The sequence below is a fragment of the Marmota monax genome, unplaced genomic scaffold (genome assembly GCF_021218885.2).
Source record: "Marmota monax isolate L192 unplaced genomic scaffold, Marmota_monax_Labrador192_F-V1.1 WCK01_AAM20220418_F8-fsc00270, whole genome shotgun sequence".
Taxonomy (NCBI): Eukaryota; Metazoa; Chordata; class Mammalia; order Rodentia; family Sciuridae; genus Marmota; species Marmota monax.
Window position 1 is genome coordinate 4,170 of NW_026692847.1, and position 144,179 is coordinate 148,348.

The window sequence follows — 144,179 nt, forward strand, 5'->3', positions numbered from 1 at the left end:
TTCCTTGATCTATTTGTATTGGTGCTGCTATACCTTGTTCTTGTTTTTCTAATCTTTTTCCTTTCCTAAAACCTTGTCTAGTCATAATAGTGGGTGCATTTTGGTTGATGTTATTTGTTAATGTCAAACCTAATTGATCTAGGACATCTCGTCCCCATAAATTTACGGGAAGATGATCCAATACATATGGCTGTATAGTTCCTTCACATCCTTCAGGATCCTTCCAATCTAATACCATTGCACTTCTATGGGGATTAGTCGCCACTCCTAGGCCTCGAAGCGTTTGAGTGGCTTGTTGTAATGGCCAATGTTTTGGCCATTCTTGACGAGAGATGATGCTAAGGTCTGCACCTGTATCCAGTAGCCCATTAAATTCATGTCCTTGAATATTTAGTTTTAGCATGGGGCGAGAATCTAAATTTAAAGAAAGCATAGCCCAATCTACACCTGTGGAGCCTAATCCCTTGGAACCTCTTTCTACAGTACGACTGGAAAATTTATCATGTAGGCTGGGTATTATTAGTAACTGTGCTATTCTATCTCCTGGTGAAATTACTGATATACCCTTTGGAGAACTGGCTATAATTTTTATTTCACCTTCATAATCGGGATCAATTACCCCAGGACTTATCATAAGTCCTTTTAGAGTAGAAGAGCTGCGTCCCAATAATAAGCCTACTGTTCCTTTGGGAAGAGGTCCTTTCACCCCTGTGGGAATGATTTGAACTCCCATCTCTGGAGTTAGTACTGCTCTGGCGGAGGCGCAGATGTCCAACCCTGCGCTCCCTCTGGTTTGTCTGATGAGGGATCTGATGGACAATGTGTCCTGGGCACTACCCTGATGGGGTTGCTGGGTTCCTCCAGTGCTCCGTATATTTGTGGTTTTGGGCCCCGGAGCATTGGGCCCCCCTGTCCATTTTTTGGCAATGGAGCCCGATGCCTTTCTCCACGATATCGTGGATAAACACCTGGTCCTTGTTCGTTTTTTGATAATGGAGTACCCTCTATGGTGGTTTGAGAACGGCATTCATTAGCCCAATGTCTCCCTCTACGGCATCGTGGGCAAATACCTGGTATTCTACTCCTTTGATACCTAGTTTTGTTAAACCCTCCTCCAATGGGGCAATTCCTTTTAAAATGTCCTGTTTGTTCACAATTGTAGCATGTTCTTGGCCTGGCATCTAAAGCCTGTTTTACTGCAGCTGCCACAATTTGCCCTTGTTCATTAATGTCTCTGGCATCTAAAGCCTGTTTTACTGCAGCTGCCACGACTTGCTCTTGTTCATTAATGTCTCTACATAATTTAATATATGTGTTTAAATCTTCATGTTTCCATGGTCTAATGATATCTCTGCACCAACGATTCGCTTGCTCATAAGCCAGGTGTTTTAGTAATGGCATTGCTTGTTCTGTATTCCCAAAAACTCTGGTAGCTGTTTGAATAAGCCTATCTACAAATTCAGCATAAGGTTCATTAGCTCCTTGTATTACCTTAGATAATTGACCTTGTAAACCTCCATGTCCTTGTAAAGTCTTCCATGCCTTAATTGCATCTGCAGCAATTTGTGCATATACACCAGGATCATATGCAATTTGTTGCTGCTGATCCTCATAAGGTCCCTTTCCTAACAACATATCTAGATTTCTCTGAGGATAACCAGCTGCTGCATTTCGCCTAGCCGTCTCCTTGCAAAATTCCTCATTGGCAACCTTCCATAATAGGTATTGTCCTCCATTTAGCACAGCTTTACACATATTAGCCCAATCTGCTGGCGTCATGTTCAAGTTGTTAATGGATTCGACCATGCTTACAGTGAAGGGTGCTTGAGGACCATAGGTTGTTACAGCCTCTTTTAGCTGCTTCACTGTTTTGAAATTTAAAACTTGGTAAAATCGCTGCCCTCCTGCCTCAAATACAGGGCATGTTAATATTTGAGATCTTGTCTCAGGATCCCAACTATCAACTGCGGGGGTTGGGGGCCTCCCAGCATATGGAGGTGGCGCTGTTGGTTGGACACTTACGCCCTCTGGTGATAGAAAGGTGTTAGTAGCAGTCTCCTGTTGTAACTTTCCCCCTGATGGCTTTTTCTGTTTTACACTGTCTTTCTCTGTCTGACTAGCTTGAGAGGCCTTCTCTTTTACTTGAATCTTTTCCTCTGTCTGACTAACTTGAGAGACCTTCTCTTTTACTGGGGATGGGGATGTGGCTTAAGCGGTAGCGCGTTCGCCTGGCATGTGTGCGGCCCAGGTTCGATCCTCAGCACCACATACATCTGCGCCTCCGCCAGAGCAGTACTAACTCCAGAGATGGGAGTTCAAATCATTCCCACAGGGGTGAAAGGACCTCTTCCCAAAGGAACAGTAGGCTTATTATTGGGACGCAGCTCTTCTACTCTAAAAGGACTTATGATAAGTCCTGGGGTAATTGATCCCGATTATGAAGGTGAAATAAAAATTATAGCCAGTTCTCCAAAGGGTATATCAGTAATTTCACCAGGAGATAGAATAGCACAGTTACTATTAATACCCAGCCTACATGATAAATTTTCCAGTCGTACTGTAGAAAGAGGTTCCAAGGGATTAGGCTCCACAGGTGTAGATTGGGCTATGCTTTCTTTAAATTTAGATTCTCGCCCCATGCTAAAACTAAATATTCAAGGACATGAATTTAATGGGCTACTGGATACAGGTGCAGACCTTAGCATCATCTCTCGTCAAGAATGGCCAAAACATTGGCCATTACAACAAGCCACTCAAACGCTTTGAGGCCTAGGAGTGGCGACTAATCCCCATAGAAGTGCAATGGTATTAGATTGGAAGGATCCTGAAGGATGTGAAGGAACTATACAGCCATATGTATTGGATCATCTTCCCGTAAATTTATGGGGACGAGATGTCCTAGATCAATTAGGTTTGACATTAACAAATAACATCGACCAAAATGCACCCACTATTATGACTAGACAAGGTTTTAGGAAAGGAAAAAGATTAGAAAAACAAGAACAAGGTATAGCAGCACCAATACAAATAGATCAAGGAACAGACAGACATGGGTTGGATTTTCAGAAAGGGCCACTGAGACAATCAAAATTACTTGGAAATCAGAAAGACCAGTATGGGTTCCTCAGTGGCCCCTGACTAAAGAAAAGATACAAGCAGCCCATGACCTGGTCAAACAACAATTAGCAGAAGGACATATACAACCTTCTGTATCTCCCCATAATACTCCCATTTTTGTCATCAAAAAGAAATCTGGTAAATGGAGATTATTGCAAGATTTAAGAGCCATTAATAATGAGATGGTTATTATGGGACCTGCTCAATCAGGGATTCCTCAGTTGTCTGCTTTGCCAAAAACCTGGCATGTTTTAGTTATAGATATTAAAGATTGTTTTTTTTCAATTCCAATTCATCCTGAGGATAGTCCACGTTTTGCATTTACTATCCCTGCACTGAATCATGAAGGTCCTGATCAGAGATATGAATGGAAAGTACTCCCTCAAGGGATGGCTAACAGCCCAACTATGTGTCAAATTTATGTTAACAAAGTAATCCAGCCACTTAGAAATCAAAATCCTAAACTACAAATATTTCACTATATGGATGATGTATTATTAGCACACAAAGATAAAAACACATTGCTAGAATGTTATGCCACACTTACAAACTTATTAAAAAATTATAATCTAGAGATAGCAATAGATAAAGTACAATTAAATTTTCCAATTAATTATTTAGGAGTTCTATTATCCTCAACCATGGTCCGTCCACCAAAAATTAAAATACGAGTAGATCAACTCAAATCACTTAATGACTTTCAAAAGTTATTAGGAGACATAAATTGGATAAGGCCTTATTTAGGTATACCAACAGGAGAGTTGGGACCTTTATTTGATATCCTAAAAGGTCCATCAGATCCAAATTCACCCCGAATGTTAACGCCTGAAGCAAGAAAGGCATTAAAAATCATTGAAACATATATGGAAAATATGCATTTGGATAGAATTGATATAAGTTTGCCTTTATTATTTATTGTACTACCAACAAAAAATATTCCTACAGGAGTATTTTGGCAAGAAGTTCCATTATTATGGATCCTAAACCTAACTCTCACACTAATCCTAATTCTAACCCTAACACTTGCACTAACCCTCTTCCTAACTTTAACCCTAACACTAAACCTAACCCCAACCCTAACACTAATCCTCACCCTAAACCTATCACTAAACTTAACTCTAACCTTAACCCTAACCCGAACCGTAACTCTAACCCTAATTCTAAACATCACCCTAACACTAACCCTAACCAAAAACTTAACCCTAAACTTAACCTAACCCTAACCCTCACCCTTACCTAACCCTAACAATAACCCTATCCCAAACACTAAATCTAACCCTAACACTAAGTCTATTCTAAACCTAACTCTAACACTAACTCCAACCCTAAACCCTATCATTAACCCTAAACTTAAGCCTAAACCTAATCTTAAGATTAACCCTAAACCTAACCCTATCTCTAACACTAACCCTAATGCTAACCCTAAACCTAAATCTAAACCTTATCCTATTAGTAACCCTAACACTAACACTAAACCTAACTTTAACCCTAACACTATCCCTAACATAAACCCTAATCCTAAACCTAAACCTAACACTCACATTAATGTTAACCCTAACAGTAAACATAGCCTAACCCTAACCATAACCCTAACCCTCACGCTAACACCAACACTAACACTAACAATAACACTAAACCTAACCCTAAATCTAACCCTAACACAAACCATAACAGTAATACTGACCCTAAACTAAACCTAATCCTTACCCTAACCAAAATCCTAACTGTAACCGTAACCCTAACCCTAACCCTAACACAAACCATAACTCTCAACCTGTAACTACAACTAAACCTAACACTATTTCTAAACCTAAACTTAACCGTGAACCTAAAACAAACCCTCAACCTAACACTTACCCTAACCATAACCCTAAATCTAACACTTACCCTAAACCTAAGCGTAAACATAACACTAACCCTAACCCAAACCCTCAAACTAACCTTAATTCTAACAATAACCCCTACACTAAACTTAAAACTAACTTTAAATCTAATACTAATTCTAATTCTAACCCTAAACCTAACCCTAACACTAACCCTGACACTAAACCTAACAGTAAACCTAACTGTACCCCTAACCTTAACCTGAACCGTAACTCTAACACTAAACCTAACCCTAACACATTACCTAACCCTAACCCTATACCTACCCTAAATGTAAAACTAATCCTAACTGTAAACCTTACCCCAAACTACCACTAATGCTAACGCTAACACTAACACTAACCCTAAACCTAAAACTAGCCCTAATCCTAATCCTAAACTTTTTCCAACACTAAACCTAACATCAACCTAAATCTAAATCTAACTCTAATCCTAACACATCCCTAACCATAACCCTAAACCTAATCTAAACCTAAACTTAACCATTACCTAACCCTAAAACTAACCCTAACCCTAACACTAACACTAACCCTAACACTAACCATAAACTAACCCTAACTCTAACAATAAAACTAACCTAACACTAACCCTAAACCTAAACTTAAACCTCAACCTAAAATTAATCCTAATCCCAACCCTAACCCAATCTCTAAACCTAAAACTAAGCCTAAACCTAACCCTAACAGAAACACTAACCTTAACCCTAACAATAACCCTAAAACTAACCCTAACTCTAAAACTATTTCTAATTCTAATCATAATCATAACCCTAACATTAAACTAAACCTCACCCTAACACTAACCCAAACCTTTACCATAAGTCTAACCATAAACCTAACCCTAATCCTAATACAAACACTAACCCTAACACATACGCTAAACCTAACCTTAAAACTAACACTAACCATAACCCTAAACCTTACCATAAGACTTAGCCTAAACCTAACCCTAACCCTAATGTTAACCCTAAACCTAACCGTAAGCTTAACACTAACCCTAAAACTATCCCTAACACTAACCCTTATCTAACTATAAACCTAAACCTATCCCTAATCCTATCACAATCCCTAACCCTAACCATAATCCTAACACTAACCCTAACCTTAACACTAACACAAACCGCAAACATAACCCTAACGCTAATTCTAACAGTAACCCTAAACTTAATTCTAAACCAAACCCTAACCCTAAACCTACACTAATCATAAAACAAACCCTGCCTCTAACCCTAACTCTAACCCTAACACTAACACTAACCATAAATTTAAAACTAACTGTAACCCTAATACATACACAACACTAACAAAAACCCTAACTCGAAGCATAAAATTAACCCTATATTAACCCAAACACTACACCTAACATAGTGGTAAACGTAATCCTAACCCTAACTGTAAAACTAACCTTAACCCAAAACCTAACCCTAAACATAACACTAACCCTAACCCTAACACATTATCTAAACCTAACAAAAATCCAAATGCTAACATTAACCCTAACCTAAACCTAAATCTATCTCTAAACTTACCGTGACACCTAAACGAAACCATAAACCTAACCCAAAACCTAATCCTAACATTAACAGAAGTCCTAAATCTAAACTTAACACTAACTGTAAACCTAACCCTAAAACTAGCCCTAAACCTAACCATAAATTTATCCCTAACCCAAACCCTAACACAAACCCTAAACCTAAACCTAACACTAACCCTAACTATAACCATAACACTAAATCTCACACTAAACCTGAACCTTAAACTAAACCTAAACCTAAACTTAACTTTAAAATTATCTTGAACCATAACCCTATCAGGAACACTAACACAATCCTAACCCTAAACCTAACCCTAACCCTAATCCTAACATAAACCCTAACCCTAACCATAATAGTAATCCCAATCTAACCCTAACCCTAAGCCTAACGTAAAGTTAACCCTTATACTTATCCTACCCCTAACTCTAAAACTAACCATAAACAAAAACCTAACACTAATACTGACACTAACTCTAAGCCTAAGACACAATCTAACCCTAACACAAACCCTAATCCAAACCCTAACCCTAACCTAACCCTAATCCTATACCTAACACTACTGTGAATCCTAAACTTAACCCTAAACCTAACACTAACACTAACATTAACACAAACCCTAACCCTAACCATAACACTAACACTAAACCTAACCCTAACCATAACACTAACCCTAACATTAACACAAAATGTAACACTAACCCTAACACTAACACTAAACCTAATCCTAACCCTAAAATATATACTAACACTCTCCCTATCCCTAAACCTAACACTAACTATAACTGTAACCCTAATCTTACTCCTAGGGCTTACCCTAACTCTAAACTTAACCCTACCCCTAACACTAACCCGAACTCTAACACTAACACTTACCTTTACTCTAAGCCTACTCCTAACCCTAACAACAAACCTAATCCTAACCCTAATTATAACCCTCAAACTAAATTTAATTCTAAACCTAACACTTACACTAAACCTAATCCTAAGTTTAACCCTAACACTAAATCAAACCATAACCTTAAAACTAACTCTAACACTAATTCTGACACTAAACCCACCTAGCTGTAACCCTACCCAGAACCCAAACGGTAAACCTAACAATAACACTAAACCTAACTCTCACACAAACCCTAACCCAAACCTTAACTCCAAACCTAACCTAAACCTAACCCTAAATCTAACCCTAACCCAAACCCTAACCCTAACCCTAAAACTAAACCTAACCCAAAACAAACCCTAACCCAAAACTTAACCTTAAACCTAACCTAACATTAACACTAATTCTTCCCTAAACCTAACTCTAGCCCTAACACTAACACTAACCCTAACACTAAGCCTAACCTAACCTAACAATAAGCCTAACTTAAACCTAACGCTAATGATAACACCAATCCTAACCCTATCACTTACCCTAAACCTAACCATAACTCTAAACGTAACATTTAACCTAAACCTAACCCTAAAACTAACACTAACTCTAATTCTAAGCCTACCCATAAACTTAAACCTAACCATTAGGCTAACCCTAACTCTAACAGTAAAATTAACCCTAACTTTAGCCCTATTCCTAATTCTAACCCTTATCCTATTTGTTACCCTAACACGAAACCTAAACCTATGTTTAACCCTAACTTTGACAGTACTCCTAACTTTAAAACTAATCCTAAACATAACACTAACCCGAACCGTAACCTAACACTATACTTAACCCTAAACGTAACACGAACCCTAACCATAACCATAACCCAAACACTAATTCTAAACCTAAACCTAACCGTAAATCTAACCCTAACTCTAACCCTAACCCTAACCCTGTCATTAACCTAATGCTAACCCTAAACCTTAGGAAAATCCTATCCCAAACAATTTCTCAATACCTAACCCTAACCCTATTAAAAACCCTAACCCTAAATTTAAAACTAACCCTCAACATAATACTAACCCTAATCCTTACACTAAAACTAAACCTAAACCTAACTCTAAACCTAACACGAACCCTAACCCTAAACCTAACACTAACCCTAACTCTGACACAAAACCAGAACTCAAAACTCAACCTAACCCTAATCCTAACCATCTTCCTAAACTTAACTGTAACACTAACCCTAAACCGAACACAAACCCTAACCCTAAACCTAACTCTAACCCAAACACTAATCCTAACACTAACCCTAACACTAAACTTAAATTGAATCATAACCCTAAGCATAACCACAACTCTAACCCTAACCCTAACACTAACACCAACCCTAAATCTAAACTAACCCTAACCCTAAGACGAACCCTAACCATAAAACAACCCTAACACAAACCGTAACTCTTACCCTAAAAATAAACCTAATCCTAACACAAACCATAACACTAAACCTAACACTATCACTAATAGTAACACTAAATAGAACCCTAACACATATCTCAACCCTAAACCTAACACTAACACCTACCCTAACCCTAACCCTACCACAAACACTAAACATAAAGCTTACTTTAACCCTAACGCTATCAGGAATCCTTACACTAACCGCAACCCTAACCCTAACAAAAATTGTAACAATAACTGTAACTGTAACCCTAAAATTAAACCTAACAAAAAACCTAACCTAACACTAACACTAACCTTACCATAAAACTAACCCTAAACCTAACACTAAACGTAAAACTAAACCTAATCCTAACCATAACAGTAACCCTAACACTAACCCTAACACTAACTTTAACACTAATTCTAACACTAACCTTAACCCTAACCCAACCCTAAACCTAACGAAAACCCTAACAAAACTGTAACCCTGAACCTAAACTAACCCTAAACCTAAACCTCATTGTAACACTATCCGTCACCAAAATCCTAACATGAACCCTATCACTAACCCTAACACTAACATTAACCTTAAAACTAACCATAAACCTAAACCTAAAGCTTGTTTTAACCCTAACCCTCATCTTTTCCCTAACACTAAACCTAACCAAAACTCTAAACTTAACCCTAACACTAACACAATTCTTAATCATAAACCTAACACTAAACCTAAACCGATCCCTAACCCTAACCCTCCCACTAATGCTAACCCTTAACCTAAACCTAACACTAACTATAACCAGAACCAGAACACATAACCTAATACTAATCCTAACACTAACACTAACATTAAACCTAACCCTAACCCTAGAAGTAACCCTAAACTTAATGCTAACCTTAACCCAAAACCTAACACGAATTGTAACCCTAACCCTAATTTTAACCCTAACACTAACCCAACCCCTAACCCTAACCCTACACTAAATCTAACAGTAACCCTTAAACAAACACTAACCTAACCCAAACCCTAAAACTAACCCTAATACTAACCCTAACACTAACTCTAACCCTAATCCTAACAGCAAACCTAACACTAACCCTACCCTAAACCTAACACAAATCCTATATCAAACCATAACTCTAAACTTAACATAACCCTAACCGTAACCCTAAATCTAATACTAACACTAATCTTAACCCTAAGACAAACCCTATCTGTAACCCTAAAACTAATCTTAAACCTAACCCTCACCCTAAGACTAACCCTAAAACTAGCCTTAACACTAACCCTAACCTTAAACCTAACACTCAACCTAAACCTAAGCCTAACATTAAACCTAAACCTAACCATAACAGTAACCCTAACACTAACATTAACGCTAACAGTTACACAAAATCTAACCCTAACCATAATATTAACCCTAAACCTAACATTTACACTAATGCAAACCCAAACCCTAAACCTAACGTTAATCCTAACCATAAAATTAAACCTAACTTGAAAACTAACCCTATCCCTAAAACAAACCCTAACCCTAACCCTAATCCTAACACAAACCCTATGTTTAACCCTAACTCTAACCCTAATCCTAAACCTATCTCTAAACCTAACACTAAACCTAACCCTAACCCAATCACTAACCCTAAACCTAACAGTAACCATAATCTAACCCAAACGCTAACCCTATCCTAACACTAACACTAAACCATACCCTGACTCTAATACTAATCTTAACTCAAAAACTAACCCTAGTCCTAACACTAATCAAAACCCTAACACAGAATCTAAACCTAACACAAAATCTAACCCTAACATTAACCCCAAACTAACCCTAACTCTATCACTAAACTGAACAAGAATCCTAACCAAAACAATAAAACTAACCCTAAACCTAACCTTAACATTAACACAAACCCTAACCCTAACCCTAAAACTAATTTTAAACTTAACTCTAAACATAATACTTAGATTAACCCCAACCCTAATCCTAACACTATATGTAACCGTAAACCTAACCCTAAACCTAACACTTACCCTAACCCTAACCTTAACCCTAACCCTAACACTAAACCTAACAGTAACCCTAAGACTTACCTTAACCCTAACCCTCTCCCTAACTGTAACCCTTACACAAACACTAACCCTAACCCTAACCCTAAACCTAACACTAATCTTAACCCTAACTCTAAACCCAACCCCACACTAACCCTAGCATTACACTAACCTTAAACCCAACTTTAACTCTATCATTAAACCTAACCCTAACCCTAAACCTAAACCTAACCATAACCTAAACCTAAACCTAACTGTAACTGTGACCCTAAACCTAACCCTATACCTAAGCTAATTTTAAATGTAATTGCAACCCTAATATTAGTCCTAAACCTAACCCTTACAAAAATCGTAACCCTAACCCTAACATTAATCCTAAACTTAACCCTAAACCTAACACTAAACCAAACCCCAACCCTATCTCTAACACGAATCCTAATCATAACTCTAAACCTAAAAATAAACCTAACCATAACACTAAAACAAAGCCTAAACCTAACCCTAAACTTAATGCTAACACAAACTATAACTCTAACTGTAACCCTAACCCTAACAATCACAGTAACTTTAACCTAACCCTAAACCTAACGCTAACACTAACCCTAACACAAATCCTAACACTATAACAGTAATCCTAACATAACCCTAATCCTAATCTTAACCTAATTCTAACACTTACACTACTCCTAACCCTAACCCTAATGCTAACAATTACCCTAAAATTAATGCTAAACCTAACACTAATACTTACACTGTCAATCACAATAACATGAATTCTAACTATAACCCATACACTAACCCTAACCCTAAAACTAACACTAACCCTATAACTATGCCTAAACATAAACCTAACCCTAATAATTACCCTAACCATAAATCTAACACTATCTCCAGCCCTATCCCTTTTTATAAACCTAACACTAAACCTAACATGATCCTTAACCTTAACCCTAACACAAACCCAAAACCTAACCCTAACCCTAACTCTAAATCGATTCCTAGATGTAACCGTAACCTTAATGCTAACCCTAACCCTAACTTTAACGAAAACAATAACCCTAACCTTACCCTAACCTTCACACAAACCCTAACCCAATTCCTAACCTAACCATAACAAAAACCCTAACACTATACCTAAACCTAAATGTAAGTCTAACCCTAACACAAACCTAAACCATAAACCTTACACTAACCCTATCCCTACCCCTAACCCTAACACTAAATCTAAACGTATACTTAACCCTAACCCTACCAATAAACCTAAAACTAACCCTAACTCTAACACTTTACTTAAACCTAACACTAAACCTGACAGGAACCCTAAACCTAACACTAAAATTAACCACTAAACTTATCCATGTCCTAACTCTAAACCTAACTCTAATTCTAAGACAAACCATAACCCTAACTCTAACACTAACTCTAACCCTAAACCTAATACTAGCAAAAACCCAAATCCTAACCGTAAATCTAATCTTAACCCTAACCCAAACCGAAAACTCACGTGAATCCTAACCGTAAAACTAACCATTACCCTAACACTAACGTTAACCCCAAACCTAACCCTAACCCATACCCTAAATCTCACCTTGACACAAACTCTAACACTTACCCTAAAACTAACCTAACCCTAACTCTAACATAGACATAACACGAATTCCAACTCTAACCATAACCCTAACCCGAATCCTATATCTAACAAAAACCCTAACCCAAAACCTAACACTAACACTAACCCTAACAGTAATCCTATACTTACCCTATCACTAACCCTAACCCCAACCCTATACCCATTACTGACCCTAAACCTAACATTAACCCTAACACTAACCATAAACCTAATATTAAGCCTAACACTAACCCTAACCCTAACACTAAAACAAACCCTAAACATAACCATAACACTAACATTAAATATTACCTTAACCCTTACACTAACCCTAAACCTAAAACTAACCCTAACCCTAACACTTACCAAAAACCTAAACCTAACCCTAAAAATAAATCTAACCCTTACTCTAACAGTAAACATGAGCCTAACACAAACCCTAACCCAAACCTTAAACCTAAACCTAATCTATCCATAACCCTAAACTTTACCTAACCCTAACATTAACTTTAACCCTAACACTAACCCTAAACTAAGCCTAACACAAACCCTAACCCAAACCCTAACCCTATTATTAACACTAAACCTACACCTAACAGTAAACCTGAAATTAACCCTAACTCTAACACTAACGCTACCACAAACCCTAAAACTAAGCCTAACCTTAGCCCTAAGCCCAACCCTAACACTAACCCTTAACCTAAAACCCTAAAACAAACTCTAACCCCAATCCTAATGCTTACCTAACCCTAACCCAAAATATAAATCTATACTGAATCCTAACCGTAAACATGACCCTAACTCTAACCCTAAACATAAACCCAACACAAACCCTAACACATGCACTAACACTAACCCTAAAGCTAACCCTAATTCTATACCTAACACTAAGCCTAACCCTTACCTGAAACCTAACACTAACACTAACCATAACCCTAAACCTAACCCTAATACTTACACTTACCCTAAACATAACCGTAACCCTAACATGTAGCCTAACCCTAATCCTAACCGTAATTTTAACACTAACCCTAAAACTTAAGCCTAACACAAAATCCTAATTTTAAACTTAATCGTAACCCTAATACTAACCCTAAACTTAACCGTAACTGTAACTCGAACACTAATTTTATCCATAACCCTAACACTAACCCTAAATCTAAAACAAACCCTAACCTTCACCCTCACCCTAAAACAAACACTAACACTAAACCTTGCACTAAACCTAACACTAACCCTAATCCTAACCCTATCCGTTACACTGAAACTAACCCTAACCGTAACCATAACCCTAACCCTAAACCTAAACCTTACCTAACACTAAATGTAACCCTAACCCTACACCTAACCTTAACCCTAACCCTTACACTAACCCTAACAATAACACTAATCCTCACCCTAACGTTAAACCTAAAACAAACCCTAACCCTAACCTGAAATATAACCCTAACACTAACCCTAAACATAACCCTAAACCAAACACTAACCCTAACCCTAACCATAACCGTAACCATAAACCTAATAATAACCCTAACCCTAACTCTAACACAACACTAACCCTAACACTAACACTCTAACACTAATATTAACCAAAACTGTAACAGTAAACCAAACCTTAACCGTAACACTAACCCTAACCCTAAGCTTAACACTAACTCTAGCCTTAACATGAATCCTAAACCTAACACAAACCCTAACCATAATACTAATCCTAACAATAACCCTAAGCATAACCCTAACCCTAAACCTAAGCCTAACACTAATACTTGCCCTAACCGTAACCCTCACACTAACCCTAAAATTTACACTAAACATAAACCTCACTATAACCCTAACACTAAACCTAACCTAATCCTAACCTTTACATTAAAACTGACACTAAACCTAACCTAACCCTAACCTTTACAGTAAACCTGACACTAAACCTAACGTAATCCCTAACCCTAATCCTATCTCTAACTCTAACCTTTTTCTTATTCGTAACCCTAACACTAACCCTAAAACTATCTTTAACTCTATCACAATACATAACACTAACCCAAACCCTAACCTGAATCCTAAATCTAACCGTAACTCTAACCCTAACCCTAACACAAACACTAAATCTAACCCTAACACTAACCCTAACCATAACACTAACCCTAAACTTAACCTTATCCCTAACATGAATTGTAACTCTAACCCTAAACCTAGCCCTAACCCTAACACTAAAACTAACACTAAACCTAACCCTAAACCTAAACTAACTCTAACCCTAAACCTAACACAAAACTTGACCCTACACACAACACTAACCTTAACCCTAACCCTAACACTAACACTAAACCTATCCCTAAACCTAGCCCTAACCCTAACACTAAAACTAACACTAAACCTAACCCTAACACTACACCTAACCCTATCCCTAACCCTAAACCTAAACCTAACCCTAAACCTAAAACAAGATGTAACCCTAAACATAACACTAACCCTAAATCTAACCCTAACCCTAAACCTTACACTAACCCTAAGCCAAAACTTAACACTAACACAAACACTAACTGTAACCTTAACCAGAACCAAAACACATAGCCTAACCCTAACTCTAAACTTAACACTAACACTAACTCAACCCTAACATTAACACTAACACTAACGTTAAACTTAACCCTAACAAGAACCATTAAAACTAACACTAACCCTAAACCTAACTGTAAAACAAACCTTAACCTTAATGCAAACCTTAATGCTAACTCTAACATGAGTATTGACACAAACATTAATCCTAACCCTAAACTAAACCTGACCGTAACCCTAACCGTAACACTACCCTACCCCTATCACTAACCATAATCATAACAGTAACCATAACACTAACCTTAACCCTAACCCTAACCATAACCATAACCCTATCCCTAACCTAACAAAAACCCTTACCCGAACCATAACACTAAATGTAACCTAAACCTAAACATGTCCCTAATTCTAACAATAACCATAACGCTAAACCTAACACGAACCATAGCCAAAACCCTAAGAAACATTAAAACTAACACTAACTCTAACACTAAACCTAAACCTAAACGTAAACCTATTCCTAACACTAACCCTAACACTAACCCTAAACCTAAACGTAAACCTATTCCTAACACTAACCCTAACCCTAACCCTATACCTAAACCTAACATTAACTGTAACCCTAACCCTATCCCTAAATCTAAATTAACTCAAAACATAATCTTACCCCTAACCTTAACCTTACCCATTACACTTAAAATCTTAAGCCTAACCCAAACATTAACCCTAACCCTATCCCTTACAATAACCTGAATTTCAACCCTAACCTTAACACTAATCCTAATCGTTACCATAACCCTAAACCTAAAACTAACCCTAACCTTAAAACAAACCCTAAACCTATGCAAAACCCTAATCCTATCACAACTTTAACCATAAACCTAACCCTCAACCAAACCTAACCCTTACTCTAAGTCTAAAAATCCCTAACCCTAACCATAACAGTAACCCTAATCTAACCCTAAGCCTAACCCTAACCTAATGGTAAACCTTACCCTAAACATAACCTTGCTCTAAAATTAAACTTGAATCAAATCCTAACCTTAACACTAACAAAACAATAACCCTAACCCTTATTCTAAATCTAACCATAATACAAACCATAAATGTAAACCTAACCAACCCTTACCCTAACTGTAAACCTAAACCGAATTCTAACCATAACCATACGCTAACCATAAACCTAACACTAAACCTAACACAAACCCTAAACCAAACCCTAAAACTAAGGCTAATGCTAACCCTAACCCTATCCCTAACACTAATAATAAACCAAAGGCGAAACTTAACAATAACACTAACCATATCCCTAACCCTGACCCTAACACTTACCCTAAACCTAATCCTAACCATAACCTTAATGCTAACACGAACAATAACCCTAACCCTAACTCTAATCCTAACACAAACTCTAACACTAACCCTAACCCTAATACTAACCATAATCATAACCTTAACCCTAACCCTAAAACTAACCCTAAACTTAAACCTAAATGTAACTCCAACCCTAATCCTATCCGTAATCCTAACACTATCCCTAACTCTAACACAAACCCTAACCCTAACCTAAAACCAACCCTACCACTAACACTAACATTAACCCTAACCCCAACTCTAAAACTAACCTTAATCATAAACCTAACCCTCACCCTAACCCTAACCCTAACCCTTACCAAACCTTAAACCTAACCCTAACCCTAAACCTAACACTATCCATAACAATAAGCCTAACACTAACACTAAACCTAAAACTATAATTAACACTAACACTCTCCTTAACCCTAACCCTATACCTAATCCTAAACCTAACACTAACCATAATACTAACTTCATCTCTAATCCTAACACTAACACTATCCTTAACTGTAACATAAATCCTAACACTCAACTTAATACTAACACTAACACTAACCCTAACACTAACCCTAATTCAAATCCTAACACTCAATCGAATCTAATACAAACCCTAACCATACCCTCACCCTAACCTAATCCTAACACCAACCCTAACCAGAATCCTAACTGTAAACATAACCATAACCCTAACACTAACCCTAACACAAACCCTAACCCTAACACTAACACTAACAGTAACACTAAACCTAACCCTAACAGTAACCCTTGCACTGACCAAAACCATAACACTATTTCTAACCCTAACTTCACCCTAACCATAAAACAAACCCTAATCCAACCCTAACCCTAATCTAAACCCTAACCCTAATCTTAACACTAACTCTAACCTTAAAATTAACCCTAACCCTAACACTTACCATAACCCTAACCCTTACCCTAAACCTAACCGTAAAATTAACACTAATGGTAAGCCAAACGCTTACACTAATTCTAAATCTACATATAACCGAAACCCTAACTCTAACACTAAAGCAAGGCCTAATGCTAACACTAACCCTTACCCATACCCTAAACCTAGCACTAACCCTAACACTAAAACTAAGCATAACACTAACAATAATTCTAACTCTGTATCTAACCATAACACTAACCCTATCACAAACCCTAAACCCTAATCCAAACACTAACCATAACCCTAACCCTAACCCTAACACTAACCCAAAACACAACCCTAAACTTAATGGTATACCTAAAAGTCACAATAACATTAACAATAACACACCATAAACCTAACACAATACCTAACACTAACCTTGATCCTAACACTATCCCTAACACTTACCATAACTATAAAACTAACCCTAACTTTAAACCTACGCATAACCCTAATCCTAATAATAATCATATCCCTAACCCTAACACTAAGCCTAAACCTAACACTAACTGTAACACTAACGCTAAAACTAACCTTAAATATAACCGTAACCTAAAAACTAACCCTATTCCTAATGGTAACCGTAACACTAACCCGAACACTAACTCTAACCCAAACCCTAACCCTAACCCTAACCTAACACTAACCCTTACACTAACCATAACCCTATTGTAAAAACTAAAAAACCCTAACCTTACCATAAAAGTAACCCTAATCTAACTCTAAGCCTAACCCTAACAAAACACTAATGCTAACCCTAACCCTAACCCTAACTCTAACACTAACCAAAACCCCAAAACTATACCTAACAATATACCTAACCACAACCCAAACTTTGACAGTAACCGTAACCCTAAACCTAGCACAATCCCTAACACTAACCCTAAAACTAACTCTAACACTAACACTGATGCTAACACTAACCCTAATCATAATCTAGTTTTAATAAAAACCATAACCCTAAACCTAAGTCTACCCCTAACAATAAGCCTAAACCTAACACTTACCCAAACCCTAACCCTAACACTAAAACTCACCCAACTCTAACACTAACACTAACACTAACGTTAACCTTAAACCTAACCAGAACCATTAACCTAAACCCTAACCAAAACCCTAAACCTAACACTAACACAAACCCTAAACCTAACCTAACCCGAAGCCTAAGACAAACCCTAACCCTAACTGTAACATAAACCTAACTTTAACACTAACCACAACCCTAACCCTAACACTAATATTAAACCTAACTGTAACCCTAACACTTAACCTAAACCCAACCCTAAAACTAATCCTAACACAAATACTAACACAAATCCTAACCCTAAACCTAACCTAACCCACACCCTAACCCTAAACCTAACACTTACCATAAACCTAACTCTAACCCTAACACTAACCCAAAGCCTAACACTAACACTAACTCTAACTCTAAAACAAATCCTCACACTAATCCAAACACTAACCCTAAACTTCACCCTAACCACAACACTAACCGAAACCCCAACCCTAACCCTAATGCTAATCCTAAATGTAACCCTAAATCTAATTTTAACCCTAAACATAACCATTAACCTAACCCAACCCTAACACTAACCCTAAACCTATCTTTAACATTAACATTATTTCTAACTCTAACCCTGACACTAAAACTAAACCTAAAACTAACCGTGACCCTAACACTAACACTAACCCTAACCCCAAACTTAACACAAACCCTAACACCCTAACACTAACCCTAACACAAACAATAATCCTAACCCTAACCCTAATCCTAATCCTAAATATAACACTAACACTAACCCTAAACTTAAACTTGACCCAATCCTAACCCTAACCCTTACCCTAACACAAATTCTAACCATAACTGTAACCCTAATAATAACCCTAACACTAACACAAACCCTAACTCTAACGCTAACAATAACAGTAAACTTAACCCTAACCTTAACCCTTACACTGACCCTAACCTAACACTAATTCTAACACTAAACAAACCCTAATCCTAAAACAAACCTTACCCCAATCCTAACACTAAACCTAAACCTAAACCTAATCCAAAAACTTACACTAACCCTAATAGTAACACTAACCCTTACACTAACTCTAACCGTAACCTTTGTCCTAAGCATAACTCATAGCTTAACCCTAAGCCTAACTCTAATACTTACCCTAAACCCAACCCTAACTGTTACTTTAACCCTAAGCCTACCGTAACACTGAATCTAACTCTAACTATAAACCTAAACCTTACACTAATCCTAAATTTAACCCTAAACCTTACACTAACTCTAACCATAATCTAAATCCTAACCCTACCATAACCGTAACCCTAACCAGAACCCTAACACATAGCCTAACCCTAACCCTAACAATAACACTAACCCTAACTTTAACACTCACACTAAACTTAACCTTAACCCTAACCCTAAATCTAACCCTACCACAAATCCTAACTGTAAGCCTTACTGTAACCTAACCCTAACCCTAAAACTAACCAAAATCTAAACAATCACTGTAACCATAACCCTAACCTTAACCCTAACTCAAACTCTAAACCTAACCATAACACTAACACAAAATATAACTGAAACCATAAACCTTACATTAATCCTAACCCTAATCCTAACCCTAAACCTAAAACCCTAACATAACCCTAACACTAACCCTAACCCTAACCCTTATAATAACCTTAAACTTAACTAACTCTAACACTAACCTTAACTCTAACACTAACACTAACCTAACCCTAAACCTAACTCTAACACTTACCCTAAGCCTAACACTAACCCTCACACTAACCCTAAAAATTACCATAAACCTAACCCTAATCAAAATTCTAACCATAACACAAACCCTAATATGAAACCAAACGCTAACCCTAATCCTAAAACTAACACTCATGCAAAATACAACCCTAAACCTAACCCTAGTATTAACCCTAATCCTAACCCTAACCCTAACACAAACCCTAAACCTAACCCTAACACTACACCTAACCCTATCCCTAACCCTAAACCTAAACCTAACCCTAAACCTAAAACAAGATGTAACCCTAAACATAACACTAACCCTAAATCTAACCCTAACCCTAAACCTTACACTAACCCTAAGCCAAAACTTAACACTAACACAAACACTAACTGTAACCTTAACCAGAACCAAAACACATAGCCTAACCCTAACTCTAAACTTAACACTAACACTAACTCAACCCTAACATTAACACTAACACTAACGTTAAACTTAACCCTAACAAGAACCATTAAAACTAACACTAACCCTAAACCTAACTGTAAAACAAACCTTAACCTTAATGCAAACCTTAATGCTAACTCTAACATGAGTATTGACACAAACATTAATCCTAACCCTAAACTAAACCTGACCGTAACCCTAACCGTAACACTACCCTACCCCTATCACTAACCATAATCATAACAGTAACCATAACACTAACCTTAACCCTAACCCTAACCATAACCATAACCCTATCCCTAACCTAACAAAAACCCTTACCCGAACCATAACACTAAATGTAACCTAAACCTAAACATGTCCCTAATTCTAACAATAACCATAACGCTAAACCTAACACGAACCATAGCCAAAACCCTAAGAAACATTAAAACTAACACTAACTCTAACACTAAACCTAAACCTAAACGTAAACCTATTCCTAACACTAACCCTAACACTAACCCTAAACCTAAACGTAAACCTATTCCTAACACTAACCCTAACCCTAACCCTATACCTAAACCTAACATTAACTGTAACCCTAACCCTATCCCTAAATCTAAATTAACTCAAAACATAATCTTACCCCTAACCTTAACCTTACCCATTACACTTAAAATCTTAAGCCTAACCCAAACATTAACCCTAACCCTATCCCTTACAATAACCTGAATTTCAACCCTAACCTTAACACTAATCCTAATCGTTACCATAACCCTAAACCTAAAACTAACCCTAACCTTAAAACAAACCCTAAACCTATGCAAAACCCTAATCCTATCACAACTTTAACCATAAACCTAACCCTCAACCAAACCTAACCCTTACTCTAAGTCTAAAAATCCCTAACCCTAACCATAACAGTAACCCTAATCTAACCCTAAGCCTAACCCTAACCTAATGGTAAACCTTACCCTAAACATAACCTTGCTCTAAAATTAAACTTGAATCAAATCCTAACCTTAACACTAACAAAACAATAACCCTAACCCTTATTCTAAATCTAACCATAATACAAACCATAAATGTAAACCTAACCAACCCTTACCCTAACTGTAAACCTAAACCGAATTCTAACCATAACCATACGCTAACCATAAACCTAACACTAAACCTAACACAAACCCTAAACCAAACCCTAAAACTAAGGCTAATGCTAACCCTAACCCTATCCCTAACACTAATAATAAACCAAAGGCGAAACTTAACAATAACACTAACCATATCCCTAACCCTGACCCTAACACTTACCCTAAACCTAATCCTAACCATAACCTTAATGCTAACACGAACAATAACCCTAACCCTAACTCTAATCCTAACACAAACTCTAACACTAACCCTAACCCTAATACTAACCATAATCATAACCTTAACCCTAACCCTAAAACTAACCCTAAACTTAAACCTAAATGTAACTCCAACCCTAATCCTATCCGTAATCCTAACACTATCCCTAACTCTAACACAAACCCTAACCCTAACCCTAAAACCAACCCTACCACTAACACTAACATTAACCCTAACCCCAACTCTAAAACTAACCTTAATCATAAACCTAACCCTCACCCTAACCCTAACCCTAACCCTTACCAAACCTTAAACCTAACCCTAACCCTAAACCTAACACTATCCATAACAATAAGCCTAACACTAACACTAAACCTAAAACTATAATTAACACTAACACTCTCCTTAACCCTAACCCTATACCTAATCCTAAACCTAACACTAACCATAATACTAACTTCATCTCTAATCCTAACACTAACACTATCCTTAACTGTAACATAAATCCTAACACTCAACTTAATACTAACACTAACACTAACCCTAACACTAACCCTAATTCAAATCCTAACACTCAATCGAATCTAATACAAACCCTAACCATACCCTCACCCTAACCTAATCCTAACACCAACCCTAACCAGAATCCTAACTGTAAACATAACCATAACCCTAACACTAACCCTAACACAAACCCTAACCCTAACACTAACACTAACAGTAACACTAAACCTAACCCTAACAGTAACCCTTGCACTGACCAAAACCATAACACTATTTCTAACCCTAACTTCACCCTAACCATAAAACAAACCCTAATCCAACCCTAACCCTAATCTAAACCCTAACCCTAATCTTAACACTAACTCTAACCTTAAAATTAACCCTAACCCTAACACTTACCATAACCCTAACCCTTACCCTAAACCTAACCGTAAAATTAACACTAATGGTAAGCCAAACGCTTACACTAATTCTAAATCTACATATAACCGAAACCCTAACTCTAACACTAAAGCAAGGCCTAATGCTAACACTAACCCTTACCCATACCCTAAACCTAGCACTAACCCTAACACTAAAACTAAGCATAACACTAACAATAATTCTAACTCTGTATCTAACCATAACACTAACCCTATCACAAACCCTAAACCCTAATCCAAACACTAACCATAACCCTAACCCTAACCCTAACACTAACCCAAAACACAACCCTAAACTTAATGGTATACCTAAAAGTCACAATAACATTAACAATAACACACCATAAACCTAACACAATACCTAACACTAACCTTGATCCTAACACTATCCCTAACACTTACCATAACTATAAAACTAACCCTAACTTTAAACCTACGCATAACCCTAATCCTAATAATAATCATATCCCTAACCCTAACACTAAGCCTAAACCTAACACTAACTGTAACACTAACGCTAAAACTAACCTTAAATATAACCGTAACCTAAAAACTAACCCTATTCCTAATGGTAACCGTAACACTAACCCGAACACTAACTCTAACCCAAACCCTAACCCTAACCCTAACCTAACACTAACCCTTACACTAACCATAACCCTATTGTAAAAACTAAAAAACCCTAACCTTACCATAAAAGTAACCCTAATCTAACTCTAAGCCTAACCCTAACAAAACACTAATGCTAACCCTAACCCTAACCCTAACTCTAACACTAACCAAAACCCCAAAACTATACCTAACAATATACCTAACCACAACCCAAACTTTGACAGTAACCGTAACCCTAAACCTAGCACAATCCCTAACACTAACCCTAAAACTAACTCTAACACTAACACTGATGCTAACACTAACCCTAATCATAATCTAGTTTTAATAAAAACCATAACCCTAAACCTAAGTCTACCCCTAACAATAAGCCTAAACCTAACACTTACCCAAACCCTAACCCTAACACTAAAACTCACCCAACTCTAACACTAACACTAACACTAACGTTAACCTTAAACCTAACCAGAACCATTAACCTAAACCCTAACCAAAACCCTAAACCTAACACTAACACAAACCCTAAACCTAACCTAACCCGAAGCCTAAGACAAACCCTAACCCTAACTGTAACATAAACCTAACTTTAACACTAACCACAACCCTAACCCTAACACTAATATTAAACCTAACTGTAACCCTAACACTTAACCTAAACCCAACCCTAAAACTAATCCTAACACAAATACTAACACAAATCCTAACCCTAAACCTAACCTAACCCACACCCTAACCCTAAACCTAACACTTACCATAAACCTAACTCTAACCCTAACACTAACCCAAAGCCTAACACTAACACTAACTCTAACGCTAAAACAAATCCTCACACTAATCCAAACACTAACCCTAAACTTCACCCTAACCACAACACTAACCGAAACCCCAACCCTAACCCTAATGCTAATCCTAAATGTAACCCTAAATCTAATTTTAACCCTAAACATAACCATTAACCTAACCCAACCCTAACACTAACCCTAAACCTATCTTTAACATTAACATTATTTCTAACTCTAACCCTGACACTAAAACTAAACCTAAAACTAACCGTGACCCTAACACTAACACTAACCCTAACCCCAAACTTAACACAAACCCTAACACCCTAACACTAACCCTAACACAAACAATAATCCTAACCCTAACCCTAATCCTAATCCTAAATATAACACTAACACTAACCCTAAACTTAAACTTGACCCAATCCTAACCCTAACCCTTACCCTAACACAAATTCTAACCATAACTGTAACCCTAATAATAACCCTAACACTAACACAAACCCTAACTCTAACGCTAACAATAACAGTAAACTTAACCCTAACCTTAACCCTTACACTGACCCTAACCTAACACTAATTCTAACACTAAACAAACCCTAATCCTAAAACAAACCTTACCCCAATCCTAACACTAAACCTAAACCTAAACCTAATCCAAAAACTTACACTAACCCTAATAGTAACACTAACCCTTACACTAACTCTAACCGTAACCTTTGTCCTAAGCATAACTCATAGCTTAACCCTAAGCCTAACTCTAATACTTACCCTAAACCCAACCCTAACTGTTACTTTAACCCTAAGCCTACCGTAACACTGAATCTAACTCTAACTATAAACCTAAACCTTACACTAATCCTAAATTTAACCCTAAACCTTACACTAACTCTAACCATAATCTAAATCCTAACCCTACCATAACCGTAACCCTAACCAGAACCCTAACACATAGCCTAACCCTAACCCTAACAATAACACTAACCCTAACTTTAACACTCACACTAAACTTAACCTTAACCCTAACCCTAAATCTAACCCTACCACAAATCCTAACTGTAAGCCTTACTGTAACCTAACCCTAACCCTAAAACTAACCAAAATCTAAACAATCACTGTAACCATAACCCTAACCTTAACCCTAACTCAAACTCTAAACCTAACCATAACACTAACACAAAATATAACTGAAACCATAAACCTTACATTAATCCTAACCCTAATCCTAACCCTAAACCTAAAACCCTAACATAACCCTAACACTAACCCTAACCCTAACCCTTATAATAACCTTAAACTTAACTAACTCTAACACTAACCTTAACTCTAACACTAACACTAACCTAACCCTAAACCTAACTCTAACACTTACCCTAAGCCTAACACTAACCCTCACACTAACCCTAAAAATTACCATAAACCTAACCCTAATCAAAATTCTAACCATAACACAAACCCTAATATGAAACCAAACGCTAACCCTAATCCTAAAACTAACACTCATGCAAAATACAACCCTAAACCTAACCCTAGTATTAACCCTAATCCTAACCCTAACCCTAACACAAACCCTAAACCTAACCCTAACACTACACCTAACCCTATCCCTAACCCTAAACCTAAACCTAACCCTAAACCTAAAACAAGATGTAACCCTAAACATAACACTAACCCTAAATCTAACCCTAACCCTAAACCTTACACTAACCCTAAGCCAAAACTTAACACTAACACAAACACTAACTGTAACCTTAACCAGAACCAAAACACATAGCCTAACCCTAACTCTAAACTTAACACTAACACTAACTCAACCCTAACATTAACACTAACACTAACGTTAAACTTAACCCTAACAAGAACCATTAAAACTAACACTAACCCTAAACCTAACTGTAAAACAAACCTTAACCTTAATGCAAACCTTAATGCTAACTCTAACATGAGTATTGACACAAACATTAATCCTAACCCTAAACTAAACCTGACCGTAACCCTAACCGTAACACTACCCTACCCCTATCACTAACCATAATCATAACAGTAACCATAACACTAACCTTAACCCTAACCCTAACCATAACCATAACCCTATCCCTAACCTAACAAAAACCCTTACCCGAACCATAACACTAAATGTAACCTAAACCTAAACATGTCCCTAATTCTAACAATAACCATAACGCTAAACCTAACACGAACCATAGCCAAAACCCTAAGAAACATTAAAACTAACACTAACTCTAACACTAAACCTAAACCTAAACGTAAACCTATTCCTAACACTAACCCTAACACTAACCCTAAACCTAAACGTAAACCTATTCCTAACACTAACCCTAACCCTAACCCTATACCTAAACCTAACATTAACTGTAACCCTAACCCTATCCCTAAATCTAAATTAACTCAAAACATAATCTTACCCCTAACCTTAACCTTACCCATTACACTTAAAATCTTAAGCCTAACCCAAACATTAACCCTAACCCTATCCCTTACAATAACCTGAATTTCAACCCTAACCTTAACACTAATCCTAATCGTTACCATAACCCTAAACCTAAAACTAACCCTAACCTTAAAACAAACCCTAAACCTATGCAAAACCCTAATCCTATCACAACTTTAACCATAAACCTAACCCTCAACCAAACCTAACCCTTACTCTAAGTCTAAAAATCCCTAACCCTAACCATAACAGTAACCCTAATCTAACCCTAAGCCTAACCCTAACCTAATGGTAAACCTTACCCTAAACATAACCTTGCTCTAAAATTAAACTTGAATCAAATCCTAACCTTAACACTAACAAAACAATAACCCTAACCCTTATTCTAAATCTAACCATAATACAAACCATAAATGTAAACCTAACCAACCCTTACCCTAACTGTAAACCTAAACCGAATTCTAACCATAACCATACGCTAACCATAAACCTAACACTAAACCTAACACAAACCCTAAACCAAACCCTAAAACTAAGGCTAATGCTAACCCTAACCCTATCCCTAACACTAATAATAAACCAAAGGCGAAACTTAACAATAACACTAACCATATCCCTAACCCTGACCCTAACACTTACCCTAAACCTAATCCTAACCATAACCTTAATGCTAACACGAACAATAACCCTAACCCTAACTCTAATCCTAACACAAACTCTAACACTAACCCTAACCCTAATACTAACCATAATCATAACCTTAACCCTAACCCTAAAACTAACCCTAAACTTAAACCTAAATGTAACTCCAACCCTAATCCTATCCGTAATCCTAACACTATCCCTAACTCTAACACAAACCCTAACCCTAACCCTAAAACCAACCCTACCACTAACACTAACATTAACCCTAACCCCAACTCTAAAACTAACCTTAATCATAAACCTAACCCTCACCCTAACCCTAACCCTAACCCTTACCAAACCTTAAACCTAACCCTAACCCTAAACCTAACACTATCCATAACAATAAGCCTAACACTAACACTAAACCTAAAACTATAATTAACACTAACACTCTCCTTAACCCTAACCCTATACCTAATCCTAAACCTAACACTAACCATAATACTAACTTCATCTCTAATCCTAACACTAACACTATCCTTAACTGTAACATAAATCCTAACACTCAACTTAATACTAACACTAACACTAACCCTAACACTAACCCTAATTCAAATCCTAACACTCAATCGAATCTAATACAAACCCTAACCATACCCTCACCCTAACCTAATCCTAACACCAACCCTAACCAGAATCCTAACTGTAAACATAACCATAACCCTAACACTAACCCTAACACAAACCCTAACCCTAACACTAACACTAACAGTAACACTAAACCTAACCCTAACAGTAACCCTTGCACTGACCAAAACCATAACACTATTTCTAACCCTAACTTCACCCTAACCATAAAACAAACCCTAATCCAACCCTAACCCTAATCTAAACCCTAACCCTAATCTTAACACTAACTCTAACCTTAAAATTAACCCTAACCCTAACACTTACCATAACCCTAACCCTTACCCTAAACCTAACCGTAAAATTAACACTAATGGTAAGCCAAACGCTTACACTAATTCTAAATCTACATATAACCGAAACCCTAACTCTAACACTAAAGCAAGGCCTAATGCTAACACTAACCCTTACCCATACCCTAAACCTAGCACTAACCCTAACACTAAAACTAAGCATAACACTAACAATAATTCTAACTCTGTATCTAACCATAACACTAACCCTATCACAAACCCTAAACCCTAATCCAAACACTAACCATAACCCTAACCCTAACCCTAACACTAACCCAAAACACAACCCTAAACTTAATGGTATACCTAAAAGTCACAATAACATTAACAATAACACACCATAAACCTAACACAATACCTAACACTAACCTTGATCCTAACACTATCCCTAACACTTACCATAACTATAAAACTAACCCTAACTTTAAACCTACGCATAACCCTAATCCTAATAATAATCATATCCCTAACCCTAACACTAAGCCTAAACCTAACACTAACTGTAACACTAACGCTAAAACTAACCTTAAATATAACCGTAACCTAAAAACTAACCCTATTCCTAATGGTAACCGTAACACTAACCCGAACACTAACTCTAACCCAAACCCTAACCCTAACCCTAACCTAACACTAACCCTTACACTAACCATAACCCTATTGTAAAAACTAAAAAACCCTAACCTTACCATAAAAGTAACCCTAATCTAACTCTAAGCCTAACCCTAACAAAACACTAATGCTAACCCTAACCCTAACCCTAACTCTAACACTAACCAAAACCCCAAAACTATACCTAACAATATACCTAACCACAACCCAAACTTTGACAGTAACCGTAACCCTAAACCTAGCACAATCCCTAACACTAACCCTAAAACTAACTCTAACACTAACACTGATGCTAACACTAACCCTAATCATAATCTAGTTTTAATAAAAACCATAACCCTAAACCTAAGTCTACCCCTAACAATAAGCCTAAACCTAACACTTACCCAAACCCTAACCCTAACACTAAAACTCACCCAACTCTAACACTAACACTAACACTAACGTTAACCTTAAACCTAACCAGAACCATTAACCTAAACCCTAACCAAAACCCTAAACCTAACACTAACACAAACCCTAAACCTAACCTAACCCGAAGCCTAAGACAAACCCTAACCCTAACTGTAACATAAACCTAACTTTAACACTAACCACAACCCTAACCCTAACACTAATATTAAACCTAACTGTAACCCTAACACTTAACCTAAACCCAACCCTAAAACTAATCCTAACACAAATACTAACACAAATCCTAACCCTAAACCTAACCTAACCCACACCCTAACCCTAAACCTAACACTTACCATAAACCTAACTCTAACCCTAACACTAACCCAAAGCCTAACACTAACACTAACTCTAACGCTAAAACAAATCCTCACACTAATCCAAACACTAACCCTAAACTTCACCCTAACCACAACACTAACCGAAACCCCAACCCTAACCCTAATGCTAATCCTAAATGTAACCCTAAATCTAATTTTAACCCTAAACATAACCATTAACCTAACCCAACCCTAACACTAACCCTAAACCTATCTTTAACATTAACATTATTTCTAACTCTAACCCTGACACTAAAACTAAACCTAAAACTAACCGTGACCCTAACACTAACACTAACCCTAACCCCAAACTTAACACAAACCCTAACACCCTAACACTAACCCTAACACAAACAATAATCCTAACCCTAACCCTAATCCTAATCCTAAATATAACACTAACACTAACCCTAAACTTAAACTTGACCCAATCCTAACCCTAACCCTTACCCTAACACAAATTCTAACCATAACTGTAACCCTAATAATAACCCTAACACTAACACAAACCCTAACTCTAACGCTAACAATAACAGTAAACTTAACCCTAACCTTAACCCTTACACTGACCCTAACCTAACACTAATTCTAACACTAAACAAACCCTAATCCTAAAACAAACCTTACCCCAATCCTAACACTAAACCTAAACCTAAACCTAATCCAAAAACTTACACTAACCCTAATAGTAACACTAACCCTTACACTAACTCTAACCGTAACCTTTGTCCTAAGCATAACTCATAGCTTAACCCTAAGCCTAACTCTAATACTTACCCTAAACCCAACCCTAACTGTTACTTTAACCCTAAGCCTACCGTAACACTGAATCTAACTCTAACTATAAACCTAAACCTTACACTAATCCTAAATTTAACCCTAAACCTTACACTAACTCTAACCATAATCTAAATCCTAACCCTACCATAACCGTAACCCTAACCAGAACCCTAACACATAGCCTAACCCTAACCCTAACAATAACACTAACCCTAACTTTAACACTCACACTAAACTTAACCTTAACCCTAACCCTAAATCTAACCCTACCACAAATCCTAACTGTAAGCCTTACTGTAACCTAACCCTAACCCTAAAACTAACCAAAATCTAAACAATCACTGTAACCATAACCCTAACCTTAACCCTAACTCAAACTCTAAACCTAACCATAACACTAACACAAAATATAACTGAAACCATAAACCTTACATTAATCCTAACCCTAATCCTAACCCTAAACCTAAAACCCTAACATAACCCTAACACTAACCCTAACCCTAACCCTTATAATAACCTTAAACTTAACTAACTCTAACACTAACCTTAACTCTAACACTAACACTTAACCTAACCCTAAACCTAACTCTAACACTTACCCTAAGCCTAACACTAACCCTCACACTAACCCTAAAAATTACCATAAACCTAACCCTAATCAAAATTCTAACCATAACACAAACCCTAATATGAAACCAAACGCTAACCCTAATCCTAAAACTAACACTCATGCAAAATACAACCCTAAACCTAACCCTAGTATTAACCCTAATCCTAACCCTAACCCTAACACAAACCCTAAACCTAACCCTACAATGAAACCTAAACCTTTCACTAACCCTAACCCCAGACCTATCACTAACTCCAACCGTAAACCTAACGCTAAACCTAACACTTACCCTAACACTGACCTTAAGACTAACCCTAAAACTAAACCTAATCCTAACCCTAGCACTAACCCTAAACCTAATCCTAACACTTAACCTAACACAAACCCTAACCCTAACCCTAAACCAAAACATAACCCTAACCCTAACACTAACCATAAACCTTACCCTAGTATTAACCCTAATCCTAACCCTAACCCTAACACAAACCCTAAACCTAACCGTACAATGAAACCTAAACCTTTCACTAACCCTAACCCTAGACCTATCACTAACTCCAACTGTAAACCTAACGCTAAACCTAACACTTACCCTAACACTGACCTTAAGACTAACCATAAAACTAAACCTAATCCTAACCCTAGCACTAACCCTAAACCTAATCCTAACACTTAACCTAACACAAACCCTAACCCTAACCCTAAACCAAAACATAACCCTAACCCTAACACTAACCATAAACCTTACCCTAACCCTAAACGTTTCAAGAAATGTAACTCATACCATAACACTAAATCACTTACCAACCCTAACCATAACCATAGTCCTAACCATAATCCTTACAATTAAACCTAACACTAACCTTAACCCTAGCACAAACCCTAAACCTAACCCTAACCCTAACACTAACCCTAAGCATAAACCTATCCCAAAATATAACCCTAACACTAACACTAACCCCAAACCCAACCCTAACCCTAACAATAATACTAACCTTAACCCTAACCCTTACCCTAAACCTAACCCTAATCCCAATCCAAACCCAAACCTAAACCTCACACTAACCCTAATTCTAACCATATCCATTACATTAAGCCTAAAGCTAACTTTAACCCAAAGACTAAACCTAACCGTAAAACTAACCCAATTTCGAACCCTAAAAATAATCCTAACACAGACCCTAACTCTAACTCCTATCACTAAATATAACCGTAACAATAACCCTAAAAATCACCCTAACACTAACCATACACCTAACTGTAAATCTTACCATTACCGGACCTGTAAACCTAACCCTACACCTAACACAAACCCAAAACCTACCCAAACACTAACCCTATCAGAAACCCTAAACTTAACCGTAACCTAACCCTAAAAGAAACCTTAAACCTAACTCTAACATAAACCCTAAACCTAACACAAACTGAAACTCTAAAACTAACACTAAAACTAAACCTAACCCTAACCTAACTGTTAAAATAATTCTACCCCTAACAAGAACCCTAACACTAACTCTAACCAGAACCCTAACCAGAACCATAACACATAGCTTAACACTGACCCTAACACTAACACTAACACTAACCCTAACACTAACACTAAACCTAAACCTAATGCTAACTTTAACCATTACTCTAACGCGAATCATAAAGCTAATCCTAAACTTAACCCTAATAATAACCCTAAATATATCCCTAACCCTAACCTTAATCCTAACCCTAATACTAATCCTAAACATACCCATAACAATAAACCTAAACCTAACCATAAACACTAACACTAACACTAACTCAAACCATAAACTTAAACCTAACCCTAACCATAACCTTAACCCTAACCCTAGCACTAACATATATTGAAACCGAAACCATAAACCTAAACCTAACCTAACACTAACAATAACCCTGATTCTAAAACAAACCCTATCCCTAAGCCTAACACTGACCTTACCCATACCCTAACAGTAACCCTAAACCTAAGCCTAAACCTAACAGTAACCCTAAAATGAACACTAACGCTAAAACTAAAACTAAACCTAACCCTAATTCTAACACTGACACTAACCCTAATTCTAACCATAACCCTTACACAATCCCTAAATTTAACTTTAAACCTAACACTGAACCTAACCCTAAAAATAATCCTACACCCAAGCCTAATACAAACATGAAACTTAACAGTTAACCCTAACACTAAACCTAACCCTAACACAAATCTTAACCTAGCACTTATCTTAAACCTTAACTCTAACACAAACCCTATCCCTAACCCTAACATTAACCCTAACCCTAAAGATAACCCTAAAAATAACCATAAGACTAACCCTATACCTAACCCTAACCCTAACACTAACCCTATCCCTAACCCTAATCCTAAACCTAACCCTAACAATAACTCTCTCCCCTAACCCTAACACTACCAATAACCCTAATACGAACCCTAACACTAACTCTAAAACTAACTCTAACACTGAACCTAACACTAACTGTAACACTAACCCTAACCATAACCTTAAACCTAATTTAAACCCTCACCCAAACTATAACACTAAATCTAACCTAACCATAACCCTAAACCTAATTTTACCACGACCCCATCCCTAACCTTAACACAAAACTTAACCATAACCATAACCCTAAATCTAACACTAACCCTATCCCTAACCCCTACATTTACCTTAAACATAACCGAACCCTTAAACTAACCCTAAACCTAACGCTAAACCTAGGCCTACCCCTAAACCTAACTTTATCACTAACACTAAAACTAATCCTAACCCTAAACCTAACCCTAACACTAACCCTAAAACAAAACCTAATTCTAAACCTAACATTAACCCTAACTTACCCTAATCCTAACCCTATCTTTAACACTGACTCTAACCATAAACCTAACCAGATCACTAACACATAGCCTAACCCTAAAACTAAACCTAACACTAACACTAACCCTAACACTATCCATAACACAAATCTAAACCTAACCCTAACCTTAACCCTATCCTGAACCATAATCCTAACTCTAACACTAATACTAACCCTAACACTAATCCTAACTGTAACACTAAAACTAACATTAAAACTAAACCTATCACTAACCCTAAACTTAACCCTAAACCTAACAGAAAACCTAACCCTAATTTTAACTGTAACCCTAACACTAACCCTAGCACTAACTTGATCACTAACTCTAATCATATCCCTAACCATAACCCTATCCCTAACACTAACAAAACCCTAACCCAAACCGTAACACTAAACCTAACCTATCCCTAACCCTAATCCTACTTCTACCGCTAACCCTAAACCTAGCCCTAACACTAACACTAGCCATAATCCTACCCTAATCCTCACCCTAATTGTAACCCTAATCCTAATCCTAAACCTAAAATAATTCAAAACATAACCCTAACCCTAACCCTAACCCTTAAACAAACTTTAACATTAACCCTAACATTAATCCTAACCTTAACACTAATCCTAAACCTAACACTATCCCAAACTTCAACCCTAACCCTAAGGCTAATACTAATCATAACCCTAACCCTAAACCTAAACCTAAACCTAACCCTAAAACAAACCCTAAACAGAAACCTAATCCTAATTTTAAAACAAACATTAACTCTAACCCTAACCCTAAACCTAACCCTATCAATAACTCTAACCCTAACTCTAAACCTAAACCTAACAAAAACACTAACACTAATCATAACAGTAAACTTAATATAACACTAACCAACTCTATTTCTAACTTTAACCTAATGTTAACCCTAATATTAACCCTAACTCTAAAACTAACCTAAAAGAAAAACCCAACACTGAAGCTAACACTAACCCTAATCATAACACTAATTCTAATGGTAACCCTAAACTTAACCCTAACTCTAAAACTAAACCTAACACATACCCTAAATCTAACCCTAACTTTAACACTAAGCCTAACACTAAACCTAAGCCTAATCCTAACCTTAATAATAACCCTAACCCTAACACTAAACCTATACCGAACACTAACCCTAACCCTTACCCAAACACTAACCCTAAAAATAACCCTAACTTTAACTCTTTCCCTAAACCTAATCGTAACCATAACCTTAACCCTAACCCTAACCCTTACAAAAACCCTAAACACAACCTATACCTAACCCCTACAAAAATCCCTAACACTAACCCTATCCTAAACCTAACACAAACCCTAACCCTAACCATAACAATAAACCTGACACAATCCTTAACACAAACCCTAACCCTAAACTTATCACTAACCTAAACCTTAATGTAAATGTAACCCTTACACTAACCCTAACCTTAACACTAACACTAACACTAAATCTAACCGTAACCCTAACCGGAACACTAACACAGTGCCTAAACCTAACCATAACCTTAAACTTAAACCTAAATCTTACACAAATCGTAACACTAAACCAAACACTAATGCTAACAGTAACCCTGAACTTAACCCTAACTATAACCCTAACACTAACACAAACCCTTATCCTAACACTAACCTAAAACCTGAACCTAAACCTAACACTAACCCTAAACCTAAGCCTAATCCTAACCCTCACACAATCGTAATTCTAAACCTAACCCTTTCAAGAAGTCTAAACCTAGTTTTAAACCTAATACTAACGTAACCCTAAACTAACCCTTACATTAACACTAACACTGACACTAAACCTAACACTAACCCTAACTCTAACACTAAACTTAAACCAAAATGTAACACTAAACCTAACACTAAACCTAAACCTAACACAAACCCTAACCCAAACCTTAACCCTAAACATAACCTAACCTTCACCCTAAGCCTTACCTAAATCTAACACTAAAATTAACCCTAACCCTAACACTTATTCTAACCCTCACCCTAACTCTAACACATACCCTAAAGATAATTTTAACCCTAAAACTCTCCATAAACCTAACACTAACACTAATCCTAAGTTCAAAGATAACACTATCATTAACCCTAACCATCACTGTAACCTTAAAGCTAACATTAAATCTAACCCTAACCCTAACACTAACCCTAACACTAAGCCTAAACATAACCCTAACAGTAAACCCAACCCCTAGAGTAATACTAACCCTAACACTAACGCTAACCCTAACTCTAAATATTATCTAATTCCAAAACCTAACTCTAACCCTAAATCAATCTTTAAAACTAACACTATCCCTAACCTTAAGAATAACCCTAACCCTAAACCTAACCTTAACCCTTAATCAAACCCTAACACAAACCCTAACCATAACTCTGTCCCTAACCTAACCCTAAACCTAATGCTAACCCAAATCCTAACTGTAAAAGTAACCCTATCCCTAACACTAACCTTAACACTACCCTATAACACAAATCCTAATGCTAACCCTAACACTAGCCTATACCTAATCCTAAACCTAACCCTTATACTAACCCAAAACCTAACACTAATTCTAAACCTAACCCTAAACCTAAACCTAAAACAAAACATAACCCAAACCCTAACACTAACACTGAACCTAACCGTCACCCTAACCCTTACATTAACCCTAAACCTAACCTCAACACTAACACTGACTCTAACCGCAACCTTAACCCTAACTCAAACTATCAGCTGAAACCTAACACAAACCCTAACACTTAGTCTAAACCTAATACTAACCCTAACACTAACAGTAAAAATAACCCTAACTCTAGCCCTGAACCTGTCCCTAACCTAACTCTAACCCTATTAAATAACCTAACGCTAACCCTAACACTAACACAAACCCCAAACCTAACCCTAACCCTAACCCAAACCATAACCGTAACCCTAACACTAAAACTAACCCTAACACTAACACTAAACCTAACACTAACACTAACAATAACACTAACCCTAAAGTTAACAATAACCCTAACATTAGCACAAACCCTAATCTTAAATCTAATACTAACACTAAACCTAACCCTAAACCTAACACTTACACTAAACGTAACCCTAAAAATAATCATAACACTAATTCTAACCGAAACCTTAACCCTAAACCTAACACACACACAACACTAACCCTAACTCTAACACTTACTTTAAAACTAACACTAACTAACCTAACACTAACCCTGACACTAACCATAACACAAACCCTAAAACTAACATGAAACCTAAACCTAACCCTAACTCTAACAGTAACACAAACCCTAAAACTAAAACTAACGCTAACCCTAACCCAACCCTGCCTCTAAAAAAAAACGATATCCCAACCCCAACCCTAATCCTAACCCTAACCCTATCCTTAAACCTAAACCTAACCCTAAAACTTACACAAAACCGAACCCTAACCCTAACCCTAACACTATCCCTAAACCTAACCGTAACACTAAACATGACACTATCCCTAACCCTAACCCTAAACATAACACTGATTCTAACTATATCTCTAAACCTTAACCTAACACTTACCCTAAACCTAACCTTAAACCTAACCCTAACACTAAACCTAAACCTAACATTAACACTAACCCTAACACTATCTTTAACATAACCCTAAACCTAAAAAGAACCCTAACCATAATCCTAACCCTAACACTAACAACAACCCTAACCATGACCCTAAAACTAAAACGAACCCTAAACTTAATTTCAACCCTAACAGTAACACTAAACCTAACCCTAACCCTACCCCTCACACTAAACCTAATTCTAACTTTAACTCTTACACTAACCATAAACCTAACTTTAACCCAAACATGAAGCCCAACTCCAACCCTAAACCTAACCTTAACACTAACCCTGACAGTAACATATCATAACCCTCACTCTAACCCTAACCCTAACTCGAAACGTAACACTAACCCTAATACTAAACCTAACCCTAACACAAAACCTAACACAAACATTAACACTAAACCTAAACTAACCCTAACCTAACATTTACCTAACCCTAACACTAACCCAAACCCTAACAGTAACACTAACCTAACCCTAACACTAACCCTAAAACCAAACCTAACCCTATAACTAACAATAACCCTAACCCTAAACCTAAACCTAACACTAACACTAACATTAAACCTAACACAAAGAGTAAACCTATCAATAAGCATAACACTAACCCTAACCCTAACACTAACCCTAAGAGTAACACTAACACTAACCCTTACCCTAACCCGAACTGTAACTTTTATCCTCTTCATAATTCTAACACTAATCATAAAAGTATCTTTAACCCTAACACTGTCCCTAGCATAAAACTAACCCTAACCCTAAAACTCACATAACCCTAGCCCTAAACCTAACCCTAATTGTATACCTAACCCTAACACAAACCTTACCAGTAACCATGACCCTAACCTAACCTAACCTAACAGTAACCATTCACATAACCTGATTCCTAACCATAACCATAACCCTAACACCAAAATTAACCCTAACACAAACCCTAACCCTAACCCTTACATTAACACTAAACCTAACCCTAAACCTAAAACTTGCACAAACACTAACCCTAAACCTAAACCTAACACTAACTGTAACCGTATTCTTAATCCTAAAATTTACACTTAACCTAACCCTAACTATAACTAAGAATTACTCTAAACCTAACCGTAACCCTAACACTATCCCTTAACCTAACACTAACCCTAACCTTAACAATAATCCTAACCATATCCCTAACCTTAACCTTTATCTTAACTCTAATCATAACATAAACCCTAACCCTAAGCCTAACCCTAACAGTAATCCTAACCCTAACTCTAACAATAACCCTACGACTGACCCTAAAGATAAAACTAACCCTAACCATAACCGTAACTCTAACCCCAATCCTATCCCTAACACAAACTTTAACCTTAACTTAACTGTAACCCTAACACAAACCCTAACCCTAACCCTAAAATAAACCTAACATAAACCCTAACACTATTCCTAAACCTAACCCTAATCCTAACACAAAACCTAACCCTAAACCTAACACTAACATTAAACCTAAGCCAAACCCTAACCCTTACAATAACCCTAACATTAACAGTAACTCTAAACTTAACCCTAACAATAACTGTAACCAGAACCCTAACACACAGCCTAACCTAAAGCTAACACTAACACTAACCATAACCCTAACACTAACACTAACCATAACCCTAATAGTCACCTTAAACTTAACCTTAACTCTAACCCTAACACTAAACCTAACCCTAACAATAACCCTAAACCTCTCCCTAACTTTAACTTTAACCCTAACACTAACCCTAAAACTAACCCTAAACCTTACCATAACCCTAACCTAAACCCTAACCATAACATAAACCCTAACTTAAACTGTGACCCTAAAACTAACCTAACACTAACCCTAACATAACCATGTCCCTAACCCTAACCCTAACCTTAGGCTTAAACCTTAACATAAAACTAACCATAAACTTAACCCTAAACCTAGCCCTAAACCTAACCCTAAATTATCCCTAACACTAAACCTAAATCTAAGCCTAACTCTAACCCTAAAACAAACTTTAACACTAAACCTAACACTAACCCTAAAATTAACACTAACCCTAATCTTTATACTAACCATATCCCTAAACCTAACCCAAACAATAAAGCTAACCAGAACCATAACCAAAACCCAACACATAGCCTTACCCTAACCCTAATCCTAACACTAACAATAACACTAACCCCAACACTAACACTAAACCTAAACCTAAATCAAACCTTAACCCTAATCCTAAAACAAATTGTAACCCTAACACTAATCCTTACCCTAACCCTAACCCTAACAATAACCCTAATTCTAAACCTAACAGTAGCCTAAAACAAACCCTTAACATAAACCTAACCCTAATCGTAACTCAAACCATAACTTTAACACTGACCCTAACTCTAACCCTCACACTAACTCTAACCCTAATTCTAACCCTAACCCTAACCATAACTGTAACCCTAATCTAAACCTAAGCTTAAACTTAACATAACGCTAACCCTAACCACAACTCTAAAACTAACCTTAAACCAAAGCCTAAACCTAACACTAACCCAATCCCTAACCCAAACCCTTACCCTAAATCTAACCCTAACACAAAGCCTAACCCTAACCCTAAATCTAACCTAACCCTAACTCTAAGTGGAATCCTAACTCTTATCCTAAATATAACCATAAGCCTAAAACTAATTCTAACCCTGAACCTAACCCAAATCCTAACCCAAACCTTAAAACTAACCATAAATGAAATCGTAACCCTATCCATACCATTAACCCTAACCCTAACCCGAAACCTAACACTAACTCTAAACATAACCTTAATACTAACACTTACCCTAACTCTAACCCTAACCATAACCCTAATGCTAACACGAACCCTAACACTAACCCTAACCACAATCCTAACACTAAACCTAACCCTAACCCTAACCCTAACACTAACCCTAATCCTAAACTTAACCATAACCCTAACACTAAACCTAAACATAAGCCTAACTGTAACTCTAACCCCAATCCTATCCATAACCCTAACACTAACACTATATCTAACACAATCTCTAACCCTAACCCTCACCCTAACACAAACCCTAACTAACCGTAACCCTAACCCTAACACTAGTTCTCACCATAACCCTAATCCTAAACCTAACACTTATCCTAACTTTTACCCTAAGAATAACACTGACCCTAAACCTAACCCTAAAACTAACACTAACCCTAAACGTATTTTTAACATTAACCCTAACTGTAACTCTAACCCTAACCCCAGCACTAAACCTAAAACTTTAACAAAGACTTACCCTAACACTAAACCTAAAACTAACCATAAACCTAACCCTAAAACTAACGCTAATCCTAACCATAACCCTAACCTTAACCCTAACCCTAAACCTAACCCTAACACTATACCTAAACCTAAAAATAAACCTGACACTAAACATAAAACTATAAATAACCATATCCCTAAGCCGAATAATACAATAAATTAACCCTAAATTTCACCCTAACCCTAACAATAATTCTAACCCTGATCCTAACCACAAACCTTACACTAACCCTAACACTAACACTTACCTAAGCCTAAACCTAACTCTAAACCTAATTCTAACCATTGCCATAACCCTAAACCAAACTTTACACCTAAACCTAACCTTAACCCTAAAACTAACCCTAAACCTAAACTTAACCCTAAAACTAAACCTAACCTTAACTCTAACCCTAACACTAACACTAACCATAATCCTAAGCGTAACCCTAATGCTAACCCTAATCAAAGCCTTACCCAAATGGTAAACCTAAACCTAAACTAACCCTAACCCTAACCCTAATTCTAACACAATCTCTAACCCTAACCCTAATAAAACCCCTATCCCTAAACCTAACACTAAACTTAATCCTAACCCTAATCGTAACACTAACTCTAAAGGAAACCCTAACCAGAACCCTAACACATACCCTAAACCTAATGCTAAACCTGACCCAAACCCTAACCATAACCCTAAAACAAACAATAATTCTAAACCTAAGACTAACCCTAAACCTAAACCTAAACCTAAACCTTACACTAACCCTAACCTAAACCTAAACCTAACACTAACTCTATGCGTAACTCCAACCAGAACCCTAACAAATACCCTAACCCAAACCCTAACCCTAATTCCAAAACAAAATCTAACCCTAACACAAACCCTAAACCTAACCCTAAACCTAACCTAACCATAACCCTATACCTAACCGTAACACGAATCCTAACCATATCCATAAACCTAACCCTAAATCGAACAGTAACATTATCACAAACCCTAACCCTAACCCTAAACCTAATCCTAACCCTAAACCTTACACTAACCCTTACCCTAACCTAAACCTAACATTAACTCTAAGTGTAAACCTAACCCTGACTCTAACACTTACCTTAATCCTAACCCTAAAACTAAACCTAACCCTAAAATTTACTGTAAACCTAACCCTAACCCTAAATCTAACCCTAAACCTAACATGAAAACTAACGCTAACCTTTAACCTAACACTGAACCTAACCCTAAACCTAAGCCTAACCCTCACACTATCCCTAATTCTAAACCTAACCCTTTCACTACCCTAAACCTAACTTTAACCCTAACACTAAATCTAACCATAACCCTAAACCTAACGATAACACTAACCCTTAAACTAAACCTAACTGTAACCCTAAATCTAATCCTAACCAGAACACGAACCGTAACCATAACCTTAACAATAAACCAAACCCTAACACAAATCCTAACCCAACCTTAACCAATTACCTTACCTAACCCTAACCATAACACTTATATTACCGTGACACTCACCCTAACATGAAACTCTAACACTATCACTAACCCTAAACCCAATCCTAACCCTAAACCTAACATTAACCCTAACCCAAACGCTAAAACTAACGCTAACACTAAGCCTAATCCTAAACCTAAAATGAACTATATCTGTAACCATAACACTAACATTAAACCTCAACCTAACAATAACACTTACCATAAACCTAAACCTAAACTCAGCCTAACACTAACCCTAAAATTTAACCCTTACACAAAACCTAACACTAACCCTAAAATTAAACCTAATCCTAAACGTAAGCCTAAACCTATCCCTAACACTAACACTAACCTTTACAGAAACCTGAACCCTAATCCTAATATTAACCCTAAGCCTAACCCTAATGCTAACAATAAACCAAACTCCAACAATAACCCTAACGCTAACCCTAATCGTAACACTAATGCTAAAAATAAAACTTACCCTAACCCTAAAACAATCTCTAAGCCTAACCCTAACTCTAATGCTAACACAAACCCTAACTCTAATCCTATACCTAACACTAGCACTAAACCTAACCCTAACCCAAAACCTAACTGTAAACCTAACACTAACTCTAACTCTAACACATACCCTAACCCTAACCATAATAGTAACCCTAACCTAACTTAAACCCTAAACCTAAAATAATGTTAACCCTAACCCAAACCCTAACTCTAACCCTAAACCTAAACCCAACCCCAACTCTAACCATAACCTAGACTTTAACACTAAACCTAACACTAACCCTACAATTAACACTAACCCTAATCTTTACACTAACCATATCCCTAAACCTAACCCAAACGCTAACCCTAACACTAACACAAACCACAAACCTATTCCTAACCCTAATACTAACAATAAACCTAAACTTAAGCCGAACCCTAACCCTAAACCAAATAAAACAGTAACCATAACTCTAACACTAACACTAACCCTAACCCTAAAAATAGCATTAACCATAAACCAAACCATAACACTAAATGTAACCATAACATTAACCCTAACACTATCACAAAACCTAATGTTAACCCTAAACCTAAACCTAAACCTAACACTAACCCAAACCTCAACCCTAACCCTAACGCTAATTTTAACAATAACCCTAACCTTAACCCTAACCCTAACACTAAACATAACACAAAAACCTAACCCTAACCCTAAAACTAAACCTAACACTAAGCTTAAAAATAACCCTAACAGTAAAATAATCTTTACTCTAACCCTAACCCTAACCCTAAACCTAAACCTAACACTAACCCTAACACTAAAAATAATGCTAAACATAATCCTAAACCAAACTCTATCCCTAATGTAAACCATAACCTCAAACATTAACCTAAACCTAAACCTAACCCTAACACAAAACCTAAACCTAACCCTAAAACTAACCTAAACTTAACACATACCCTAACCATAACCATAACGCTAAATCTAACACAAACCCTAACCCTAAACTTAACACTAACCCTACACCTTAAGAGTAAACACAGCACTTACACTAACACTAAACCTATCCCTAACCTTAACACTAACACTAAATATAACCCTAAGGAGAACCCTAGAACATAGCCTAACCCTAACCCTAACCCTAACACTAAAGCTAACACAAACCCTATCACTAACCATAAACCTATCCCTAAGCTTAACACTAAACCTAACAAAAACCCTAACCCTAACAATAACAATAACAGTAACCTAACACGAAGCTAACCCTAACCTAACACTAACCTTATCAATAAACCTATCCCTAACTCGATAACTAACCTTAAACCAAAATCTATCCCTAACCCTAACACTAACCCTCATCCTCGTACAAAATATTAAACTAACACAAACCCTAACTCTAATCATAACAATAAAACTATCTCTAACACTAAGCTAACCCCAACCCTATCCTTAACCCTAACCCGAATCCAAACCGTAAATATAACCCTAACCCGAATCCTAACCCTATCATTACATAAATTCTAACCCTAACACTCACCCTAAACATAACCATAACCCTAAATCATACTCTAACCCTAACCTAACCTTAACACAAACTCTAACATAACCCTAACCCAAAATATAACAAATAACCTAAACCTAACATTAACCCTAACCTAACACTACCCTAATCCTAACACCTACCCAAAACCTAACCCTAACCCTAACACAAACCCCAACCCTAAACCTAACCCTAACCCTAACACTAACCCTAAATCTAATTTTTACACAAAACATAAACATAACCCTAACACTAACACTCACCCTCACACTAACCCTAACACAAATCCTAAACCAAACCATAACCCTAAACCCAACCTATCCTTTACCCTAACTTACCTAATTCTTACACTAATCATAACCCTAAACCTTACAAGAATCCTATCCCTAACCATAGCAATAACCTTCACAATAACCCTAACCCTAAAAGTAGCCCTAAACCTAATTTTAAACATTGCCCTATCACTAACCCTAACCCTAACCCTAACCCTAAAGCTAACCCTAACTCTAACCCTAACCCTAAACCTAAATTAATCCTAATTGTAACCTTAAAACTAATCCTAACACTAATCCTTAAACAGAACTTATCCATAACCCTAACATTAACTTTAATCCTAACCCTAACTCTAACACTAAACCCAACCCCAACCCTATCCCTTACGATAATCCTAATCTTAACACTAAACCTAATCCTAAACTTAACCCTAACCATAAAACAAACTCTAAACCTAAACATAATGCTAACCCTAAGAAAAATTTTAATTCTAACCCTTACCCTAACCCTACCCCTAACACTAACTCTAACCTTAACCCTAACACTAACACTAATTCTAACACAAACCCTAACCCTAACCATAAAAGTAACCCTAACCTAACCCTAGCCTAACACTAACTTAAGGCTAACCCTATCCCTAAGCTAATCCCTAACTCAAAAACTAACTTTAAACCAAAACCTATCCATAACCCTATCACTAACGCAAATCCTAATAAAAAATCTAAAATTAACAGAAAGCCTAAACATAACCTGAACATTAACCTAACTCCAAACATATACCTAAATCTAACCAGAAACCTAATCATAACCATAAACCTAACTCTAACCCTAAGCTGAACCAAACCCATCACTAAACATAACCCTAACCCTGAACCTTACACTAACCCTAACCCTAACACTAATTCTAACCTTAACCCTAACTCTAACCCTATCAACTACACTAAACCTAACCTTAACCCTAACCTAACTCTACCCTAAAACTAACCCTAACCATAATCCTAAACCTAACACACACTATAACCTAAACCCTAACACTAGCATTAACCCTAACACAAACCCTAACCCTAACCATAACAGTAACCCTAATGTAGACCCTAACCTAACACTAACTCTAACCCTAAACCTAACCATTACTCGAAAACTATACTTAATCCAAAACCTATCCCTAACCCTAACTCTAACCATAACACTAAAACTAACACTAACTCAAACACATGCCCTAACCCTCACCCTAACACTAACCATAACAGTAACCCAAACTCTAAACTTATCCCTAACCCTAAGCCTAACCAAAGTCCTAAACGTAACAGTAACCATAATCATAACCCTAACATAAACCCTAAATCTAAGCCTAACTCTAACCCTAAATGTAACCCTAACCCTTATCCTTACAGTAACACTAACCCTAACACTAAAGCTAACACTAACTCTAACATTATCCTTAACCCTAACCCAGACACTTACCCTAACCCTAAACCTAACTCTAACACTAAACCTAAACTTAACCCTTACCCTAACACTAACATTAACCCTAAACCTAACCCTCACACTAAACCTAATTCTAACCCTTACCCTTACACTAACCCTAAACCTAACTTTAACCCTACCTCTAACCCTAACCCTAACACTAACCCTGACACTAAACCTAACACTAACCCTAAATCTAACCCGAACCATGGCACTAAACCTAATTCGAAACCTAACCCTAACAAAAAAGCTAACCCAAACCTTAATCATAAACCTAATCTATCCCTAATCCTAACTTTTTCCTAACCCTAACACTAAACCTAAATGAAACACTAACACTAACACTAATTCTAACTTAAACCTAACACAAACCCTAATCCTAACCCTAACATGAACCCTAAACCTAACCTTAACCCTGACCCTTAGACTAACCCTAAACCTAACACTAATTCTAAGCCGAATCCTAACCCTAACACTACAATAAACCCTAACACTAACCCTAACACTAACTCTAAACCTAAACCTAACACAAATCCTAACTCTAACAGTAACCCTAATCTAAACCTAACACTAACCCAGACCTAATGCTAACCCTTACCGTAAACATAACCATAACTCTAAAACTCACCTTAAACCAAAACCTAACCCTAACACTAACCCAAACCCTTACTGTAACCCTTACACTAAATCTAGCCCTAACACAAATCCTAACCCTCATCCTAAACCTAAACTAACACGAACCCGAAGTGTACACGTAACTTGAATCCTAACCGTAACCATAACCCTAACCCTAAAACTAACCTTAAACCTAACGATAACCATAACTCTAACACTAACACAAACCCTAAACCTAAACCTAACACTAACCCAAACTCTAACCCTAACCCTAACTCTAACCCTCACCCTGATCCTAACCCCCTCACTAATACTAAATCTTAAAATAACCCTAAACCTAGCTTTAATGCTAACACTAAACCTAACATTAAAACACCCTATCCCCAAATCTAACCCTAACCCAACCTTTACTCTCACTAAACCAAACCCTAACCCTTAACCTAAACCTAACATTAACCTTAATTCTAACCCTAACCCTAACACTAAACCTAACACTAAGCCTAACACTTACCCTAACAGTAATACTAACAATAACCCCAAACCTAACTCTAACCCTAATCCTATTTGTAACCCTAACACTAACCCTAACACTATCCCTAACACAAAGCCTAACACTAAACCTATCCAAACACAAACAATAACCATAACCATAACACGAAACCTAAACCTCAGCATAACACTAACACAAACCGTAACACTAACCTTAACCCAAACAGTAAACCTAACCCTAAATATAACCCTAAAACAAACCATAACCATAACCCTGACCCTAACCTGAGAGTAACCCTAAACCTAACAAAAATCCTAAATGTAACTCTTATCCTAACTCTAACACAAAACCTAACCCTAACCCTGACCCTAACCTAACCATAACCATAACCCTATCCTGAAATCTAACAGTAAATATAAAGGTAACCCTAAACCTAACCTTAACACAAACCCTAACCCTAAACTTAACACTGAACCTAATCCTAACCCTAACACTAACCATACACTAACTCTAAACCTAACACTAATTCTAACCCTAAAACTAACCCTAACCCTAAAACAAACCCTAACCCTAACCTATAACTAACCCTAAACCTAACCCTAACACTAACCCTTAAACTAAAACTTACCCTAACCGAAACCCTAACACAAAATCTAACCTTAAACGTAACCCTAATCCTAACACTTACCCTAAACCTAACCCTAACACTTACCATAAACCTAATCCTAAACCTAACACTAACTCTTAACCTAACCCTAACTCTAACACTAAAACTAACCCTAAACCTAACTCCAAACCTAACACAATCCTTCAACCTAAACCTAACCTTAACCCTAACACAAACACAAACCCCAACCCTAACCATAACCCTAATTTTAACCCTAACCCTAACCCTAACACTTATCCTAAACACATCCCTCACCATAATACTAACTCTAACCTAACCCTCACCATAAACCAAACCCTAACCCTAAACCAAACAATAACCCTAACCCTAACACTAACCCAAACCTCAACTCTAAACCTAACACTAATCCTAACTGTAACCCTAAACTTAATGGTAACCCTATCCCTAAACCTAACACAAACCCTAACACTAACCCTAAGCTTAACCCTAACCCTAACAGTAACCCTAAGCATAACCCTAACGCTAATCATAACCCTAATTCTAACCCTAACCATCAACCTAACTCTGACCCTAACACTAATCTTAACACAAACCTTAACCCTAACCCTAAATCTAACTCTAAACCTAACACTAACCCTAACCCTAACACAAACCCTAACCTAACCCAAATCCTAACCTTAAACTAATGCTAAACCTAACCCTAACCCTAACTATAAAATTAACATTTACTGGGGATAGGAATGTGGCTCAAGCGGTAGCATGTCCATATGCCATGTGTGTGGCCCTGGTTCGATCGTCAGCACCACACACAAACAAAGGTATGGTGCCTGCCAATAACAAAAAAAAAAATAAATATTAAAATTCTCTGACCCCTCTCATGCTTTAAAAAATAACCTTAAACCAAATCCTAACCCTAAACCTTACTCTAACATAAACCCTAACAAAAAAAAAATTAAACCTAACACAAACCCTAACCCTAAAACTAACACTAACCTAATTCTAACACTATAACTAAACTTAACACGAATCCTAACCATAAACATAAAACTAATTTTAATCCTAAACCTAACATTAACACAAAGCCTAACCCTAACCCTAATATTAAACCTTAACCAAACCCTAACCCTAATCCTTACACTAACAATAACCCTAAAACTAAACCTAACACTAAATTTAACCATAACCGTAAACCTAAACTTAACACTTACCCTAAACCTAAAGTTAACCCTTACCCTAACACTAACCCTAAACCTAACACTTACCTTAACCCTAAACCTAAGGTGAACAAGAAACATAACCCTAACCTTAACCCTAAGCCTAACACTAACCCTAAGCCTAACCCTAACACTAACTCTAAATCTAAATGTAAACCAAAAAATAACCCTAACCAAAACACTAACAATAACCCTAACCCTAACTCTAACACTAATCCAAACCCCAACCCTAAACCTAACACTATAACTAACTGTAACCCTGAACATAATGGTAAACCTAAACCTAAACTTAACACAATCCCTAACCCTAACCCTATCCCTAAACCTAACACTAATCCTAACAAAAACAATAAACCTAAACATAACCCTAACCATAACTCTCACACTAAACCATAACCCTAAATGTAACACTAACCCTAAGCCTAACCCTAACCCTTGTACTAACCCTATCCCTAACCCTAACACTAATACTACCTCTCACCCTAATCCTAACTGTAACCCTACCTCTATCCCTAACCCTAAAAATCTACCCCAAACCTAACCCTAACCCTTTCCCTAACACTAAACCTAACCCTAAAAAATCCTAATGCTAACCATAACCCTAACCGCAAACTAACCCTAACCCTAAAACTAACCCTACCCAAAACCTAACCCTAAATCTAACCCTAACACAAACCTTTAATATAACCCTAACCCAAACCTAACACTAACCCCAACTCTAACCTGAATCCTAACTGTATCCATAACCCTAAATCTAACCTTAACCTTCACCCTAACAGAAACCCTAACACTAACCCTAACACTAACCCTAACCCAAACCCTAACCCTAACAATAACTCTATCTGTAACCATAACACTAACCCTTAAACATATCCTAAACCTAATACTAAGACTAACCGTAACCCTAACCTTAACCCTAAGATGAACCCTAGCCTTAATTCTAACCCTAACACTAAACTTAACCCTATCCCTAACACAAACACTAACTCTTATGCTAATCCTAACCATAACCCTAACACTAACCCTAACCCCAACACTATCCCTATCACTAACACTAACCATACACATATCCCTAAACTTATCACTAACCCTAAACCTAATCCTAAACCTAACCCTAACACTAATACTGACCCTAATTCTAACCCAAACATAACAATAACACTACCCATAACCCTAAACATCACTGTAAACTCAATAATAAACCTAACCCTAACCCTTACCCTAACACTAAACCTAACCCTAAATCTAAACCTAACACTAAACCTAAACCGAACCCTAACCCTAACTGTAACACTAACCATCACCATATGCCTAACATTAACTTTAAACATATTCCTAACCCTAACACTATCCATAACACTAACCCTAACATTAACACAATTAAAACCCTAACCCTAAATATAACCCTAACACTAACCCTAACCCTAATCCTAATACTAAGCCTACCCCGAAGCCTTACACTATCACTAACCCTAACTGAAACCGTAAACCTAACACTAACTCTAACACTAACCCTAACACTAACCCTGACCCTATGTCTAAACCTAAACGTATCCCTCAAAATAACCCTAACCCTAATCCTATCCCTAACCGGAACCCTCACCCTAAATGTAAATCAAAATCTAACAAAAACCCTAAACCTAACACTAACCATAACCCTAACCCTAACCCTAAACCTAACCTATCCTTAACCATAATCCTAAAACTAACTTGAACCCTAACACTACACTTACGCTAAATCTAACCCTAAACAAACACTAATCTTAACCTTTACCCTAATCTAACCCTAAACTAACACTAACCCTAAACCTAACCCAAATCATAACCATGACCGAAACCATAAACTGTCCGAAACCCTAACACAAACCTTAATCCTAAATGGAACCTTATTCCTAACACTATATTTAAGCCTAATGTAAACCCTAACACTAACACTAACACTAACTCTAACCCTAAACATAAACAAAATCCTAACGTTAACACTAAACTTAACCTTAACCCTAAACCTAACCCTAACACTAAAGCTAACCCTAACCCTTACCAAAACCGTAAACCTTACCTTAATGCAAACACTTATCCTAACCCTAAACCAAAACGTAACACTAACCCTAACACTAAACCTAACCATAACCATAACACTAACACAAAGCCTAAACCTAACTGTAACCCGAAACCTCACTGTAACACTAATCCTAACTGTAACCCTAATCCTAACACTAACCCTAACACTTACCTAAAGCTAACCATAACACTAACTCTAACCCTAATGCTAACCTGAACACTAACCATAAACCCAAACCTAACCATAACCCGAAAACTAAATCTAACCCTAACCTGAATCCGATCCTTAACCCTAACCATTACACTAACCCTGACACTAACCACAACACTCACTCCAAACCTAACCCTAACACTCACCCTAACACTAACACTAAACCTAACCATAATACTAACACTAACCCTATTCAAAATTCAAACCATAACTATAAATATAAACATAACCCTAACCCAAACACTAACCCTAACCCTAACCCTAACACAAAACCTAATCCTAACCATAAATCTATCCATAACTCAAAGACCAACCCTAACCCTAACCTTAACCCTAACACTAACCATAAACCTAACCCTAACCCTAATATTAATCCTAATAGTAACCGTAACCCTAACACTAAACCTAACACTAAAACTAACACAAACTGTAACCCTAACCAAAACCCTAACCCTATCCTATCTCTAAGCCTAACCCTACCCTATCCCTAACCCTAAACCTAACCCTACACTAATGCTAAAATTGAACTCTACCCTAAATCTAACCCTAACACTAACAATAACCCTAACCCTAAATCTAACCCTAACACTAACCCTAACCCTAACCCTAACCCTAAATCTAACCCTAACACAACACTTGTCCTTACCTAACACTAACCCTGACCTTAATTCTGAAACTAACCTTAACCCTAACCCTAATCCTAACCCGAAACCTAAATCTTACACAAACCCTAACCCTAACACTTACCCTAACCTTACCGTAACCCTAAGAGTAACCCTAACCTGAATCCTAACAGTAACCTTAAACCTAACCGGAAACCCAACCCTAACACAAACCCTAATTCTAACCCTCACCCTAACTCTAAAACTAACCCTAACCCTAATTGTAAAACTAACCCTAAACCTAATCCTAACCCTAATATTAATTCTAACACTAACCATAACCCTAGCCCTAAACGTAACCCTAAAACTAAAACAAACAGTAACCCTAACCACTAACTATAACACTGACACTTACCCTATCCCTAAATGTAACACTAACCCTAACACTAACCCTTACACTAACCCTAACAGTAACACCAACACTAACCCTAATCGTAATCCTAACACTAACCTTAAAAATATCCCTAAACCTAACATTATCCATAACTCTAACTCTAAAAGTAACACTAAAACTTACTCCATCCCTAAATCTAACACTCACCCTAACACTAACCCTAAACCTAACCCTAAGATGAACAGTAATCCAAACCCTAAAACTAACAATAACCCTAACCCTAACAGTACCTAAACCTAACCCTAACTCTAACACTAACACTAATCCTAATGCTAACCCTAACCATAACACTAAATTTTACTCTAATTCTAACACTAAACCTAACACTAACCCTTATGCAAAACCTAACACTAACATGAACCTTAAACATAAACCTAATCCTAATCGTAACCCTAACACTAACACTAAACCTAAATCTAACCCTAACCCTAACACTAACCCTAATCCTAATCCTAACACTAACCCTAACACTAACACTAACCCTCGCCTTAATTCTAACTGTAACCCTAACCTAACACTAATCCTAACCCTAAAAGAACCCTAAAACTAACCCTAAACCTAACCTTAATTTAAATGCTAAACCTAACCCTAACTCTAATCCGAAAACTAAACCTAACACTAAATATAACCCTAACCCTATCCCTAAACCTAAACCTTACCCTAACCCTAACACTATTTAAACACTAACTCTAATAATAATACTAACCTATCACTAAACCTAACCCTATCCATAACCCTAACCCAGACACTAACCCAAACCCTAAACCTAACACTAACCCTACACCTAACACGCTAACCCTAACACTAAACCTGACCCTACACTGAACCTGACCCCTAAAACAAATAATAAACCTAACTCTAAACCTAACAATAACCCTAAACCTAATTTAACCAAAACCCTAACCCTAAACCTAATTCTAACCCTAAAACTAAAAGTCACCTTAACCCTAAACCTAACCCAAACCCTAACACTAACCATAAACCTAACCTAAATCTAAACCTAACATAAACCCTTACCCTAACCATAACTCTAACCTAACCCTAATACTAAGCGTAAGCTTAACCCTAACACTAAATCTAACCCTAACTCAAATTATATCCATAATCCTAACACTAACTCTAACCATTATGGTAAAACTAACCCTGACCCTAAAATTAACCCTAGCTGTAAAACTAACCCTAAACCTAACACTAACCCTAATTTTAACCTTAACTCTAACATTAATCCTAAATCTAACTCTAACCCTAACACTATGACGAACCTTAAACCTAACTCTAACAGTAATTCTAACCCTAACCCTAACACTAACACTAACCCTAAACCTAACACTAACCCTCAACCTATCCTTAACCCTAGCACTAACACTAACCCTCACTCTAACCCTAACAGAAAACCTAACACTAACCCTAACCATAAACATAACACTAACCCTAGCACTAATCCTAACACAAAACCTAACACTAACATTAATCCTAACACTAAATCTAATCCTAAAAGTAATCTTAAAACAAATACTAACCTTAACGCTAACACTAATACAACTTTAACTCAAACACTAACACTAAACCTAACCCTAAACCTAATCCCAACCCTAACCCTAAACCTACCCATAATCCTAAATTTAACCCTAAACCTAAAAATAACCCTTACCCTAACACAAACCCTAACACTAATCCTAATCCTAACACTAACCTTAACGCAACCCCTTACACTAACTCCAACCCTAACCCTAACACTAAACCTAAACCTAACACAAAACCTAACCCTAATTTTTAACCTAACCATAAATCTTACCCTTACCCGAACACTAAAGCTTACCCTAACCAGAACACTAACCCTAACACTGAACCTAAACCTAACCACAACCCTAACCCAAACACTAAACCTAATACTAACACTATCATTAAAACTAACCCTAAACCTAACATAATGTTATCCGTAACACTAATCTTAACCTAATTTTAAAGCTAATCCTAACACTAACCCTATTCCTAAACCTAACACTAAACATAACACTAACCCTCACCCTAACTCTAAACCTAACACTAACCATAAACCTAACCCTAACCATAACAATATTGCCTAACCTAACCCTAACCCTTCACTAACACTAACCCTAAAGGTAACCGTAACCCTAACATTAACACGAACCTAACCCTATCTTTAACACTAACCCTAACCATAACCTAACCCTAACGCTAACACTAATCCTAAATCTATTCCTAACCCTAACACTAACCCTAAGACAAACACTAACACTAAGGGTAACACTAGCCCAACTCTAACCCTAACCCTAACAATAACGTTAAACTAATCATAATGCAAATCTAAAACTAACACTAACCCTAATCCTACCTCTAAACCTAACCTAACACTTACTGTAACCTTAAACCTAAACATTGACCTAACCCTAACCCTAACCCTAACCCTAACCACAATCCAACACTAACATTAACCCTAAACCTAATACTAACACTAACCCTAAAACTAACCCTAAACCTAAGGCTAACCGTAAAACTAACCCTAATGCTAACATTAATCCTAAACCAAACCCGACCCTATCACTAACCCTAAATCTAATCCAAACCCTAACACCAACCCTAACCCTAACCCTAAGCCTAACACTAACCCTAACCCTAAGCCTAATGCTAATCCTAATCGTAATCTGAATCGTAAACTAACACTAACCCTAACACAATCCCTAAACCTAAATATAACAGTAAACCTAACCTTAACCATGCCCTAACCCTAATTATAACACTAACCATAAACTGAATACAAACCCAAATAATAATTCTAATCTTAACTTAATCGTAACCCTAACCATTAACTGACCCTAACCCTAACCCTAACCCTAATTCAAAACCTAAGCCTATCACTGACCCTAAACTTAAAAGTTACCCAAACCCAAACCCTAACCTTAACCTTAACCCTAACCCTAAACCTAAACATAACACTAACATTAACCCTAACCACAACCCTAACACTTACCATAACCCTAATCTAACCATAATTTTAAGCCTAATCCTATCCACAACCCTATCCCTAAACCTAAACCTAACCCTAACCCTAATCCAACGCTAACTCTAACCCTATCATTACCCTAAAACAAACCATAACCCTAACACTAAACCTAACTCTTACTAACCCTAACACTTACCATAACCCTTATCCTAAACCTTAATATACAACTAACCCTAACCCTAAATCTAACTCTAAAACTATCCCTAAACCTAAAACTAAACCTTACTCTTAAACTAACTCTAACACTTAACATAACCCAAATCCTAATCCTTACTATAAGACTAACCCTAAGAGTATCCCTAACTCTAACACTAACCCTAAATCTAAATCTAACCCTATCCCTATGTCTGTTTGTTACACTAAACCTAAACCTAACTCTAACACTAACACTTACCCTAAACCCTTTGCTGAATCTAATACTAACCCTAACCTTAACCATAACCCTAACCATAAACATAACACTAACCCTAAACCTAAAATAACCCTAACACTAATCCTAACCATAACCGTAACCCTAAACCTATGACTAAAACAAACCCTATCCCAAACCATATCTCTAAACGTAACCTAACCCTAACCCTACCACTGACCTAAGCCTAACCCTAACTCTAAACCTAAACCTAACACTAACACTAACACTAACCCTAACTCGAATCCTATCACAAAACCTAACCCGAACCCTATCATTTTCACTAACCCTAAAAGCAAAACCTAAAACTAAACCCAATCCTAAATCTAAACTTAATCCTATTCATAACCCTAACACTAACCGTATAGCTAAGCCTAACACAACCCCGAAACCTAACCCTAAACCTAACACAAAACCTAACCCTCACCCTAACACTAATCTTTAACCCTAAAACTAACTGTAACCATAAATCTAAACCTAATCCTGTACATATCCCTAACCCTAACCCTAAAACTATCCCTAACACAACCCCTTAACCTAACACTAAACCTAACACAAACCCTAACCCTAACACTATCCTTAACACTAACCCTAATCTTTACCCTAACTCTAACAATTGAACTAACCCTATCCTTAACCCTAACCTTTACCCTTACAATAAACCTAACTCTAAACATAACATTAACCCTGACCCTAACCCTATTCCTAACCCTAACCCTAAACCTAACCTTAACCCTAACCCTACAACTAACCCTAACATTAATCCTAACACTAACCCTAATACTAACACTAACCCTAACCCTATCCCTAACACTAACACTAACCCTAAGACAAACACTGTAAACCTAACATTAACCCTCAACCTATCCTTAACCATAGCACTAACACTAACCCTCACTCTAACCCTAGCAGAAAACCTAACACTAACCCTAACCATAAACATAACACTAACCCTAGCACTAACCCTAACACAAAACCTAACACTAACACTAATCCTAACACTAAATCTAATCCCTAACCCTAATAGTAACCGTAATGCAAACCCAAACACTAACACTTACACTAACCCTAATACTAACTCTGAACCTAGCCTAACTGTTTCCCTAATATTAATCCTAACCCTAAACAAAACCCAAACTTTAATGCTAAACCTAACACTAACCCTAACCCTAACCCTAATTCAAACCCTAATCCTAACTCTAATCCTAACTGTAACCTAACCCTAACACTAACACTAATGCTAACACAAACCCTAACACTTAAACTAAGCCAAACCCTAACCCTAACCCTAAGACTAAACCTAAACCTAACCTAAACCCTAACCCTAAAGCTTAACTTAACACTAACCCTAACCTGAAAACGAAGCCTAACTCTAAACCTAAACATAAATCTAACACTAGCACTAACCCTAAACCTAATCTAACCCTAAACCTAACACTAAACCTAACCTTACCGGAATCCTAGCCATAACCCTTATTCTAGCAAAAATCCGAATTGTACTGCTAAACCTAACCCTAAACCTAAATTTAAACCTAACACAAACCCTTATCCTAACCCTAAAACTAACCCTAACCCTATCCATAACTAACCCTATCCCTAAACCTAACCCTAAAACTAACTTTAACCATAACGCTAAACCAAAATATAACACTTTCCGTAACCCTAAACCTAACCCTAACCCTAACCCTAACCCTATATCAACCTTAGCACTAATTCTAACCCTAATCCTCATACTAACCCTAAAGTTAACCCTATCAATAAACCTAACCTGAACACAAACCCTAAGCCTAACCAAACCCTAACACTAACCCAAACACTAACCCTAAACCAAACTTTAACACTAACAATAACCGTAACACTAACCGTACCCTAACCTTAAAAATAAATGTAAGACGAGATCGGGCGCGTTCAGGGTGGTATGGCCGTCATAAGGTTCTATTTTTATTTTTTGAGCTCATACAAACCTAGGTTAATGTTTTTCTGATCAGTTTTATTTTTTAACTGTGGAGTTTTTAAACATTGCAATGGAGATTTCACCTAGGTAAAGCTACAAGGCCTTTACTATTTTCTTATGCGTTGTACGTTTGTGTACACTCTTGTGTTTTGTGTTGTATGTCTGTATGTGCGTATGTCCATATTTCTTATATGAGGAGCGCTCATGAAAAAATGGATCCGAATTATTATTATTTTTTTTATTCACGTGATTTAAATGGTTTAATTTAAATTATGTAAACAGCTGTTAAGGATTGTTTTTAAAGGTGGTTAACAGATCTGTTTGTTTACTAATTTAAATTAGGTAAAAAGCTGTTAAGGATTGTTTTTAAAATAGGTTAACAGATCTGTTTGTTTAGTTTCACCTTTCCTTTTCATTATATTTAATAATTCTTTTCAGGATAATGTCTCTTTAGCATCATTGCCAGAATTCCTATCTCCATCCCAGTGCCGGTGAAGAACTCAACAAATAATGCTCAAAGAGTCAACTTACTTTGGGAGGAAACGGATTTTGGGAGGAAATGGACATATTGATAGATTCCTCTGCTTTGAACTACTTGCAGAACTTGCCTGGACTATGTAACTATCGTTTGGTGCAGCGAATTGTGGTAATGCTGGCATATCTTTGCTGATGGTGTCACCAGTGATGCAATTTTTCCCAAGGAGCCGTCAATTGGCTTGGTGTCGTGGCATTTCTGTATCCTCCTCCCTTCTGCTAGTGATGGTCTAAAATTTGGGGGCCAATGGCTTATGCTGACCGGTAGTCAGTGACGGGTATGATCCAATTGCAATGGTATCAACCTAAGACAGGAGGCTGACGCCTAAAGGTCAGTTTTCCAATGACGGGTAAGAACCATATGTTGAATTGGACAACCTACCAGGCACGGTTCATAAGCCACATTAACCTCACTCCCCCACTGGCACCAAGGCCAAATTTGGGGGCCAACAGAGGTGAGGCAAAGAACCTCACCCCCTCCACTGGTGCATAGACCTATCCACAAGTATGGCTGTATGCTGGACTGGTAGTCAGTGACGGGTATGATTCAATTGCAGTGGTATCAACCTAAGACAGGAGGCTGACGCCTAAAGGTCAGTTTTTCCCATGATGGGTAAGAACCATATGTTGAATTGGACAACCTACCAGGCACGGTCCTTAAGCCACATTGCTTGTTGTTTAATTAATCAGAAGGGGGGAGATGCTGGGAGCCATTAGCCAAGTAGGTATGACAATTTCCTTGCCAGCATACCCCATGTTGCTGACATGTTGCAGTGACATTGAATGTAAGTGACCTTGCTCAAGGACCAAGGCAGATTAGGGTGTTCCCGGTTTTAAGATAATCGTGTTTAGGGCATTTCCAGTTTAGGTTAGGTTCCAGGTTTAAGGTTTAAGATTATTCCTGCTGGAAATAGGGCGTATCCTGCTGCCTGAGTTCCCCTTGAGTTCTCACGGGATTCAGACAGTATATTTTGGAGATAGAAGCCCAGTGGGGGTGAATTTGGGCAGAGAACGTGGATTTGGGAAGAGAACGTGGATTTCCCCAGAACGTGATTGTAGACGGCTGGTGTGAGTTCGGGAATAAAGAGTTGCTGTTTGAATCTAAAAAAAAAAAAAAAAAAAAAAATAAATAAATAAATAAATAAATGTAAGACTAACCCTAAACCTACACTGAATCTGAACACTAACCCTAACAATAAACCTAACCCTAATTTTAACAGTAAAACTCACCCTAACTCTAAACCCCAACGCAAACCTAAACCTAACCCTAAACCTAACCCTAACACAAACCCTAACCCTAACCCTAAACCTAAACCTAACACTCACAGTAACACTAATTGTAACTGTATCACTTACGCAAAACCTAATCCTAACCCTAAATTTAACACTAAACCTAACACTAAACCTAATCATAACCTTTATGATAACCCTAACACTAACCCTAACCATAGCTCTAACTTTAACCCTAATCCAAACTGTAGGCCAAAACTTAATAATAACCCTAACCCTAACACTAATACTAAAAATAACCCTAACCCTAACCTTAACACTAACCCTAAACCTAAGAGTAAACCAAACCCTAACACTAACCCTAATCCTATCCCTAACTGTAATATTAAATATTACGCCAACCCTACAGTTAACCCAAATACTAACCCTAACCCTATCACTAACACTAACACTAACCCTAACACTAACAATAAAACTAACACTAACCCTAAAACTCACCCTAACCCTAACCCTAACGTTAATCCTAACATTAATTCTAAACCTAACACTAACGCTAACCCTAATGCTAACCCTAAACCTAACCCTAACCCTACACATAACCGTAAGCCTAACCCTAACCCTAAAAAAACCCTAACCCAAACCAAAACCCTAAACCTAACCCAACCCTAACCCTAACATTTACCTAACTGTAACTGTAACCCTAATACTAACCCTAACACTAAACCTAATACTAACCCTAACCCGAACCTTTACCCTATCACTAACACTAACCCTAACCTTAAACCTAAACCTAACACTAACCGTAACCCTAACACTAACACTAACAATAACCCTAACATAACCATAACACTAAATATCAACCTATCCCTAATTAAACTATTGCTAAGCCTAACCCTTACCCTAACACTAACACTAACCCAAAAACTAAACATAACCCTAACACTAATCCTAAACCTAACACAAACCCTAACAGTAACCATACCACAAATTCTAACCTTAACCCCAAAACTAACCCTAACCCAACCCTAACACTACCTTAAAAATAACCCTATCACTAACTCTAGTGCAAACAAAAATACTATCACTAATCCAAACCCTAACCACATTTCTACACGTAACCCTATTCTAACACTAACCCTAACCCTAACACACACCGTACCCCCAACCCTAACACTAACCCTAAAACTAACCCTAACCCTAACACTAACCCAAACCCTAAACCTAACACAAATTCTAAGTCTACCCCTAACCCTAACACTAACACAAACACTAAACCCAAACCTAATCCTAATCCTAATGCTAACCCTAAACCTAAACCTAACACTAAACCTAACCTTATCCATAAACCTAACACTAACCCTAACTCAAACCCTAACCGTAAGACTCAACCTAACCCTAAACATAACCTAACCCTAACCCTAACTATAACCCTAAACCTAAAAATTAACCTGAATTTAATCATAACCCCAACCCTAACCCTAAAACATACCCTAACCCTAACACTCAAACTAACCCTAAACATAACCCAAAACCTAACCCTAATCCTAACTCTAACTCTAACCCTAACTCTAAAACTAAACCTATCACTAAATTCTAATCCTAAACATAACCCTAACCATAAACCTATCACTAGCCCTAACAGAAAACCTAAACCTAACCCTTACCCTAACACAAAATGTATCCCTGACCATAACACTAATATTAACACTAACACTAACCCTAAATCTAACTCTAAAAGTAACCCTAAACCTAACCCAAACCCTAAGCCTAACTAAAAATAACCCTAACCATAACCCTAATTTTAACTCTAAAACTAACTCACAATAACCCTAATTCTAACCATAACTATAATGCTAACCTTAACACTAGCCCTATCTTTAAACCTATTTCTAACCCTAACTCTATCTATAACTCTAACCCTTACACTAACAATAAAACTAACCCCAAACCTAATCCTATCCCTAACACTAACCCCAACCCTAACACTAACATGAACCCTATACCTAATACTAAAACTAACCATAACACTAACCCTTACACTGATCCTAAATCTCAAAATAACCCTAACCATAAACCTAAAACTAACCCTAAACATAACCCTAACACTAATTCTAAACCTAACACTAGGCCTAACCATAACACTAACACTAAAACTATCCCTAACCCGAACACTATCCCTAACCCTAATCCTAAAACTAACACTAAACCTAAACCTAAACCTAAACCTAACACTAACCCTAACCGTAATGCTAACTTGAACCCTAACCCTAACCATAATACTAACCCTAATATTAAACCTTACACTAACCCTTAATCTAACCCTAACCCTAAAACTAACACTAACCCTAAAACTAACACTAACACTAAACTTAACCTTAACCCTGAAACTAACACTAAACATAACCCAAACCCTAACACTAACACTAACCCTAAAACTAACAGTAACACTAACCTTAACCTTAACCCTGAAACTAACCCTAACCATAACCCTAACACTTACACAAAACCTAAACCTAACCAAACACTAAATTTAACCGTAAGCCTAACCCTAACTCTAACACTCACACTAACCCTAAACCTAAGCCTACATCTAATCCTAATACTAACACTAATCCTAAACTTAACCCAAACACTAACACTAACCATAACCCTAAACCTGAATTAACCTTATAACTAACCCTAACCCTCACCCTAAACCTAAAATTGACCCTAAATCTAACCCTAAACCTAACTCTACTCCCAACCACAACTCTAACCCAAACCCTAACCCTTGCCTAAGCCTAATATTAACCCTAAAGCTAACAATAAACTTTACCTTAACCCAAACCCTTATGCTAACTCTCATCCTAAGCCTAATTCTAAAACTATCAGTAACCCTAACCCTAACACTAAATCTAACTTAAACCTGAAATTATCCATAACATTAACCCTAACAGGTACCATAACCCAAACCCTACCTAACCCTAACACTAACCCTAATCCTAAAAAAATCTAACCTTAATATTAAACCTACTCTTACACTAACCCTAATCGTAAACCAAACACTAACCCTACGCCTCATCCTAACAGTTTTCCTAAACCTAAAACTCACCCTAACCCTAACCCTAACCTAACCCCAACCATAACCAAACCTTAACTCTAACACTCACCCTAACCCTAACACTCACCCTAACCCTAACCCTAAACCTAACCCTAACCCTAACCCTAAACATAACCATAACAGGAATCCTAACCCTAAACCTAACCCTAAACCTAACACTAATATTAACACTAACACTAACCCTTACCCTAACCCTAACCCTAAACCTAACACTAACAAAAACCTAACCAAAAACCTAATACAAAACCTAAACCTAACCCTAAACCTAATACTAACCCTAACGCTAACCTTAGCTGTAACACTAAACCTAACCCTAACACAAACCCTAAAATTAACACTAACACAAACCCTAACAATAACAGTAATTTTAACTCAAACACTAACAATAATCCTAATCCTAAACCTAAACCTAATCCTAACAATAAACTTAAACCTAAATCTAAACCTAAATTTAACAATTTAAACCTAAAGCTAACACTAACCTTTACCTTAACCCAAACCCTAACTCTAACCTAACCCTAACCATAACCTAAAACTAACCCTAAACCTAATTCTAACACTAACCCTATCGGTAACCCTATCTAGAATCCTAACAGTAACGTAACCCTAACCCTAACCCTAATCCTAACCGTAACCAGAAATTAAACATAATTTTGACCGTAACTGTAAAAGAAATCCTAACCCTAATTCTAACCCTAACTGTAAGACTAACCTTACACTAACACTAATTTTAACTGTAACCCTAAAACCAAACCCTAAACCTTACCCAAATCGTTACCCTAAACCTTACATTAACCTATCCCTAATCCTAACCCTAACCCCAAACCTAACATAAACCTAATCCTAACCCTAACACTAACCCTAACACTAAACCTAAACTTAATCCTAACCCTATCCCTAACCCTAACTCTAACCCTATCCCTAAAATATGACTAATAATAACCCTAACACTATCACTAAACGTAAACCCAACCCTGACCCTAACCCTAATAATAACCCTAACCTTAACCTAACCTTAAACCTGAACCTAACCCTAACACTAAACTTAGCCCTAACTCTAACACTAACCCTAAACCTAATGCTACCACAAACCCTTAAACTAGCCCTAACGCAAACCCTAAACCTAACATTAATTTTAACTTGAACACTAACCTTAATCTTTAACCTAAACCTAGTCCTAATCCTAACAATAACCCTCAACCTAACTCTAACCCTAACCCTAACACTTACTCTAACCTTAACCCTAACCCTAACCTAACACTATCCCTAAGCCTCACCATAACCCTAACCCTAACTGTAATACTAACCCCCAACTCTAACCATACACAAACCTTAAATCTGAGTTTAACACTAAACCAAAAACTAATCCTAAACTTAACCATAACCCTAAACGTAACACTAACCCTAACCCTAACCCTAACAAGAATCCTGACTGTAACCATACACAAAACACTAGCCCTAACCCTAAACCTAACCCTAAATCTAACCCTAAAGCTAACACTAACACTAAAACTAACCATAACACTAACACTAAATGTAAACCTTACTCTAACCCTAATGCTAACACTAACCCTAAAGATAACCCTAACCCTCAGCCTAATTCTAACCCTAAAATTAACGTTATGCTAACCCTAACCCTAACCTTAAACCTAACACAAAACCTATAGCAAAACATAACCCAAACCAAAACCCAACACTAACCCAAACCCTTATCTAACCATAACTCTAACCCTAACATTAACACTAACCCTAACACTAACCCTAACCCTAATCTAACATTAATGCTAACCCCAACAAAAACCCTGTCACTAACTCTAACCCTAACCCTAACACTAACACTAACCCTAACCCTCACACTATACCTAACCTACTCATAACCATAAAACTAACCCTAACCTTAACCCTACAGCTCACTCTAACCCTCTTCCTAAACATAACCCTAACTGTAACACTAACCCTATCTCTAACCCTAACATTAACCCTAAACCTAAGTATAACACTAACCCAAACACTAATCCTAAACCTAAACATAACCCTAAACACAACAATAACCCTAAACCTAATCTTAACACTAAACCTATCTTTAAAACTAACACTTACAGAAAACCTAAACCTAAACCTTACCCTAACACAAACCATAATTTTTACCCTAACACTGACCTAAAACTAACCCTTACCCTAACCCTATCGCAAATTCTAAATCTAACCCTTGAACGACTAATAATAAAAAAGAAAGAAAATGGGTCCAAAGTACACTCAGACAAAAAAGAAAAAAAAAAAAAAAACTAACCCTAAACCTAACCCAAAACCTAACCCTAACCGTAACCCCAAAATTAACCTTAACCATTACTGTAACCCTAACACTACTATTACCCAAATCCTAACCCTACTGTAACACTAATTCTAGCCATAACCTTAACCCCAAAAGTAACCCTAAAGTTATCCCTCACCCTAACACTATCCCTGACTTTAACCCTAACACTAACACTAACACACACACTAAACCTAACCCTTACCCTAACCCTAACAAAAAACCTAACCCTAACCCGAACACTAACCGTAAAACTAACACTAACCCTATTTTACCCATAACCCTAAAAACTAACTCTAAACATAATCCTAAGACTGATTCTAACTCTAATCCTAACCATAACCCCAACTCTAAACCTATCACTAACCCTAACTGAAACCCTAAACCTAACCCTTACCCTAACACAAAAATATCCCTGAACCTAACACTAATATTAACACTAACACTAACCCTAAACCTACATCTAAAATTAACCCTAAAGCTAACCTAAATCCTAAACCTAAGCCTAAAACTAACCCTAACCATAACCCTACTTTTAACTCTAAAACTAACCCTAAAAATAACCCTAATTCTAAACATAACAATAACCCTAACCCTAACACTAGCCCTCACCCTAACTGTTACACTAACAATAAAGCTAACCCCATATGTAATCCTATACCTAACACTAACCCCAACTCTAATGTTAACATGAACCCTCTACCTAATACTAAAACTAACCCTAACACTTACCCTTACACTAATCCTAAACTCACCATAACCCTAACCCTAAACCTAAAACTAACCCTAAATATAATCCTAACAATAACTCTATCCCTAACACTAGGCCTAATCCTAACACTAACACTAAACCTATCCCTAACCCTAACACTATCCCTAACCCTAAACCTAACACTAACATTAACTCTAAACCTAAACCTAAACCTAACACTAACCCTAACAATAATGCTAACTTGAACCCTAACCCTAAACATAATACTAACCCTAATATTAACCCTTACACTAAACTTAACCTAACCGTAACCCTAACACTAACCCTAAACCTAACACTAACACTAACACTACCTTAATGCCGAAACTAACACTAACCATAACCCTAACATTTTCACGAAACCTAAACCTAAACCTAACACTAAATTTAACTGTAACCATAACCCTAAAACTAACACTAAAACTAACCCTAAACCTAACCCTAACCCTAACACTAACCATAACTCTAAACCTGAACTAACTTTATCGCTAAACTTAACACTAACCCTAAACCTAAAATTAACCCTAACTCTAACCCTAAACCTAACCCTAATACAAACCACAACCCTAACCCGAACCCTAACCCTTTCCTAAGCCTAACATTAACCCTAAAGCTAACAATACCCTTTAAGTTAACCTAAACCCTTATGCTAACTCTCATCCTAACCTTAATTCTAAAACTAACAGTAACCCTAACCCTAACCCTAATTTAAACCTACCAATATCCCTAACCTTAACCCTAACAGGAACCATAACCCAAACCCTAACTCTACCATAACCCTAACCCTAATCTTAACAAAAAATCTAACCCTAATATTAACCCTTCCCTAACACTAACCCTAATCGTAAACCTAACACTAACCTAACACTTACCCTAACCCTAACCCTAAACCTAACCCTAATCCTTACCAAAATTGTAACACTAACACTAAACTTAACCTTAACTCTAACTTTAAAACTCACCCTAAACCTCAAACCTAAACCTACCCTAACATTAAACCTAACCATAACCCTAACACTAACCCTAAACCAAACACTAAACCTAAACTTAAACCTAACCCTAACTGTAACACTAACTCTAAGCCTAGCACTAACTCTAAACATATCCCTACACAAACCCTAATCCTAAACCTAAAAAGAACCCTAACACTAATCCTAACACTAAACCTAAACATAACCCTAACCCTAACATTAACCCTAAACTAACCCTAACCCTAACATTAAACATAAACCTAAACCTAACCCTTAAATTAACCCTAAAACTTACCCTAACCCTAACCCTGACGTAACCCTAACCCTCACCTAACACTAATGTAATGCTAACCCTAAACCTTACCTTACCCTAACCCTAATCAGTAACCCTAACACTAACCCTAACACTACACTAAAACTCAACATATGACTAACCCTAAACATAAACCTACAGGTAACACTAAACTTAACACTATCACCAAAACTAATACTAACCCTAAAACTAAACCCTAAACCTAACACTATCCCTAAGCCTAAAATTAAACCTAACACTAACCCTAACCCTAACACTAATTCTAACCCTAATACTAACTGTAACGCTAACCCTAAATTTAACCTGAAAATTAACTTTAAGCCTATCTTTAACGCTAATCAAAACACTAATCCTAAACCTATCCCTAATGCTAACACTATTCCTAATCCTAACCCTAAACATAAACCTAACACTAACACTAACCCTAACCCTAAATTTAACCCTAACCTTAACCCTAAAACTAATACTAACCCTAAGAATAAACCTTACCAAAACACTAACACTAACTCTAAAACCAACCCTAACACTAACCCTAACCATAACCATAACAGGACCTCTTACGCTAACCCTACAACTAACCCTAACCTAACACTAACACTAACCCGAACACTAACATTAAGGCTAAACCTAAACCTAAACAAAACCCTAATTCTAACCCTAACCCTAACCCTAACGCAAACCCTAACTGTAACACTAACCACCCGAACCCTACCTCTGAAACTAAACCAACCCTTACCCTAACATAAAATTAAACCTAATTCTAACCCTAACAATAACCATAACACTAAACGTAACCAAAACACTAATACTAAACCTAACATGAACCCTAAATTTAACCATAACCCTAACACTAACCCTAACCCTAAACTTAACAGGAACTCTCAACCTAACCCTAAATATAACCCTAACCCGAACACTAACCCTAACCTTAACCCTAAACCTAAACCTAACCCTAACACTATTCTTAACCTAAAACCTCAACCTAACCCTAATTCTAAACCTAACCCTAACCCTAAATCTAACCCTATCACTCCTTTAAACCTAACCCTACCCATTCCCCTAACCTAACACTTATCTTAACCCTAACACTAATCCTTGTGCTAAAACTAAACCTATCCTTAACCTAACCCTAACCCTAACCCTATCTTAAGCCTAACACTAACCCTAACACTAACACTAACCCTAAATCTAACAATAAACCTAAAACTCTCTCAAACCTAACCCAATCAGTACTCCTAACTCTAACCCTTATTCTAACACGAACCCTAAAACCAACCCTAACCCTAACACTAATCCTAACACGAACCGTAACCTTATCTCTAACCCAATCCCTAACCTGAACACAAACCCTAATTCAAACAAAAAACCTAAACCTGATGTAACCCTAACCCTAACCTTTACATAACACTAACACAAACCCTAACACTAACCCTAATCCCAGCCCTAAACCTGTCACTAAACCTAACCATAAACTAATGCAAAACCTAACATTAACCCTAACCGTACCCATAACACTAACCCTAATACTACCCTGGACCTTAAAACTAAAACTACACTCACTCTAACCCTAACCTTAATCCTCATCCTACCATAACCCTAACCCTAACACAAACTCTAACCCTAATCCTAACACTTACCCTTAACCTAACCCTAATCCAAACCACAATCCTAACCCTAAACTTAACCCTATCCCTAACCTTAAACCTAAACCAAACTCTAAGTCTAACACTTACCCTAATACTAACACTAACCCTAACCCTAATCTTAACACTAACCCTAACGGTAAACCTAACAATAAACCTGACCCTAATCCTAAACCTAACCATAACATTAACCCTAACCCTAATCCTAACTTTAACACTAACCCTAAAATTAACTTTAACCATAACACAATCCCTAACCCAAACCCTAACCCTAACACTAACACTAACCCTAAGACTAAACTAACCTTAACACTAACCCTAAACCGAACCTTTACACGAATTTAACCCTTACACTAACACTATCCCTAAACCTAAACCTAACCGTAACACTAACCCTATAAATAAACCTAAAACTAACACTAACACTACCATAACCCTAACCTGTACACTTATCCTAACCCTAACCCTAACAATAATACTAACCATAACCCTAACCCTACAATGAATCCTAACCCTAACATAAACCCTAACCCTAACACTAACCCTAACCCTAATCTTAACCCTTACCCTAACACGAAACCTAACCCTAAACCTAACACTAACCCTAACCCTATCACTAACACTAATCTTAACACTAACATAAACCTTACCATAAACGTAACTGTATCCCTAACACTTACTCTAAACCTAACCCTAACACTAACCCTAAACCTAGCTCTAACACTAGCACAAAGAGTAATCTTAACCTAAATACTACCCCTAACTGTAACACTAACCCTAACGCTAACCATAATCCTACTCCTAACACTAATACTAACTCTAACCCTAACTCTAACCTGAATCCTAAACCTAAACATAACTAAAACTCTAACCCTAACCATAACAAAAAATCTGACACGAAAGCTAAACCGAATCCTAACCATAACCCTAGCACTAACCCACGCTCTCATCCTAACCCTAACATAAACCCTTAACCTAACGCTAACCCTACACAATCCCTAACCTAGCCGTAACCCTAACCCTAACCTAACCCTAACCCCTACCTAAACCTAATCCTAAACCTAACCTTAACACTAACCCTAACACTACCCATAACCCTAACCCTAACCCTAAACCTAACACTAACCCTAACCCCAAACATAACACTATATCTAACCCTATCACTAAACCTAAACCTAACACTAGCCCTAAACCTAATCATAACTCTAACCCTAACCCTAATTCTAACTCTAATCTTAACCATAACCATAATAACCTTAACCCTAACCCTATCACAAACCCTAAGCCTAACCAAACACTAACCCTAAAACTAACCCTACCATTACCCCTAAAGCCAACCCTAACCCTAACTCTAAAACTAACCCTAACCCTAACCTGAACCCAAAGCCTAAACCTAACCCTATCACAAACTCTAACCCTAACCCAAACACTAACCCTATACTAACCCTATGCCTAACCCTAATACTAACCCTAACCCTTAACATAACCCTAATCTTAACTGTAACACTAAACCTAACCCAAACCCTAACCCTAACACAAATCCTAACACTAAACCTAACACTAACCCTAACGCTGATCCTAATGCTACCTTTAACAATAACCCTAAGCCTAACCCTAATCCTAACCAGATTCCTAAATGTAACCCTGTCTCGAAACTTACCCTTAACCCTAACAGTAACCCTAACCCTAAACCTTACCCTAACCATAATACTCATCTAAGCCTAACCCTAAACCTAACACTAAACATAACCTAAAATCTAACACTAATCCTTAACCTAATTATAACCCTAACCCAAACACTTAACACTATCCCTAACCTTCACCCTAACCTTACCACTAACTCAAAATGCAATCCTAACCCTAAACCTAATTCTAACAGTAACTCTAACCTTAGCCCTAACCCTATTTCTAACCATATCCCTAATCCTAATCCTGCCTGTAACCTTTCCATTATGCTAAGCCAAATCCTCACCCTAATGCTACCCTAATCCTACCACTAATCCTTAGTCTATCCCAAACCCTAAATCTATTACAAGTCCTAACCATTGGCCTCATTCTAGCTCTAGCCTTAACCCAAAACCTGACCCTTATTCTGACCCCAACACTTACCCTATACCTAAACTTGACACTAACCCTAAACTGGACTCTAACTCTTCCCCTACCAGTAAACCTATACCTAAAACTTATAGTAACACTAGCACTAGACCTAACTTAATCATAAATAGAGTCATAAATCTAGCCCTAGCCCTAAACAAAAATCTTGAACTAGCCCCAACAATAACCCTTAACCTAACACAAAGACTAACCCTATCCCTAAACACAACGCTATTCCTAATTCTGGCCCGAACACTAATCCAAACACTGACGCTTACCCTAACATAAACCCTAGCTCTAAAACTTATCCTAACCCAAAACCTAACCCTAACACTAGACTTATCCATAACCCTAACCCTAAAAGTAGCCATTACCATAACCCGAGCTCTTATATTACCCAGAGCCCTAACACTAGCCATAAGCATCACACAAACCTAGCCCTTAACCTAGCCCTGAACCTAGCCCTAATTGTAACCCTAACCATAACCCTAGACCTAATCCTAACCCTAACCCTCAACCTACTCCTAAACCTAGCTCAAACTCTAACCCTTTCCCTAAACAAAACGCTAAACCTAACGCTAACACTAGCACTGACTCTAAACTTAGCCTTTGCCCTAGACCTAACCCTAGCTCAAACCCTAATACTTACCCTAAATCTAACCCTGACACTAACCCTAGGCCTAACCCCAACCCTACCATAAACTTAACCGTAACCCTAGCCCTAACATTAGCTCTAAACCTATCCATTACCTAAAGATAAGCCTAAACCAAATGCTAACCCTAGGCCTAACACTAACCCTATCACTAACTATAACCATATCCATTACTCTAAATCTAACCTGAATCTTAAACCTAACCCTATCCATTACCCAAATTCTAAACAGAACCCTAATGCTAATACAAGACGTACCCCTAAACCTTAACCTAAACCAAACCATACCTGAGCCCTGACCCTAATAAAATGCCTAGTTTTAAACCTGATCCTTACCCTGAACCTAACCCTTACACTAAAGCTAGCCATAACCTAACCATAAAACTACCACTTACTTTGAACCTAGACCTGACATTAGCCCTAGCCCTAATCTTAGCCCTAGCCCTAACACATACCCTCATCCTGGCAAAAAACCTAGCCTTAATCCTAACCCAAACCCTAACTCTAGACCTAAATTAAATTCTCACCTGAACCCTAGCTCTAAACCTAGCTATAACCCCTTTCCCCTATATCTAAACTTAACTCTAACACTAAAACTAACCATAACCCAAGCCCTAACCCTAAGACTAACCCTAACACTCACCCTAGCACTAATCCTATCCCTAATTTAGCCCTAACCCTAAACCTACCCATAACCCTAGCCAAAATAAAAACTCTAATTGCACCCCAGTCCTATTTCTAGTTTTAACCCTATCCATTACCATAACCCTAACACCAGCCCTAACCTTAACCCAAATGCAGGCCCTAGCCCTAAACCTAGATCAAACCATAACAATAAATCTAAGCCTAAACCTCATCCTACCACTAGCCCTAACACTTTTGCTAATCCTAAAACTAGCCCTAACCCTAGCCCTAGCTCTAAAGCAAACTGAGCCATAGCCCTAACCTAACATAGCCTAATGGTAATACTAGACTTGACATTAGCACTATATCTAATTCTTACCCTAACCCTAACACTAAACCTAACCCTACACCTAGCCTTAATCCTAGCCCTAATTTGAGTCCTATCCCTAACCCTCATCAGTAACACTGATCCTGACTCTGACCCTAAAACTAACCCTATCTCTAATCATCTCCGTAAACCTAAACCTAATCTAAACACTAGACCTTGACCTAGACCTAATGTTATCTTTAATCATAACCCTAGTTCTTACATTAGCTGTAGTCCTACACTATTGCTAAGCTAACCCAAAACTTAGCCCTAATTCAAACCCTAACTCTAGTTTTAATTGTAGCCCTAACCCTATTTCTAGCCCTAACACTTAAACTAAACCTAACCCTAAACATAAACCTTGTCCTAACCCGAAACCTAAACAAAACTATAGCACTATTCCTAACCAGAACACTAGCGCTCAACCTAGATATAATTTTATCCATTACCCTAACCATAACCCTAAGTAAATTCTATCCCTAGGCCTAACCCTAACCATAGCCCTAACCTAACCATAACAGTAGTCCTCATTGTACCTCTAATCCTATCCATTATCAGAACCATATCTTTAAACAAATTCTATCCCTAGGCCTAACTCTAACCCTATGCCTTACCCTAACCCTGTCCATTATACTAAACCTATCCTGAACCTGAAACCTAACCATATCCATTACCCTAAACCTAATGTTAATTTTAGCCCTAACCCTAAACCTTAACTTAACCCATACCCTAACCCTGACTCTAACCCTAATAATACCCCTAGATATAAACCTGACCCTAACCCTCAATGTAACCTTTACAATAGACCTGGTCATGAACCTAAAACTATCCCTAACCATAACTCTAGAAGTGATATTTGCCATAGACCTAATCTTAGCCCTAACCCTAGCACAAAACCTACACCTAATCCAAGCCCTAAACCCAGCCTTAATCCTAATTCTAACCTTAACAAGAGCCCTAATCCGAATTTTATCCCATGCCCTAGCCCAAAATGTAGCCATAACATATCATACCTTACTGTAAACCTAACGCTAAACCTAACACTAGCCCTAACTCTAGGAAAAAATATAACACTAACATTAGGGCTAATCCTAGCCCTAAATTAACCCTAATCCTATACCTAATCCTATCCCTAGCCCCATGACTAACTCTAACTCTCTCCCTAACCCTATCCCTAGTTCAAAACCTATACCTTACCATAACCCAAATCCTAGCCCTGTCCCTACCCCCAACCCTAACTCTAACCATCATCCAAACTCTAAACCTGGTTGTAAACACTAGCCTTAATAAGCCCAATCCTCACCCAAACACTTGCCATGAACCTAATGCTAATTTGAAAACTAGCTCTAACCCTACCCTAGCCCTATAACAAAAAGGCGCCATATCCTAACCCTAACCCTTAACCTAAACCAAACACTAACCTTACACCTATCCCTAAACTTAGCCCTAATTTGAGTACTAATCCTAACCATAGAAATAACCCTGACCCTGACTTGGAAATTAACAGTACCCCTAGCTCTAAACATGGCCCTAATGCTAACCCTAGAACTAGCCTTAATCATAAAACTAGTACTGTCATTAGCCATAACCCTAATGCTAACACAAATCCTATCCTAATCCAAGCCCTGACTCTAACACTAACTCTAACCCTAACCCTACCTCTAACTTTATCCTTTCTACTAAGCCAAACCCTCTGCCTAATGCTACTCTAGACCTAACCTTAATCCTTAGCCTACCCCAAACCTTAACTCTGTTACTAGTCCTAAACCCAACCCTCATTCTAGCTTTAACCCTAATCATAACCCTGACCCTTATTCTGACCCAAACACTAACCCTAGATCTAAACATGACCCTAACCCTAAACCGAACCCTAATACTACCCCTACCAGTAAACATATAATTAAACCTAACATTAACACTAGCACTAGACCAAACCTAATCTTAAATAGAGTCATAAATCTAGCCTTAGCCCTAAACAAAAACCAGGCACTAGCCCTAACAATAACCCTTAACCTAATGTAAAGACTAAACCTAACACTTGACCAAACGCTAGTCCTAATTGTGGCCCTAACCATAAAACTAACCCTAACCCAATGATGACCCTTAATCTAATAGAAATCCTAGCTCTAAACCTTATCCAAAACCAAAACCTAATCCTAAAACTAGACTTATCCATAACCCTGACCCTAACAGTAGCCGTAAACATATCCCTAGTTCTTTCTTTACCCATAGCCCTAACGTTAGCCCTAAGCATCACACAAAACCTAGTGCTTATCCTAGCCCTAAACCTAGCACTAATCATAACCCTAACCATAACCTTAGAATTAACCCTTATGCTCAGGTGCGACCTAGCCTTAACCGTAGCACAAACTCTAATCCTTAGCCTAAAGATAACCCTAACCCTAAACCTAACCCTAGCCATGACTCAAACCCTAACCCTCACCCTAGCTCTAATCCTACCTCAAATGCCTACACTTACTTTCAACCTAACCCTAAAATTAACCCTAGGCCTAACCTTAACCTCACCCCTAATCCTAACCTTAAGCCTAGCCCTAACCTTAGCTCTAACCCTATCCATTACCCTAAAGATAGGCCTAACCTAAATGCTATCCCTAGGCCTAAAGATAACCCTATCGCTAACACTAACTCTATCTATTACTCTAAACCTGACCGGAACCATAAACCTAATTCTATCCATCAACCTAACCCTAATCCTAACCCACTGCTAATTCAAGAATCAACCCTAAATCTTAACATAAACCAAACCCTACCAGCACCCTGACCCTAATAATACACCTGGCTCTAAACCTGACCCCTACCCTAAACCTAACCATTATACTAGACATAGCCATAAACTAACGCTAAAACTAATACTAAACATAAACCTATATCTGACATTAGCCCTATCCCTAATCCTAGCCCTAGCTCTAACACAATCCCTCAGCTTAACCTTAAACCTAGCCTTAATCCTAACCCAAACCCGAACCTTTTCCCTAACCCTAATTCTAACCGTCACAATAGCCCTAAATCTACCTATAACCCTATCCCTTATCCTAAATCTAATCCTAAACCTAACACTAACAGTAACCATAACCCTAGGCCTAACCCTAACACTAACACTAGCGCTACTCCTAATTTAGCCCTAAACCTACCCTTAACCCTAGCCCAAAGACTAACTCAAACTCTTGCCCTAGCCCTATTTCTCGTTCTAACCCTATCCATTACCATAACACTAACACTAGCCCTGAACTTAGCCCTAAGCCTAGCCATAGCTATAAACCTAGATCTAACATAAAAATAAATCTAAGCCTAAACTTCACCCTACCACTAGCCCTAACACTATCACTAATCATAAAACTAGCCCTAAACATAGGCCTAGTTCTAACAAAAACCTGAGCCATAGCCCTATCCCTATCACTAGCCTAACCTTAACCCTAGACCTGATATTAACCCTATCCTTATCCCTAATCCTAGTTCTAAGCCTAGACTTAATCCTAACCCTAATTTTAACCCTAGCCCTAACCCTAAATTTATCCCTTGTCCTAGCACTAAACATAACCGTAACATCATACCTTACCCTAACCCTAATGCTCACCCTAACCCTAGCCCTAAATCTAGGCCTAAATCTAACACTAACACTAGCACTAATCCTAGCCCTAATTTAGCCCTAACACTAAACCTAACCCTATCCCTATCCCTAAGAATTACTCCAACTATAGCTCTAGCCCTATACCTAGTTATAAAACTATCCTCACCTTAACCCAAACGCTATCCCTATCCCTAGCACCAAACTAAGCCCTAACTTTCGCCAAAGGCTTAAACCTAGATCAAAGACTAAAATTAAGCATAAACCTCACCCAAACACTAGCTTTAACCCTAATGCTAATTGGAAAACTAGAACTAAATCTACCGTAACCCTAAAACAAAACTGAGCCATAACCCTAACCCTTAACATAAAACAAACCCTAAAGCTACACCTAGCTCTAAACCTAGCCCTAATTTGAGTCCTAACCTTAACCTTAGAAATAACCCTGACACTAACTCGGCCCCTAAGACTAACCCTAGCTCTAAACATTGCCCTAATGCTAACCTTGAACTAACCCTAAACAGAAACTTTGTTCTTTCATTAGCCATAGCCCTAATGATAACACAAATCCTATCCCGAATCCGAGACCTAACCCTATTTTTTTACTCTAACCCTAACCCTAACCCTAGCCGTAAACCTAACACTAACCTAACCCTACCTTAATCCCTATCCCTTTCCCTAAGCCAAACCCTAACACTAATGATACCCTAGTCCTAAACTTAATCCTTAGCCTATCCCAAACCCTAACTCTATTACTAGTCCTATCCTATCTTCATCCTAGCTCTAAACATAACCCTAACCCTGACATTTATTCTGACCTTAATTCTAACCCTAAGTATAAACCTGACTGTAAAACTAAACCGAACCCTAACACTTCCCATACCAGTAAACCTATACTTAAACCTAACAGTAGCACTAGCACTAGAAAAGACCTAATCCTAAATATAGTCATAAATCTAGCCTTAGCCCTAAACAAATACCTAGCACTAGCCCTAACAATAACCATTAACCTAACTTAAAGACTCACCCTATCCCTAGATCCAAAGCTAGTCATAATTCTGGCACTCAGCATAACCTAACCCTATCGTGGACAATGACCCTTAACCCTAAACAAACTCTAGCTCTAAACCTTTTCCTAACCCAAAATCTAACCCTAACACTAGACATATGCATAACCCTGACCCTAAAACTATCCATAAACATATTCCTGGCTCTTATATTTCCCATAGCCCTAAAGTTAGCCCTAAACCTCCCACAAAACATAACCCTTATCCTAGCCCTAAAACTAGCCCTAATTGTAACCCTAACCATAATCCTAGACTAACACTAATCCTATGCATGCCCTAGTCCTAAACCTAGCTCAAACTCTAACCCTTAGCCTAAACATAACCCTAACCCTAACCCTAGCCCTGACTCTAACCCTAACCCTCCACCAAGACCTAACCCTAACTCAAATGCTAATACTTACCCTGAAACTATCCCTGACAATAACCCTAGGCCTAAACCTAAACCTAGCCCTTATCGTAACCTAATCCCTAGCCCTAAACTTAGCTCTAACACTATTCATTACCCTAAAGATGAGCCTAACTCATATGCAAACCCTAAGCGTGATGCTAACCCTATCGCTAACACTAACCCTATCCATTAATCTAAATCTAACCTGAACCCTAAACCTAATCCTATCCATTAACCTATCCATAACCCTAACCATAAAACTAATTCAGTCCTTAACCCTAAAACTTAACCTAAACCAAACCCTACCAGGACACTGACCCTAATAATACACCTAGCTTTAAACCTGACCCTTACCTAAACTTAACTTTTACAATAGACCTAGCTGTAACCTAAACCTAAAACTAACACTAACCATAAATCTAGACCTGACAATAGCCCTATCCCTAATCCTAGCCCTAGCCCTAACACAAACCCTCATCTTAGCACTAAACATAGCCTTAATCCTAACCCTAGCTCTAACCCTAATCTTAGCCTTAATCATAGCCCTCGCCCTAGCCCTAAACCCAGCAATAACCCCATTCTTTCCCCTAACTCTAAACCTAACCCTAGGCCTAACCCTAACACTAACCCTAGCCCTAAATCTAGCCCTAATTTAGCCCTAACCCTAAACATAACCCTAACCCTAGCCCTAAGACTAAAACTAACTCTAGCCCTAGCCCAATTTCTAGTTCTAACTCTATCCGTTAATAACCCTAACACTAGCTCTAACCTTAGCCCTAAACCTAGCCATAGCCATAAACCTATATCTAAACATAAGAGTAAATCAAAGCCTAAACCTCACCATACCACTAGTGCTAACTGTTGAGAGCAACAGCCGAAGGGGCCCCAGCAAACTTTCAGACTGCCAGCTGATGATTGGCTCACAGCGGCCCCAGCAACTTCTAGCCAATTGGCTCCTCTGCGGTGATGCTCATTGGGCTGTTTCCCCGCCCTTTCAGACTATGGAGCTGCTCATTGGGGGACTTTTTTGGCTCCGCCCATGCGACCCAGCCAATCGGCCTCAAGAGCAGGAGGAGTGGGGGCGGTTGAGAGGCTTGTGGAAATCCGGTGGTGGCAGTTGGGCTCTGAGGGTTTTTCCTGAGGAGCTGTTTTGTTTGGCGTGTGTGGTTCTAAAAATAAAGTTTGTTTCTTTTGACAAGTGGCTCCTGAATTGTGCCCAGCCAGACTGCGATGTTTGGTGGCTCGCACGGGGAGCGACTGAGGGTAAGTTATAAGGTAAACTGCTGGCCCCTGAGGTCAGGGCGAGAGGATGGGTAGCCATTTTAAGATTCTTCTTTTGTTTTGCTTCACTTTTGTTTTAAGTTGCCTGTCCCTGGAGATGAGTGAGATGGAAGAAAAACCACTCACATCTGAGGAAAAACTATTTACATCTGAGGAACAGATAGGGAGAAAGGACGGATGCACATTTGAGGAGGATCGAAAGGCTATAACGATTTTTTGTTGTTCCATTTTTATTTCATTCTGTCTCGGTTTTGTTTGGCGTCATCTTGTTGGGTTGTATTATAGTAGAAATATGGGATCAGAAATTAGTAAATAACAAACCAAAAGAGTGTTAAGTAAATTGTTAGAGGAAGGAGGCATCCCAGTAAAATCAAGAACAGTCAGGGCATACGTTGATACAATACAAAAATGTAGCCCATGGCTTTTTGAGGAGGAGTTGTTAAATATATCACAATGGAACCATCATGGTGAATATTTAAAAAGAATATAAAAGAACAGCCCAGGGACTCTGCCAGTTGGCACATTGCCATTGTGGACGTTTGTATCTGGTTTGCTTAGTCCAAAGCCTCCAGTTCAGACAAAGATAGAGGAAGAAAGCTTAGAGCAGAAAAAGCCATCAGGGGGAAAGTTACAAAAGGAGACTGATACTAACAACTTTCTATCACCAGAGGGCGTAAGTGTCCAACCAACAGTGCCACCTCTACAGGAGACTGCTACTAACACCTTTCTATCACCAGAGGACATAAATGTCCAACTAACAAGGCCACCTCCATATGCTGGGAGGCCCCCAATCCCCGCAGTTGATAGTTGGGATCCTGAGACAGGATCTCAAATATTAACATGCCCTGTATTTGAGGTAGGAGGGCAGCAAATTCACCATGCTTTAAATTTCAAAACAGTGAAGCAGCTAAAAGAGGCTGTAACAACATATGGTCCTCAAGCACCCTTCAAGGTAAGCTTGGTCGAATCCATTAACAACTTGAACATGATGCCAGCAGATTGGGCTAATATGTGTAAAGCTGTGCTAAATGGAGGACAATACCTGTTATGGAAGGTTGCCAATGAGGAATTTTGCAAGGAGATGGCTAGGCGAAATGCAGCAGCTGGTTATCCTCAGAGAAATCTAGATATGTTGTTAGGAAAGGGACCTTATGAGGATCAGCAGCAACAAATTGCATATGATTCTGGCATATACGCACAAATTGCTGCAGTGGCGGTTAGGGCATGGAAGACTTTACAAGGACATGGAGGTTTACAAGGTCAATTATCTAAGGTAATACAAGGAGCTAATGAATCTTACGCTGAATTTGTAGATAGGCTTATTCAAACAGCTACCAGAGTTTTTGGAAATACAGAACAAGCAATGCCATTAATAAAACAACTGGCTTATGACCAAGTGAATAGTTGGTGCAGAGAAATCATTAGACCATGGAAACATGAAGATTTAAACACATATATTAAATTATATAGAGACATTAATGAACAAGAGCAAGTCGTGGCAGCTGCAGTAAAACAGGCTTTAGATGCCAGAGACATTAATGAACAAGGGCAAATTGTGGCAGCTGCAGTAAAACAGGCTTTAGATGCCAGGCCAAGAACATGCTACAATTGTGAACAAACAGGACATTTTAAAAGGAATTGCCCCAGAGGAGGAGGGTTTAACAAAACTAGGTATCAAAGGAGTAGAATACAGGGTTTTTGCCCATGATGCCGTAGAGGGAGACATTGGACTATTGAATGCCATTCTCAAACCACCATAGAGGGTACTCCGTTATCAAAAAACGAACAAGGACCAGGTGTTTATCCATGATATTGTGGAGAAAGGCATCGGGCTCCATTGCCAAAAAATAGACAGAGGGGCCCAATGCACCGGGGAACAAAACCACAAATATATGGAGCACTGGAGGAACCAATCAAGCCCATCAGGGTAGTGCCCAGGACACATTGTCCATCAGATCCCTCATCAGACAAACCAGAGGGAGCACAGGGTTGGACATTTGCGCCTCCACCAGAGCAGTACTAACTCCAGAGATGGGAGTTCAAATAATTCCCACAGGGGTAAAAGGACCTCTTCCCAAAGGAACAGTAGGCTTATTATTGAGACGCAGCTCTTCTACTCTAAAGGAATTATGATAAGTCCTGGGGTAATTGATCCCGATTATGAAGGTGAAATAAAAAATATAGCCAGTTCTCCAAAGGGTATATCAGTAATTTCACCAGGAGATAGAATAGCACAATTACTAATAATACCCAGCCTACATGATAAATTTTCCTGTCATGCTGTAGAAAGAGGTTCCAAGGGATTAGGCTCCACAGGTGTAGATTGGGCTATGCTTTCTTTAAATTTAGATTCTCGCCCCATGCTAAAACTAAATATTCAAGGACATGAATTTAATGGGCTACTGGATACAGGTGCAGACCTTAGCATCATCTCTCGTCAAGAATGGCCAAAACATTGGCCATTACAACAAGCCACTCAAACGCTTTGAGGCCTAGGATTGGAGACTGATCCCCACAGAAGTGCAATGGTATTAGATTGGAAGGATCCTGAAGAATGTGAAGGAACTATACAGCCATATGTATTGGATCATCTTCATGTAAATTTATGGGGACGAGATGTTCTAGATCAATTAGGTTTGACATTAACAAATAACATCAAAAAAAATGCACCCACTATTAAGACTAGACAAGGTTTTAGGAAAGGAAAAAGATTAGAAAAACAAGAACAAGGTATAGCAGCACCAATACAAATATATGAAGGAACAGACAGACATGGGTTGGATTTTCAGAAAGGGCCACTGAGACAATAAAAATTACTTGGAAATCAGAAAGACCAGTATGGATTCCTCAATGGCCCCTGACTAAAGAAAAGATACAAGCAGACCATGACCTGGTCAAACAACAATTAGTGGAAGGACATATACAACCTTCTGTATCTCCCCATAATAGTCCCATTTTTGTCATCAAAAAGAAATCTGGTAAATGGAGATTATTGCAAGATTTAAGAGCCATTAACAATGAGATGGTTATTATGGGACCTGCTCAATCGGGGATTCCTCAATTGTCTACTTTGCCAAAAACTTGGTATGTTTTAGTTATAGATATTAAAGATTGTTTTTTTTTTTTCAATTTCAATTCATCCTGAGGATAGTCCACGTTTTGCATTTACTATCCCTGCACTGAATCACGAAGGTCCTGATCAGAGATATGAATGGAAATTACTCCCTGAAGGGATGGCTAACAGCCCAACGATGTGTCAAATTTATGTTAACAAAGTAATCCAGCCACTTAGAAATCAAAATCCTGAACTACAAATATTTCACTATATAGATGATATATTATTAGCACACAAAGATAAAAACACATTGCTAGAATGTTATGCCACACTTACAAACTTATTAAAAAATTATAATCTAGAGATAGCAATAGATAAAGTACAGTTAAATTGTCCAATTAATTATTTAGGAGTTCTATTATCCTCAACAATGATCCATCCACCAAAAATTCAAGTACAAGTAGATCAACTCAAATCACTTAACGACTTTCAAAAGTTATTAGGAGACATAAATTGGATAAGGCCTTATCTAGGTATACCAACAGGAGAGTTGGGACCTTTATTTGATATCCTAAAAGTTCCATCAGATCCAAATTCACCCCAAATGTTAATGCCTGAAGCAAGAAAGGCATTAAAAATCATTGAAACATATGTGGAAAATATGCATTTGGATAGAATTGATATAAGTTTGCCTTTATTATTTATTGTACTACCAACAGAAAATATTCCTACAGGAGTATTTTTGCAAGAAGGTCCGTTATTATGGATACAATTATCTTATTCTCCTAACACTATTCTTACTAGGTATCCTGAGGCTGTAGGACAATTAATACTCAAAGGAATAAAAGCAGCAAAGGGAGTGTTTGGAATTTCTCCCAATAAAATTATTACTCCATATACTATGGATCAAATTAATGAGTTAGTTAATGAGTTAAATACTTGGGCAATAATCATGTGCAAATCTAATGTTTCATTGGATAACCACTTTCCATCTAATCCTTTATTGTTTTTTGGTCATCACATCCTGTAATTTTTCCAAAAATGACAAGAAAAACACCTATTATGAATGCCCCAAATATATTCACTGATGGGTCAAATAAAGGTACAGCAGCAATAGTTACACCTGATCAAACTTTTACATTTTTAGTACCCAAACAATCAGCTCAAAATGTAGAGCTTAATGCAGTATTACAAGCTTTTGTGATGTTTAAAGATTCTGTATTTAATTTGTTTTCCGATAATCAGAATATAGTTAATGCTGTAGTATCCCTCGAAGATGCTGGTAGGATTTCCTCTTCCTCTACTGTTTTCTCTTTGCTTTCCACTATACAAAGTCTAATCTGGGACAGAAAAGATCCGTTCTTTATAGGACATATCAGGGCACATACAGGATTGCCTGGAGCCCTTAGTTTGGGCAATGATTTAGCAGATAAAAATACACATGACATACATATTTTCTCCACACTAGAAGAAATACAAATTTTCATAAAAAGTTCCATGTTAATGCTAATACTTTACAAAAGCGTTTTAAAATAACTAAGGAACAAGCTAGACAAATAATAAAACAATGTCAAAATTGTGTGACCTTTTTACCACAAGTTAATCTTGGAGTCAATCCTAGAGGATTGATACCTAACCATATTTGGCAGATGGACGTCACACATGTGCCAGAATTTGGAAAATTAAAATATTTGCATGTTACAGTTGATACTTCTTCTGGATTTTGATGGGCTCCCTTCATGCTGGAGAAAAAACTAAAGATATTAAAGCTCATTGCTTACAAAATTTTGCCACTGTGGGCATTCCAAAACAGTTAAAAACAGATAATGCCCCTGGTTATACTTCTACCTCTTTTAAACAATTTTGCTCAACATTTGGCATTACTCATATAAAAGGAATCCCATACAATCCACAGGGACAAGGCATAGTTGAAAGAGCTCATCAAACTATTAAAATGTACTTATTAAAGCAAAAAGAAGGAATTGGGAAGGGGTATATATTCCCCAAAGGTAAACTTAAAATAACCCTTTTTACTCTAAACTTTTTAAATTTGGATTCATCAGGGCTTAGTGCTGCAGGAAGGCATATATATCCAAAAAATGTACATAAGCCCAAGGAAATTTGGAAGGATATTCTAACAGGACAATGGAAACGTCCTGACCCAGTGATTGCCTGGAGTCGGAGGTCTGTTTATGTGTTTCCACAGGGAGAACAGCAGCCGATTTGGATTCCAGAGAGATTAACTAAAGTGATTTCTACAGACCAAAAAGAAGATGATTTGGCTCAAATTCATAACAGCTGATATACAGAACTCCAGTTTGGCTATTTTTACATCTGCAACAGAACCAGGATGCTTTTTTCAATATCTATTTTATTATTGCCCTTTCCCACATCATGAAGTTTTATTTTGTTTTTTGAGCTCATACAGACCTAGGTTAATGTTTTGCTGATCAGTTCTATTTTTTGACTATAGAGTTTTTAAACATTGCAATGGAGATTTCACCTGTAAAAAATTTATAAGGCCTTTACTCTTATGTTATATGTTGTATGTATTATATTATGTGTGCACACTTGTGTTTTGTGTTATATGTTTGAATGTACGTGTGTCCATATATAATATATGATGAGCGCTCATGAAAAAATGGATCCAAATATTTATTTTTTATTCATGTGATTTAAATGGTTTAATTTAAATTGGGTAAACAACTGTTGAGGATTGTTTTAATATATGAACAAAAAAGGAGGTTAACAGATATGTTTGTTTACTTTCACCTTTCCTTTTCATTATATTTAATAATTCTCTTCAAGATAATGTAAATTCTTAAGAAAATTGTTTTCTTTTAGTGCCTTCTGGAAAGTTATATAATTTTTTCTTTAGCCATTATTGCCAGATTTCCTGTCTTCATCCCAGTGCCGGTGAAGACAAAGATAAAACCAATCTACAGCTTCTGCAATAGCCATCACTGAACTGCTTGCAGAACTTGCCTGGACTATGTATCACTTGTATGCATTGTGAACTCACCTGTATGCATTGTCAACTATCTGTTGGTGCAGCAACTTGTGGTAGTGTTGGGGTATTTTTGCTGATGATGTCATCGGTGGTACAATTTTTTCCAAAAGAGCCGTCAATTGGCTTGGTGTATCTTCCTCCCTTCTGCTTGTCATGATCGTTCAGCTAAAATTTGGGGGCCAACAGAGGTGAGGCAAAGAACCTCACCCCCCCACTGGTACAAAGACCGGTAGTCAGTGACGGGTAATAACCAATTGCTCACAGCTGCCCCAGCAACTTCTAGCTGATTGGCTCCTCTGTGGTGATGCTCATTGGGCTGTTTCCCCGCCCTTTCAGACTACAGAGCTGCTCATTGGGGGACTTTTTTGGCTCCGCCCATGCAACCCAGCCAATCGGACTCAAGAGCAGTAGGAGTGGGGGAGATTGAGAGGCTTGTGGGAAGCCAGTGGTGGCAGTTGGGCTCTGAGGGTTTTTCCTGAGGAGCTGTTTTGTTTGGCGTGTGTGGTTCTAAAAATAAAGTTTGTTTCTTTTGACAAGTGGCTCCTGAATTGTGCCCAGCCAGACTGCTGCAACTAACACTATCACTATTTCTAAAAGTAGCCCTAGCTGTAAAACAAAACAATGACAAAGCCCTAACACTAACCCTAACCAAACCATAATCCTAGACTTCACATTAGACCTATCCCTAAGTCTTACCCTAACCCCTACACAAACCCTAACCCTACACCTAGCCTTAACCATAGCCCTAATTTGAGCCTATCCCTAAGTCTTATCAGTAACATTGATCTAGACTTTGATGGTAACATGAACACTGTCTCTAATCATCACCCTAAACATAAATCTAATCTACACACTAGATTTAGACATAATTCTTAACTTAACATAGCCCTAATTATAACCGTAGTGCTAACATTAGCCCTACTCCTAAATAGCCCTAACCTAACTCAAAACCTAGACCTAATCAGAGCCATAACCCTAGCTTTAACCCTAGCCCTAACCCTAACCCTAGCCCCAATAGTCAACCTAAACCTAACCATAAAACTTAATCTTATCCTAACCCAAAATATAACTCAAAACATAGCTCTAATCCTAACCACAATCCTAGCCTTATCCCTAGATCTAATTTTATCCATTACTCTTTCCATAACCCTAAAAATTTATAACCCTAGGCCTAACTCTAACCAAAGCTCTAACCTAACCATAAACATAGTCCTAACTGTAGCTCTAATCCACTCTATTACCCTAACCATAACCCTAACCGAATTCTATCACTAAGGCTAAACCTAACCCTATGCCTAACCCTAAACCTGTCCATTACTCTAATTCTAAACTTAACCCTAAACTTCACAGTATCCATTACCCTAACCCTAAAACTAACCATATGCTAATTTGAGCCCTAAGCCTAATCCTTAATCTAACCCATACCCTAACCCTGACTCTGACCCTACTAATACCCCTAGCTGTAAACCTGACCCTAACCTTCAACCTAACACTTACAAAAGACCTGGCCATAATCCTTAGCCTAAAACTATCCCTAACCATAACCGTAGACCTGACATTAGCCCTATCCCTAACCCTAGCCCTAACCATAACAAAAATTGTAGCCCTAAACCTATCCCTAAGCCTAGACTTAATCCTAACCCTAACATTAACCATAGCCCTAACCCTAATTTTATGTTTGCCCTAGCCCTAAATGTAGCTTTAACCTCATACCTTACCCTAACCCTAATGCTAACCCTAAACCTAAACCTAAACCTACCACAAATCATAGCTCTAATCTATCCCTAATTTAGCCATAACTCTAAACCTAACACTAGCCCTAGCTCTAAGACTAACTCTAACTCTCGGCCTAGCCCTAGCCCTAGTTCTAAACCTATCCGTTACCATAACACAAAACCAATCCCTATCCCTAGCCCCAACCCTAGCCCTAACCTTCACCCTAGTCCTAAAACTGGATCTAACCCTAACCTATAGCCTAAAGCTCACTCTAACACTAGTCCTAACCCTAATGCTAATTGGAAAACTAGCCCTAACATTACCGTAGTCCTAAAACAAAATCGAGTCATAATGCTAACCCTAACCCTTAACCTAAACCAAACCCTAACCCTACAACTAGCCCTAAACATAGCCCTAATTTGAGTCCTAACTCTAACACTAGAAGTAACCCTGACCCTTACTCGGACCCTAACAGTAACCCTGTCTCTAAACATTGACCTAACTCTAACCCCAGAACTAGACCTAATAGGAATCCTAGTTCTTCAATTAGCTGTAGCCCTAATGTTAACACAAATCCTTGCCCTATTCTGAGGCCTAAACCTATGTATAACCCTAAACCTAACTCTAATCCTAACCCAACCCTAACTCTACCTTTAACCCTATCCCTTACCCTAAGCCAATCCCTCACACTAATGCTACCGTAGTTCTAACATAATCCCTAGCCTATCTCAAAGCCTATCTCTATTACTAGTCCTAACCCTAACTTCATTCTAGTTCTAACCCTAACTCTAATCCTGACCCTTATTCTGACCTTAACACTAACCCTAGGTCTAAACCTGACACTAACCCTAAAGTGAACACTAACCCTACCCCTACTGGTAAAGCTATACCTAAACCTAAGAGTAACACTAGAACAAGAACAAACATAATCCTAAATAGAGTCATGAATCCAGCCTTATCCGCCCCCCCTCAAAAAAAAAAAAAAAACCTAGCACTAGCCCTAACAATAACTGTTAACCTAACATAAAGACTAACTGTATACCTATACCAAACACTAGTCCTAAATCTGGCCCTCACCTTAAACCTAACCCTAACCCGACAATGGCAGTTACCCTATAACAAAACCTTGCTCTAAATCTTATCCCAACCCCAAATCTAACTAGAACACTAGACTTATCCATAACCCTAACCCTATAACTAGCCATAACCATATCCCTAGCTCTTACATTACTCATAGCCCTAATGATAGTGATAAGTCTCACTCAAAACATTGCCCTTATCCTAGCCCTAAATCTAGCCCTTATTGTAACCCTAACCATAAGCCTAGACATAACTCTAACCCTAACCCTCGTTTTAACACTAATTCTAACTCAAAGTGTAACCTTAATCTAAACATAACCCTAACCCAAACCCAAACATTAGCCCTGACTCTAAACCTAACCCTCAAGATAGCCCTAATCTAGCTCAAAGGCTAACACTTACCCCAAACCTAATTCTCACACGAACCCTTGGCCTAACCCTAACCCTAGTCCTAATTCTAACCTTAACTCTAGCCCTAAAATTATCTCTAAACCTATCCATTACCCTAAAGATAAGCCTAACACAAATGCTAATCCTAGGCCTAACGCTAACACTATTGCTAACATTAACCCTATTCATTACTCTAAACCTAACCTGAACCCTAAACCTAACCCTATCAATTACTGTAATCCAGACTCTAACCCTATCCCTAATGCTAATTCAAGACTTAACCCTGAATCTTAACCTAAACCAAACCCTACTCGAATCTGACCTTAATTATACACCTAGCTTTAAACCTGACCCTTAACCTAAACCTAAACCTTACACTAGACCTAGCCATAACCTAACCCGAAAACTAATATAACCATAAACGCAGACATGACATTAGCTCCAGCCCTAATCCTAGCCCTTTCCCTGACACAAACACTAGTCCTCATCTTAGGCCTATACCTAGCCTTAATCCTAACCCAAACCCTAACTCTAGCCCTAACTCTAATTTTAATCCTCGACCTAGACCTGAACTTAGGTATAACCCCATACTTTCCCCTAACCCTATCACTAATCCTAATTGTAACACTAACCATATCTCTAGCCCTAAACATAGGCCTAACCATAACTTTAACCCTAGCACTAATCCTAGCCCTAATTTACCCCAACCCTAACTCTACCCCTAACCTTGGCCTAAGACTAACTCTAAGTCTCCCCAGGCCTATTTCTAGTTCTAACCCTATCTCTTACAATAAACCTAACACAAGATCCTAACCTTAGCCCTAACCCTAGCCCTAGACCCTACCCTAGATCTAACCATAACTCTACATGTGACCCTAACCCTAAGCCTATATCAACCTACCAATAGACCTAACAATATTGCTAATCCTAAAACTAGCCATAACCCTAGCCTTATCCTTCAAAGAAATTCGAGCCATTGTCCTAACCCTAAATGTTAACCTACACCAAACCCTAACCCTAAATATAGTCATAACCTTCTAGCTCTAATTCATGTCCTAGTCCTTAAATTAACACTGACCCTGACTTATATTCTAACACTAACCTTAGTTCTAAATATCACACTAACCCTAAAGAAAATGATAACACTAGATCTAGACCAAATACTGACTCTAATCATAACCTTAGTTGTTATATTAGCCATAGCAATAACCCTAGCCCTAAACCTAATAGAAAATCTACCCCTAATCTGAGCCCTAACCCTAAAAGTAAACCTAAACCTAAACCTAACCTTACCCAAACCCTAACCCTAAACCTAATCCTAACCCTAGCTCTAACTCTATCACTTACCCTATTCATTACTAAGCCAAACACTATCCATAATGCTAAACTTAGTCCTAATCCTAATCCATAGCCTAATCCATACCCTAACCCTATTACTACTCCTAACTCTAGCCCTCATTCTAGTTCTAACCCTAATTCAAATCCTTATCCTAACACAAACCCTCAGTCTAAATATGACCCTAACCCTGAACCAAACCCTAAAACTAGCCCTACCAGCAAACTTATACCTAAACCTAACCCTAACACTAGCCCTAGACCTAAGCCTATTACTAAATATAGCCATTACTCTAGAATTAGACCTAAAAAAAATGAGCTATAGCCCTAACATAATCCTTAACCTAAAGCAAACACTAACCCTATCACTAGACCTAACTCTAGTCCTAATTCTGGCTTTCACCTTAAACCTAACTGTAACCTGAACACTGACCCTAACACTAACACTAAACATAGCTCTAAACCTGACCCTAACTCAAAACCTGAACATAACACTAGACATAACCATTACTCTAACCCTAAAAATATCTCTAATAAGAACCCTAGATCTTACATTACACATAGCGTTAACCCTGGGCCTAAACCTAACACAAAACCTAGCCCTAATCTGAGGCCTAAACCTACCCTAAGCATAACCATAAATCCTAAATGTAGCCCTAACCCTAACCCTTGCCTTACACATAACCCTAGCTCAAAGCCTACCCCTTAGCCTAAACATAACCCTAGCGCTATTTCTAAACATAAATCAAACCCTATCCCTAATCCTAACCTTAACCCTAGTACTAACATTCTCTCTAACTCTAACATTACCCTAACCCTACCCCTAACCCTAATTCTAACCCTAGCCCTAAACATAACCCTATCCCTAACCCTAATCATAAACTTAAGCCTCAACCTAACCCTAAACCTAACCCTTGCCATAAACTTAACTGTAAGCCTTACCATAAATCAAAACTAAACTTATCCCTAAACCTAAATTTAACCCTAAACTAAACGTAACCCTAATCATATACTTATATCTAATCCAATACATTACTCTAAAACTAACCCTAACCCTAAGGAAAATGATAGCCCTAACCCCAACCCTAACAGTAAACATAATCATAACCCGAACCCAGACCTAACACTAAAACTAACAATCCCCCTAGCCCTAACCATAGCTTAATCCCTAATCCTTACCCTACCCCTAACACTAGCCCTAGCCCTAAACATAACACTAACTCTAGCCCTAACTCTAACACTAAACCTAGCCCTAATCCTAGCCCTAATTTAGCTCTAGTCCTAACCCTAACCCTAACCCTAGAATAAAGACTAACTATAATTCTCATACAAGACCAATCCTACTTCTAAACCTGTCCCTTACCATAACCCTAACCCAAGCTCTAACTCTAGTCATAACCCTTGCACTATCCTGAGCCCTAGAACTAACTCTAGATTGAAACCTATCTCTAAAACTAACCCTAACCTGATGCCTCAGCCTAACCCTGAAACTAGCTCTAACCCTAATGCTAATCCTAAAATTAGCCCTAACCCTAGCCCTAGCCCTAAAACAAAACCGAGACATACCCCTAACACTAACCCTTACCCTAGACCAAACCCTAACCCTACACCAGCCCTAACCCTATCCATAATTTGAAACCTAACCCTAACCCTAAACATAACCATGACCCTGACTCATATCCAAACACTAAACCTAGCTGTAAACATCACTCTAACCTTAATCCTAACGATAACACTAAACCTAGCTCTAAACTGAACCCTAAAACTAATGCTAATTGTAACTCTAGTTCTTACAATATCCGTAAAGATAACACTAGCCCTAACCCTAATACAAAACTAGCCCTAATCCAAGCCCTAACACAAGCTTTATTCCTAAACTTAACCCTAACCCTGGTCCTAACCCTAGCTCTAACCCTATCTCTTACCCTAAGTCAAACCCTCACCCTAGTGCTAACCATGTTCTTAGCAATAATCATTAGCCTCATCAAAAGCCTAACCCAACAACTTGTCCTAACCCTAGACTTCATTCTAGATCTAACCCTAATCAAAACCCTAACCCTATTCCTGACCATTATTCTGACCCTAACACTAATCTTAGGTCTAAATCTGAACCTAACCCTAAACCTAAACCTAACACTAGCCCTACTGGTAACCTTATAACTAAACCTAAACCTTATACAAGACCTACACCTAAACCTAATCCTAAATCTAGCCATAACTATATCTCTACACCTAAAGACAAACTATACCTAGCCTTAACACTAACCCTTAACCTAACCCAAACTCTAACCCTACCTGTATACCTAACCCTAATCCTAATTCTGGCTTTAACCCTAAGCATTACCCTACCCGAACACTGTCCCTGACACTAACTTTAACCCGAGCTCTAAATTTCACCCTAAACCTAAAATTAACCCTAAAACTAAACCTAGCCCTAGCATTAACCATAAAACTAGTCCTAGTCATTACACTAGTTCTTACATTAGCCATAGCCCTAACCTATCACAAAAGCTAGCCTTAATCCAAGCACTAACTTAGCTTTAACACTTAAGATAACCCTAACAATAACCCTAGCCTTAACCATAACCCTATGCCGAACCCTAGTCCTAATCCTAACCATAACCCTAGCCTTAATCCTAGCTCTAACCCTATTCATAACCCTAAGATAACTATATTCTTATGCTAAACCTATGTGGAACCCTAATCCTAGCACTAGCCTTAACCCTGTCCATTAACCTACACATAACCTGAACCCTAAACCTAACTGTGTCATTACCCGATCCCTAAACATAAGACTAATTTGAGCCCTAAACCTAAACCTTAACCTAACCCAAACCCTAAACTTGACCCTGACTCAAATAATAATTATAGCTCTAAACCTGACCCTAACAAGAAACCTAAACTTTACAATAGACTTAGCCATAAACCTAACCCTAAAACTATCCCTAACCATACCCTAGACCTGACATTAGCCATAGATCTAATCCTAGCCCTAACCCCAATACAAAACTTAGCCCACATCTTAGACATGAACCTCACCTTAATCATAAACCTAACCCTAACGTTAACCCTAAACTTAATCCTAATTCTCACCCTAGTCCTAAAACTAGCTATATTCCCATCACTTAGCCTAACCCTAATCCTAAATCTAACACTAAACCTAGCCCTCTCCCTAGGCCTAACACTAACACTAACCCTAGCCCTATTCCAAGCCCTAATTTAGCCCTATCCCTAACCCTAACCCTAGTCCTAAGACTAACTCCCACACTAGCCCTATACTAGTTCTAATCCTATCCCTTACCATCACCATACTCCTGTAGCCCTACCCAAGCCCTATACTTAGTCCTATCACAAATCCTAGATGTAAACCTAACTCTAAATTTTACCCTAACCCTAAGACTAAATCTAACCATAACTCCCCTCTTATCCCTAATCCTTAAACTAAGCCTAAATCTCACACTTACACTAGCCCTAACCCTAAGAATAATCTTAAAACTAGCCCTAACCCTACCCCTAGCCCCAAAAAAAAACCGAGCCATAGCCCTAAATTTAACCCTTAACCTAAACCATACCCTAACCCTACACCTAGCTCTAACTCTATCCCTAATTATAGTCTAACCCTAACCTGAAAAATAACCCTGACCCTGACTCTGACCCTAAAACTAACCCTTGCTCTAAACATCATCATCACCATAAACCTAACCTTAACACTAGACCTAGACCTAACTCTAACTCTATAACTAGCTGTAATCATAAACCTACTTCATACAATAGTGGCATCCTTAACCCTAACCTTAATCCAACCCAAAACCTGTTGAGAGCCACAGTTTAGTCGGAATGACTCCTGGCATTTTGCCAGAGGGAATGGTTGAAAGGTGACCCTGCTCCAGGAATATTCTGGCTCTGGGATTAGGGCGGATCTGCTGTGAATAGGGCAGCTCCAGGATTAGGGTGGATCCTGCTGCCTCAGGCTCCAGATACTTTGGAGTTCCTGTTGAGTTCTTGCGGGGTTCTGGGAGAATTGGCTCCTGGAGCCTGGTGGAGGGGGTGTGTTCCCGGGAAGCGCGCATAGAGTGCCAGTGAGAGTTTGGGAATAAAGATTTGCTGTTTGAACCTACAAGGCTTTGTGAGGGCTGGGTTATTTGTGCCCAGCCAGACTGCAACATTAATCCGCATTAGCCTTAATCCGAGTCCTAAATCTAGCTTTAACCCTAAACTTAAACCTAACACTAACCCAAACACTAGCTTCAATCCTATACATAACCCTAGCCCTAACATTAGGGCTAAACTTATCCATTACCCTAACGATAACCCTAACCCTTCTGATATCCCTAGGCCTAACCCTAACCCTATACATTACACTAAACCAAACCTAAACCCTAAACCTAAACATGTCATTACCCTAACCCTAAATCTAACACTAATTCCAGCCCTGCACCTAAACACTAACTTAACCCAAACCCTAATCCTGACCCTGATTCTAAAAATAACCATAGACCTAAACCTAACCCTAATCAAGAACCTAATCCTTATACTGGACCAAGCCTAAACATAACACTAAATCTATCCCTAACTGTAACCATAGACCTGATATTAGCCATAGCCCTAATACTATCCCTAATCTTAAAACAAATCCTTGTCTTCATCGTAGCCCTAAACATAGCCTTAATCATAACCCTAACACTAACCCTAGTTCTAACTATATACTAACCTTCACCCTTACCCTAAACCTAGCTATAACCACATCCTTATCCTAACTAAACCCTAACTCTATCCCTAACCCTAATGATAACCCTTGCCTTATTCTTAGCCCTAGCACTAACCCTAGGTCGAAACCTAACACTAAATCTAACCCTATCTCAATGCCTAAGCCTAAACTTAAAACTAGCCCTAACACCAGCCCTAACATAACCCTAGCTGTAATTTAGCCCTATCCCTAAACCTAACCCTAACCCTAGCCGTAAGACTAACTCTAACTCTCACACTAGCCCTATCACTCATTCTAACCCTGTCCATTACTGTAGCCATAAACCTAGCCCTAACCCTAGTACTAACCCTTGCCCTATCCTTATCCCTAGCACTAACCTTATGCAAAACATAACTTTGAATCTAGCCCTAACCCGAAGCATAAGCATACCTCTAACACTAGCGCAAACCATAACAATTATCCTAAAACAAACCCTAAACCTAGCCCGAGCCCTATAACAAAACGAGCTGTAGCTCTAACACTAAACATTAACCTAAACCAAACCCTAACTGTACACCTAGACTTAACCCTAGCCCTAATTTGAGTTGGAAGCCAAACCCTAAAACTAACCCTGAACCTGACACTGACCCTAACACTTCTAGCTCTAAACATCACCCTAACCCTAAAGCTAACCCTAACACTAAACCTAGCATTAAAACCCTAAAACAAGCCCTAGTTGTAAACCTAGTACTTGCATTAGCTGTAACCCTAACCCTAGTCCTAACATAACACAAAACCTAGCCCTAATCCAAGACCTAACCCTAGGTTTAAACCTAACCTAACCCTAACACCAGCCCTAACTGTAACCATAACTCTAGTCATAAACTGATCTCTAACTCTATCCATTAACATAACCATAACCCTAACCATAATGATAACCCTCGGCATAAACCTAACCCTATCCCGAATCCTAACACTTCCATTACCCTAAACCTAACCTGAATCCTAAACCTAATTCTATCATTACCCTAACACTAATCCTAAAACTAATTCAAGCCCAAACTTGAAACCTTAACCTATCCCAAACCCTAAACGTGACCTTGATCCTAATAATACGCCTAGCTCTAAACTTGACCATAACTCAACACCTAACCCTTATCCAAGAAGTAGACATAAACCTAATCCTAAAACAATCTTTAACCATAATTTTGGACCTGAAATTAGCTCTAGCTGTAGTCTTAGCCTTAACCCAAAAAACACACCTAGCCCTCATCCTAGCCCTAAACCTAGCCTTAATCATAGCCCTAAATCTAGCCCTACACTTAACCCAAATTCTAACATTCACCCTACTTCTAAATCTAGCTATAATGTCATCCCTTACCCTAAATTTAAACCTAACCCTAACCCTAACCCTAGGCTTAAGCTAAACACAAAACCTAGCCCTAATCCTAGCCCTAATTTAGCTCTATCTCTAACCCTATCCTAACCCTAGACCTAAGACTAACTGTAATTCTTGCCCTAGCCCGACCCCTAGTTCTATCCCTATACACTACTGTAAACCTAACACTAGCCCTAACGCATGCCCTAAATTTGGTCCCAAACCAAACCCTAACTCTAAATTTAACCTTAAACTTAAGCCTAAGCCTAACATTAACACTAGCCCTAACAATGATGCTATTCATAAACTAGCCCTAACCCTAATCCTAGCAGTGAAACAAAACTGAACAATAGACCTAACCCTAAACCTTTACTTAAACCAAACACTAACACTACACCTAGACCTAAACCTAGCCCTAATTCGAGTCCTAAGCCTCACCTTAAAACTAATCCTGACCCTGATTCATATCCTAACACTCACCCTAGCTCCAAACACTGCCCTAAACCCAAACCAAACACTAACATTAAAAATAGCACTAATTTGAGTCTTAACACTAACCATAAATCTAACCCTGAACCTGACTCCTATTCTAACAAGCACTGTAGCTATAAATATTACCCTAACCTTAAACCTAACCTGTGGTGAGCCGTACTAATAAACCGTGGCCGCCATTAGAAGATGGCACCGGTTTCCACTGTAGCCTGTGATAAACAACTCCTTATATGGAGAGTTGGCGTGCAGTCCCTTACCACCCTATGAGAAAGGTCCACGTGGCGGCTTGGGATTGGGATGCGGGGAGCTTTATTAGGCTGTGCTTGAGTGTGTGCGGGGCGGGCGCTAGAAGATGATACATGAAACAAGGCCTGAATAAACTGCTGAAAGAAGAATCCTGTGTCGTGTTTTCCCTTGCCGGCGAGGGGTCGCGACACTAACCTTAGCACTCAACCTACCCCTAATCCTAACCCTAAAACTAACCCTAAGGGTAACCCTAATTCTTACATTAGCCATTGCCCTAAACCTACCCCTAACCTTAACACTAAAACTAGTCATAAACCGAGACCTAAACTTAGCTTTAACTCTAACTCTAACCCTAGATCTAAATCATTCCCTTACCCTAAGTGAAAACCTTATCCTTACTGTAACACTAGACCTATCCCTAGTCCTTAGACTAACCAAAACCCTAACCCTATTAATAGTCCTAACCCTAGCTCTAACACTATCCCAAAACCTAATCCTAACCCTGATCCTTATTCTGACCCTAACACTAAACCTAGGTCTAACCCTAACCCCAACCCGAACCCAAAATTTACCATAATCCTATACCTAGACCTAATTCTGAATGTAACTCTCAGCCTAGCCTTAATCATAGCTCAGAAACTAATCCTTATGCTAAACATAACCCTAAACCTGATCCTTGTTCTAACCCTCACCTTAACCCTAACACAAGACCTAATCCTAACCATAACCCTAGCCCTAACCTTAACTCTAACTGTATCCATTATCCTAAAAATAACCCTTACCATCATGCTAACCCTATGCTTAACCCTAACCCTATCACTTTCCCCAAACCTATCAATTACCCTAAACATACACTGAACCCTAAACCTAGCCCAATCATTACGCTAACCCTAACCCTAATCCTAATCCAAGCCCTAACCTAACCTCAAACCTAAACCAAACCCTAACACTGATCATGACATTAATAATTCCCCTAGCTCTAAACCTGACTCTTACCTTATGTAACCCTTACACTAGACCTAGCCATAAACCTAACCCTAAAACTATTCCTAAACTTAACCCTAGACCTGATATTAAACCTAGTCTTAATCCTAGTGCTAACCCTAACACAAATCCTAGCTCTTATCTTAGTCCTAAACATAGCCTTAATTTTATCCCTAACCCAAACCCTAGGCCTAAACCTAACTCTAACCCTAGCCCTAATCTCAGCCCTAAATTTGCCCTATCCCTAACCCTAACCCTAACTCTAGCCTAAAGATTAACTCTACTTCTCACCCTAACCCTAACCCTAGTTCTAACTCTATCCCATACTAGAATCCTAATTCTAGTCCTATCCCTTGGTGTAACCCTAGCCCTATTCATAGCCCTGGCCATAAGCCTAGATCTAACCCAAACTATGAATCTAACAGTAACCCAAAACCTAAAACTAAACCTAACACTATCCCTAATGCTAGCACTTATCCTAAAATTAGCTCTAAACCAAGCAAGAGCCCTAAAACAAAACCAAGTCATAGCCATAACCCTAAACCTTAACCTAAACCAAAATATAACCCTCCACCCAGCTCTAACCATATCCCTAATTCTAGTCCTAACCCTAACCCGAAAACTAACCCTGACCCTAAAACTAACTCTTGCTCTAAACATCACCATCACCGTAAACCTCAACAAAACACTACACCTAGCCCTAACTTTAACCCAATAACTAGTGCTAATAATAACCCTACTTTATACATTAGCCTTAGCCGTAACCCTAACCCTAACCTAACCCAATATCTAGCCTTAATGTGAGTCCTAAACTTAGCTTTAACCCTAAATTTAAACGTAACCCTAACCCCAAACTAGTGCAAATCCTATACATAACCCTAGCCCTAACCTTAGGTCTAAACTTATCCATTACCCTAAAAATAACCCGAACCCTTAAGATAACCCTAGGCCTAACCCTAACCCTATCCATTACACTAAACCCTGTCATTACCCTAAACCTAAACCCTAACCTAACCCAAAACCTATCCCTGACCCTGACCCTAAAAGTAACCCTAGGTATAAACCTGAATCTTAACCTAAACCTAATCCTTACACTGGAACAAGCCATAAACCTAACTCTAAATTTAGCCCTAACAATAATCCTAGACCTGTCATAAGCACTAGCTCTAATACTATCCCTAACCCTAAGACAAACCCTAAACCTCATCCTAGCCATAAACCTAGCCTTAATCATAACCCTAACCCTAACTAAGCCCTAACCCTAATACTAACTCTTGCCCTAGCCCTAAACCTAGCCAAAACCACATCTCTTACCCTAAATGTAACCCTAACTCTAACCCTAACCCTTTTCATCAAAATTGCCCTATCCTTAGCCCTAGCTTTAAAACAAGATCGAAACCTAACTTTAAAATTAACCCTAACTCGATGCCTAAGCCTAAAACTAGCCCTAACCCTGATGTTAATTCTAAAACTAGTTCTAACCCTAGCCCTAAAACTAACCCTATCCATAATTTAGCCCTATCCCTAACCCTAATTCTAACCCTAGCCCTAAGAATAAATCTAAATCTCACACTGGCCTTATCACTCGTTCTAATCCTATCCCTTCCCATAAACCTAAACCTATCCCAAATCCTAGTATTAACCCTTGCCCTACCCTTAACCCTAGCACTAACCTTAGATAAAAACCTAACTCTTAAATTAACCCTAAACCAAAGCCTAAGCCTAAATCTTAGAATAGCCCTAACCCTAACACTAATCCTAAAAATTTCACTAACCCTAACCCTAGCCCTAAAACCAAACCACACCAAAGCTCTAACCCTAAACTTTAACCTAAACAAAGTCCTAACCCCACAACTAGCCCTAAACCCAACCCCTATTTTAGTTTTAAGCCAATCTCTAAAACTAACTTTGACCCTTACTCTGACCATAAAACTAACCCAAGGTCTAAACATCACCCTAACCCTAAACCTAAACCTAACAGTAAACCTGGCCCTAAGACACTAAAACTAGCCATAATCATAACTCTAGTACTTACATTAGCTGTAATCCTAATCCTAGCACTAACTTGACCCAAAACCTAGCCCTAAACATAACCATAACCGTAGCCCTAAACTGATTTCTAACTCTATCCGTTAACATAACCATAATCCTAACCCTAATGAAAATTTGAGCCCTAACTTTAAACCTTAACCTACCCCAAACCTACCCAGAACTTAACCCTAATAATACCACTAGCTCTAAACCTGAGGCTAACCCTAAACCTAACCCTTACACTAGAGGTACCCATAATCCTAACCCTAAAACTATATTTAACCATAATTTTAGACCTAAAATTAGCTGTAGCACTAATCCTAGCCCTAACCCTAAAAAAACTCCTAGCCCTTATCCTAACCCTAAACCTAGCCTTAATCATAACCCTAACCCTAACCACAGCCCTACCCCTTACTATAAACCTCACCCTTTCTCTAAACCTAGCTATAAAGCCATCCCTCACCACAAAATTTGCCCTACTCTAAACCTAAACTCTAAACTTTAACCTTCACCCTCACCCTAAACCTAACCTTAATCATAACCCTAACACTAACCCTAGGCTTACACTAAACACTAAACCTAGCCCTAACCCTAGCCCTAAGACTAACTCTTGCCCTAGCCCTAGCCCTAGTTCTAACCCTAGGACTGAAACAAAACCGAGTATGATACCTAACCCTAAACCTTAACTTATACCAAATCCTAACACTACAACTAGACCTAACCCTAGCCCTAATTCAAGTTCTAACCCTAACCTTAAAACCAACCCTGACCTAACACTCACATCGTAACTCACTCACATCCTAACACTCACCCTAGCTCTAAACACCGCCCTCACCTTAAACTGAAACCTAACGGTAACCCTAGCCCTAATTTGAGTCCTAACTCTAACCCTAAATCTAAGCCTGACCCTGATTCCTATTCTAACACGAACCCTAGCTATAAATATCATCCTAACCTTTAACCTAATTCTAAAACTAAATCTAACCCATACCCTAACACTAAACCTAACCCTAATGGTAACCCTAGTTCTTTTTTTTTTTTAATTGGTTGTTCAAAACATTACAAAGCTCATGACATATCATCTTCCATACATTTGATTCAAGTGGGTTATGAACTCCCATTTTTTACCCCAAATACAAGTTGCAGAATCACATCGGTTACACATCCACATTTTTACATTAGCCATTGCCCTAACCCTACCCTAACCCTAACACAAGACCTAGGACTAATCTGAGCCCTAAACCCAGCTTTAACCCTAACTCTAACCATAACCATAGCCATAACCCTAGCTCTAAACCAAACCCTTATGTAAGCAAAACCCTAAACCTAAGGGTAACCCTAGACCTATCACTAATCCTTACGCTAAACAAAAAAATAACCCTATTAATAACCCTTAACCTTTCTCTCATTCTAGATATAACCCTATCCAAAACCCTAACACTAACCCAGACTCTTTTATTGACACTACCACTAGTCCTAGGTCTAATCCTAACCCTAACCCTAACCCTAACCCAAAATGTACCGTAATCCTATCCCTAGACCTAATACTGAACCTAACTCTCAGCCTAGCCCAAACCATAGCTCAGAACCTGACACTTACACTAAACATAACCCTAACCTAACCCTAGTTCTAACTCTCACCATAACCCTAAATCAAGAAATAATCCTAACCATAACCCTAGACCTAACCTTAAGTCTAACTATATCATTACCCTAAACATAAGCCTTACCTTAACGCTAACCCTAGGCCTAACACTAAACATATCACTATCCACAAATTTATCAATTACCCCAAACCTACCCTGAACCCTAGACCTAATCCAATCATTACCCTAATCCTAACCCTAATGCTAATTCAAGCCCTTACCCTAAACTCTAACCTAAACAAAACCCTAACACTGACACTGACCCTAATAATTCCCCTAGCTCTAAACCTCACTCTTACCCTATACCTAACCCTTACACTAACCTAGCCATAAATCTAACCCTAAAATTATCCCTAAGCATAACCCTAGACCTGATACTAGCACTAGCCATGATACTAGCCCTAACTTTACAACAAACCCTAGCCCTTATCCTGGCCCTAAACATAACCTTAATTATAACCCTAACCATAACCCTAGACCTAAACCTAACACTAACTGTGGATCTAATCTTTTATCTAATTTAGCCCTATCCCTAAACTTATCCCTAACCCTAGTCCAAAGTCTCACCTTAGCCCTAACACTAGTTCTAACCCTATATTTTACTGGAACCCTAATCCTAGCCCACACTATAGGTCTAACACTAGCCCTATTCATAGCCCTAGCAACAACCCTAGATCTAACGGTAACTCTAAATCTAAAACTAAACCTTAGCCTTAACCTAAACCTAAGACTAGCCCTAAAAATAAGGCTAATTCTAAAACTGGCAGTAACCCTAGCCCGAAAACAAAACAAAGCCACAGACCTAATCCTAACCCTTAATATAAACTAAGCCCTAACCCTTCACTTAGCCATAACTCTAGCCCTAATTCGAGTCTTAAGCCAAACTCTAAACTAACCCTGACCCTGAATCTGACCTTAACACTAAGCCTAGCTCTAAACATCACCCTAACCCTATACCTAAACCTAACAATAGACCTAACCCTAACACTAACCCTAAAATTAGCCCTAACCGCAACCCTGGTACTTACATTAGCCGTAACCATAAACCTAGCCTTAACCCCAAATCTAGCCTTATTCCGAGGACTATTCCTAGATGTACTCCTAACCCTAACCCTATCACTAATCGTAACTATAACCCTTGCCATAAACCTAGATTTATCCCTAACCCTAACCCTAAGCCAAACCCTGTAAATAATTATAACATTGACCCTTGCTGTACCCCTATCTCTAACCCTATTAATTACCCTAACCATAACTCTAACCCTATTGCTAAACCTGAGCCTAAATCTAACTGTATCCCTAATCCTAACCCTATCCTTTACCCTAAACCTAACCTGAAACCTAAACCTAACACTATCTTTATCCTAATCCTAACTCTAATGCTAATTTGAGCCCTAACATTACGCATTAACCTATCTAAAACACTATTCGCGACCCTGACCCTAATAGTACCCTTAGCACTAAACCTGACCCTAACCCTAAACCTAACCCTTACACTAGATGTAGACATAAATCTAATGCTAAAACTATTTTTAACCCTAAAACTAGACCGGAAATTAGACCTACCTGTAATCCTAGCCCTGAACCTTGGCTTAATCCTAACCCAAACCATAACCTGAGGCCTAACCCTAATTCTATTCTTTGTGCTGGCCCTAAATCTACCTATAACCTAATCCTGTTCCCCAAAACAAACCATAACACTAAACCTAACCCTAACCCTCGCCCTAAACCTAGGCCTAACATAAAGCCTAGTGCTAATGCTAGCCTTTAATTAATCCTATCCTAACCCTAAACCTAGCCATAAGACTAAATATAACACTAGCCCTAGCCCTAGCCCTAGTTCTATCCTTAGCCTTAATCCTAATTATAGATATAAGCTTAAATCTAAATCTAAACCTAACTCTAAAATTAACTGTAACATTAAGCCTAAACCAAACCATAACACTACACCTAACCATAATGCTAATAATCAAACTTGCCCTAGCCCTAGCCCTAACCATAAACCAAAACCAAGCAATAGCCCTAATCCTAACCATTAACCTAAATCAAACACTAACCCTACAACTAGCCCTAAAACTAACTCTAAAACAAACCCTGACCGTAAACTGACCCTAACACTAATCCCAGCTCTAAAAATCACCGTAACGTTAAATTAATGCTAACACTATATCTAGCCTGAACCTAACCCTAAAACTAGCTTTAATCATAACCCTGGTTTGTACATTAGTCATTGTCCTAACTGTAGCCCTAACCCTAACACAAATTCTACCCCTAATCTGAGCCCTAACCTTAGCTTTAACCCTAATACTAGCCCTAACCCTAAACCTAACACTAGCCCTAACCCTAACTCTAACCTTATTCCTTACACTAAGCCAAACCCTAACCCAAATGCTAACCCTAGTTGTAATCCTAATCCTTAGCCTAACTTAAAGCCTAACCATATTAGTAGTCTTAACCCTAGCCCTCATTCTACCTCTAAACATAACCCTGACCCTCATCTGACCCTAACTGTAACCCTAGGTCTAAACCTGAACCTAACCCTAAACAAAATCCTAACACTAGCCCTGCTGGTAATCCTTTACCTAAACCTAAGCATAACACTAGACCTAGATCCAAAGATAATCCCAAATATAGGTATAACTCTAGCCCTAGACCTAAACAAAAACCTAGCACTAGCCCTAGCAATAACCCTTAACCTAAACTAAACACTTACCCTACCCCTAGACCTAAACCTATTCCTAATTCTGGATCTAACCCTAACCCTAACCCTATCCCCAAAATTGATCATTATTCTAACTCTGAACCTAGCTTTAAACCTGACACTAACCCAAAACCTAGACCTAACACTAGACCTAGCCATAACCCTAACCCTAAAACTAGCCCTAAATATAACCCTAGTTCTTACATTGTAAACTGTCCTAATCCTAACACAAAATCTAACATAAAACCTAGCACTAAACCTAGGCCTAAACTTAGCTCTAAGCATTACCCTCAGTCTAACCCTAGCCCTAAACCTAGCCCTAACCTGTTGAGAGCCACAGCCGAAGGGGCCCCAGCAAACTTCCAGCTGCCAGCAAACTTCCAGCTGCTGGCTGATGATTGGCTCACAGCGGCCCCAGCAAAATCTAGCTGATTGGCTCCTCTGCGGTGATGCTCATTGGGCTGTTTCCCTGCCCTTTCAGACCACGGAGCTGTTCATTGGGGGACTTTTTTGGCTCCGCCCACATGACCCAGCCAATCGGCCTCAAGAGCAGGAGGATTGTGGGAGGTGGAGAGAAGCTTGTGTGGGAGAGAGAGGCTTTTGGAAAGCCGGTGGTGGCAGTTGAGGCTCTGAGGGTTTTTCCTGAGAGGCTGTTTTGTTTGGTGTGTGTGGTTCTAAAAATAAAGTTAGTTTCTTTTGACAAGTGGCTCCTGATTGTGCCCAGCCAGACTGCGGCACTAACCGGAGCCTCATCTTTCACCTAACCCTAGTTCAAAACCTAACCTTTACAGTAAACATAACCCTAGCTATATCCTAAACCTTAACCATAATCCTAATGTTAAACCTAACCTGAAATTTAGCTCTAACTATATCCATTAACCTAACGCTAACCCTAACCCTAACCATAATTAAAACCATAACCCTAGGCCTAATCCTAATTCTAACCCTCACCCTAGCCCTAAATCTAGTTATAACCCCACCCATTGCTCTAAACTTAACCTTAACATCAATGCTAAGCCTAATTCTAGCCCAACCCCTTGGTCTAACCCCAACACTAATCCTAGCCTTAATACTAGCCCAAATTTAGCCCTAACTCTAATATTAGCCCTAATCCTAGCCCTAATTTAGCCCTATACATAACCCTAACTCTAGCCCTAATCCTAGCCCTAAATTAGCCCTAACCCTATAACTAACACTAGTCCTAATTCTAGCCCTAATTCAGCCCTAACCCTAGCCCTAACCCTAGCCCTAATCCTAGTCCTAATTTAGCCCTAACTCTAACACTATCCTTAAGACTACTACTAAGACTAACTCTAATTCTCACCCTAGCAGTATCCCTAGTTCTAATCCTAGTCATTACCATAAACCTAACCTTAAACCTAGCCCTAGCTCTATCCCTAACCCTAAATCTAACCCTAACTCTAAGCCTAAACCTAAACCTAACACTAGCCCTGACCCTGATGCTAATCCATAATCTAGCTGTAACCGTAGCCCTAGCCCTAATACAAAACAAACCAGTATCCCTAAACCTTAACCTAAACCAAACCTTAACCGTACACTTAGTACTAACTTTAGCCATAATTCGAGTTCTAAAACTAATCCTAAAACTAACCCTGACTCTGACAGTGACCCTAACAATAACCCTTGCTCTAAACATCACCCTAACCCTAAACCTAACTGTAACACTAGACCTAGCCCTAACTCTAACCCTAACCATAACACTAGCAATAATTTTAACACTAGTTTATACATTAGCCATAGCGTAACCCTAGCCCTAAGCAAACCCAAAACCAAGCCTTAATCTGAGCCTCAACCCTAGATTTAACACTAAACCTAAACCTAACCCTAACTCAGAACCTAGCCCTAAACCTTACCCTAACACTAGCCAGAATTTGAACCATTACACTAGCCCTATCACTAGCTCTAACCCTATCCATTACCCTAACCATAACAATAACTCTAATGGCAACCCTAGGCCTAAACCTAAACTTATCCCTAAGCCTAACCTATTTCATTAACCTAAACCTAACCTGAACCCTAAACATAAGCGTATCATTACCCTAACCCTAAACCTAATGCTAATTTGAGTCCTAAACCTAAACCTTTACCTAACCCAAACCCTACCTCTGACTCTTCCCATTATAATATACCTAGCTCTAACCTTGACCATACACCTAAACCTAACCTTTATACTAGACCTATCCATAAACTTAACCCTAAAACTAACTCAATGCTAACCCTACACCTAACATTTGCCCTAGATGTAATTCTAGCCCTAACCTTAACACAAACCAAACCCATAACCCTAACCCTAACCCTAGCCCCAATCCTTTCCATAACCCTAGCCCTAAATTTAGCTGTAACCCTATCAATTACCATAAAATAACCCTAATTATAATGCTAACCCTAGGCCTAAATCTAACCCTATCCCTAACCGTAACCCTATCCATTATGCTAAATCTAACCTGAACCCTAAATCAAACCCTATCATTACCCTAACCCAAACCCTAATGCTAATTAGAACCCTAACCCTAAACCCTAACGTAAACAAAACCCTAAACCTGTCACTGACACTAATAATACACCTAGCTCTAAACTTGATCCTTCCCCTAAACCTAACACTTAAACTAAACATAGACATAAACCTAACCCTAAAACTACTCCTAACTGTAACCCCAGATCTGACATTCGCCCTAACACTAATCATAGCCCTAACCCTAACACAAACCCTAGCACTCATCCTAACCCTAAACCTACCCTTAATCATAACTCTAATGAAACCCTAGCCCTAACCCTAACACAAACCCTAGCACTCATCCTATCCCTAAACCTACCCTTAATCATAACTCTAATGAAACCCTAGCCCTAACCCTAATTCTAACTTTTGTCCTAGCCCTATCCCTAGCTCTAACCCCATTGCTTACACTAAACTTAACCCTAAGCCTAAAACTAACCCTAGGCCTAAACATAACCATAAACCTAGCCGTATTGCTAGCCCAAATTAATCCCTATATCTAACCAAACACTAAGCTTAGCTGTAAGACTAACTCTCACTCTCACACTTGCCCTATTCCTAGTTCTAACCCTATCCCTTACCATAACCATAATCCTAGCCATAAACCAAGACCTAACAGTAGCCCTATCCTTAGCCCTAGACTTAACCTTAGATTTAATCCTAAATCTAAATCTTACTTTAACCCTAAGCCTATATTTAAACCTAACACTAGCCCTAAACCTAATACTAAGCCTAAAACCAGCCCTAACCATAGCCCTAGCCCGAAAACAAAACCAAGCCATAGCCCTAACTTTAAAAATTAACCTAAACTAAAACCTAACCCTACACCTAGCCCTAACCCTAGCCCTAATTCGAGTCCAAAACCTAATCCTCAAACTACTCTGACCTTGAATTTGACCTTAACACTAATCCTAGCTCTAAACATCACCCTAATATTATACCTAATCCTATAACTATCCCAAATCAAAACCCTAGTCCATACATTGGCCATAACTCTAAACCCAGCCATAACTCTAACCAAAACCTAGCCCTAACTCTAACCAAAACCTAGCCTTAATGCAAGACCTAACCCTAGCTTTAACCCTAAACTTAAACCTAACACTAGCCCTAATGCTAACCCTAAACATAGCCCTAACCCTAGCTCTAATCCTATCCCTTACCCTAAGCTAACTCTAACCCTAATGCTAACCCTAGGCCTAATCCTAATCCTTAGCCTAACCCAAACCCTAACCCTATTACAAGTGATAACTCTAGTCCTCATTTTGGCTCTAACCATAAGTCAACTCTGACAATTATTCTGAACCTAATGGTAACCGTAGGTCTAAACCTGACCTTAAACCTATACTAAACCCTATAACTAGCAGTAGAAATAAAGGTATTACTAAACCTAACCTTAACACTAGCTCTAGACCTAAACCTAATCCTAAATCTAGCCATATCTCTAGTCCTAGACCTAAACAAAAACCAGCTGTAGCCCAAATGATAAAACTTAACCTAACACAAACACTAACCCTACCCCTAGACCTAACTCTAGTGATAATTCTGTGTTTAATCCTAACCCTAACTGTAACCCGAACACTGATCCTGACCCTAACAATAACCCTAGCTCTAAACATCATGCTAACACTAACCCTAACATTAAACTTGACCTAGCCATAACATTTACTCAAAAAGTAGCCATAATCATAACCCTGGTTCATATATTAGTTGTAAGCCTAACACTAGCCCCAACCTAACCCCAAACCTGGCCCTAATCTGAGCGATGACCCTATTTTTAAGCCTAACCCTAAAACTAGCCCTAAACCATACCCTAACTCTAGCTCTAATCCTAGCTCTTACCCTATCCATTACCTTAAGCTAAACCCTAAACCTAATGCTAACACTAGTCCTAACCCTAATCCATAGGATAACCCAAACCCTAACCCTATTACTAGTCCTAACTCTAACCTTTGTTCTAGCTCTAACCCTAACCCAAACCCAAACCCTAACCCTGACACTTATTCTGACCCTAACACTAACTGTAGGTCTAAACCTGACCCTAACCGGAAAACAAACACTTATCTTATACTTAAACCTAAACTGGTAATCCAATACTTAAACATAAACCTAACAGTAGCCCTAGACCTAAACCTAATCCTAAATCTAGCTATATCTCTAGCCCTAGACCTGAGTAACAACCTAGCACTAGCCCTAACTATAAACCTTAACCTAACCCAAACACTAACCCTACCCGTAGACCTAACCCTATTCCTAATTCTGGCACTAACAACAACACTAATTCTAACTGGAGCACTGGCCCTGACCCTAAAATAATCCTAGCTCCAAAATTCACCCTAACCCAAAACTGAATCCTAACACTAGACCTAGCCATAACCATAACCCTAAAACTAGCCCTAATCATAACCCTAGCTCTTACAATACCCATGGCCCTAAGCCTAGACCTAAACTAACACAAAACCTAGCCCTAATACTAGGCCTGAACATAGCCCTAACTGTAACCCTAAACCTAACCCTAGCCCTAACCTAATCCTAGGCCTGAACATAGCCCTAACTGTAACCCTAAACCTAACCCTAGCCCTAACCTAACCCTAAGCCTCGCTTTAGACTTAACCCTAGGACAAAGCCTAACCTTTACCCTTAACAAAACCCTAGCCCTATCCCAAAACCTAACCTAACACTAGCCCTAATCCTAACCTTAACCATAACCCTAACCATAGCTCTAATTATATCCATTACCCTAACCCTAGCCCTAATCCTAACCATAATCCTAGCTCTAACACTAGCTCTAAGTCTATCCATTAACCTAAACATAATCCTAGCCCTAATGCTAACCCTAGGCTTAACCCTAACCCTATCACAATCCCTAAAGCTATCCATTACACTAAAACTAACCTGAACACTAATCCTAAACCTATTCATTACCCTAACCCTAACTCTAACCCTAATGCTAATTCAAACCCTAAACCTAAACCTTAATTTAAACCAAACCTTAAGATGTACACTGACTCTAATAATACACATAACTATAAACTTGACCCTTACCCTAAATCTAAATCTTACACTAGACCTAACCATAAACATAACCTGAAATATATCCCTAACTGTAACCCTAGACATGACATTAGCCCTAGCCCTAATCCTAGCCCTACCTTAACATGAAAACTAGCTCTAATCCTAGCACAAACCTAGCCTTAATCATAACCTAATCCTAATTGTAACCCTTTCCCTCGCAGTAAACCTAGTTATAACCCCATTGCTTACCCTAAACCAAAGCCAAAACCTAACCCTAGCCCTAACCTTAACCCTAGAAATAACCCTAACACTAAACCTAGCCCTAATCCTAAACTTAACTCTAACCCTAGCTTTAACACTAACTATAACTCTCACCCTAGCCCTAGCCCTAATTCTAACCCTATCACTTACTGTAACCTTATTCCTAGCCCTAAGCCTGGAATAACCCTAGCCTTAACCTTACACCTTGCCCTAACCCTAGATCTAAACCAAACTCTAAATCTAACCTTTATTATACACCTGAACCTAACCCTAAAACTAGCCATAACTCTAAGGCTAATCCTAAAACTAGCCCTAACCATAGGCTTAGCCCTAAAACAAAACTGAGCCATAACACTAACCCTAAACTTTTACATCAAGCAAACTCTAACCTTACATCTAGCCCTAAGCCTATCCCTAATTGGAGTCCTAAACTTAACACTAAAACTACCCCTGAACCTCTCTCTGACATTAACACTAACCCTACCTCTAAAAATTACCCTAAACCTAAACCTTACGCTAACACTAGACCTAGTCCTAACCCTAATTCTAATCATAACTTTAGATCATACATTAGCTGTAACCTTAAACCTAATGCTAACCAAAACCTAGCCCACATCTGAGACCTAAACCTAGCTTTCACCCTAACCCTAACCCTAACACTAGCCCTAACCCTAACCCAAACCCCAGCTCTAACCCCAGCTCTAACTTTATCCTTTACTCTAGCCAAACCCAACAATAATGCTAACCCTAGTCCTAAAATTCATCCTTAGTCTAACCCAAACCCTTACCGTATTACTAGTCCTAAACCTAGCCCTCACTCTTGTTATAGCCATAACCCAAATTCTAACACTAACCCTGACCCTTATTCTGACCCTGAACCTAAACAAATTCTAATACTAGCCCTACCCATAACCCTATATCTAAACCTAACCCTAACACTAGCCCTAGATTAATCCTAATCTTAAACCTAGCTGTATCTTTAACGGAGACACACACACACAAAAACAAACAAACAAACAAACAAACAAACAAAAAAACCTAGCCCTAGCTTTAATGAAAACCCTTAACCTAAGACAAACACTAACCTTACCTCTATACCTAACCAATCCTAATTCTGGCTCTCTCCCTAACTCTAACCCTAATCCAAACATAGACCCTGACATTAACACTAACCCTAGCTATAAAACTGACCATAACCAAAAGCTAAACTTAACACTAGACCTAGTCATAACCATAAACATAACCCTTACATTACCATAGCATTAAAACTAACACTAAATCTAACACAAAACCTAGAGCTAATCCTAGGCCTAAATCTAGACCAAAACGTAAACCTAACCCTAACCTAACCTTATCCATTACCTTAAGCCTAACCCTCATGTTAACCTAACCCTCGCCTTAGACCTAACCCTAGATAAAACCCAAAACCGAACCATAAACATGACCCTAGCCCTATCCCTAAACCTAATCCTAATCCTAGCCCTTATGATAATGTTAATACTGGCCTTAATACTTTCTCTAAAATTATCCATTACCCTAAACCGAACCTTAACCCTAATGATAACACTAGCTCTAATCCTAATTGTAATCCTAATCCTAGACCTAACCTTAACCTAACCCTCATTGTAGCCTTAACCCTAGATTGATATCTAACCCTTACTCTAATACTAACCCTAAACCTAAAGCTACCCCTAACCCTAACATGACATCTAACCCTATCCTTTGCCCTAACTCTAATGATAATCTTAGCCCAACCCTAACACTAAACCTAAACTTAAAATTACCCCTAACCCTTACCCAACTTCTAACCCTATCAATTAACCTAACTCTAAAGATACCTTAGCCCTAACCCTAACGCTAAACTTAACCTTTACAGTAAATCTAACCCCAGACATAATCCTAAACTTAATCCTCACCCTAGCTCTAACACTAACTCAAAACCTAAACTGTACCCTAAACCTAACCCAAACCCTAACCCTAGCTCTAACCCTAACCATAATACTAACTCTAGCCCTAATTATATCCAAATCCCTAGCCCTAACTCCAGCTCTAATGCTATTCATTACCCTAAAAATAAACCTAACCCAAATACTAACCCTAGACCTAACCCTAACCCTACCACTAACATTAAACCTACCAATTACCCTAATCTTAATCTGAATTCTAAACCTAAACCTATCCATAAACCTAACCCTAATTCTAACCCTAACACTCATTTGAGACCTAACCCTAATAATTAACCTAATACAAACCCAAAACCTAACACTGACCCTAAAAATACACCTTACCATTAACCTGGGCCTTACCCTAAACCTAACATTACACATAGCCATGAACGTAACCGTATAACTATCCCTAGTCATAACCCTAAACCTGACATTATCCCTATCCCTAAAACTTGTCCTAACCCTAACACAAACCCTAGCCCTCATCCTAATCCCAAATCTAGCCTTAATTCTAACACAAAATTAACCCTAATACTAAACCTAATTCTAATCAAAGACCTAGCACTAAACCTAGGTATAACCCCATCCCTTCCCCTAAACCTAACCCTAGACTTAATCCTAAACATAGCCCTAACCCTAGGCCTAACCCTTACACCAATTCTAGACAAATTCCTAGCCCTAATTTAGCCCTAAACTAAACCATAAACCTAGTCTTAAGACTAAGTCTAACTATCGCCCTAGCTCTATTCCTAGTTCTAACCCTATCCCTTACCATAACCCAAACACTAGAACTAACCTTAGCTGTAAACCTAGCCACATCCATAACCCTAGAATTAAGCATAACTCTAAATGTACCCCTAAACCTAAACTCACCCTATCACTACGAATAACACTAACATTAATCATAAAACCACACTTAACTTTAGCCTTAGCCCTAAAACATAACAAGCCATAGCACTAACCCTAACCTTTAACCTAAACCAAATCCTAACCCTACATCTAGCCCTAAGCCTACCCCTAATTTGAATCCTGTCCCCAACCCTAAAACTAACTCTGACCCTGACTCTGAACCTAACAGTAACCCTAGCTCAAAACATCACCCCAAACTTAACCTAAACATAAAACTATACTTAGCCATAACCATAAACCTAAAATTAGCCCTAATCATAACCCTATTTCTTACATTAGCTGTATCCCTAACACAAGCCCTAATGTAACCCAAAATCTAGCCCTAATGCAAGCCCAAACACTAGCTTTAACCCTAATCATAAACCTAAGCCAAGTCCCAACCCTTACCCTAAAACTAACCCTAATTTTAATCCTTGCACCTACCCTAAAACTAACACTCACCCTAACACTAACACTAACCATAACCCTAGCCCCAACTCTAGATCTAAACCTATCCATTACCCTAACACTAACCCTAACCATAATCCTAACCCTAATGATAACCCTTGGCCTAACCCTAACACATTCACTAACCCTAACCTATCCATTACCCTAAACATAACCCTAACCCTAAACCTAACCAAACACTAAAGCTAGATGTAATACTAACCCTAAAACTAGCCCTAAATGTAACCCTAGTTCTTACATTAGCCGTAGCCCTAAAGCTAACACAAAACCTAGCCTAGCCCTAATCCAAGCTCTAACCCTAGCTTTAACCCTAGCCCTAAACCTAACCCTAGCCCTAACCCTAACCCTAACACTAGCCCTAACACTAGCACTAACCTTATCCCTTACCCTAAGCCAAACTCTAACCCTAAAGCTATCTTAGTCCTAAACCTAATTCTTAGCCAACCCAAAACCTAACACTATTACTAGTCCTCACCCTAACCTTCAATCTAGCTCTATCACTGTACCAAACCCTAAGCCTAACCGTGACATTTATTCTGACCCTAACACTAACAATATGTCTAAAATAAAACCTATCTAACACTAACCATAGGTCTAAACCCTAACCCTAAACTGACGCCTATCATTGGCACAACCTGTAACACTATACCTAAACCTAACCCTAACACTAGACCTAGACCTACACTTAATCCTTCATCTAGTGATAAATATAGGTGTATCCTTAAACAAAAACTTAGTCCTAGCCCTAATAATAATCTTTAACCTAACCCAAACACTAACACTTCCACTAAACCAAACCCTAGTCCTAACGCTGACCCTAACACTAAACCTAACCCTAAACTGAACACTGACCCTTGCCCTAACACAAACCCTAGCTCTAAACCTTATCCTAACAGAAAACATAACCCTAACATTAGACCTAGCCATATCACTAACCCTGAAACTAGCCATCAACATAGGCCAAAACCTACCTCTAACTCTATCCATTACCCTAACCTAACACTAACCTTAATGCTAACCATAGCCCTAACCCTCACACTGACTCTAAACCTAATCCTCATCCTAGTCCAAACACTAGCTCAATCCCTAACCCTTAAACTTAACATAGCACTAACAATAACCCATGGTCTAAACCTAAACCTAACCTTAACCCTAGCCCTAATATTAACCTTAACCCTATGTCTAACCCTAGCTCTAAACCTACATATTACCCTAACTCTAACCATAACCTTAATGATAACCCTAGCCCTAATCTTAGCTCTAACCCTACATTATCCTAAACCTAACTCTGATGATAAACCTAGCCCTTACCCTAAATCTACCCTAACCCTAACCCAAGACATAACTATAAACCTAATCCTTGCCATAGAGCTAACTCTTGCTCAAACCCTAATGATTACTCTAAACCTAACCCTAAAAATATCCCTAACCCTGACCTTACGCTGAAATCTAACCTTATCCCAAACCTGAACACAACATCAAACCCTATCCAATATCCTAAACCTAATGATAACCCTAGCCCTAAACTTAACACTAACTTTGACCCTAACCATAACTATAACTAGACCTAACCCTGAAGCAAACTCTTGCCCTAGCACTAACCCTAGCTCAAACTCTAAACCATATCCTAAACCTAAACATAACCCTAACCCTAGGCCTAAACCTTACTCTATACAGAATACTAACCATAACCCTAGCCCAAACCCTATTCATTACCCTAAGCACAACCATAACCCTAAGGCTAACCCTAGGCCTAACCCTAAACCTTTTGCTAATTCTAACCCTATCAATTACCCTACACTTAACAGGAACCCTAAACATAAATTTATCATTACCCTAACCAAACCCTAATGCTAATTCAAGCTCTAAACCTAAACCCTAACCAAAACCAAACCCAAAACCTAATTCTAACCCTAATAATACCCCTAGCTCTAAACCTGACCCTTACCCTAAACATAACCCTTACACTAGACCTAGCCATAAATCTAACCCTCAATCTATCCCTAATGTAAGTCTAGACCTGACACTAGCCCTAGCCCTATTTCTTTCCATAATCCTAAAACAAACCCTAGCCCTAATCCTAGCCCTAAACCTAGCCTTATTACTATACCAAACCATAACCCTAGCCCTAACTGAAATTCTAACCTTCAACCTAGCCCTAAAACGAGCTCTAACCCAATCCCATCCCCTAAACCTAACCCTATCCCTAAACCTAAACCTAGGCCTAACCCTAACACAAACTCGAGATCTAATCCTAGCCCAAATTTAGCCCTAAACTTAACCTAACCCTAGCCCTAAGACTAACTCTAACTTTCGGCCTAGTCTTAATTTTAGCTCTAACCCTATCCCTTACCATAATCCTATCAGTTGCTTTTACATTAGCCCTAACCCTAGCCCTAGCCCTAATCCTATAACTAACCCTAACTCTAAATCTAACCCAAACCCTAAGCTAAACCTCTCACTAACACAAGCCATAACACTAATGCTAATCCTAAAACTAGCCCTAACCTAGACCTAGCCCTACAAAACAACTGAACCATAGCCCTAACCCTAACATTTAACATAAGCGGAACCCTAAGCCTACACCTAGCCCTAATCCTAGCTCTAATTCGAGTCCTATCCCTAACCCTGAAACAATCCCTGACTATGACTCTGACCCTAACACTAACCCCAGATCTAATCATCACTCAAAACCTAAACCTAACCCTAACCCTAGATGTAGCCATAACCCTAACCCTAAAACTAGCTCTAATTGTAACCCTAGTGCTTACATTAGCTGTAGCCTTAAACCTAGCCCTAACCTAACCCAAAACCTATCCCTAATTGGAGCCCTAACACTACCTTTAACCCTAATCATAACCCTAATTCTAGTCCTAACACTTACCCTAAACCTAATCCTAACCCTAAAACTTGCCATAACACAAAACCTAAACCTAGCCCTAATCCTAACAATAAACCTAGCCCTAACCCCAGCTATAACCCTATCCATTACCCTAATCCTCATCTTAACCCTAAACCTATACATTATTCTAAATCTAACCTGAACCCTAAACCTAACCATATTCATAAACCTAATCCTAACCTTAATAATCTTAACCCTAAAACTATCTCTAACCATAACCCTAGACCTGACTTTAATCCCAGCCCTAATGAAGCCCTAAACCTAAAACAAACTCTAGCCTGAAACCTAGCCCTAATCTTAGCCTGAATCCTAAACCTAACCCTAACCATAGACCTAACCCTAATTTTAAACCTCACCCTAGTTCTAAAGCTAGCTATAACATTATACCAAACCATAACCATAACCATAACCCTAGCTATAAACATAGGCTCAGCCTTAATACTAACCTGAGCTCTAATCCTAGCCCTAATTATGCCCTAATTGCAACCCTAAATCTAACCCTAACACTAAGATTAATTCTAAATCTCGCCCTAGCCCTATCCCTAGTTCTAACCCTATCCCTTATAATAACTCAAACCCTAGCCCTAACCCTAGCCCTCTTTTTTACACTTAGTAAAACCCTCACCCTATTGCTATGCTTGTCCTAAACCTAATTCTAAGCCTATCCCAAACCCTAACTCTATTCCTAGTCCTAACCCTAGCCGGAATTCTAGCTCTAAACTTAACCCAAAACCTAAACCAAATGCTGACCCTTATTCTGATGCTTACACTAAACCTAGGTTGAAACCTGACCCTAACACTTATCCGAAACCTAACACCAGCCCTAACAGTAACCCTAACCCTAAACCTAACATTAACACTAGCCCTAGTCCTAAACCTAATCCTAAAAATAGCCATAAACTTACCCTTAGCCATAACAATAACCCTTAACCTAAACCAAACACTAACTCTACACCTAGACCTAACCCTAGTCCTCATTCTGGACCTAACCTAAACCTAACCCTAACCTGAATCCTGACACTTACCATAACAAAAACCCTAGCTCTAAACCTGTCCTAACCCCAAAACTAACCCTAACACTAGACCAACTCTAAATCTAGCCATAACCATAACTCTAGCTCTTACATTACCCATATACCTAACACTAGCCCTAAACCTCACACAAAACCTAGCCCTAATTACAGCCCTAAACCTAACCCTAAGCATAACTCTAACCCTAAACCTAGCCCTATACCGAACCCTAACCCTAACCATCGTTCTAGCCCTAACCCTAGCTCAAACCCAAAAACTTATCCTAAATATAACCCTAGTCCAAACCCTAAACCTCACCCTAACTCTAGCCCTAATCCTAACTGTAACCATAGCCCAAAACCAAGCTCTAACTCTATTTATTACACTAACCATGACCCTAAAACTAATGCTAACCCTAGCCCTAAACCTAACCCTAACCCCACGAAGGCCAGAGTGTAAACCTAACCCTTGATTAAGCACTAAACCTGGCTCAATCCCTAACCCTTACACTTAACCTAACACTAAAACTAATCCAAGGCCTAAACTTAACACTAACCCCAGCCCTAATCCTAACCTTAACCCTAGCCCTAACTCTAGCTCGAACCCTACCCATTACCCTAAACCTAAACTTAACCCTAATGATAACACTAGACCTAAAGCTAAACCGACCCTAACCCTAAACATAAACCTAAACCTAGAACTAACATTGAACCTAACCCTAACCCTAAATCTAAGCTAGCTCAAACCCTAACCTTAATCCTAAACCTAAACCTAACGCTAACCTAATCCTAACCCTATCTTTAACCTGACATGGAAACCTATTACCCTAAACCTAATGATATTCCTATCCCTAAACGTAACACTAACCATGACCATAACCCTAGACGAAACCCTAAATTATCCTTAGCCATATAAAAAATTCTAGCTCAAACCCAAAACCGTACCCTAAACCTAATCCTAAGTTTAACCCTAACACTAACCCTGAGCCTAACCCTAACTCTAGCCATAATCCTAACCATAACCCTAGCCCTAACCCTAGATCTAAACCTATAAATTACCCCAAAGACAACCATAACCCTAATGCTAACCCTAGGCCTAACCCTAAACCTATCAAAAACCCTAACCATATCCATTACCTTAAACCTAACCTGAACTCTAAACCTAACACTATCCATTACCATAACCTTAATTCTAACCTTAATGCTAATTTGAGCCTTAACCCTAAATCTTACCCTAACCCAAACCTGCAGCCTGATCCTGACCCTAATAATACCCCAGCTCTTAATCTGACCCTTTTCCTAAACATAACACTTTAATTTGACCTAAACCTAAACCTAAAAATATCACTAACTATAAACCTAGACCTGACATTAGTCCTAGCTCTAATTCTTGCCCTAAACATAACACAAAACCTATCCCTAATCCTAGACTTAAATCTAGCCTTAATCCTAAACCTAACCATAACCCTAGCCCTAACCAAAGCTAATCATAAAACTAGTCCTAACCCTAACCATAGCACTAAAACAAAACCGAGCAACAGGCCTAATAATAACATTAACTTAAACTAGCACTACACCTAGATCTAACCCTAGCCCTAATTTGAGTCCTAGTCATAACCTTAAAATTAACCCTGACCTGACTGATATCCTAACACTAATCCTAGCTATAAATATCACTCTAATCTTAAACCTAACCCTAAAACTTTATCTACCCCTACCTCTAACCCTAATTGTAACCCTAGTTCTTATATTAGCCGTTCCCCTAACCCTAGCCTTAAACCTCACACAAAAACTAGCCCTGAGCCCTAAACCGAGCTTTAATCCTAAACATAAACCTACCCCTAGCCCTAACCCTATGCCTTACCCTGAGCAAAACCTTAACCCTATTTGTAACCCTAGACCTATCCCTAAATCTTAGGCTAACCAAATCCTAACCCTATTAATAGTCCTAACACTAGACCTCATTCTAGCTCTAATGCTATCCCAAACCCTAACCCTAACCCTTACCCTTATTCTGACCATAACATAAACCCTACGTCTAAACCTGACCCTAACCCTAAACCAAACCCTAACACTAGCCCTACGTGTAACCTTATACCTAAACCTAACCCTACCACCAGCTCTAGACCTAAACCTAATCCTAAATCTAGCCTGAACTCTAGCTCTAGAACTAAACAAAATCATAGTCGTAGCCCTAACAAAAACCTTTACCTAACCAAAACACTAACTCTACCCCTAGACCTTAACCTAGTCCTAATTCTGGCTTTAACCCTAAATTTGACTCTAACCCAAACACTGACCCTGCCTTTAACACTAAACCTACCTCTAAACCTGAAACTAACCAAAACCTAAACCTAATTCTAGACCCAACCATAACCCTAACCCTGAAACTAGCCTTAATCATAATCCTAAATCTTACATTACCCATAGCCCTAACCCTATGCCTAAACCTAACACTAAACATATAGCTAATTTTAGGCCTAAACTTAGCCCTAAGCATAACCCTAAGCCTAACAAAAGCCCTATACCTAACCCTAGCCTTTGCCTTAGTCCTAAGATAGCTCAAAGCCTAACCCTTTCCCTAAATATAAACCTAGACCCATCCCTAACTCTCACCCTAACCCTAGCCCAAATCCTAAACTTTTTTTTTCTTTTATTGGTTGTTCAAAACATTACAGAGCTCTTGACATATCATATTTCATACATTATATACAAGTGGGTTATGAACTCCCATTTTTACCCCAAATACAGATTGCAGAATCACATCGGTTATACATCCACATTTTTACATAATGCCATATTAGTGACCGTTGTATTCTTCTACCTTTCCTATCCTCAACTATCCCCCCTCCCCTCCCCTCCCATCTTCTCTCTCTACCCCATCTACTGTAATTCATTTCTCTCCTTGTTTATTTTCCCATTCCCCTCACAACCTCTTATATGTAATTTTGTATAACAATGAGGGTCTCCTTCCATTTCCATGCAATTTCCCTTTTCTCTCCCTTTCCCTCCCACCTCATGTCTCTGTTTAATGTTAATCTTATCCTCCTGCTCTTCCTCCCTGCTCTGCTCTTAGTTGCTGTCATTATATCAAAGAAGACATTTGGCATTTGTTTTTTAGGGATTGGCTCGCTTCACTTAGCATAATCTGCTCTAGTGCCATCCATTTCCCTGCAAACTCCATGATTTTGTCATTTTTTAGTGCTACATAATACTCCATGGTGTATAAATGCCACATTTTTTTATCCATTCATCTATTAAAAGGCATCTGGGTTGGTTCCACCATCTAGCAATTGTGAATTGTGCTGCTATGAACATCGATGTGGCAGTATCTCTGTAGTACTCTCTTTTAAGGTCTTCAGGGAATAGTCTGAGAAGCACAATAGCTGGGTAAAATGGTGGTTCCATTCCCAGCTTTCCCAGAAATTGCCATACTGCTTTCCAAATTGGCCGCACCAATTTGCAGTCCCACCAGCAATGTACAAGAGTTCCCTTTTCCCCACATCCATGCCAGCACTTGTTGTTGTTTGACTTCAGAATGGCTGCCAATCTTACTGGAGTGAGATGGTACCTTAGGGTGGTTTTGATTTGCATTTCTCTGACTGCTAGAGATGGTGAGCATTTTTTCATGTAATGGTTGATTGATTGTATGTCCTCCTCTGAGAAGTGTCTGTTCAGGTCCTTGGCCCATTTGTTGATTGGGTTATTTGTTATCTTATTGTCTAATTTTTGATTCTTTGTATACTCTGGATATTAGGGCTCTGTCTGAAGTGTGAGGAGTAAAAATTTGTTCCCATAATGTAGGCTCCCTATTTACCTCTCTTATTGTTTCTCTTGCTGAGAAAAAACTTTTTAGTTTAAGTAAGTCACATTTGTTGATTCTTGTTATTAAATTTTGTGCTGTGGGTGTCCTATTAAGGAATTTGGAGCCCGACCCCACAATATGTAGATCGGAGCCAAATTTTTCTTCTATCAGACACAGAGTCTCTGATTTGATATCTAGCTCCTTGATCCATTTTGAGTTAACTTTTGTGCATGGCAAGAGGAGGGGATTCAGTTTCATTTTGTTGCATATGGATTTCCAGTTTTCCCAACACCATTTGTTGAAGATGCTATCCTTCGTCCATTGCATGCTTTTAGCCCCTTTATCAAATATAAGATAGTTGTAACTTTGTGGATTAGTCTCTGTGTCCTCTATTCTGTACCATTTGTCCACCCACCTGTTTTGGTACCAGTACCATGCTGTTTTTGTTACTATTGCTCTGTAATAAAGTTTGAAATCCGGTATAGCTATACCGCCTGATTCACACTTCCTGCTTAGAATTGCTTTTGCTATTCTGTGTCTTTTATTTTTCCATATGAATTTCATGATTGCTTTCCCTATTTCTACAAGAAATGCCATTGGGATTTTGATTGGCTTGCATTAAACCTATAGAGAACTTTTGGTAATATCGCTATTTTGATGATGTTAGTTCTGCCTATCCATGAACAGGGTATATTTTTCCATCTTCTAAGATCTTCTTCTACTTCTCTCTTTAGGGTTCTGTAGTTTTCATTTTATAAATCTTTCACCTCTTTTGTTAGGTTGATTCCCAAGTATTTTTTTTTTTTGAGGATATTGTGAATGGAGTGTTTTTCCTCATTTCCATTTCAGAAGTTTTGTCGCTGATATACAGAAATGCCTTTGATTTATGAGTGTTCATTTTATATCCTGCCACTTTGCTGAATTCATTTATTAGTTCTAGTAGTTTTTTTGTAGACCCTTTTGGGTCTTGTAGGTATAGAATCATGTCACCTGCAAATAGTGATAATTTAAGTTCTTCTTTTCCTATTTTTATGCCTTTAATTTCTTTCATCTGTCTAATTGCTCTGGCCAGTGTTTTGAGAACTATATTGAATAGAAGTGGTGATAGAGGGCATCCCTGTCTTATTCCAGATTTTAGAGGGAATGACTTCAATTTTTCTCCATTCAGAATGATGCTAGCCTGAGGCTTAGCATAAATAGCTTTTACAATGTTGAGGTAAGTTCCTGTTATCCCTAGTTTTTCTAATGTTTTCAACATAAAGGGATGCTGTACTTTGTGGAATGCTTTTTCTGCATCTGGTGAGATGATCATATGGTTCTTATCTTTAAGTCTATTGATGTGGTGAATAACATTTATTGATTTCCATATATTGAACCATCCTTGTATCCCAGGGATGAATCCTACTTGATCACAGTGCACATTTTTTTTTATGTGTTTTTGTATTCGATTTGACAGAATTTTATTGAGGATTTTTGCATCTGGGTTCATTAGAGATATTGGTCTGTACTTTTCTTTCTTTGAGGTGTCTTTGTCTGGTTTCGGAATCAGGATGATGTTGGCCTCATAGAATGAATTTGGAAGACCTCCCTCTTTTTCTATTTCCTGAAATAACTTGAAAAGTATTGGTATTAATTTTTCTTTAAAGGTTTTGTAAAACTCTGTTGTATACCCATCCAGTCCTGGGTTTTTCTTGGTTTGTAGTCTTCTGATTGCTTCTTCTATTTCATCCATTGATATTGGTCTTTTCAAATTGTGTGTATCCTCCTGACTCATTCTGGGCAAATCATATGACTTAAGAAATTTATCGATGTCTTCATTATCTTCTATTTTATTGGAATATAGGTTTTCAAAATAATTTCTAATTGTCTTCTGTATTTCTGTAGCATCTGTTGTGAAATTGCTTTTTTCATCCCGTATGTTAGTAATTTGAGTTCTCTCTCTTCTTCTCTTCATTAGCATAGCTAAGGGTCGGTCAATCTTATTTATTTTTTCGAAGAACCAACTTTTAGTTTTGTTAAGTTTTTTCAATAGTTTCTTTTGTTTCAATTTGGTTGATTTCTGCTCTGATTTTAATTATTTCTTGCCTTCTGCTACATTTGCTGTTGTTTTGCTCTTCCTTTTCTAGGGCTTTGAGATGAAGTGTGAGCTCATTTATTTGTTAGTTTTTTCTTTTTTTGAGGAATGACCTCCAGGTGATGAATTTCCCTCTTAAAACTGCTTTCATTGTGTCCCATAGATTCCGATATGTTGTGTCTGTATTTTCATTTATCTCTAAGAATTTTTTTTATTTCCTCCTTTATGTCTTCTGTAACCCATTGATCATTCAGTAACATATTGTTCATTTTCCATGTGATGTAGGATTTTTCCTTCCTTCTTTTATCATTGATTTCCAGTTTCATTCCATTATGATCAGATAAAATGCATGGTATTATCTCCACCCCTTTATATTTACTGAGGGTTGCCCTATGGCATAATATATGGTCTATATTTGAGAAGGATCCATGTGCTGCTGAGAAAAAAGTATATCCACTTGATGATGGTTGATATAATCTATATATGTCAGTTAAGTCCAGGTTATTGATTGTGATATTGAGTTCTATAATTTCTTTATTCAACTTTTGTTTGGAGGATCTGTCCAATGGTGAGAGAGGTGTGTTGAAGTCACCCATATTTATTGTGTTGTGGTCTATTTGATTCTTGAACTTGAGGAGAATTTGTTTTATGAACGTCACAACACTATTATTTGGTGCATAAATATTGATAATTGTTATGTCTTGTTGGTGAATGGTTCCTTTTAATAGTATATAATGTCCTTCCTTACCCTTTTGATTAACTTAGTCTTGAAGTCAATTTTATTCGATATGAGGATGGCCACCCCTGCTTGCTTACGAGGACCGTATGTGTGGTATGTTTTTTCCCAACCTTTCACCTTCAGCCTGTGTATGTCTTTTCCAATCAGATGTGTCTCCTGGAGGCAGCATATTGTTGGATTTGTTGTTTTTTTAATCCATGTTACCAGCCTATGTCGCTTTATTGGAGAGTTTAAGCCATTAACGTTTAGAGTTACTATTGATATATGGTTTGTACTTCCAGCCATGTTTGATTATTTATCTTCTTTTTTTAATTTAGTTTATTTCTCCATGATTAGCTTTCTCCCTGCCCTCTGTCTTTACTGAGGCACTTCCCAATTATGGTTTTGGTTATTGTTTTTCATTTCTTCCTCATGTAGTGTTTTGCTCAAGATGCTTTGCAATGCTGGTTTTCTGGCTGCAAATTCTTTTAACTTTTGTTTATCATGAAAGATTTTTATTTTGTTGTCATACCTGAAGCTTAATTTTGTGGATACAAAATTCTTGGTTGGCATCCATTGTCTTTCAGTGTTTGAAATATGTTGTTCCGGGATCTTCTCGCTTTCAGCATCTGTGATGAAAAATCTGTTGTTAACCTTATTGGTTTACCCCTGAATGTAATCTGCCTCCTTTCTCTTGTAGCTTTTAATATTTTCTCTTTGTTATGTATATTGGATATCTTCATAACAATGTGTCTTGTCCTTGGTCTACTTTGATTTTGTATACTTGGTGTCCTGTATGCATCTACAATTTGTATATCTGTTTCCCTTTTTTATTTCTGGAAAGTTTTCTGTAATTATTTCATTCAGCAGGTTACTCATTCCCTTGGTTTGAATCTCTATACCTTCCTCTATCCTGATGACTCTTAAGTTTGGTTTTTTTATGTTATCCCATACCTCTTGGATGTTTTTCTCATGATTTTTTACCAGCCTTTCTGAGTTGGCTAGACTCTTTTCAAGATGATATATTTTGTCTTCATTATCTGACATTCTGGCTTCTACTTTCTCCACTCTGTTAGTGATACTCTCATTTGAGTTTTTAATTTGGTTTATAGTTTCCTTCATTTCTAGAATTATTGTTTGATTTTTTTATAATCTCTATCTCCTGATAAAGATGCTTAACTTCTTCTTTTATCTGTTTATGTAATTCAATTTCAATGTGTTCTTTTACTGTTTGAATTTGCTGTCTCATATCCTCTTTAAGGTTCCATTCCTTGTGTCTAAGGTATTCCTTGAGTTCTTTATATGACCATTTTTCTGATGAGTCTAGGTCCTCCTGAATATTCAGGCTGTCCTGCATTGTTTGTACTCCTTTTCTTACTTGCTTTTTCATGCTGCTCATGTTACTTCTTGTTCTGTTTGACTGATGAGTTACTGTTTACTCCTATAAATTTATTTGATGCTTAGGAGGAAAGGTATTAGAAGGGAAGGGAAGAAGTCACTAAAATGAATGAGAGTAAGCAGGTAGAATTCAAGGAAGGGGGAATAAGAAAATTAAAAAGAAATGAAAAGACTAAAGAAAAAAAAGAAAATTAAAAAATTAAAAAAAATAATAAAAAAATAAAAATTTAAATTTAAAAAAAATAAAAAAAGAAATTTTAAAAACACCAACAACAAAAAATGAAAATGAAAAAAAAACCCAAAATAAAAAAAAATAATAAATGCAGTCTTAGAGTTTGATTAACTTCTCTTCCAGGAGGTGGAGCTGTGCCCACCGGGCCAAGCTTCTCCTCTCAGTACGCGGGAACCAATCACTGTGCAGCAGCTCCTCCTCCCAGATTGGGCGGGTCTCCAATCCTGAGTGCCAAGGGCCTTCTCTGGTGTCTAGTCACTTCCCCACTTTTCCTCAAGCCAGACTCATCTCACCGGTGACGCTCACCACAATACTGGCTACACACCAGGTTTGCTGCTCCCGGGAGCCCTGTTTTCATGAACGACTCAGCACACTCTCCCTGTTTGCCATTCCCTTAGACCCTAAGGTCGTAGAGATTGGGGCTGAGATCGCTCAGCGAAATTTGCTTGCCCTCCGGTAGCCACGCCCCCGATAGCTGGTGCAAGAGACCTCAGTTGTCAGCACTGGTGCGAGCGGTAGCCGGGAGTTCCGTGCCGCGGTTCCCGCGCCACTCCTGATTCCCTCGGTCTGGCTATTGCGCTCATGGGAGAGCTGGGAGGGGCCCTTACGGGAGAGCTGGGAGGGGCCCTTCAGGTTTCCCCGCTGTGTGCAGAGGGAAGGCTAGGGGGTTACACACCTGTCGCCACTGGTTTCAATGAAGTTATCTCCTCCGCTGCATTCTGGTGACGTCAGTTCTCTGCCATGGTGGTATCCCATGCAAATGGCGACAGTTCATTTCCCTTTGCCGGGTGACCAATGCAACTGGTGGGTCCTGACTGGTTCTCACAAGCCCCGTTTCAATCCTGTGGCCACAGCCTATGAAGGCTCGGTTGGCATTTACCTCCGTAGATGCAGAAGGGCTGATCACTTGTTTTAGTGGGATTGTTTAGTGCTGAGTCACAGCAGTTTGTCTGCGAGAAGCAGGTGAACGGGAGTTTGAATTCAGCAGATCCGGGCTTGGTGTGTGCTCTGAGAGGACCAGACTGTTCGCCCCAGATCCATGTCAGCTCAGCATTGCCTAGTGATTCTGAGCAAACAGCATTTAGATGGTTTACGATTCCCTATGCCCGCACAGCTGAAGAGGTCAGAGACTTGATCTCTCTGCGCCTGCCGCCATGTTGGATCTCCTCCCCAAATCCTAAACTTAACCTAGCCCGAAAGCTAGCTCTAAACCTACCCTAAACCTAACCTTATTGATAATCATAGCCAAACCCTAATGTTAACCCTAACCCTAACTGGAAAACTTTTACCATAGGCATACCCCTAAAATTAACAATCAGCATAGCCCTAAATCTAGATCAAAACATAAACCAAACCATAAACCTAAATATAAACATAGCTCTAATCCTAACCCTATCACTAATTCTAACTCTAAACCAAAATCTAAACATAACCTAACACTATCTGTTACCTTAACACTAACCCTAACTTTAATGATAACCCTAGCCCTAAATATAACCCTAAACCTATACCTACTGTAATCCTATCCCTAGACCTAACCCTAAACCTAGACCTAACCCTATCTCAAAACCTAACCTTTATGCTAAACATAACCCTAAACCTAACCCTAATTCTAACAATAACTCTAACCCTAACTAAAGGCATATTACTAACTATAACTCTAGCTCTAACCTAAGCTCTAACCCTATAAATTACCCTAAACATAACTCTTACCCTAATGCTAACCCTAAGCCTAACCCTAGCCCTATCACTAACGCTAACTGTACCAATTACCTTAAAACAAACCTGAACTGTAAAACAACCCCTAACTATTCCCTAACCCTAACCTAATGCTAATTTGAGATGTAAACCTAAATCCTTACCTAAGCCAAATCCTAATCCTAATAATTCCCCGAGCTCTAAACCTGAAACTTACCCGAAACTTAACCCTTACATTAGACATAGCCATAAGCCTAACCCTAAAACTATCTTTAACCATAACCCTAGACCTGATATTAGCCTTAGCAGTAATCCTAGCCCTGAATCTAAAACAAACACTAGCTTCATCCTAGCCCTAACTCTAACCACAAACCTAACCCTTACCCTAACTCTAACACTCACCCTACGTCTAAACCTAGCTATAATGCCATTATTTATCCTAAACTTAAACCTACGCCTATCCCTATAGCTAGGCCTAAGCTGAACACTAACCCTAGCCCTAATCCTAGTCCTAATTTAACCCTATCCCAAACTCTAACTATAATTTTAGCCCTATCACTAACTCTAACTCCACACTAGCCCTTTTCCTAGTTCTAACCCTAACCCTTATTATAACTCTAACCCTGGCCCTAACCCTTGCCCTATACTTAATCTTAGCCTAAGTCTAGATCTAAACCTAACTATAAATGTAACCCTAAACCTAAGTCTCAGCCTAACACTAACACTAGCCCTAACCCTAATACTAATTGTAAAACTAGACCTAACCCTAACCCTAGGACTATAACAAAAATGAGCAATAAACCTAACCTTAAACCTTAACATAAACCAAACCCTAAACTACTACCAGAACTAATCCTAGCCCTAATTGAGTCCTAACCCTAACTTTAAAACTAACCCTGACCTTGACTCCTCTCCTAAAAATTACTCTAGCTCTAAATATCACCCTAACCTTAAATCTAACACTAACACTAGAACTAACTACCCCTAACCCTAACACTAATTGTAATCCTAATTGTAACCCTGGTTCTTACATTATCAGTTGCCCTAACGCTAGCCCTAGCACTAACACAAAAACTAGCCCTAATCTGAGCCCTATACCTAGCTTTAGCCCTAAGCCTAACCCTGATCCTACCCCTAACACTAGATCTAACCCTAACCCTAACCCTAAGAAAAACCCTAACTGTAATGGTAACAATAGACCTATCCCTAATCCTCAGCCTAATCAAAACTCTCACCATATTAATAGTCTGAAACCTAAACCTCATTCTAGCTCTAACCCTATCCCAAACCTTAACCCTAACCATGACCCTTATTCTGACCATAACACTAACCTAGGTATAAAAATGAACATAATGCTAGACCAAACAGGAACACTACGCTACCAGTAAATTTATACCTAAACCAGACCCTAAAACTAGCCCTAGACCTAAACCTAATCTTAAATTCAGACTTAACTCTAGCTCTAGACCTAAACAAAAATGTAGTCTTAGCCCCAACAATAACCCTTAAATTAACACAAAGACTAACCCTACCCCTAAACATAAACCTAGCCCAATTCTGGCTTTAATCTTAACTCTTCCTGTAACCTGAACACTGACACTGTCTTTAAGTCTAAACCTATCTCTAAACTTTATGCAAACCGAAAACATAAACCTAACCTTAGACATAGCCATAACCATAATCCTACAACTAGCCTTAATCATAATCCTAGCTCTTACATTATCCATAGCCCTCACACTATGCCTTAACCTAACACAAAACCTATAGAGAATTCTAGGCCTAAAACTAGCCCTAAGTGTAAACACAACCCTAACCCTAGCCCTAACCATAACCCTAAACCTAACCATAGCCTTAGTCTTAAACCTTACTCAAAGCCTAACTCTTACCATAAATATAAACTTAGACCTATACCTTACTCTAAAACCTAACCCTAGCCCTAACCCAAAACTTAAACCCTATCCCTAAACCTAGCTCTAAATCTACATCTTACCTAACTGTACAACTAACTGTATTGATAACCCTAGCCTTAACTCTAACCCTAACCAGAAAACTAACAATAGACCTAAGCCTTAAATTAACACTCACTATAGCCCTAACCCTAGCTCAAAACCTAACCGAATCATAAACCTAAACATAACCATAGCTTAACATTAACCCTAAAACTAAATCTAATAGTAAACATAAACATAAACGTAAACCTACATCTATCCATATGCATTACCGTAAACCTTATCCTAACCCTAATGTAACCCTAGCCCTAACCTTAAACCTAACCCTAAACCTACCATAATCCTGTCCCTAGACCTAAGGCTGAAACTAATCCTCGAACTGACCCTACAACTAACATTAGCTTAAACCCTAACCCTTACTCTAAAAGTAACCCTAGCCCAAACACTAACACCAATCCTAGTCCTAATCCTAACCATAACCATAGCCCAAACTCTAGCTCTAACTCTATCCATTACTCTAAACATAACCCTAAACCTAATGCTGAAACTAGCCCTAACCCTTACCTTAACCCTAACCCAAACTCTTTCCATAGCCCTGATTCTAACCTGAAGCCTCAACCTAGGCCTAACACTTACTCAATCCCTGACCCTTACCCTTAACCTAATCATAAGAAAATGATAAGCCTAACCTAACCCTAACACTAACCCTAGCCATAATCCTAAACTTAAAACTATACTTAAACTTAGCTCTAACCCCATCAATTACCCTAATCCTAAACATAAAGTTCATGATAACTTTAGCCCTAAACATAAACCTACTCTAACCCTAACTATAAAACTAACCCTATACCTAAACATAAACCTAACCTTTGCCGTAGTCCTTACCCTAGTTCAAACTCTAACAATTATGCTAAAATTAACACTAACACTAGTCCTAAACCTAAACCTAACCGTAACCCTGACCTGATATCTAAACCTGTCCATTACGTTAACACTAATCCTAACCCTAGACCTAATCCTAAACCTAACCCTATCCTTAGCTCTAACTCTAGCTCAAACCCTAACCCTTACCCTAAACCTAACCCTAGCCTTAACCTTAACACTAAACCTAACTCTAGCCTTAATCCTAAACATAACCCTAGCCCTAACTCTAGCTTTAAATCTATCCATTACCGTAATGATAACCTTAATCCTAATGCTAACCCTAGGCCTAACCCTAACCCTATCCATTACCCTAAACCTAACCTGATCCCTAAACCTAACCTGAAGCCTAAACTTAACCTTACCCATTACCCTATCCATAACTCAAACCTAATGCTAATTTGAGCCATATCCCTAAACGTCAACCTAACCCGAACCCAAAACCTGATTCTGTCTATTACAATACCCCTAGCTCTCAACTTGAACCTCACACTAAACCTAACTCTGACACTAGACCTAGCCATAAATCTTACCCAAAAACTATCCCCAACAATAACCCTATGCCGCAGTCTGGCTGGGCACAATTCAGGAGCCACTTGTCAAAAGAAACGAACTTTATTTTTAGAACCACACACGCCAAACAAAACAGCTCCTCAGGAAAAACCCTCAGAGCCCAACTGCCACCACCAGCTTCCCACAAGCCTCTCAACCTCCCCCACTCCTCCTGCTCTTGAGGCCGATTGGCTGGGTAGTGAGGGCGGAGCCAAAAAAAGTCCCCCAACGAGCAGCTCCGTAGTCTGAAAGGGAGGGGAAACAGCCCATTGAGCATCACCTCAGAGGAGCCAATCAGCCAGATGTTGCTGGGGCCGCTGTGAGCCAATCATCAGCTGGCAGTCTGAAAGGGCGGGGTAACAGCTCAATGAGCATCACCACAGAGGAGCCAATCAGCTAGAAGTTTCTGGGGCTGCTGTGAGCCATTCATCAGCTGGCAGTCTGAAAGTTTGCTGGGGCCCCTTCGGCTGTGGCTCTCAACATCTCGCCCTCTCTGTTTAAACAACAAGCATGTGTATTAGGGACCATGCCTGCCTTAGGTTGTCCAATAATACATATTGTCCTTACCCGTTATCGGATGAGCTGACATCAAGGCATCAGCCTCCTGTCTTAGGTTGGTACAATTGCAATTGGATCTTACCTATCACTGACTACTGGTCCAGTATACAGCCACACCTGTGGATAGGTCTTTGTACCAGCGGGGGGTGAGGTTCCTTGCCTCACCTCTGTTGGCCCCCAAATTTTAGTTGGGCGATCATGACAAGCAGAAGGGAGGAAGATACACCAAGCCAATTGACAGCTCCTTTTGAAAAAATTGTACCACTGATGACATCATCAGCAAAAATACCCCAACACTACCACAAGTTGCTGCACCAACAGATAGTTGACAATGCATACAGGTGAGTTCACAATGCATGCAAGTGATACATAGTCCAGGCAAGTTCTGCAAGCAGTTCAGTGATGGCTATTGCAGAAGCTGTAGATTGGTTTTATCTTTGTCTTCACCAGCACTGGGATGAAGATAGGAATTCTGGCAATAATGGCTAAAGAAAAAAATATGTAACATTCCAGAAGGCACTAAAAGAAAACAATTTTCTTAACAATTTACATTATCTTGAAGAGAATTATTAAATATAATGAAAAGGAAAGGTGAAAGTAAACAAACAGATCTGTTAACCTCCTTTTTGTTAACATATTAAAACAATCCTCAACAGTTGTTTACCCAATTAAAATTAAACCATTTAAATCACGTGAATAAAAAAAAAATATCTGGATCCATTTTTTCATGAACGCTCATCATATATGATATATGGACATACGTACATACAGACATACAACATAAAACACAAGTGTGCACGCAACATATAACATAATAGTAAAGGCCTTATAACTTTTTACAGGTGAAATCTCCATTGCAATGTTTAAAAACTCTATAGTCAAAAAAATAGAACTGATCAGCAAAACATTAACCTAGGTCTGTATGAGCTCAAAAAACAAAATAGAACTTCATGATGTGGGAAATGGCAATAATAAAATAGATATTGAAAAAAAGCATCCTGGTTCTGTCTCAGATGTAAGGGTAGCAAAACTGGAGTTCTGGATATCAACTGTTATGGATTTGAGCCAAATCATCTTCTTTTTGGTCTGTAGAAATCGCTTTAGTTAATCTTTCTGGAATACAAATCGGCTGCTGTTCTCCCTTTGGAAACACGTAAACAGAACACCGACTCCAGATAATTACTGGGTCAGGACCTTTCCATTGTCCTTTTAGAATATCATTCCAAAGTACCTTGGGCTTATGTACAGTTTTTGGATACATATGCCTTTCTGAAGCACTAAGCCCTGATGAATCCAAATTTTAAAATTTAGAATAAAAAGGGTTATTTTAAGTTTATCTTTGGGGAATATATACCCCTTCCCAATTCCTTCTTTTTGCTTTAATAAGTACATTTTAATAGGTTGATGAGCTCTTTCAACTATGCCTTTTCCCTGTGGATTGTATGGGATTCCTTTCATATGAGTAATCCCAAATGTTGAGCAAAATTGTTTAAAAGAGGTAGAAATATAACCAGGGGAATTATCTGTTTTTAACTCTTTTGGAACGCCCACAGTGGCAAAATTTTGTAAGCAATGAGCTATAACATCTTTAGTTTTTTCTCCAGCATAAAGGGAGCCCATCAAAAATCCAGAAAAAGTATCAACTGTAACATGCAAATATTTTAATTTTCCAAATTCTGGCACGTGTGTGACATCCATCTGCCAAATATGGTTAGGTATCAATCCTCTAGGATTGACTCCAAGATTAACTTGTGGTAAAAAGGTCACACAATTTTGACATTGTTTTATTATTTGTCTAGCTTGTTCCTTAGTTATTTTAAAATGCTTTTGTAAAGTATTAGCATTGACATGGAACTTTATATGAAAATTTGTAGCTTCTTCTAGTGTAGAGAAAATATGTATGTCATGTGTAGTTTTATCTGCTAAATCATTGCCCAAACTAAGGGCTCCAGGCAATCCTGTATGTGCCCTGATATGTCCTATAAAGAACGGATCTTTTCTGTCCCAGATTAGACTTTGTATAGTGGAAAGCAAAGAGAAAACGGTAGAGGAAGGGGAAATCCTACCAGCATCTTCAAGGGATACTATAGCATTAACTATATACTGACAATCGGAAAATAAATTAAATACAAAAACTTTAAACATCACAAAACTTGTAATACTGCATTAAGCTCTACCTTTTGAGCTGATTGTTTGGGTACTAAAAATGTAAAAGTTTGATCAGGTGTAACTATTGCTGCTGTACCATTATTTGTCCCATCAGTGAATATATTTGGGGCATTCATAATAGGTGTTTTTCTTGTCATTTTTGGAAAAATTACAGGATGTGATGACCAAAAAGACAATAAAGGATTAGATGGTAAGTGGTTATCAAATGAAACATTAGATTTGCACATGATAATTGCCCAAGTATTTAACTCATTAGCTAACTCATCAATTTGACCCATAGTATATGAAGTAATAATTTTATTGGGAGAAATTCCAAACACTCCCTTTGCTGCTTTTATTCCTTTGAGTATTAATTGTCCTATAGCCTCAGGATACCTAGTAAGAATAGTGGGCTGCTTGTATCTTTTCTTTATTCAGGGACCACTGAGGAACCCATACTGGCCTTTCTGATTTCCAAGTAATTTTTATTGTCTCAGTGGCCCTTTCTGAAAATCCAACCCATGTCTGTCTGTTCCTTGATCTATTTGTATTGGTGCTGCTATACCTTGTTCTTGTTTTTCTAATCTTTTTCCTTTCCTAAAACCTTGTCTAGCCATAATGGTGGGTGCATTTTGGTTGATGTTATTTGTTAATGTCAAACCTAATTGATCTAGGACATCTCGTCCCCATAAATTTACGGGAAGATGATTCAATACATATGGCTGTATAGTTCCTTCACATCCTTCAGGATCCTTCCAATCTAATACCATTGCACTTCTATGGGGATTAGTCGCCACTCCTAGGCCTCAAAACATTTGAGTGGCTTGTTGTAATGGCCAATGTTTTGGCCATTCTTGACGAGAGATGATGCTAAAGTCTGCACCTGTATCCAGTAGCCCATTAAATTCATGTCCTTGAATATTTAGTTTTAGCATGGGGCAACCCTAGACCTGATATTAGCCCTAGCCTTAATTCTTGTCATAACCCTAACACAAATGCTAGCCCTCATCTTAGCCCTTTACCTAGCATTGATCCTAACCTGAACCCTAACTCTAGCCCTATCCCTAATTTTATCCCTTGCCCTAGTTCTGAATCTTGCTATATCCCCATCCCTTCCCCCAAAGCTAAAACTCACTCTAACTATAGTCTTAACCCTTATACTAATTCTAGACTTTATCCTATCCCTAATTTAGCCCTAAACCTACCACTAGCAATAAGAGTAACTCTAACTCTTGCCCTAGCAAAATTCCTAGATCTAACGCTATGCCTTACCATAACCCTAACACTTGCCCTAACCTTAGCCCTAACACTAGCCCTAGCCCTAACCCTATCCTAAACCTCACACTAACACTAGCCCTAACAATAACACTAATCCTAAAACTAGCCCTAAACTAGTTCAACCCCTAAAACAAAACTGAGCCATAGCCCTAACCCCAACCCTTTACCTAAACCAAAACCTAATCCTACACCTAGCCCTAACCTTAGCCCTAATTTCATTCCTAACCTAACCCTAAAACTAACCTTGAGCGTGACTCTGACCTTACACTAACCCTAGTGCTAAGATCACCCTAAAAGTATACCTGTCCCTAAAACTAGAACTAGCCCTAACCGTAACCCTAAAAGTAGCCTTACTCATAACTCTTGTTCTTACATTAGTCATAGTCTTAATCCTAGCCCTAACCAAAGCCAAATCCTATCCCTAAGCTGAGTCCTACACCTCGTTATAACCCTAACCATAACCCTAGCACTAACCATTACCCTAAACCTAATCATAGCCCTAATACTTGCCCTAATCCTAAACCTAATCCTAGAGTTAATCCTAACCATAATCCTAGCCTAACTCTAGTTCTAACCCTATCCATTACACTAAACATAACCCTAACCCTAATGATAACCCTAGCCCTAAACTTAACCCTAATCCCAAACCTAGACCTGACACTAAACCTAACAGTCGCCCCAGACCTAACCAGAGCTCAAACCCTAACACTTACCCTAAACCTAACCCTAACACTATTGCTAGGCATAACCCTTAAGCAAGCCCTAATCCTAACCATAACACTAGCCCTAAACCTATCCATTACCCTAAACATAATCCTAACCCAAACATAGCTCTAAACATAGCTCTAACCCCACTCATTTTTACCATAACCCTAACTATAAACTTCATGATAACACTAGCCCTAACCCTAAATCTACTCTAACCCTAACTGTAAACTTAACCCTAGTCCTAACCCTAAACCCACACTAACCCTAACTGTAAACCTAACCCTAGACCTAATCGTAAATGTAACCCTTGACATAGTCCTAATCCTAGCACAAACTCTAACAGTTACACTAAACCTAACACTAACCCAGTCCTATACCTAAATCTAACCATATCCATTTAGGCCTAACCCTAAACCTATCGCTAACACTAACCTCATCCTTACCTAAACCTAAACTGAACACTAAACCTAACCCTATCAATTACTCTAACCCTAATCCTAATGCTAATTCGAACCCTAAAACTAAACCAAAACCTAACCCAATCTCTGAGGAAGACACTGACTCTAATAACACACCTAGCTCTAAACCTGACCCTTACCCTAAACATAACCTGTAAACTAGACGTAGTCATAAAACTAACCCTAAATGTATCCCTAACCATAACCCAGACCTGATATTAGCACTCTACTTAATTCTTGCCTTAAACCTAACACAAAACTGAGCCCTCATTCTAGCCCTAAAACTAGCCTTAATCCTAACTCGAACCCTAACCCTAGCCCAAACACTAATTTCAAAACTCGCCCTAGTTCTGAACCTAGGTATAATCACATCTTTCCCCTAACCCTAACCCTAACCCTAACACTATCACTAACACTAACCATAGCCCTAAACCTAGGCCTAATTGTAACACTAAACATAGCTCTAATCCTAGCCCTAATATATTGCTAACTGTAACCCTAACTCTATTCCTAGCCCTAAGACTAACCCTAGCCCTAGACCTATATCTAGTACCAACCTTATCTATTGCCTAACCCTAAGAATAGCCCTAACCTTAGTCCTAACCCTAGCCATAGTCCTAAACCTAGAACTAACCTAACTCTAAATCTATTCCTAATTCTAAACCTAAACCTCACCCTAACAATAGCCCTAACCATAATTCTTATTTGAAAACTAGCCCGAACCCTAGCCATAGCCCACAAACAAAACTGAGCTAAAGCCCTAATTCTACCCCTTAACCTAAAACAAATTCTAATGCTAAACCTAGTACTAACCCTATCCCTACAACTAATACTGACCCTGACTCTTACCTTAAAACTAACCCTACCTATAAACATCACCCTAACCCTAAACCTAACCCAAACACTAGACCTAACCCTAATCCTAACACTAAAATATCCCTAATTGTAAAGCTAGATCTTACATTAGACACAGCCCTAACTCTAACACAAAACCTAGCACTAACCTGAGCCTCAACCCTGGCTTTAACCCTAATCTTAACCCTAACCTTAACACTAACACTAACCCAAACCCTAGATGTAAACCTATTCCTTACCCTAAGCGAAACTCTCACCCTAATGCTACCCTAGTTCTAACACTAATCCTTAACTTTCCCCAAACACTAACTCTATTACTAGTCCTAACCCTATACCTCATTCTATCTCCAACCCTAACCTGAAACCTAAGCCTAAACCTTACTCTTATTCTGACCCTAACACTAACCCTAGGTAAAAGCCTGACCTTAACACTAAACCAAACCCTAACACTAGCCCTACCAGTAAACCTATACCTAAAACTAACCATAACACAAGCACTAGACCTAAACTTAATACGAAATATAGCCATAACTCTAGCCCTAGTTCTAAACAAAAACCTAGCCCTAGCCCAAAAATAACCATTAACCTAACGCAAAGGCTAACCCTAGCCCTAGACCTAAACCTAGTTCTAATTCTGGCCCTAACCATAAACCCAATGTTAACCCGAATACTGACAGTTACCCTAACACAACACTAGCTATAAACTTTATCTTAACCCCAAACTTAAACCTAACAATAGACACATGTATAACCCTAACCAAAAAAACTAGCCATAAACATAACCCTAGATCTTACATTACCCATAGTCCTACCACTAGCCATAAACCTCAAACAAAACCTAGCCCTTATACAAGCCCTAAACCTAGACTTAAACATAACCTTAACCCTAACCCTATCACAAACCCTAAACCTAATACTTGTCCTAGCCCTAAACCTAGCTCAAACTCTAACCCTTAATCTAAACATAACCATAGCTCTAAACTTAACCCTAACCCTATCACTAATCCTAAGTAACCATAGCCCAAATTCTAGCTCTAATTTATCCATTACTTTAAACATATCCCTTACCCTAATTCTAACCCTAGCCCTAACCCTAACCCTAACCCTAATCCTAACCCTAACCGTAGTCCTGATTCTAAACCTAACACTCAACCTAGCACTAACCCTAGCTCAAAACCTAACACTTACCTTAAACCGAACCCTAACACTAACCCTAGGAGTAACCCAAAACCTAGCCTAATCCTAACCTTAACCTAAGCCCTAACACTAGCACTAAACCTATTCATTACACTAAACATAAGCCTAAACCAAATGCTAACCCTAGGCCTAGCTCTAACCCTATCCCTAACACTAACCCTATACATTACTCTAAACCTAACCTGAACTGCAAACCTAACTCTATCGATTACTCTAACCCTAACCTTAACGCTAATGCTAATTTGAGCCTTAACCTTAAACCTTAACCAAAACCAAACCCTAACCCATACTCTGACCCTAATAATAACTTAGCTCTATACCTGACCCCTACACTAAACCTAACCCTTACACTAGAACTAGACATAAACCTATCCCTAATACTATCCTTAACCATAACCCTAGACCTGACATTATCCCTAGCCCTAACCCTAACACAAACCCTAGCCCTCATCTTAGCCCTAAACCTAGACTTAATCCTAACCCTCACCCTCACCCTCACCCTATCCCTATCCCTAAATATAACCCTCACCCTAGCACTGAACCCCATCCCTTCCCCCCCCTAAAACTAACCCTAACCCTAGGCCTAAACATAAGCCTAAATCTAACTCTAATCATAGTGCTAATCCTAGCCCTATTTGAATCCTAAACTTAACCTACCCCTAATCCTAACCCTAAGACTAACTCTAACTCATACCCTAGCCCTATTTCCATTTGTAACCCTATTCATTACCGTAACCCTCACAATAGACCTAACCTGAGCCCTAACCCTAGCCATAGCCCTAACCCTATATCTACTCATAAGTCTAAACCTAAACCTAATCTTAAGCCTAAACCTCATTCTACAACTAGCTGTAACACTATTGCCAGTCCTAAAACTAGCCCTAATCCAAGCCCTAGCCCTAAAACAAAACCGAGCCATTGCTCTAACCTTAAACCTTAACCTAAACCAAACCCTAACTCATAACAAGCCATAACCCGAGCTCTAATTCGAGCCCTAGGCCTAAAACTAACCCTCAGCCTGACTCATATTCAAACACAAACCTTAGCTCTAAATATCAACCTAACCCTAAAACTAATGCTAACACTAGACCTAGCCAAAACCCTAACCCTAAAGCTAACACTAATCGTAATCCTAGGGTTTGGCTAAGGCCAAACCCTTGCCCTAACTCTAACACAAAAATAGCCCTAATCAGAGCAGTAACACTAGATTTAACCCTAACCCTAACCCTAAAACTAGCCCTAATGCTAACCGTAAGCTTACACTTAACATGAGCTCTAATCCTATCTATTACTCTAAGACAAAACCTATTCATAGTGCTAGTTCTAGTCCTAATCCTAATCCTTAGCCAAACCCAAAATTAACTGTATTACCAGTCCTAACACTAGACCTAATTCTAGATCTAACCCTAACCCAAAACCTCACCCTAACCTTCACCCTTATCCTGACCCTAACACTAATTATAGGTCTAAACCTGAACCTAAACCAAAACCTAAACCTGAAACTAGCCCTACCAGTAAACTTATACATAAACATAACCCTAACACTAGCCCTAGACCTAAAACTAATCCTAAATCTAGCTATTACTCTAGCCCTTTACCTAAACAAAAACTTAGTGCTAGAACTCACAATAACCCTTAACCTAAACAAACACTAACCCTAACACTAGACCTAAACCTAGTCCTATTTTGGTTTCAACCTAACCCTAAACTTAACCTGAACACTGGCCCTGACACTAACATTAAACCTAGCTCTAAACCTGACGCTAACCCCAAAACTAAACACAACACTAGACCTAGCCATAACCCTATAACTAGCTCTAATCAGAACCCTAGATCTTACATTCACATAGCACTAAACCTAGGCCTAAAGCTAACACAAAACTTAAATAACCCTAACCCTAATCGAGCCCTAAACCTACCCTAAGCATAACCCTCACCCTAAACCTAACCCTAGTCCTAACCCTAACCCTAACCCTCACCTTCGTCTTAACCCTAGCTCAAAGCCTAATAACTCTTAGCCAAACTCTCACCCTAATGCTACCCTAGTAACCCTAGCACTATCCCTAATCATAACCATAACTGTAGCCGTAATTTTAACCTTAACCCTAGAACTAACACTAGCTCTAACCCAAGCCATTACCCTAAATCTAACCCTTACACTAATGATAACCCTATCCCTAACCCTAACCGAAACCCTAACCCAAACCATAAACCTAACCCTAGACCCAACCCTAATCCTAAATCTTGTCATAGCCTTAACCCTAACTCAAACCCTAACTCTTACCCTAAAACCAACAGTAAAGCTAGCACTAAAACTAAACTTAAACCTAAACCTAATCTTAACCATAAAGCTAAACTTACATAACCCAACCTATTATACTAAACCTAATCCTAACCCTAATGAAAAACCTAGCCCTAACCCTAAAGTTAACCCTGACCATGACACTAAACCTAACCCTCATCCTAGACCTAACCCTAGCTCAAAACCTAACCTTTACCCTAAATATAACCGGAACCCTAACCCTAAGCTAGCGTTACTTGCCCTAACCCAAAACCTAACGTAACTCTAGCCTTAATCCTAACCAAACCATAGACCTAATCATAGATCTAAGCCTACGTATTTTCCTTATGATAACCTAATCCAAATGCTAACCTTAGGCATAACCCTAACCCTTTTGCTAACCCTAAAGCTCTACATTGCCCTAAACCTACCCTGAAACCTAAACCTAACCCAGTCAATTACCCTAACCCTAACTCTAACCTTAATGCTCATTTGAGCTCTATCCTTAAACCTTAACCTAAAACAAACCCTAACCCTGATCCTGACCCTAAAAATACACCTAGTTCTAAATCTGACCTTAACCCGAAGCCTAACACTTACACTAGGCATAGACACAAACCTAACCCTAAATGTACCCCAAAATGTAACATTAGACCTTACATAGGCCCTAGCCCTAATTCTAACCTAACCCTACAACAAACCCTAGCCTTCATCCTAGCCCCAAACCTAGCCTTAATCATAACCCTAACACTAACCCTTGCCCTAACCCTAATTCTAATGCTCACCCTACCTCTAAACCTAGCTATAACACCATATATTACCATAAAATTAACTATAAACCTAGGCCTAACACTAGGCCTAAACTGGACACTAACCCTAGCCCTAATCCCAGCCTACATTAACCCTATCCCTAAAACTAACCAAAACCCCAGACCTAAGACTAACTCTAACTCTCACCCAAGCCCTAGCACTAGTTCTAACCCTATCTGTTCCCATAACCATAACCCTAGCCCTAACCATTGTCCTATAGTGAGACCTAGCCCTAATCCTTGATCTAATGCTAAATCCAAATCTAACCCTAACCCAAAGCCTAAGCCTAACACTAACACTAGCCCTAACCCAATGCTAATCTTATAACTAGCCCAAACCCTAAACCTAGGACTAAAACAAAACTCAGTAACAGTCCTAACCCTAAACCTTAACATAAACAAAACCCAAACACTACACCAAGACGTAACACTAGCCCTAATTTGAGTGCTAACCCTAACCTTAAAACTTACCCTTTCCCTGACTCATATCCTAACACTGACCCTAGCTCTAAAGACCACCCTAAATTTAAACCAAAACCTAACAGTAACCCTAGCCCTAATTCAAGTCATAACCCTAATCTTAAAGCTAACCCTGACCTTGAGTGATATCCTAACAGTCACCGTAGCTCTAAACACAGCCCTCACCTTAAACCGAGCAGTAACAGTAAACCTAGCCCTTATTTGATTCCTAACCCTAAATCTAAAACTAACACTGATGCTGACTCATATCCTAACAATAACCCTAACTGTAAATATTACCCTAACCTTTAACCTAAACCTAACACTAGACCTACCCCTAACCCTAACCCTAAAACTAACCCTTATTGTAACCCTGGCTCTTACATTAGCCAATGCCCAAATCTATCCCTGACCCTAACAAATAAACTAGCCCTAATCCGAGCTCTAAACCTATATTTAACCCTAACCCTAACTCTAACTATAGCATTAACACTAGCTCTAAGGCTATCCCTTAACCTAAGAAAAACCCTAACCCAAATGGTGACCCTAGACCTATCTCTAATCCTTAGGCTAACTAAAACCCTAACCCTAATAATATTCATAACCCTAGCCCTCATTCTAGCTCTAACCCTATCCCAAACCCTAATGCTAACCCTGACTCTTATTCTGACCCTAAAACTAACCCTAGGTCTAAAACTGACCCTAACCCTAGACCAAACCCTAAACACTAGCCCTAGACCTAAACCAAATCTTCAATCTAGCCTTAACTCTAACCATAGACCTAAGCATAAACCAAGCTCTAGCCCTAACAATAATCCTTAACCTATCTCAAACACTAACCCTAACACTAGACCTAAACATAGTCCTAATTCTGGCTGTAACTCTAACACTCACTCTAACACAAACACTGACCCTGCCTTTAAAGTAAACCTATCTCTAAATCTGACCCTACCAGAAAATCTAAACCTAACACTAGACGTAGCCATAACCCTAACCCTACAACTAGCCCTCAACATAACCCTAGCTCTTACATTACCCATAGCCCTAACCCTAGGCCTAAACCTAACACAAAACCAAGAGCTAATCCTAGGCCTAAATAAAGCATTAAGCATAACCCTAACCATAACCCTAACCTAACCTTTGCCTTAGTCCTAATCCAAGTTCAAAGCCTAAACATTACTCTAAAGATAAACCTACACCTGTCCCTCAATCTAACCCTAACCCTATCCCTAATGTTAACCTTAACCCTAGCCCTAAACCTAGCTCTAAACTTGCCCATTACTCTAAATCTAAACCTAACCTTTTTGATAATCCTGGGCTTAATGCTAAACCTAATCCTAACTGGAAAACAAACACTAGACCTAATCTTAAAATTCATACTTGCCATAGACCTAATCCTAGCTCAAACCCTAACCCTTACTATAAAACTAAACATAAGCATAGCCCTAACTCTAAGCCTAAATCTCAATCTAACATTAAACATAGCTCTAAATCTGCATCCAATTATATACATTACCCTAACCCTAACCCTATCCCTAATGATGTGACTAGTCCTAAATTTAACCCTAACCATATGAGTACTATAATCTTATCGCTAGAAGTAACCCTAAATCTAACACAAACCCTAGCCCTAACCCTAGCTCAAAACCTAACCATTATGCTAAACATAAACCTAAATATAACCCTAGTTTTAATCCTAATCCTAACCCTAATTCAAGACCTATTCCTAACCATAAACCTAGCCCTAAATTTAGCTCTAATCCTATCCATTATACTAACCATAACCCTTACCCTAACGTGAACGCTAGGCCTAACATTAACCGGATCACTCACCCTAACCCTATCAATTACCCTAAACCTAATGTGAACTCTAAACAAAACCCTATCATCACCCTAACCCACACGCTAGTGCTAATTCAAGACCTAACCATAAAACCTAACCTCAAACAACTCTAACACTGACCCTGACCCTAATAAATCTCCTAGCTCTAAAGCTGATTTTAACACTAAACTAACACTTACACTAGACCTAGCCATAACCCTAATCCTAAAACTATCCCCAACTGTAAACTTAGACCTGACATTAGCCATAGCCCTAATCCTAGCACTAAACCTAACACAAACACCAGCGTTATCCTAGCCCTAAACCTAACCTTAATTCTAACCCTACACCTAACTTTAGGCCTAAACAAAAAACTAAGCCTAGCCCTAACCTTAGCCCTGATGTAGTCCTATTCATAACCCTAGCCCTAACCCTAGCCCTAAGACTAACTCTAACTCTCACCCAATCCCGATCCCTAGTTCTAATCCTATTCCTTACCAGAACTAATCCTAGCCATAACCCTAGCCCTAACCCTAGCCCTATCATTAGTTCTAGCCCTAATTTAGAACTAATTTTAACTCTAAATTAAACCCTAAGTGTAAGCCTAATTCTAACCATAACCCTAACTCTAAATCTAACATTAACCTTAGCCATAAAACAAAACTGAGCCATAACCCTAACCCTAACCCTTAACCCAAACCAAATCCTAACCCTAAAGCTAAACTCAGCTCTAATTCTAGTTTTAAGCTGAAAACTAGAACTAACACTGACCCTGACGCTGACCATAATACTAACCCTAGTCTAAACATTACCCTAACCCGAGCCCTAAACCTAACACTAGAGCTACCACTAAACCTAACCCTAAGTTTAACCCTAATTGTAACCCTGGTACTTACATTAGCCTTACCCCTAACCCTAGCACTAACTTAACCCAAAACCTAGCCCTAATCCAAGCCCTAACTGGAGTTTTCACCCTAACCCTAATCCTAACCCTAGCCCTAATCAAAACAATAACCGTAGCTCTCACCCTAGCTCTAAGCCTATCTATTGCCATAATCATAAACCTAGGCCTAAACCTAACCCTACCCCTAATCCTAAACCTATGCATTATTCTAAACCAAACCTAAACCCTAAACCTCACCCTATCATTACACTAACACTAATCATAATGCTAATTGGATCCCTAACTTTAAACCTTAACCTATCCCAAATTTCTAACCCAGACCTTGACCCTAATGATACTCCTAGCTCTAAACCTGACCCTAACCATAAACCTAACCCTTACATAACATGTAGCCATGAACCTAGCCTTAAAAATATATTTAACAATAACCCTAGATCTGATATTAGCCTTAGACCTAATCCTAGCCTTAACACTAAAATAAACCATAGCCCATTCCCTAGCCCCAAAACTAGCATTAATCATTACCCTAACACTAACCATAGCCCTAACCCTAATTCTAACCTTCACCTTAGTGCTAAACCTAGCTATAATGCCATTCCTTACCCTAAACTTAATCCTAACCCTAACCCTAACTCTAGGCCTAAGGTGAAAACTAACCCTAGTCCTAATCCTAGACCTAATTTAACCCTATTCCTAACCCTAACCCTAACCCTAGCCCTAAGAATAACTCTAACTCTCACACCAGCCCTATCCCTACTTCTAACACTATCCATTACCGTAATCCTAAACATAGCCCTGAACATAGCCATAACCATTGCCTAATCATTATTCCTAGTCCTAACTCTAGATCTATCCCTAACTCTAAATCTAACACTAACCCTAAGCCTAAGCCTAACATTAACACAAGCCCTAGCCCTAAAACTAATCATAAAACTAGCTCTAACCCTAACCCTTGCAGTAAAACAAAACCTAACAATAGCCCTAACCC